This window comes from Momordica charantia (genome assembly GCF_013281855.1).
Source record: "Momordica charantia cultivar OHB3-1 chromosome 4 unlocalized genomic scaffold, Mcharantia_2.0 BLBB01000004.1, whole genome shotgun sequence".
Lineage (NCBI taxonomy): Eukaryota > Viridiplantae > Streptophyta > Magnoliopsida > Cucurbitales > Cucurbitaceae > Momordica > Momordica charantia.
In genome coordinates, this window is record NW_028275162.1 from 4,897,175 (window position 1) to 5,039,405 (window position 142,231).

The 142,231-nt window shown below is 33.4% G+C and overlaps 13 protein-coding genes and 2 pseudogenes across 29 annotated transcripts; 4 read left to right on the plus strand and 11 right to left on the minus strand.

The window, feature by feature from the left end:
- Nucleotides 1–3,421: 3,421 nt before the first annotated feature.
- On the plus strand, nt 3,422–6,303 carry LOC111016612 (cyclin-D3-1). The gene is made up of 4 exons (XM_022292057.2): nt 3,422–4,247; nt 4,341–4,545; nt 4,648–4,778; nt 5,833–6,303. Exons 1-4 carry the CDS (start codon nt 3,729–3,731, stop codon nt 6,106–6,108), a joined length of 1,131 nt encoding a protein of 376 aa, XP_022147749.2. The 5' UTR covers nt 3,422–3,728; the 3' UTR covers nt 6,109–6,303.
- An 11,403-nt stretch (nt 6,304–17,706) lies between these two features.
- Nucleotides 17,707–23,873, minus strand: LOC111016637 (DNA-directed RNA polymerases II, IV and V subunit 3). Of its 3 annotated transcripts, none has more exons than XM_088123300.1 (4): nt 23,359–23,873; nt 22,906–23,143; nt 20,229–20,536; nt 17,707–18,009 (listed from the first exon to the last, which is right to left on the minus strand). In XM_088123300.1, exons 1-3 carry the CDS (start codon nt 23,808–23,810, stop codon nt 20,264–20,266), a joined length of 963 nt encoding a protein of 320 aa, XP_087979426.1. In that variant the 5' UTR covers nt 23,811–23,873; the 3' UTR covers nt 17,707–18,009; nt 20,229–20,263. The 3 variants fall into 3 exon arrangements, with proteins under 3 accessions (XP_087979426.1, XP_022147789.1, XP_022147788.1); XM_022292097.2 differs by lacking the exon at nt 17,707–18,009 and adding an exon at nt 19,796–20,017; XM_022292096.2 differs by lacking the exon at nt 17,707–18,009 and having other exon boundaries at nt 19,796–20,536; nt 23,359–23,872.
- Nucleotides 23,874–24,748: 875 nt separating this feature from the next.
- On the minus strand, nt 24,749–27,567 carry LOC111016609 (late embryogenesis abundant protein-related / LEA protein-like protein). Its single transcript, XM_088122307.1, has 4 exons — nt 26,775–27,567; nt 26,352–26,546; nt 26,175–26,297; nt 24,749–25,648 (listed from the first exon to the last, which is right to left on the minus strand). Exons 1-4 carry the CDS (start codon nt 27,538–27,540, stop codon nt 24,930–24,932), a joined length of 1,803 nt encoding a protein of 600 aa, XP_087978433.1. The 5' UTR covers nt 27,541–27,567; the 3' UTR covers nt 24,749–24,929.
- Nucleotides 27,568–40,140: 12,573 nt separating this feature from the next.
- Nucleotides 40,141–43,026, minus strand: LOC111017408 (cyclase-like protein 2). 2 transcript variants are annotated; one of them, XM_022293157.2, is made up of 6 exons: nt 42,492–43,021; nt 42,229–42,273; nt 41,891–41,963; nt 41,325–41,422; nt 41,169–41,239; nt 40,141–40,444 (listed from the first exon to the last, which is right to left on the minus strand). In XM_022293157.2, exons 1-6 carry the CDS (start codon nt 42,916–42,918, stop codon nt 40,319–40,321), a joined length of 840 nt encoding a protein of 279 aa, XP_022148849.1. In that variant the 5' UTR covers nt 42,919–43,021; the 3' UTR covers nt 40,141–40,318. The 2 variants fall into 2 exon arrangements, with proteins under 2 accessions (XP_022148849.1, XP_087979663.1); XM_088123537.1 differs by lacking the exon at nt 40,141–40,444 and adding an exon at nt 40,454–40,753 and having other exon boundaries at nt 42,492–43,026.
- A 5,728-nt stretch (nt 43,027–48,754) lies between these two features.
- LOC111017417 (cyclase-like protein 2) lies at nt 48,755–55,103 on the minus strand. Of its 5 annotated transcripts, none has more exons than XR_002602281.2 (9): nt 54,657–55,103; nt 54,360–54,404; nt 54,127–54,199; nt 53,704–53,801; nt 53,114–53,184; nt 51,668–51,803; nt 49,506–49,701; nt 49,304–49,392; nt 48,755–49,054 (listed from the first exon to the last, which is right to left on the minus strand). XR_002602281.2 is itself a non-coding variant. In XM_088123299.1 (7 exons), the coding sequence occupies exons 1-6, from the start codon at nt 55,051–55,053 to the stop codon at nt 51,678–51,680; spliced, it is 810 nt and encodes a 269-aa protein (XP_087979425.1). In that variant the 5' UTR covers nt 55,054–55,103; the 3' UTR covers nt 48,755–49,046; nt 51,668–51,677. The 5 variants fall into 5 exon arrangements, 2 of the variants coding, with proteins under 2 accessions (XP_087979425.1, XP_022148862.1); XR_015790490.1 differs by having other exon boundaries at nt 49,489–49,701; XR_015790489.1 differs by having other exon boundaries at nt 49,304–49,701.
- A 4,702-nt stretch (nt 55,104–59,805) lies between these two features.
- Nucleotides 59,806–61,334, plus strand: LOC148211677 (Leucine-rich repeat (LRR) family protein). Its single transcript, XM_088122369.1, has one exon. The coding sequence runs from the start codon at nt 59,987–59,989 to the stop codon at nt 61,154–61,156; it is 1,170 nt and encodes a 389-aa protein (XP_087978495.1). The 5' UTR covers nt 59,806–59,986; the 3' UTR covers nt 61,157–61,334.
- Nucleotides 61,335–69,229: 7,895 nt separating this feature from the next.
- On the minus strand, nt 69,230–72,856 carry ARFB1A (ADP-ribosylation factor B1A). Of its 5 annotated transcripts, XM_088122749.1 has the most exons (7): nt 72,716–72,856; nt 72,577–72,605; nt 72,147–72,382; nt 71,290–71,360; nt 70,494–70,613; nt 70,035–70,149; nt 69,230–69,498 (listed from the first exon to the last, which is right to left on the minus strand). In XM_088122749.1, exons 3-7 carry the CDS (start codon nt 72,292–72,294, stop codon nt 69,389–69,391), a joined length of 564 nt encoding a protein of 187 aa, XP_087978875.1. In that variant the 5' UTR covers nt 72,295–72,382; nt 72,577–72,605; nt 72,716–72,856; the 3' UTR covers nt 69,230–69,388. The 5 variants fall into 5 exon arrangements, with proteins under 5 accessions (XP_087978875.1, XP_087978873.1, XP_087978874.1 ...); XM_088122747.1 differs by having other exon boundaries at nt 72,577–72,717; XM_088122748.1 differs by lacking the exon at nt 72,716–72,856 and having other exon boundaries at nt 72,147–72,360; nt 72,438–72,578.
- LOC148211678 (stress enhanced protein 1) lies at nt 72,809–74,650 on the minus strand. Its single transcript, XM_088122745.1, has 4 exons — nt 74,493–74,650; nt 74,289–74,393; nt 73,758–73,936; nt 72,809–73,111 (listed from the first exon to the last, which is right to left on the minus strand). The coding sequence occupies exons 1-4, from the start codon at nt 74,536–74,538 to the stop codon at nt 73,007–73,009; spliced, it is 435 nt and encodes a 144-aa protein (XP_087978871.1). The 5' UTR covers nt 74,539–74,650; the 3' UTR covers nt 72,809–73,006.
- Nucleotides 74,651–80,922: 6,272 nt separating this feature from the next.
- LOC111017295 (carbohydrate esterase, putative (DUF303)) lies at nt 80,923–83,435 on the minus strand. Of its 2 annotated transcripts, none has more exons than XM_022293002.2 (2): nt 82,685–83,402; nt 80,923–81,304 (listed from the first exon to the last, which is right to left on the minus strand). In XM_022293002.2, exons 1-2 carry the CDS (start codon nt 83,225–83,227, stop codon nt 81,104–81,106), a joined length of 744 nt encoding a protein of 247 aa, XP_022148694.1. In that variant the 5' UTR covers nt 83,228–83,402; the 3' UTR covers nt 80,923–81,103. The 2 variants fall into 2 exon arrangements, with proteins under 2 accessions (XP_022148694.1, XP_087979208.1); XM_088123082.1 differs by having other exon boundaries at nt 81,140–81,335; nt 82,685–83,435.
- Nucleotides 83,436–85,480: 2,045 nt separating this feature from the next.
- On the plus strand, nt 85,481–89,304 carry TIC21 (translocon at inner membrane of chloroplasts 21). The gene is made up of 4 exons (XM_022293158.2): nt 85,481–85,924; nt 87,107–87,364; nt 88,118–88,321; nt 88,874–89,304. The coding sequence occupies exons 1-4, from the start codon at nt 85,589–85,591 to the stop codon at nt 88,985–88,987; spliced, it is 912 nt and encodes a 303-aa protein (XP_022148850.1). The 5' UTR covers nt 85,481–85,588; the 3' UTR covers nt 88,988–89,304.
- A 971-nt stretch (nt 89,305–90,275) lies between these two features.
- Nucleotides 90,276–96,870, plus strand: LOC111017322 (UNC-50 family protein). Of its 3 annotated transcripts, none has more exons than XR_015790245.1 (11): nt 90,276–90,607; nt 91,292–91,359; nt 91,487–91,512; nt 93,292–93,382; nt 93,778–93,873; nt 94,616–94,684; nt 94,934–94,992; nt 95,072–95,194; nt 96,026–96,097; nt 96,181–96,467; nt 96,621–96,870. XR_015790245.1 is itself a non-coding variant. In XM_022293039.2 (10 exons), the coding sequence occupies exons 1-10, from the start codon at nt 90,518–90,520 to the stop codon at nt 96,243–96,245; spliced, it is 759 nt and encodes a 252-aa protein (XP_022148731.1). In that variant the 5' UTR covers nt 90,276–90,517; the 3' UTR covers nt 96,246–96,603. The 3 variants fall into 3 exon arrangements, 1 of the variants encoding a protein (XP_022148731.1); XR_015790246.1 differs by having other exon boundaries at nt 96,641–96,870; XM_022293039.2 differs by lacking the exon at nt 96,621–96,870 and having other exon boundaries at nt 96,181–96,603.
- Nucleotides 96,871–99,980: 3,110 nt separating this feature from the next.
- LOC111017321 (cinnamyl alcohol dehydrogenase 1) lies at nt 99,981–102,328 on the minus strand. The gene is made up of 5 exons (XM_022293038.2): nt 101,784–102,328; nt 101,579–101,692; nt 101,250–101,477; nt 100,703–101,142; nt 99,981–100,403 (listed from the first exon to the last, which is right to left on the minus strand). Exons 1-5 carry the CDS (start codon nt 101,870–101,872, stop codon nt 100,207–100,209), a joined length of 1,068 nt encoding a protein of 355 aa, XP_022148730.1. The 5' UTR covers nt 101,873–102,328; the 3' UTR covers nt 99,981–100,206.
- A 14,795-nt stretch (nt 102,329–117,123) lies between these two features.
- Nucleotides 117,124–121,127, minus strand: LOC111017405 (Pseudouridine synthase family protein). Of its 2 annotated transcripts, XR_002602278.2 has the most exons (11): nt 120,722–121,127; nt 120,444–120,512; nt 120,142–120,279; nt 120,012–120,059; nt 119,842–119,922; nt 119,347–119,460; nt 119,132–119,233; nt 118,875–118,983; nt 118,226–118,272; nt 117,623–118,124; nt 117,124–117,435 (listed from the first exon to the last, which is right to left on the minus strand). XR_002602278.2 is itself a non-coding variant. In XM_022293153.2 (10 exons), the coding sequence occupies exons 1-10, from the start codon at nt 121,085–121,087 to the stop codon at nt 117,786–117,788; spliced, it is 1,413 nt and encodes a 470-aa protein (XP_022148845.1). In that variant the 5' UTR covers nt 121,088–121,127; the 3' UTR covers nt 117,124–117,785. The 2 variants fall into 2 exon arrangements, 1 of the variants encoding a protein (XP_022148845.1); XM_022293153.2 differs by having other exon boundaries at nt 117,124–118,124.
- A 7,634-nt stretch (nt 121,128–128,761) lies between these two features.
- On the minus strand, nt 128,762–131,294 carry LOC148211679 (gallate 1-beta-glucosyltransferase 84A24 pseudogene; annotated as a pseudogene). Its single transcript, XR_015790071.1, has 2 exons — nt 129,712–131,294; nt 128,762–128,901 (listed from the first exon to the last, which is right to left on the minus strand). The product of XR_015790071.1 is annotated as a gallate 1-beta-glucosyltransferase 84A24 pseudogene (transcript).
- Nucleotides 131,295–136,346: 5,052 nt separating this feature from the next.
- Nucleotides 136,347–138,107, minus strand: LOC148211680 (putative UDP-glucose glucosyltransferase pseudogene; annotated as a pseudogene).
- Nucleotides 138,108–142,231: the final 4,124 nt, after the last annotated feature.

The window sequence follows — 142,231 nt, forward strand, 5'->3', positions numbered from 1 at the left end:
TCTATAAGATTTTGGTTATTCTGTAAACGGTTTGTAAAATTCTCTCTTTAAACTTCAAATATTAATACTTCAAATTCACTTTTAATTATAAAAAAATTATTTGAAAAAGTGTGTAACTAAATGTTAAAGTAGCTGTATAAAAATTATTTTCACAAAATCCACAATCGTTAAATCTTTCTGCTAAAAATCATTCATTTTAAAATCACTCTCAAACAGATCCTAATGTATTTGAATTAACTTCAATTTTGGAGGGCCAAAAATATCTTTTAAAATTATAATCAAATAATTTAGCATTTGAAATAATTGATTGAGAATCACTTTATAATAATTTAGCATTTGTAGAATCAATTTTAAATATAGTACACCCAAACAAACTAGTAATAAAAATCACTTTGATAAGAAAATGTAACCAAACACTCATGTATTTTAATTAATGCTAATCTTATAACAGGTGTATTAAAGAGTATTTATTTAAGTGGTGAGTAAAACTATGTTTGGATTAACTTTCTAAACGACTTTGGCGGTCACACGTGTTTATATTTCTTGTAATAATTTAGAATGGATAAAAATCACGTTTTTAATAATCAATTTGGTCTATAACTTTTTTTGAATACTGGTCTATAAATTATTTTTGGAAGAATTGTTTTAAAATTGATTATTCAAAAAATAATTGACCAGATTTCATTTTATAATTACAATAGTTAAAATATGTTCAAATTAGAAATTTAATATATTTTTTAAAATACTAAATTAGAAGGTACATTGGCAAATGAATTATAAGAGCTTTTTTTTTTTTTTTTTTTTTTATAGCCATTTTGATTAAAAGTAAAAATATTAGAATTCCTAAAAAAGAGGAAGATTTATGGTATGACTTTAAACAAAGAACAAGATGAGCTGTAATGAAAATTGTCTGCTTTGTGAGTGCCATTACCAATAAAGTAGTCTTCCTCCAATTTATCACAATAGCCTAAATATTTTGCATTCAAAATAGGAGGGTTACAAAAATATTTACTAAAATTAGTAAAATAACAACCATATATATTTTTTAAATATAATAATTTAAAGGAAAATTGGAAGTCCAATTTTAAAATGACAATTTTGTCCAAATGATATATATCTATAATATATTTGTAATATATTTAATTATTGACATATGTATGTGATATACATCTGATATACTACTGATATGAGTCTCTGATATATTTATGTGATATATATCTGATATACTACTAATATGAGTGTCTGTGAAATATGTATGTAATCTACATCTAATATACTATCGATATGAGTGTTTGATATACTACTGATGTAAGTGAAAATTTTTACTATATTTGAAAATTTAAAAAACAAGTAACATATTTTAAAATAATTTTTGCTATCCATTGCAATTTTCGTGCAAAATATATGCCAATAAGTTTTTTTTCTTTTTTAAATTAATACGAATTCCATTCTTATTTAATGGTATAATTTCTAATCTTTTATAAGCTCAGTGCTTGCTTAATAAGTATTTTCCTTTCAGTTTTCTATTTTTTATGTTGTTTCAACGTATATATTTTTTTTATTTTTTTTTATTTTTCAACTTTTATAAAATTACATTTGAATTTTAAGTCAAATTTCAAAAACAAACCTTTCAATTTTTTTTAGTTTAAACTCTAAAAATACTTTTAAAAAGTGGACAATCAAACAATGAAATACATCAAAGAGCAAAACTGAAAACTAAAGACAACATAATTATTCAAGACCTCAATTACATCAATTATTTAAAAATACTTTGATTTAGTATCTATCATTGATAAAGTTCACGAAATTAAATTATCGTGACATTCTTATTAAATTAATATTGGTTGATCTAAAAAATGCTAGACACCAAATGTACGGTTGGTTGAAACATACTTAATTTACATGTTCCTTATAACTCATCTTCTTTAATATTTTTAATATTTAATATGATATGATATTATATTTATTTGTACTAAGTAACTTGAAGATTATTGGTAGAAAATCAAAAGCTTAAATTTAATTGTATTTTTTTTGCCTTTTCCATATTTTGAATAAAAAAGATCGACGTCAATGTAAATATATCTCAATAAGATGAGAACATTGAATCTCGACCGTTTAGAAAGAAAGCATTTAAAATAAAAATTATTACAAAAGAAAAGACTCACTAAAAAAAAAAAAAGAAAGAAAAACCCATTAAAGATTCTTAATTATTTTTGTTTGAAACAAAACAAAATTGAGTCACTTTCTCCAAAGAAAATTTGTTATATTTTTAAATAGTTGCTTTTACAAAAAGATAGATTTAATTAAAATAAGAAGATGATTTGACTCATAATGTTACAAATTTGTCAACCATTTGTACATTTCATCTCATATATGGTTGAAAGTTACATATTCCACATCACCTTATATTAAAGATCCAACTAAAAAAAGAGGTTGGGCCCATTTTATTTAAATTTGTTTGGGTAAAGTTCAAAATCAAATCCATCCATATATTTAGCTCAAAGTCATATAATAATACCATTATAATTGTCCAAATGATATTATAATAATGTATTTTGCTATTTCAAATATTTACAAATTTTAAAGTAGTCTTCAATTTTGAAGCATAAAATTATTCTTTAATTTCATCTTTAATGTTTTAAAAGTTTCAATATCATTTATTATTGAAATTAAACCATGAAATTTTAACTATTTTGTTATAATACTTTATCAAGTAATTTCTTTTATTTATTTATTTATTTAATTGAGTGAGATACAAAATAGATGTGATAATACTTTTACCAAGTTAGTTATTTTGTAATTTGGGTTGAGTTAATATCCCAATAAGGGATAAGATGAATACTTAACCTCACATAAACACTAAAACCTACAAGCAAATTTGAATTAAAATACAAATTATTTTAGGTCAAAACTTAAAAATCCTTGAAATGAGATCCACGCTATCATAATCTATGAAACTGAGTTCTTCTTCCTCATTAGAAATATCAATATCCAAACATACGGTCCATCTTAAGTGGAAAATATAATGTAACAAAAGCACTTTGAGAATGTTTTCTAAATTTGATCATCATAAAGTGAGACAAAACCATCAATCTTTTAGCACGGCTTATTAAGGTAATTATTATGGGTGACTCATTGGTACAAAGAGACTAGGATTAATTAGGACGGAATGAGTTCAAATCCAATAATGACCACCTATACCTTAAGAACAAGTAAATTCTATGTGTTTTCCGTCCGCAAGTCGCCACATCGTCGCCTCACGCACTCTCATCCAACAAAACCTTCGATTTTAAATTTGAAAATTCAACAGTAGGATCAGCCAAAAACAACTCCGACGAACCGATGACCAACCCTAGGGGTTATATGTTTGGGCTCCAACTTTGTTCCTTTTTACTTGTTCCATTACACATTTCCTAGCCCGCCAAATACAACACACCGAAAGCACAAAAACATCTCGCTCTCTCTCTCCCCTATTTCAAAATCCACCACACACACTCACACCCCTCCCCTCTATTTTATAAAAAAGACAACCTTGAAATCCACTCTGCTAAAAAACTCAACCCTCTCTCTCTCTCTCCCTCCTCAATCCCCAACAACCACAAAAGAAGAACAAGAAACAAAGAAAGAAAACGAAGAAACAAAACAAGGGTCTAATGGGGTTTCTCCTCTCCTCCCCATAATGACTCCACAAAACTCAACCCTCTTCTTCCAAGAAGAAGAAGAAGAAAATGGCCTTGCACCCAAATAAATACCCCACCCACCGCCACACAAACTCTTTGTTCTTCCTCTACTGCACAGAGGAACAGAGATTGGCCAACCAAGAACAAGAACAAGAACAAGAACCAGAGGCAGAGGATCCCATTTTTGACGACAATGGCGCAAACGGTTTCTCCAGCTGCTCCTCCATTTTGGAACAACCGACCCATTTGGCTGTTTGTGAAGATGAGGAGCTCAGGGGCTTGTTCTCCAAAGAACGGGATCAGCATCTCCAAAACGCTGGCGTTTTGGAGAACGCTGCTCTGTCTCTCGCTAGAACAGAGGCCGTCGAGTGGGTTCTCAAAGTTAATGCCTTTTACGGCTTCTCCTCTCTCACTGCTCTCTTCGCCATTAATTACCTCGACAGAATCCTCTCTGGCCCCCATTTTCAGCGAGACAAGCCATGGATGGTTCAGCTTCTGGCCGTAACTTGCATCTCTCTGGCTGCTAAAGTCGAAGAAATTCGAGTTCCTCTGCTTCTAGACCTCCAGGTACAGAACAAATCCTCTGTTTTTCCCCTTTTTTTCTTGGAACCCATCAAAATAAATGGAGTTTCACGAACACCCATTTCTTGATTTTCGAAGGTGGAGGATTCGAAGTACATTTTCGAAGCGAAAACGATTCAGAGAATGGAGCTTTTGGTGCTGAGTGCTCTGCAATGGAGGATGCACCCAGTGACCCCTGTCTCGTTTCTTGGGCTCTTCACGAGACACCTCGGGCTGAAGAATCGGTTCATTGAGAGCGAGTTTTTCAGGCGCTGTGAGCGCATTCTCCTCTCGCTCGTCTCTGGTAAATTAATTCAATCCCCCATTTTTGTCTCAAAAAGAAAGCTTTTTTCTTTTTCTTTTTTCTTTTTTTCGATTTTTGGGGTTCAGTTTTCGATTCCTGCAGATTCGAGATCGGTGGGGTTTCTTCCTTCTGTGATGGCTGTGTCGACGATGGTGAGCGTTGCTGAAGAAATGGGAGACTGTAACCCATTGGACTTTCAGGATCGGCTTCTTAATGGCCTCAAAATAACCAAGGTTTTTTTTTTCCACCTTTTTTAGCACTCTTTTTACCTAAAATCTCCAATAAAAAAGAAGAAGAAAAACAAAGATAAAACTTTGATTTTATCATAAAATAAAGGTCTAAATCTTATTTTGGAATAGCCCTTCAATATGTTTATTTTTCAGTTACTTTTTAAAATTTGAGATCTCATAATAGTATTTTTCTTTTTACCTTTTAAATAATAAAATAGATACTCGAAGATTTAAATAATGTCTATAAAAAAATTAAAAATAAAACTAATATAAAGATGAATGTTGGTGGACAAACTAGAATTTGAACTTAGAAGTAAATATTGCACCCACCATTTTTTTCATTCCAAACTAATAACTTTGTCCTTTGTTATATTAGAAGTATATAAACAAATGTCTAACAAAAGCGAAACGATATGCAAATATTTACCAAAAATAGTCAGAATATAATCATTTAAGATGGTAAAATAAAAATGTTGCATTCAAAAAAGAATTAAAAAAAAGGGTAAAAGATGAAGGTACATGTGAAGGGTCATCTTTCATTTATACCCAAATAACATACTAAGTTAACCAACTCATATAAATTTAAAGTTTAAATTCCACTTTTAATGTCTCAACATTGTTCTATTTTTCATACCATTTCAAAATATCTATTTTAACCCCTCCACGAAGGAAAAAAAATTAAATAAATAACCATTTTTTCTAGTATTTTTTACGGTGAACTTCTCATTTTCAAAATATCTATTTTGATTTCTAAACAATTTTTAATAAGTACTATTATTTTGTCATCTAATATTTGGGGTATCTAATGCCAAAATTCTCAAACACAGGTCCACATTAGCATGTCAATAATGTACACAAGTCACATTATCTATTTGTTAGCCCGTTAACATAATCCAAATGATTATTTTCTTATAGTTTAGCAAACCCCAAATACACATTTTATAACTCCAATCAATGGAATTTAAATTCATATCCAAAAATTCCTATCTTTTTTTTAAATCTAAAAGTTTAAGCCGATAAGAAACCATAATGTTATTGGGATGTTTGATGAACACAGGGAAGAGTGAAGGATTGTTGCAATGTGATAATGGAGGTGTCAAAACGGGCAGCGAAAGCAGAGAAACGCAGATCATGGAAGAGGAAGCAAATGGCCAAGGAGGAAGAAACCAGATCAGAAGCAGAATCAGAAGCAGAAGCAGAAGCAGGGAGCCCCAATGGGGTAATGGAGGCCAATTTCAGCTGTGAAAGCTCCAACGATTCGTGGGGCGTGGGGACGGCCCTGTCATCACCCACCCATTGTTCTTCCAAAAGAACCAGAATCACCCACCCTTGATTCTCTCTCTCGAAAACTCGAATTTGTTATGTGTTTTTTTTTTTTTCTTGGTTGGAAAAAATGGCACAAGAACAAAGAGACAGCAGCAACAACCATATGGGCACATTACAAACTCAACTTTATGGTCATAATGATGATGAGAGAGAGGTTTTCTTTGTATTATATGGAATTCATCAGTCTTCGCTATTTGCACCATACTCCATTTCGAACATATTTTCCTTTTCCATCAATCTCATTATTATTATTATAACGTAAGTAAAAGTAGTAAAACAATAATAGGTTTTTATTTTAAAGAGGACTGATAGAGCAAATACCAATATTCATGGAATTCTATTTCAATACCAATCTATATAGATTTTCAAAATACTCCCTTAAAAGGGCTCGTTTGAGTTCATCAATATTGACTAGATCCTATTTTTAAACCTTATGTTCGTTTGAGCTATTTGAGCTCTGTTATCATATCAATATTTACGAGGTTTAATTTCAAAATCAATTGACAATGAGGGTTAAGGATCCCACAAGATAACGGACATGACAAGGATTTATAATAGACATGAATTACTTCTCTCATTGCCAATTAGTTTTCAAATGGAACCCCATAAATATGAATATAGTACAGAGTATAAAAAGCTCAAAAGAACATCCGATCTAAAAATGGATGGAATCCGACCAAAATCGAGTGAACCAGAAGAACCATAATCTTGAAAGACATATCAAGAATCCCAAAGAGACATAATTATAATTTATAATAGACATAAGCTACTTTTTTTTTGTCGAGATGAAACTAATGAGAGGAATAACTCATCGGATAGATTTTATTAGGTGTTTTAAGTAGTTGTTGGGTGGTTTGACTTTGGTTTTAAGTTAATGGGGAGAGAGAATGTATGAAATTAATGATGTTGGTGAGGTGATTAAGAATGTTAAAAGGGTTAGATTGGCCCACGAGACTTGGGGGTGTGTTTGTTTTTTTCGTCTGCATGTGAGAGGAGGGACACAGTGTCGGCCATAGCTTCTGTTCAACCATTATATCATTGTGTTCATGTTGACCAACACATTTACATGTAAATATCTTTTTTTCTTTTCTTTCTTTTTAAAAATGTGTGTTTTAGATCCATATTTACCTCCCGCCATAGCAATCAAAATCTATAGTCAATCTCGAGAACAAAAGTAACATGATAGAAACACATCGCTCGTAACAATACACAAATTTAGACTAATTTGAACGCAGTGGTTAAATGGTCAATACTGAAGACATAGTAATATTTCTTAAAATACATGGATCATAGTGTAGCCTATAAATTTCCTAGTCATTAATCTAATAAGGTATTCTTTTTAATAAATTTTTATCCGTAGTTTATGTCTAGCTAGATTATGTTAAATTATAACGAGACTTAAAAATTTCAGCTTTATCTTTATACTCTATGATCTTTAGGGAGGAGTAAATATGTTGGCCACCACACATATTAAATCATGTAATTAGACCCAACCAACTTAAATTGATAGATTATGATAGGTTTAATGTTTTATCCATTTTCTTAATAGGTTAAGACATTATTTACAACTATTCTAAATAGTTTCTAGGTGTATTTAAAGTTTGACGAGTTCAAACTATACCATTAAAAATATTAAATATACGAACACATTATTGATCCTTCACCATCAAATAAATTGACATAGTATATCATGTGATTGTACTCAATTAATATGTTATTATTGTTAAAGATCCAACGTCGAAAACAAAAGAGACCTTACATAAGTTTATAATAGATATGGACTACTCCTGTCACATCCAATTGGTTTTTAGATAGAACCTCAAGAATATTTTGATATGGTATTAGAGTCTAACAAACTTAAACGAGCAATCGATCCAACCAAGATCGGTGGTTGCATGTGGATGAATGGGCGGTTGAGTTGGGTTTCTCTCTCTAGAATTGACCTCGTAGAAACAGCTTAAATTGAGTGGCAGAAGGGTGGTTGTAGAGGAGAAGACCATTTTCAACTTTATGATAACCTAATATTTCTGACCTTTTTCTGAAGCAACCCAACTGTTCATCTTTCTTTATTGTTTTTGAAGACTTATGTCTTTACTCTTTACCCATTCTCATTACAAGCAGGGTTTAAATATCCTCATTCGTTAACATTTTTATATATCTATGAATTACTATAGAAAAAGTTGACATATTATTAAAAAATATCAACAAAATATCACCCATATAGATACTGCAAGAATAAACAAACTGTGAGAGTGAGGAATTCGAACTCACAACATTCTGGTTGGAGATATATACCAATTACCGCTGAACTATGCTCGCTTTGACAATTATCACGTAGAAGTTAATGTTCGTACCTTATTATATACCAATTACCGCTGAACTATGCTCGCTTTGACAATTATCACGTAGAAGTTAATGTTCGTACCTTATTATTCACACAAGACCAATAGAATCCTAAAGGAAGTAGGAAAGCTAAAATAATAACAATATGCGTCTATTATATTGAATTCACCCCAACTCAATATTACCATATTTTTGGAACTTCTAATGCCAAAGTCATCGAGTGAGCAAGCTTCCCAAATCCCTAATATATTATATGTTGGGCTACGAATGAAAATTTTATCAAAAGTTTCTATCGTATCAATTTACCTTTGTTTAATTCCTCTCGAAACATATATATACTCGAAATTAAGTTAAAGTAGCAGTATAAATTTGACTATTTCACATATGCATTTTTAATCATTTATAGAACAAATTAAAAGGCATATGTATAATGGGTTGCATTTGCAATATTAGGTTAGGCATGTAAATGCATGTTTACGTCAAAGTTGAAAAGCTTATAAACAGTTAAATAATGGGATGTGGAGAAAAATGCACTCAACTCAAATTATTCATCAAAAACCCACTTTTGCTTTTGTATCATTTCTCCTTCACTTTTTATTATTTTTCTCAATGCCCTAGATAACATTGCCTTTGCCTTTCTCAATTACCTCAAATTCAAATGTATAACTTGACAACCTCTCAATTTTTTATTTTGCTAATAAATTAATTTGTTACTACTACTCATTTAATTTTAATCTCTACCCTTTTTTTTTTCAAGATGGTGAAGAGAAGGAGGTTAAATAAAAGCACCCTAGAAGAAACAGTCGTTTGTATATTGACCCATAGGAGGACTACAGATCTATATTTATGTGAGAAAATTAGACGGTTGTTTCAAAAACTGTAGTTATATTTCTATTTGTTTGAAAATCTAATGGTAGCCTATAGTATCTCAAATATCAATCAAACTTTTAAATTGAACTAATATTTAATTGTCAAATAACTCAGTAGTAATTGACATATATCTTCAATCAAGAAGCTGTGAGTTTGGTTCACCACTCCCACGTCTTGTACTAAAAAAATTAATATTTAATTTAATTTAATTCTTTAACCTTTTTGCATTTTGAAAACATTTTATATTCTTTTTCACCTTGTTTTTTGAATTTCAACCCACAATCTTTTTAATAAAGTAGTTTTCAAACATTTTTGAAAAAGGTAAAAAACAAGAAATAGAATGGTGATAGAATGGTAAACATCAAGAAGCTTCTTTGTTTCTTTATACATATATCTGTATTAAAAGTAAAAGTAGGAGCGAAAAAAATTTAAAGTTTGGACTAACCAAATTTTACCACTCAAATAAAAATCGATAAGAAATTATTGACGTACAAGATAAGGGAAAAATTCAGTTTAGAATGCGATTAAAATCGTATATTGACTAGATAAGGAAACAATTTATGAATTTATAAGTGTGAGATAATTGGTATGAAGATTCTTGCGTAAAACCAAAATTAAAAAAAATAATGTGAATTATGCGTAGAGTGGATAATATCAAGATATAATTGTCTCTAACAGATGGTATTAAAATCATGCTCCTGACTTAGCTGTCTCAAAGATATAGTCATGGTGATTCGTAGTTAAGCTTTATCAAAATAGCCGGTCACTATCTTAGGGAATTGAAGGCTCAATGATACTCTGTTCAAAAAAAGATTGTGGAGATATCGACATGGCTGTCGTTTGTCTTAACAAATCCCGAGATATAAATTTTGGTACCAAATAAACCATGAACTTTTAACAATTTTTGGTTTTTTTGTATTTATCCATTACAAGATTAGTAAGATAGAACCATTAACCCCATGAATACCTACAAAAGAAAAGGGGGTTAAGTTAAAAATGGTCACATCCAACCTCCAAAACCCAAAAAATAAATCACCAAAAAGGGTTTTTGGAATTATGTCCCTATTGTCAATTCATATGATGCAAAATTGTAGTGGGTTCTTAATGGCTGATTCCCTTTTGGTTTTGTTCTATTTGCTTTTTTGTTTCATTTCCTTTTAGCAAGAAAGATAAAAGGGAAAACAAGAACTTGTCTTTCTTTGCATATGTTCTATAATAATACATAAAACCTTAACCTTTCTTTTCCCATCAGCTGGTTTTAGGATACACATGAGAGAATTTTAGTGAGTGGAAAGGCTAAATTTTCCCCTCAAAACAGAGAGAGGAAGTGGCATCAAAGTTGAAAAGCCAAAAGGTGGGAAATTTTGAATTTGGGAGACAAAAATCTCTTTGATAGTATTGTGGGGAAGATCAAAATTGGCCCATTTTCTCTTTGTTCTTTACTTTAGAGCTGTAGTAGTATATACAAATGCATGCTATTCCATCATGATTCATGAGAGAGAAGGATAAGAAAGAGATTTTAATTTGGTAAAAGGAACACAGCTTGCTCCCAAGAAGAAGCAAAGATTATGAGGGTCACAGTTTGTCCCCTCCCCACACCAATAATTGCAGAATAATATTATACACAACTTTACCAAGTTTTTTAACCTAAATTTTGTCTTTTCCTAGTGGATTCATGAATTTTTAATTTTGTATCTAACAAGTTCCATAAAAGACAATTTTTAACTAAATTTAGAAACCCACTTAAAACTTTTAGGACTATAACTCATAGAAGTTTAGGAGCTAAATTTGTGTTGGGTTTGTAACGAGGACAAATAAAGTTTCACATTGATTAGGGAAGGGAGTGATCTATGATATATAACAAAGGACAATTATCTCTATTGGTATGAGGTCTTTTGGGTGAAACAAAAAATAAAACCATGAAGGTTATGGTCAAAGGCAGTGTTGAGTATCTGTGTTGTCCTTAACAAGTGGCATCAAAGCCAAGTTAAAAACCTAGCTGTGTGGAAGGAATTCTTGAGTGCCGAACAAAAAAGTGATGAGCCTCGAATAGTGTAATCATGGTGTGATTCGTGGTTATGCTTTACATCTGAATGTGCTTGGAGCTTTGGATAAGTGGAAGCTCTCATTCTGGTTCGAAAGAGTGGACAAATAGTTGACTATTTGAGAGTAATATATAAAAGAGGACAACTATCTCCATTGGTTTGAAGTCTTTTGGGTGAAACCAAAAGTGAATCCACGAGGGTTATGCCCAAAAACAGACAATATCATACCATGGAGATATTTGAGGTATTGGGTACCCGTCGTCCTCGATCCATAATTTAACTTTTCTTCTATTTACAAGAAATAAAGCCCTTTCTCCTTTGACTTGGTCACTCATTTCTTAATGTAATTATTGAACTTCAAAATCCCACATGTAAATTTATATTGCCCCTCTCACCCTCTGTGTCTTGAGGTCTTTTCTCTGCTCTCTCTCACACAGCTGTAAAGTTCAAAGGACAGCAGAAGATCATATATACACTCACACAGGACCATTTGCCTTTCTATATATATTGGTGGGCCTCTCTCTCTCTGAAACTCAGCTAATTTTCAAACCAAGGAGAGAGAAAATCCATGCCATTGGGTTAAATAACAGCAGCAGAAAACACATACACACACACACATATATATATACAGATCACACTTTCCTAGCCCCTCTGCCATGTTTAGCTCTAGGACAAACCCAGTGGTCCATTTGACTGTTACAATACAAAATTATCATATCCTCCCTTTCCCCTCTTAATCTCCCTCCCAAACATGCTTTCCTTTGAGTTTATTTAATAATTTCTACAACCTGTTTAACATAATTTGGATTAACGTGTGATTTAACATAGTATCAGGATATGGGTAGTGATAAATTTACTGTGACTCATCGACTTAAATTTTTGTGCTGATTTGCGATTGAAACAATGACGAGTTAAATAAGGAAAATAAGCAGTACGATAATTTAATTTTTACCAATGAGGGTGAAAAATGGGGGGAAAGAAAAGGGATTGAAAGAAACTTGTCACTAACTAAATGTGAATACCATGAGAGAGCATAGGGAAATGACTCTCAAAGTTCTAGTGAAAGCTGCCCTTCTCATGTCCTTCCTGTATTGATATCATAAAAAAATTAAAAAGCTGTATTAGCTGGTCATAAATATTTATATTTCAAATTCTGATATATGGGACCCTTTTTTTAGAAAAGGAAAAATATATATGGGACCCTTTTTAGAAGTTAAATCAATTCCCAAAAGGCAAAGCATAAAATATGATCATTTACTGAAGGGGAAAATATGTGACAGTGGTTGGCAAATGTGTCATTCTCCTTTGCAAGTATCTTGTTTTGGTCTTTTATTTTTTCTTATCTTTTTCCTTGGTGCCCAAACTTTTAAAGGTTATGTAACAAATTTGGTCCAGTTTAAATTTGATTCATATGGTCTTGAAACTTTCAATTTAGTCTTTGGCTTAGCTTGTTTCAATTTGATTCCTACAGTTTTAAAAGTTTTAATTTGGTTTGGTCTAGACTTATTTTCAATTTGGTTTCTATAGTTTGTTTAGATTTTACGAGTTGACTTTAAAGGGTGTCTTTTACATTTTACTCACTCGAAATATTTACCTATATTCCTTTGTTTTATACCTCACCCTAATACAATCAACTAACACAGTAATATATGAGTAAAATGTGAAAAATGTCGATACGGTGGCGATAATGACTTGTGAAGTTTGATTAACCATAGAGGTAAAGTTGAAGCTCTTGAAACGACCAATTCAAATTAAGCTCAAACCAAAATCAACACTAAATTGGAACGTTTAAAACCATATAGAGATAATAGAAATTTTACTGCCCTAACCGAAGGAACCAACTTTGTAATTTAACCACTTTTAAATATTTTAATTTGGCTTACCGCTTCTTAAAATTTTCATATAAAACTTTTTTTTAGTTCAAACAATTGTGGGTTGGGTGGAAACTCGAACCCTATGAGACGTTTATGATGTCTTAAAGTAATTGAGTCGCGGGCTCATTTAACAAGAATTTGATTACTCTCAAAATTATTATTTAAGTCCTTAATGTTAATTTTATTTAAGTCTTTTTCATTCATCATTTTAAACAAGAATCTGAATTCCTTTCAAAATTTAAAACATGACCTATTAAATTGCAGCAAGTAGACATTTTATTTAGGTAAATGGATAAAAGATATGCACTTCTGTGAACCTTTTGTTAAATAATTTATAAAAAATAATGAAAAAGACAAATTATTTTTTTATAAAAAGTTCAAGAATCGTAGCAATTGAAAATTCAAGAACAAAAATGAAATGGAGTATGAAAAATTTATGAATTAAAATAAGATCATTTAAACCAACAGTCTATAACAACTTCATTAATAATTTTTTTGTTCTATATAGGGTAAGAATTTGAAAATTTAGGAACTAAAACGAAAATCCTCTAATTATAAGATCCCGTTAGAGAAAGATCTCAAAATTATATATTTGTTGTTAATAATAGAAGACCTTAAAAGGGCACTATAACTATTGAAAATTGTCAGAGCGAGTTTAGCTCAGCGGAGGCTAGGTTAGCTGAAAGATGATTTATCGGTTCAAGGACGCAAGGTGCCCCTGCTTTTTCAGGGTAAGAAGGGATAGAGAAAATACCTCAATCCAATGTTCAAGTACCAGGTGTTACGGACTCCCACGAAAAGCTTGAACAACCTTCAACAAAAGGATACTTGTACCCGAAACCGACACAGGTGGGTAGGTAGAGAATACTTAGGGGCACGAGACAATTCTCTCTAACGGTGATTGACATATACCTCCAACTAAGAGGTTGTGAGTTCGAATCCCTTTCCCACATGAAGAAAAGAAAAAAAAAACCCCAAGCCTCCACTAAGAACAAAGACTTCAATTTTTTCCTATACCTACAACCTGCAAATTGGGTCAAAAAGTTTGAAAATCTCCCCTCCTTAGAAAGAAAGGTTCTCCTAAGAGAGAAGGATTATAAATTATAATTAATGTACAATATAAACCTAATTTTTTGAGGCTCTCAATCTTCTCTGATTTGCACAATAATTTGATTATTTCCTTTTTCTAGACTCTATATAATCATTGAAGACTTAGTCAAAGAAGACCAACAGTCTCAAAGACAATTTTAGGTCTATTTTTAATTAATGTGAATGGCAATAAGGTCAAAAACACAGCATCCCATGACTTGAGTTTAACCAAAAATTCTTGAATTTTGGCTGCCTAATATTTCAAGCCCGACAACCCTTTTTTTTTTTTTTTTTTTTTTTTTTTGAAAATAAGAGGGCAAAAACTATATTTTAATTCTCTCTAGAAACTCTTATATATATATATTTTGTCATTAGAGTTTCAATTTGAGAAACTTATTTGATTTTTTTTATTCAATTTCAATGCCGTTTGACAAAGGCCAAGTGCCCAAATTCAACCCACCACACTACATTTTCCTCACTCTATTAACTGCCTTTGACCGATGGTTCCTATATATAAATATTCACAGAGTACTAAAATAAAGCTTTAATAAAAAATAATAATAATATATTATTATTGCATTCTTTTAAGTCAAAATAGTGCAGAAGTTAGAATAATTTTTTGGTCATACGAGAATAATATATTTTTTAATACAACAAATAGGGATGTACGACCGAACTTCCGACTCCAAGAGAAAAGAATAAGTTGCTTATGCTATGCATAGAAGTTGATTGACTATAGTTTCAAAGAAAAAAAAATATATTTTAAACATCGTATTCTCTCCATCTTCATTTAAAAAGGTACTTTTACGATTAATTACTCCCTATTTATACACTAAAAAGTTATTACTAATAGTAAATCAACATAAAATAACAATATTTTGTATCTTATAATTCTCAGGGGCTGCAAAATCAAACTGAACTTCATAATCCAAATAAAACTAAACCCAAATTACTTATAAGTTTTGGTCCTTTTTCTTCCCTTTTTAGGTCCAATCTACCATTAAGCTATGGTTAGGTTCATAAAGTTCTCTTAATGTCCAAATTAATTAAGCCTACATGTATGTCTCAAGGACTTGCATCATCAATATAATAATTGTTTTCATCAAGTGTGAAAACAATTTAAAAGTTGCAAATGACGCAAACAACATAACCAATTACTTTTTCTGCGCACATGTTTCATCATACCTTATTAATTATATTGTAACTTAAAGAGATATGAGTCAATCTAAATATAATTCAACTAGATAAGGTGTATATTCTCGATCACAAGATTGAAAGTTTGAATCTCCACGTCCACGTTTTATGAGTTTAAGAGATATGATCCAATTGGAAGTCGAGAATGCGTTATGTAATTTCAAGACGGAGTTCATTTCTTCTTTTTCAAGCAAATGGGTAGCTCTTTTAAATATTGATGAATAATTGAGTCAATAATTTTGATTTTAAGCATAGTAGAGGATCCATTATTATTTACAGCTGTTAGATATCAATATGTTGAGGAAAATTAGATAGGACTGGGAACAAAAGGATAACTTTGGGGATTTTTTTGGACAAGAGAGTAATTTAGAAACTCTACCATAGACTGATGAAATGAGAGGCAAATTAAAGATAATGTTTAGGACTTTCTTAAAAATAATATGATAGATAAAAGAAAAGCATGAGGTATATAATATGATCGTCGTAGTGTCGAATTAGATGGAAGTTTGGTTTCTCGCTATTCACCGAAAACTCGAGTTAGATGCGTTAAGCATGATACACTTTTTAGTTATTGAGAGAGCTCGAGTACTTTCTCTTTCGACTACAAAGAACTACTTTTAGAAATCTTTTTTTCCATTTTGGAAAATACAAGACAAAACATAATCAACATATATATCCCGATTATTGGAGGAGCCAAAAGATTCTTAAATGAACTAATTAACGTCATCATATATCCTTCTATCGTTCAATGTAAACAGTTACTCAAACATGTTTTCACGAGAGGTTTGAAGTTCCCAATATACCCAAAGATTTTAAAAATATTGTGTCAAAGTTAATAAGAGATTGAAGGCATTAGTTTTTAATGAGAGAAACCTAAGTGGTACAGAGAATAGGACTGGAAAACAAAGGTATTTATGGATTTTGTACCACAAATCTCTGTGCCTTCCTCTCTTCTTCTACTTTCTGTGACCCTTCTCTGCATTTCATAGTTAATGAATTTTATGTTTGACAAAAAAATGGCATCCAATTCTCTCTCCACATCCAAAAACCCTTCTTATTCCAAGTTTTTCTTATGAGCTTAATCATTTGTTCTAAAACTAATTAACAAAAGACTAGAAATTAGATGATATGCAATTGCCCCATTTGTTTGTAACATGGAAGCATGAATTGACAACTTTGGGAAACCTTGGACTTTGTTCTCAAAATTGTTTTCTCTAAATGTTTTGTGTTTATACAGCAAATGAGGGGTGAGAGTTTGAACTATCGTCTTTTAAAGAAAGAGTAAGATGCCTTAACTAGTATATGATTTTGTGTTTTATAAAAATGAAGGCCGTTGAAGACTTGTTTGGAACAGTCAAATTTTCCTTCTAAAATGTGAGTTAATAAATAGCGAAGTTGTAAGATAACATTAATTTATCATTTGAGAATAATTAGGATTTTCAATGATGACATATGCATCAAATCTCCTAGCAATGCTAAACCAAACAGATTTTTTCTTCAAATTCTAAAATTAAAAATAATGGTAAATGAATATATATAAGAAAAAAAAGTGGTTGAAGAGGAGAGCATAGAAATGAATGGAGTTGGCAAAGGGCACTTGGTTTTATTACATATTTTTAGTCATTTAAAAATTTAAAGAGAAAAGAAAAAAAGGACTTATCCCTCAGAATCATTTAATTTAATTTCTGATGCCCATTTGAAAGAAATCTCATGCTTTTGAGTTTTGTCCTTTGTCCTCACACATTCATAATCTCTGTCACATTCACACCTAAATGTTAAAAGCAACAAGACATGAAAAATTCAATGTTTTTCTGTTGTTCTTTTGGAAAAACATTGAATGCCCATAACTTCATATTTCAGAAGGGAAAAAAACACATTGTTCAAGTGAATTTTCATTCGGGCAGCTGTACACCACTATATTTGTATATTGTTAGTCTGGAGTGAGAGTTCAAACATACGACTTTTTAGTCGGTAATACACGTCTTAACCAACCGCAGTGCTATATATTTTTATCGTAATTTAAGGTGTATTTCATAAACACAATTTATACAACCTATGGACTACGAGATTAGGAAACTTGTATCATAAATAAACAAAATCGTCACATACCAAACACAAACTCAATTTCTCTACTTCAAAGCTAACCCAAGCAATAACTTAGTGATTAGGTACGGATTACTTTCCTTGAAGTTGAACATTCAATCCCTCGCCCTCACATTTGTTGTACTAAAATTTTTTGCATCGATTCCATAAACAATACACATTTATATAAATAAGAAGTAATTAAAGAAATATCACTAGAGCAAAGTCCATTTTCTAGGGGTGAGATTGGAAGTTGAGTGCCAAATAACTCAGAGAAGGTTCTGCAGGTCTTTTTTTCTTTGGACCTCAAAAAAGAATCCACCTTTAAAAGGGTCAAAATGTTATCAGAGGAAGCATGTCCCTGCACCATGTCTGGCTTCTCAGACAAAGATTTAGCATCTTTTTGGCAGCCTGCAATGACCCAAAAACCCTTCATTTTTCTTCAAGGAATCTTAGGCTGTTTTGGTCTTAAGAAGGAATCTAATCTCATTAATTACCTCAAAAGCCAATGTTAAAGACACAGAAAGTTAAAAGGGCATAGCAATATAGCATCTTGGATGATACCAGAGTCAATAGTTATTGTTCTGAGTAGTAAATAAAAATTGCTCAGTAAATAATGGAACTGCTGTGGAGAAAAAGTACAAAGTCAGAGACTGCAATGGCATAAAAAGCTTACATGGTTAAACAAATGAAAGGTACAAAGTTACTGCTTCTCATAAATTAAAAGGCCAATATTAATTTATTGGAGTTTATTTGGGGTATGGATGATTAAAACATCATGGGGATTTAAGGTACTGCACCAACTCATTGCTTTGAATATTTAAGTAACTTTTTGCTTTCGTTTTCAAATTTGCTTCCAAGAATTGTTGTCAGAGAGAGATAGTAAATGTTTAGTTTATTTTGTGGTAGAAAAAACTCTCAATGGCAAGTTTAGTTTGTTTTTCGCATGGGTAAAACCGTAAAAGCCACCAGTCTTACGAGAATTCTCGGTACAAGAGGAAGAGGAGCTCATCAACAAAAAGATCTCCTATGGGTGATCTTCGGCCCGGAAAGGGGAGAGTGGCCGAGTGGTCAAAAGCCTAAAAAGAAGATAAGGATGAGTAAGAAAATCTGAATTTGTCTCGAGCACAACATGTGTTCTCCTATCGCCAACTGAGGAAGTGAAGGCATTGCAGCCAAGCTTTCAAGCTTGGAACAACACCTATCATTTCATACTTTGATTGTTTGTAAAGGAGTTGACATTTTTAAACTTAGAAAGAGCATCTAAAAGTATGTCCTCCCAATCACAAAAGTGCTTAAACAACTATTCTTGAAACCCGAAAACCGAAAAGAGAAACTCTCAATCCCCTGAGCTTTTGGAACGAGACCTCGAACCAAACCATCAAATCTCCTCGATTTTGTATTGTAGTCTTCATCGAATCATCAGTACAAACCTTCTCAATAAAATCTCATTCGACCCTATCATACACCTGCTCGAATCCGACTTGAGAGCAACTACTGGATTGTTACCCCCTCTCCTATTTTTAAGAGCATGAAAGAACTCAACACACTATAAGAAAACTGTATCTTATCAATCTATTAGAGATAAAGGCATTTTGAGCCTAAAAATTGCCAATTCCAAGACCTAAGTCTTTCATCTAGACATTTAAAAATGATTTTGTACTTGACATTACAGACTGGTAGACCTAAGGTCTGATACAAATTTTGGATCCTTAGTTAAAGGAAACGCCAGGCTGCTGCAATTTGAGATCAGAAGGCACAGAGGACAAATCCTAGCCAACGAGATCTCGAGGCCTATGGATTTTTCATTTTAGGACATGTTCAATATAAATGATACAAAAAGGGGCTAGGAGCTCTCTCTCATCTTCCCCTCGGATCACTACCTTTAGTTTGTAAATCTTTAGGGTCGATCATTTTCTCTGTTGGGGCGCATCAAAATTAGGCTAAGTCTTTCTTGATTTTCTTCTCGGATCAGTCATGATGGATTGAAAAATATGCGATGAACTATAAAATTTTATCATATTTGATAAAAACTCAATTAAAAATCCCTCCTTAACCAAATAATTTCACCCATTTCATCTTCGGAAATCGGTATGATAAAGTTGTCAGCTTCACTTTTGGTTTTGAACTTCTCAAAACCATCAAACTTCTATTTCGAATGAGAATGCCATTTCAGAAAGCACATATGCACAATTGGTTCACAGTAGAGACTAAAACAATTGATTAAACTTCAATACAACTGTTTGATGACAATCTTCTAAGTTCTATCCAAGGATACCAAAGAAAATAGTAGTTCTGTCACCATAGATCTTGTCTTGTACCAATTTCAACCCCTGGGGCAACTAACCATGTCATTTAAAAGACAACAAAAATTGCCCCAAGGACGCAGCCTCTGGAAAAGTAATAGTCAAAGCATGGCCTGGAAATAGTAGAAGCTGAATTAACTATCATTCATAATCTACTAAACCAGGTCCAACATGGAGATGAGCCAAACACGCCAAAGATACCACATGTTAACTATCTCCCGAAGCTAGAAATGCATTGAATATGTGAAAAAGGCAGCACTGGACCAGGTGCATTCATACAGGAAACAAGATTGTCCAGGAAAACAAAATTAAAGTTAGCCTAACCTCCTAGAAACATATGGGGAGGCCTGGTATCGAGATCATCCACCTCGCATATGTGCACCTAACTCACCAAACTGGTCGTCTGCTTCTACAGTATCATCTGAAAGGCGGACTGCATCCAGCTTCTGTTTCAGAATATCTATGGCATTAAGTATCAATTGAGAAGCTTTGATTGCACCGGTAGATTCAACTGTGAAGATAAAACTATCTTCTTTGGCAGTGATATCCACAAGTCCAGCTTTACCCATAGCTTCTGCTTTCTTAATCACCTCATCATCGTAAGTGTAAGCCTCAGGATCAACCACCACAACCTTTTCAAAAATTAATGGAGAAAAAAAATTATTGGCCAAATACAAGGAAATAGCTAAGGTACTCATATTGTTACAGAAGCAGCACCAACTTGAAGAAATTACATTAAAAGAGTAGTAACTGAAGCAGCTAGAGGCAATACTTGACCCTTTGGGCTTATATGAAATACAATGGGATCATAATCCCTTTTTTCCTTAATTGCTCTTCAACAAACTTTATTTTACTCCAAAAGAACCTCATAATTGACAAGACCATACAAGCTCTCTCACTCTTTATAATTTATAGGAAACTCATAATATTTTATTACTTTAGGAAACTATATTTATGTTAAATGAGTATGTAAAATGTAAATGTTCAACCAATATTTCATTAAAAAAATTCTTAAATTAATTGAAGTATAAAATGAGACATGAAAATAGTATAATTTACATTGACTGACAAGAACATAAAATTAATATAAACAGAATAGACGTATAGAATAAATTAACAAGAACTTACAACAAAGGCATTATCAGAACATGTGTTAACTTCATTACATTCTTATGGACAAATTCAGCAAAAAGAATGCAGCTATCTTTATCATTGCAATGCATCTATCTAGATACCCAAGCATCAAAGTATCTGGATATTTATGTTTCTAAATATTTGGAATTCTAAAAGAGAAATGGCCTTAAAGGTTGGATGTCTAAGGGTTGAGTTATGTTAGGTTAGTGGAGTGAAGTTTTGAACCCATTGCAAGATGCTCGGGCTGCAAATATGCCCAACAGCCCCAACCCAAATTGCCCTAATTAGCAATGAACCAAGCCCAACCTTGTAACAATAATAATCTCTCCTAACTAGCTCACCCCTTCAAGAAATTGGCAGATGGACAAGGTGCCCTTCTTTTTTCCTCCTAACATGTGGAACTTCTCTGGGTGTTTGTTATAAGGCACAAGATTATATCAGTAAATAATTACATTAGACATATATAGCATTTCTTTAGGTATATTATAAAGGTAGAATCTGTAGATCTTTGAAGGTAAAAAATATTACACACAGGGCAATGAAATAAGATTCTTAAATATTTGAGAGAGAATTCGTATCACCTTTGACCAAAAAGGAAAAAAGAGGAAAATAGCTACAAAAGAGCACTGATAAGAGTTATATGTAAGAAAGTGAAGAATAGTAGTAATAACGTTAATCTAAAAAATTGGGAGCTTCAAAGGAGATGCAATGATGCATATCAAGTGCAAATCATCTGCCCTAGCAATAGGCAAGGCACCTATAGCATGACTAGGCATGCAACTTAGAATTGGCACAGGTGGTTACAACTTTCAAAACTAGATTGTTTACCTTCTTATTAAAAAAAAAAAGAGAGAGAGAGATTAGATTGTCTGCCTAAATCAATAACATTCAAAATATCATGTACGTAGAAGAGGAACACACTTCCACAGTATCATGTAAATGAGGTACATCATAAAAACCTTAGTTGTCAACTCAAAACTAGCAAATGAACGCAAACAAACAGCTTGCTAACATGTAATGCCAAAACTAAAAGATCTAGAAGTTTGAGTACAACAAAAGTCTTCCTATGATTGTTATCTCATAAGGGGTTGAACGCTCAAATCAAGCTGCAAAGGATATCCAAGAACTAGGTGCTTCCTCCTACGGCGCGTGTTCTGTGTCTTTCAGATGAGGAGAATATATATCATTTATTCCTCAACTGAAATTATGCTTAGAAGATATGGGAATACTTCTTAAACCTTTTTGGTTATCTTTGTGTCTCTCGAGGAATGTGAAAGATAGGCTTTTGGTATCGCTTCAGGGCTGGAATCTAGGGTGGAAAGCAAAAACCCTTTGGGGATTTTCTGCTTGTGTCTTTGGCTGGAAAGGAACCAGAGATATTTTGAGGATAAGGCTTCTAATCTTACTATTTTTGTAATACTGTACAGCTTAGAACTTCTAGGTGGAGCCATTCTTATAGCAAATTCTTTTGTAACTGTCCTATTTACATGATCCTCAAGGATTGAAAGGTTTTTTTATGATTTAGCAAAGTTTCTTATAAAAAAAAAAGGTATAACAAGGCCCTTCTTTGCAAAGTCACAGAATTAGTACTAGATTTCATCTATCTTGATTCTAATCTTACATTAGCTCTCCCTCATATGAAAAGCAATAGAAAAAAAAAAAATACTATATTTTATTCTCAAAACTTACAAACATGCTAAATCTGCCTGGCAAACCACAAACAATAGACAGTGATACAAGAGGACAGATACAATCCAGAACATAGCCCTCAGGGAAATAGCACAATAATACGAGGGCAGCCTGAAAATTTCAGCGGATTATTGCAACAAATAAAAAGAAAATGAGATTGAGGTCATATGAGAAGAACCTGGTGGGTATTAGGATCAACTTCAAATACTCTGGTTGGGCAACTTTCAACCCAGGTTTTCCTTTCCTCTAGTGTTAACGTTTCCATTAGGTCTTCATTGATGTGAATGCTTGGCTCATACATGAAGGTCACAGTTGCTGCAGGAGACCATTTTGCATGATCCTTACCAATGCCCTTCCTGGCTATGGCTCTCAACCTCAGTTCTTGACCGCGCCGTAGCTTCACAATGATTATTCCTCTACAATTACCACAAGACCAGTTCAAATTGGGGAGCAGTAACTTCCAACGTAATGATGCTAGATATCCTAGATTAAAATGATATCGACCCCCATTACAACCACGCAGCAATGTTGCCTAGAAATAAGCAATCAGAACTTCGTAGCTCCTGAGTAGAAATAGACAATCTCTAGCAACAGGTGTAAAAGAAAAGACAGAAGATTTGAGAGGAAATACTTGGTATCGAGCACTTCACCACTAGCAGCAGCAGAATCAGCGAAATCAACAGGCACAACAGTGTGATCAGAACTAATGAGATCCTTGCTGGTGACGTCTAGGGTTTGGTCGGAGTGGCACTTGGCGCGAAGGTGAAACTCGACAGAGCAAAACTCGCACTGGCCATCGCCATCACAAGCATCACAGTCGCGAGAGAAGCGCATGGACATAGCACGCTCGCTGGTGAGGGGAATGAGACCGAGGCGGTGGGCGATGAACTCGTCGTTGAGAACGGAGGAGTTCACTTCGATTTCAACAAGGTCAATGGCGATGGTGGGAACCTCGGCGATCATGACGCGGCGGAGGGCGTTGGCCATGCTGGCGTCGGTGTCGCGGAGCTCGAACTTGGCGTAGTCATCTCTGAGCTCTCGGATCTTCACCTTCGGGAAGCGCTGGTACGATGCCCCTTCCATGCTCTGCTCTCTGCTCTCTCCTCTCGAGGGTTTGTGGGTTCGGCATCACACACACCTTCTAAACCCATTTCCTTCTTGCCTTTTTTGCACAAATAGCCCTAAATTTTGAGTCCTATTGAAAATTGACCCGACTTCTTCACTTAGCTTGATTATAATTTGTACAAGTCTCTTAAGTCTCTGTTTTATAAAATTTGAATTTGAAACTTTAAAATTATAATTATATTTTGTTGGTATAATCGGTTTTATTTCTTAAGTTTTATATTGATCCCGCTCTTACTAAATTTATGATTTTTTATTGAATTTATGTTGGGGTTTAGTTTAATCTCTAATTATAATTTCTGCCACCTACCTCATAAATTATAATTATAATTAGAGTTTTGAATCTCATTTTCATTTTCATCATTTCAATTATAGATTTCATTTAATCTATAAGCATTAAAAATAGCTTAGTCCCCTAACTTTTGAAACAAATTTATTATTTTGGTATTTTTATTTATTCTCGATGGTTTCACATACGGTAACGAACTATAATATATGTATTAACAACCATTAGCAATATTTCTTACTTTTTTGAGTTCAACAACAATGAATACAAAATGGATTATCAACTTTTAAGATAGTAATTAATATTTTGTACACTAAATTTATGTTCAAATTGATAACCCAAACATACATAAGTCTAACACAAAATACATATATTATAAGTAATGTTGTCCATCGTCCAAATAGTTAACAACAAAATAAAGACAATTATGATTTAAAGAGGAAGTTCTATTGTTATATGACACATTACTATTTTCTTATGTCAAATCGTGTCAAATAATTATGGTCAGATATAAACATTTGAACAATAATATTACAAAGGAGACTTATTAAAATAAAAATTAAAAATTAAATTTCAAGCGATAAGAAAAAAAATTAGACATTAAAATCGAAACTCAACTAAAAGAGTTATATAGTACTATTATTATTATATAAATTTATAATTATATATTACTGATTTTATAATGATATTTATCCATTGGAGCTTACACTTTTACCCTCCAACGCCTTTATTCTTTACAAACAGAAAAATTCCCTTTCCGATTTCAAGTAATCAACCTCCGCAAAGCAAAAACTTCAAGCCGCCGCCGCCTCATAGCCGCTGCCACCGCTGGCGCCAAATCTTGCCACCGCGCAGTCCGCCGCGAACAGGCTCGACGTTTCGAACTCCTTCTCCCTCCCCATCACCGGCATTGCCGCCTTCAGATTTACGCGACTCACATACTCAGGGCCGTACGTTTGCCCTAACACGCCGCTCACTTCATCGCTCAGCGAGAAAAATTTGAACCCCAAATCCAAGTGGGCAAACGAATCCTCTTTCGTTATTCCATAGTTGTGAATCCGCGAATCCTGTTCCGTTATCGGAACCACCTTGGCCGTGATTCTGAAAATCCCCTTCGCTTCCACCATCACCTGGTTCGCCGGAGCCAGCCGGACGACGGAGATGGTCGGATTTTCGTCGGGGTACTGCCACTGGCTGCCTCCGGATTCAGGGAGGGCCACCGGCTGGCCGTTCACGGCGACGGCGAGGCGGTCAACAGAATCGTCCCAGGCGGCGGTTTTTTGGGCTCCGATGAAGATCTGGTGACCGTCGATGAGGATTCCGAGGGATTGGACCCATGTGAAGTCTCTTTTTAAGTTGGGGTTTCGTTTTCCGATCAGATGGGCGTTGATGTGGAGGTTGGAATCTGAAACCAGGCAGAAATCTCGATCTTTCTTGCCGTGGAAGTAGAAGGTGATGCCGTCGCCGCCGATGAAACGTGGGTCTTGACATACTGCTCCTGGTCTGTCACAATCTGCCATATTATTCAACCAAAAAACTAAATATCAAATATCTCAATTTGATGTTCATTATTTTGTTAAATTAATATAAGTTTAGTGTGTCTATTTAGTCTTTTATCTTGAAATTTCACTAGTTAGTCCTACTATAAACAGTTTTTAATGAGCTAGAGTTATGCTTATTCTTTTAAAATGTTTATAACAGGTGCTTAGACTTTCAATTATATATCTAAATCATTTTGTTAAGTTTATTTAGCACTTATAGGACGCTCACAAAGTATATTATTTAAGGATTTTATATCTAATAAGGTAAGTGTGCCATTTAAGCATTAAACTAAGCATGTCAAGACAAAGATTCTTTGTAGAAATCCATAATATAGAGTCTAAAACAACGATTGAATTGATTATAGAAGTTTAGCAATCTATTTAAATGTTTTTTAATGTATAAGAACTAATAGATACTAACTCTGAAAATTTATATGCCAAAGTTATAGTTTAAGGTAATAATTTGGATGATTTGAATAGTTTGATAATGATACTTACGGCAGACAGGTTTGCAAGTAACGCAATCGACTTCACATCCAGCAGGGCAGGCGCTGGGACAAGTGTGAACCATGTTATAACATTGAGGATAATTCACATTTTTGCATCTGACTTTCTTTTTTGCTGCACCGGCCGAAGAAGATGGTGGAGATGAAGCTGTTGGTTCCCCAGCATTACCAGGAGGAGCTGATCGTGGTGGGGAAGCTGGCTGAGATGGTGGTGGAGAAGGCTGCGGCTGGGGAGGAGTGTTAGTACTTGGGGAGCTAGGAGTTTCTGATGGCGTCTGTGGAGGAGGCGACAGTGATGGAGAATTTGGAGTGGATGGTGATGGGTTGGGACTCGTCGGAGGTGTTGAAGGAGGGTTGGGACTCGCTGGAGGTGTTGAAGGAGGAGGGTAAGGTTTCACGGGAGGTATTTCCGGAGGGCTGGGATTCGTTGGTGGTGTTGACGGAGGGTTGGGATTCACCGGAGGTGTTGACGGAGGGTTTGGACTCGTTGGAGGCGTTGATGGAGGGTTTGGATTCACCGAGGGCGTTGCTGGAGGGTTGGGTTCTGCCGGTGGGTAGGGATTTGTTGGAGGGGTTGGATGAGGGTTGGGACTCGCCGGAGGCGTCGAAGGCGGGTTGGGACTCGTCGGAGGCGTCGAAGGTGGGTTGGGACTCGTCGGAGGCGTCGAAGGTGGGTTGGGACTCGTCGGAGGCGTCGAAGGAGGGTTGGGACTTGCCGGAGGGGTTGAAGGAGGGTTGGGACTTGCCGGAGGCATTGAAGGAGGAGGGTAAGGTTTCACGGGAGGCGTTGCGGGAGGGTTGGGATTCGCTGGTGGCGTTGATGGAGGGTTGGGATTCGCTGGTGGCGTTGATGGAGGGCTGGGATTCGCAGGTGGCGTTGACGGGGGGTTTGGACTTGCCGGAGGCATTGAAGGAGTAGGGTTTGTTGGGGGGTTGGGATTCACCGGGGGCGTTGGTGGAGAATTGGGATTTGCTGGAGGTGTTGCTGGAGGGTTGGGTTCCGCCGGTGGGTAGGGACTCGCTGGAGGGGTTGATGGAGGGTTGGGATTTGCTGGAGGTGTTGTCGGAGGGTTGGGGTTCACCGGAGGTGTTGACGGAGGTGGGGGCGAGTAATAAGTCTCAGAAGGAGGAGATGGCGGCGAGGGGGTGGCCGGAGTGGGATCATCCTCCGGAGGAGTATTGGCATCACCACCACATATAGGCTTACAAGAGGCACATTCAACAGTACATTGATCAGGGCAAAACTTAGGACAAACATGAACCAAATTATAACAATGTTTATACTTCTTAATCTTGCACGTTGCATGGCTCGGATTGTTAGCAATCCCCGGCGGCGTCGCCTCCACCATCACCGCCATCGCCACGACCACAGCCAGTGGCACAAGAAGCTGAAAAGCAGAACAAGCCATCGGAAAAGAAGAAGCAAAACCCTCCAAACACAAAGGAGGAAGTACTTCTTCTTCACAGAGTTTGAGATGGCCATACCATACCCAAAACTCCATTTTATACACAGTCACTGGAGCACCCACATGCCAAATCTTTCGGATTCAGAAGAAACATGCAACAATTCAGAAAAAAGTTCCCACACTTTTGGCTTCATGGCTTTGCTTCCGAAAGGAAAAAAGGCATTTCCCACCTTTGCCACAGATGAAATAATGGAGATTTTAAGAGAAAACGTAAGGTTGCAGTTTGTTTTTTGGAAAAATTATTCAATTAAATTTCAAACTAAGTAGCTAGCTTGCGCTAAAGGGAAAGCTTTGAAGATTATTCATATAATAGTTTATTGTTTTTGTAAGGTTTGTTTAATTTTTATTCTTGCATTCAATGTACAATCCAGGCCTTTTGTTGAAGACTTTCTATTTTGTTAATGTTCTTATTGAGAAAACTGCATGATATGATTGCTTTGAATTGTAGTCAACTTGTACAAAGTGATTCAACTTTTGTTATGGTTAAAAGTCATCAACATTATAACTTGACACTTACCAGTGATAAGTAGTTTGGGTTTACTATTTTAATTGGTACATTTTGTTGATTTTTTCAAAATAGGTTTAAATACCATTTTTTATCATTTTGGCTCATTTTGGTCTTGTCTTTCAACTTTTGTTTATTTTAGTCTACACTTTCAAAAATGTTTTTAAAAATGGTCTATTTTAATCTCCCTTTGTAAAATTTTAACACAAAATTTATGTCCATGTTTTAAAAAATTTAGTGAATAAAATGTTATACTAAAATTGTGATGGAAAGATAATGAGATAAAAGTGAAAATGAAAAAAACAAAAATAGTTATTTTTTTAAAGTACAAGCATCAAAATAGTATTCAAATCTTTTAAATATTATATTTAGTGAATATATATATTTTGTTAATATTTCTTTATCTAGATGAAAAATGAATTACTTATACTTACTAATGTGGAGTCGATTCTTTTTAGAAGTCTTTATTTTTTTTGAAACGAGAAGTCATATTTACATTCTATATAGTTATTTAGCAAAAGTAATGTCTTGAAAGTTTTCTCCTTCATACATTATAGTAATCAAATTAGGGAAGTAGGAAATACTCAAATAAGAAAAAGAATATATATATATATAGAAAAGTGATTTACATGATGTTTATGTAAGGATGTGCACAAAAGTGTGTTCCAGATTGCAGCTCGAACTCGACTTTCGGACCGACCTGAACGCTTGGGCGGACCTGCACAAAAAGGTGAGCACTCCGACGATCAAGTCAGTATAGGTCGGATTCCCAGTTTAGTTCGAGGCCAGAAATCATCGTACTTGATCGGGGAGTGAGGTCCTCTACTTATGGGTGGTGGTCCCGCTAATCTCGCGACGGTTACACCCGGTAATCTCGGGACTGTCGGTTACACCCGGTAATCTCGGGACCGACGGTTACGCCCTATAATCACGCCGCTGACAGTTGCTCACATCGGCCCCTACCGAGCTTCCCGGTAGGTCGGACCTCGGCCAGGTTCACCTCGGCCCTCATACTTAGCATCTGTCAACGCTAGTGGTGGTGATCTCGGCGGTCCGAGCTGTGCATGACTCATGAGTCATCTTGGAGAACCAATAGGGGTCCTCCACGTGTCCAGGGTATTCCCTTCCCCAAACATTGGCCCCCTCTCTGTCTGGTCCGATCTCGACCTGGCAGAGAAGTTCATTCGACTTGCTTTGGACACGTGGCGACTTCCTATTCGTGGGAAAATACAACCGTCGCGGAAGATTTATCGTCGGAATATTCAAATGTTCCGACGCTTCGGATCTCAGGGAGGATCCTAGCCGCTCGTTGATTACACGTGTACGGTGGGGAAATTCTTCCGACGGGCTATAAATGCCCCCAATCCTTCAGATCATATCTTACGTTCCCTGAATTCTTGGAGTTCGATCTGAAGGCAGCTCGAACCCTTGGTAGGTCGGTCTCTTCCCTCTCTCGTAGTTGCCATGTCGTCCTCTTTTAGCAGCAACTTAGGATCCGATTTAGCTCGTAGGTTAGAGTCCGAGATCGAGGAGATAGAAAACTTTAGATTCTCCGATGACGGGGAGGATAGTGACGCCTCCACTTCAGGTCAGGGTTTGGAATACCCTTCTAGGATACCTGAGCACTACCTCGGATCCCTTCGTAGGGGGTTCGCTATCCCTGAGAACATCCTCCTCAGGCTTCCGGAGGAGGGGGAGAAAGCTGACAATCCTCCAGAGGGATGGGTCACTCTCTACTTCAAAATGTTTGAGTACGGCCTCAGACTTCCCCTTCACCCTTTTGTCCAAGAATTTCTCTTCCGGACTGGGTTGGCTCCGGCTCAAGTGGCCCCCAATGGGTGGGGTGTCATTTTCGCTTTGGCCATCCTTTTTTGGCTACGAGCTCGGGATAGTGAGGAGGCCGAGCTGTTGGACGTAGACCAGCTCCTCGTGTGCTTCGAAGCGAAAAGGATAGCTAAGAAGCCTGGTCGGTTCTATATGTGCGCAAGGAAAGGCGCAGGCAGTATAGTTAAGGGGCCGACCTCCATCAAGGGATGGGTGAGGAAGTGGTTACGCTTCCGGGGAATGGCTCGCAAAGGACGAGTCAGGTCGTTCCTTCTTTGACGTCCCCACTAGGTTTGGGAACCTAGGTACGGAGTAGTTCTTGCTTTTTGTAATTTTCTTTTGTCATTCAGGTCTAACTCGGATTTTGTCTTCGTGCAGTTTCAATCCGACCAGTCCCCGAGCTTACGCAAGCCTCCTTCGACACGCTGAAATACTACAAGGAGCGCTTTCCGAGGGGTAGGAAGGTCGGAACCCTGGTGACCGACGAGCTGCTGCTTAAGTCCGGGCTGCTAGATTACAACCCTGCAGTTCGTCCCATTGAATCCTCAAGGCCGAACTCTGAACTTGGTATGCCGAGCTTGCCTCCCCCCTTTTTCCTCTAACCTTGTGTTAACCCCTGTTTTTATTTCACAGCCATGGTTTGCGGATTTGCAAGCAGCGTGAAGCGCAAGTCCAAGGGTCGAGCCCATGCTCTTGAGGCCGCCCAGAGTTCGAAACCTGCCACCCCCGCCGTGGCAGGGCCTGCCTCGGAAGATCCAGCCCCAGTGATCGAGCTGGAGTCTTCTGGGGGTTCCTCGAGGGAGAAACGCCTCAGGGATCAGACCGAGGCGGTGGACGCCCGCCTTTGGGCGAGGAGGTGAGAGAGGAAGCCCCTCTGAAGCGGAGAAGGAAGAAAAAGAAGGCGATCTCCCCCTCGGAGGTCGGAGCTTGCAGGGTCTTACCTGCAAGTTTCGCAGATCGGATGGACGATCCTGCGGCCAGGATGGGCGGGACGTCCGACGTGACGACACGGTTCAGAGTTGAGCCGTCAAGTTCCGGGGTGAGGGACCAGGTGTCCCGCATCTCAGCTGCAAGTTTGGACCGCTGCCTAAGGAGGGCGTCCAAATTTGTGAGCGACCCTAGGTCCGTTCTGCAGAGGACCATCGATTACGCCGCCGAGGTAAGACTAGTGTCCCCATTTTTTGCTTAATTTCGCCCAACAGGTAGTTCGGTCTAACTTTTTCCTTGTACCGTTTCTCAGGCGTTCGTTTCTTCCATTCAATCGGCTCTGGCTGTAAAGGCCGAGCTGGATGGGAGGGAAGTTCTGGCAGCGAGGGAGAAAGAGGAGTTCTCTGCTGCCTTAGAGGCTGCTTCCTCCACCATGAAGGATGAGCTGCTGAAGGCTCACTCTGAGGTGGAGATTTTGAAGGCCGAGGTGGAGTCCCAGGCCGAGCTGCTGAAGAAGGAGGAGGACAGGCGCAAGGCCCAACTCCGAGCTGCCCACGCTATCACCAGGGGCTTGGAGAAGGAGAAGTTCCAGCTCCTGAAGGAGAAGGACGACATGCTCCAGGCGCTTAAAGTGAAGGATAAGGAGCTGGAGCATGCGACTGCCGAGCTGGAGACGGCGAAGGAACGCTTCAGCAATGGAGTCCTATTGGAGGAATCGTTTAGGCAACATCCTGACTTCGATGGATTTGCCAAAGACTTTTCTGACGCGGGCTTCAAGTTCCTCATGAAGGGCATTGCTTCCGACATGCCCGACCTTCAGATCGATCTCAGCGGTCTGAAAAGGAGGTATGCCGAGAAGTGGGCGTCTGGGCCTGGCGGCACCCCTGGCCCCCAAGTGTTGGTGGATCAGTATGTCAGAGATCTGGACTCTGACTACTCCGATCCCGAAGAGGACTAGGTCGGCTCCACTCAAGAGGGCGCTCCTCAAGCAGGCTCTTAGGCGACCACCCTTCACGAGGCTTTTCGCTGTCCTTCTTCCCTTTTCTTTTGTTTTCTGCTTGTCAGGGCAGAGCTGCAAGGTCTATAAGCCTTGGCTCTGCTCTTCATTAATGAAGAAGCTTTGTTCGATTTTACTTTGGTGTCGGCAACATTTTTCATTTCTTTGCCTTTTCCTTGAACTGCAGCCAATGTCACCTCGCACCTCCTACCTTTGAGGTCGCGCCTTCAGTTAAAATAGTTGTAAGTTTGAGTTTGAATCTCTTAATGTTCAATACATTGCACCAACTCTGGATTTTAACATTTCACCCTTAACTTAAAAAAGGTTAAAAGGCTAAAATCCCAAGTCCGTAGCCATTCTTCATATCGTTCCTCGTACCCCCAAGTTCGGAGGCTTGATCATTTTGAACTTTTCACATCGCCCCTTTGCCTTGAAGGTTTGAATTTTAAGTTCGTCGGTGGTTTTGGCATCACACCTCGTACCCTTAGGCTTCCCTTAGGCTTCGGAGGATTGAATTTGAACCAACTGCTGGAATGTGATTGCGTGGGAGTCCGTGGCCCCCATTTAATTTCTGGTCGAACTCGGAAGCATGAAATTAAATCATCACATTTATTCCGATCATAATTCTTTTGGAACAGTCGTTACAGATTCATTGAAAACCCTTTTGGCATTTCAAGGATAATAACGCTTCAGGTGTTCCGCATTCCACGGGTGCGCGAGGACATCTCCTTTCAGATCGGCCAATATATACGTCCCAGGTCGGACTATGCCCTTGATCTCAAATGGGCCCTCCCAGGCCAGATCAAGGGCACCCACATGCGTTTGGACCCTCATTAAGACCAGATGTCCGACCTGAAAGGCCCGAGGTCGAACGCGGGCATTGTAATGTCTGGCCATTCTGCCCTGATACTCCGCCAGGCGTAGCTGGGTCATTGCTCTTCTTTCTTCCAACAAGTCGAGGTTGAGGAGCAGCTCTTCCTCATTTGTCGTAGGCTCGTAATGCTCTACTCTGTCAGATGGCATGCCGATCTCAACCGGGACTACAGCTTCGGAGCCGAAGGCCAGGGAGAACGGGGTCTCACCCGTCGACTCTCGTTGGGTGGTCCGGTACGACCATAGAACCTCTGGTAGCTCCTCGACCCACCTGCCTTTCTTGGAGTCCAGTCTAACTTTGATGCCTCGCTTGATGATCTTGTTGACTGCCTCCACCTGCCCATTTGGTTGCGGATGTGCGGGGGACGAGCTAAGATGACTTATGCCAAGTTTGTTGCAAAAGTCTTTGAACTTGGCGTTGTCAAACTGCTTCCCATTGTCTGTCACTATGGCCTGCGGTATACCAAAGCGACATATGATATTCGTCCATACGAAGGACGTGACCCTAGATTCCGTTATGTGGGAGAGCGCTTCGGCCTCGGCCCACTTGGTGAAGTAATCCACAGCAACCACAGCGAACTTGGTCTGGCCCTTGCCCAAAGGGAAAGGACCAATGATGTCTACCCCCCACTGCGCGAATGGCCACGGGGCCGAGATGGGGGTGAGCAGCTCGGGAGGTTGGTGGATTATGGTTCCGTAGCGTTGGCAATTGTCGCAAGTTCTAACGAACTTCTTGGCGTCCTGGCTGAGGGTCAGCCAATAGTATCCTTGTCAGATAACTTTGGCTGACAGCGACCGGGCGCCTGAGTGATTGCCGCACACTCCTTCGTGGATCTCTCTGAGGACGTACAGGCCCTCTTCAGGGGTTAGGCATCTCAATAGAGGCAGGGAAAAGCCACGTCGGTACAATGCCCCATCTCGGACCACGAACCGAGTTGCCCGCCTTGCCAACTTTCTGCGCTCCTTGGGGTCTTGTGGTGAGTTGCCCCTAATGAAGTCCGCGATCGGGTCCATCCATGAGGATTCTGGAGCGCTGATCTCCATCAGATCTGGCTCTAAGATCGAGGGATTATCTAGGATCTCGACGGGGACCGACCTGGCCAGGTCGGTCTCGTATGCCGATGCTAACTTGGCCAAGGCGTCAGCATTAGAATTTTCCGCTCGCGGAATCCAGCTTACTTCGTAAGTTCGAAACTAGGCGAGGTACAATCTGACCTTGCCCAAATACTTCTCCATTCGGGTGTCTTTGGCTTGGTACTCGTCTCTGATCTGGCTCACAACCAGCTGGGAGTCACTGAAGACCTTAACACAAGAGGCCCCCAATGCTCTAGCGATTCGCAGGCCGGCAATAAATGCTTCATACTCAGCCTTGTTGTTAGAAGTCCGGAAGTCGAACCGCAAGGCATACTCAAATCGCTCGCCCCTAGTCCGAGCAAGAGGACCCCGGCTCCGCACCCCTTCTCATTGGAGGATCCGTCGACATAGACTGTCCAAGGTAGGTCGGACTCGCTCAGCTCGGAGGGTGGTGTGAGCTCGGCTATGAAATCTGCCGCTGCTTGTCCTTTCAACGCAGTTCTGGGTTCGAACTGGATGTTGTACTCACTTAGCTCTATTGCCCACTTCATTAGGCGTCCAGAAGCTTCCGGCTTATGGAAGATGCTTTTTAGGGGCGAGTTAGTGAGCACCACCACCGTATGGGCTTGGAAGTATGGTCTGAGCCGTCGGGCCGAGGTGACCAAAGCGAGAGCCAACTTCTCCATCTGAGGGTATCTAGTCTCGGCTTCGGTCATAGCCTTGCTTGTGTAGTAGACCGGGTTTTGCCGCACTTCTTCTTGCCTGATTAGGACCGAGCTGACGGCACTGTCTGACACTGCTAAGTACAATTGGAGCTTGTCCCCCGGCATGGGCTTGGCGAGCAAAGGTGCCGAACTGAGGTAGCTCTTCAATTGCTGGAACGCTTGCTCGCACTCCGCTGTCCATTCAAACGGCCCTTTCTTTCGTAGGATTTTGAAGAAAGGAAGGCACTTATCTGTCGCTCTTGAAACAAACCGGCTCAGGGCCGCAACCCTGCCATTGAGACACTGAAGCTGCTTCAGCGTCTTCGGTACCTCCATCTCGGTCACGGCTTTAATCTTTTCGGGGTTGGCCTCGATTCCCCGGTTATTCACCATGAAGCCGAGGAATTTTCCCGAGCAGACTCCAAAGGCACACTTAGCAGGGTTGAGCTTCATTTGATATGCCCTCAGAACCTCGAAGGCTTCGGTCAGGTCGGAGAGATGCGACTTAGACTGCTTGCTCTTGACAAGCATGTCGTCCACATACACTTCCATATTTCGGCCGATCTGCTTGGCGAACATTTTGTTCACCATTCTCTGGTAGGTCGCTCCTGCGTTCTTTAACCCGAAGGGCATGACCTTGTAGCAGTACAGACCTTGGTCTGTTATGAAAGCGGTATGACCTTCATCTGGGACATGCATCTTGATTTAGTTGTACCCAAAGTAGGCGTCCATGAAGGTGAGCAGTTCGTGCCCGGCTGTGGCGTCCACGAGCTGATCAATCCTCGGCAGTGGGAAGCAATCTTTCGGGCATGCCTTATTTAAGTTCGTAAAATCTACGCACATTCTCCACTTGCCGTTAGATTTTTTAACTAATACAATATTGGAGAGCCACTCGGGATACGAAATTTCTCTTATGTATTCAGCTTTCAAAAGTTTGTTAACTTCCTCAACAATTACATCACTCCTCTCCTTGTTTATAGGTCTTCTCTTTTGTTTCACAGGTCGGAATGATGGATCTATGCTGAGGCGATGCGTCATAATTCGCGGGTCAATGTCAGGCATGTCCTCATGGGACCACGCAAAGACGTCCGAGTTGGATCTGAGGAAGTGGATTAGCTCCTCTCTGTCGGTGGCCCCCAGCTTGGTTCCTATGCTTACCTGCTTCTCGGGACTAAGCAGAGGAACAAGCTCGAGCTCCTCAGTGGGTGCAGCAAACTCCTTCCTCGGCAGGTCGGCCTCGAACTCGAGCGTCCCATCCCTACCGGCGAGAGTTTCGAGGGCGCAGACCGATGAGCCTTTGAGTGCGGAGGCATAACACTCCCTCGAAGCGGTCTGTTCTCCTCGGACCGTGCCCACGCCGTTGGGGGTGGGATACTTCAAAACTTGAAGCACCTCGGCGAAGGTGGCCGGGGCCTCCTCTCCAAGTTTCACCGTGAGGGCTTCGTCGGCTAGACCGGTGAGGAAATAGCACATGGCCGAGTCATCGGAGCAATGTGCAACCTTCAACTGCTTCTCCTGGAATCTGGTGACATATTCTCGCAGCGTCTCACCCTCCTTCTGCCTGATGGTGGCGAGATGGGTCGCTGTCTTTTTGTCATAGTGCCGAGAAGAGAACTGGGCGAGGAACTCCCTTCTCAGCTGAGAGTAGGTTGAGATCGACCTGGCTGGCAGTCTCCGATACCACAATCGCGCGCTGCCAGTAAGCGCGATCTGAAAGGCGCGACACTTGATTGCGTCTGATGCCGCTTGGAAGTCCATGAGGCCTTCAAAGACCTCAACATAGTCCTTGGGGTCCTTCGTCCCATCATAAGACTTCACGGTAGGAGCTTTAAACTTCGGAGGGATTGGTGCTTCCAAAACGTCCGAGGTGAAAGGCGATTCTCCCAAGTCGCCATCGTTCAGTGAATCGTCTTTCTGCTCACATTTGGCCTTTAAGGCCTCCACCTGAGCATCGAGCTCCCCCCTCAGCTGGTCGAACTCCTCCCTTGTGATTATCCCTGCGGGATTGTGAGAGGATTCAGCCTGCTGGTTGGAGCTCCTGTGTGAGCGGGATGGTGACTGCCCTTTTCGGAGAGACGAGCCTCTCTTTCTGTTGAGATGCTCACGGAGGTCTCCCCTCTGGCGAGTGTACCCCTCGCTCTCGTTGTCTTCGGGACGTTCCTCCTCGGCTGGACCGAGGTGGGAACCCCTTTGCTCGCGTACGTCCACGCACGTCACTCGATTTTCAGATCGGGACCCTGCGCCTGCAGCTAGCATCATTTCGTTATAAATTTCTTCCATGGAGCGCATTTGTGTGCGCATTGCCTCCATCTCTCTATTGAGCGCATCAAAGTTCTCGCTTGTTGGAGCCGGGGCTGGACCCCGGGCGCTCTTCTTAGAGGTCCCACCTCGGCCACGGGTGGCCTTGGACGTCCTCGGGTGCGCAGGCGGTAGGGCAGGCGCGGTGATCCGTGCCGACCTGCGGAGGGGTTCCGCTGCTAGGCCGTCGTGACCTTGCCCCTCTACCGCTGCTGCTCCGACCTCCCTCTGGTGGGCATCGCTGGCAGCTAGAGTCCTTCGATCTGTCGTATTGGTCGAGTTCGCTGGTTGAACCATGTTCGCTCGCGTGTTGGTTTAAAAGAATTGGGATGACTTAGATTGTCGTTCCCACAGACGGCGCCAAATGTTTATGCAAGGATGTGCACAACAGTGTGTTCCAGATTGCAGCTTGAACTCGGCCTCCGGACCGACCTGAACGCTTGGGCGGACCTGCACAAAAAGGTGAGCACTCCGACGATCAAGTCAGTATAGGTCGGATTCCCAGTTTAGTTCGAGGCCAGAAATCATCGTACCTGATCGGGGAGTGAGGTCCTCTACTTATGGGTGGTGGTCCCGCTAATCTCGCGACGGTTACACCCAGTAATCTCGGGACTGTCGGTTACACCCGGTAATCTCGGGATCGACGGTTACGCCCTATAATCACGCCGCTGACAGTTGCTCACATCGGCCCCTACCGAGCTTCCCGGTAGGTCGGACCTCGGCCAGGTTCATCTCGGCCCTCATACTTAGCATCTGTCAACGCTAGTGGTGGTGATCTCGGCGGTCCGAGCTGGGCATGACTCATGAGCCATCTTGGAGAACCAATAGGGGTCCTCCACGTGTCCAGGGTATTCCCTTCCCCAAACACATGAAGTGATATGCCTTTAAAAATCGAGTAGGTATATATATAGAAAAGTGATTTACATGAAGTGATATGCCTTTAAAAATAGTGTAGATAGTTAAAAAAGACTAGCATCATCTATAAAAGGGACCACTCCTCTAAATAGAAGTAGGTATTTTGCGGAGATCGGGGTGGGGATTCCTCGTATGGAATTCACAGGGATTGGGTTCCCTGTGGGAATTTTTTTATTTTTAAAATTATTTCTCAATTAAATATTTTTTTAAGGAAAATTTAATTAATTACTTAATTTTCAATGATAAATTTTTATTTACACATTCCGATCCTCTATATATTGGGTGGGTAGAGAAGAATATGATTTTTTTAGTATATGTATATATAGAGAGAATAATAAGATTTTTTTAGTGTATATATATAAAGTGAGGCAGGACGGAGAATGGAGAATGCATTCCCTATCCCCGTTTAGGTGACTAGAGAAAAACTTTCTTCATCTCCACTGCACGGGAAATTTAAATGGGGATGTCCCGCCCCATTTACGTGGATCCCCACGGGTCGCATCTTGGTGGAAAAATGAACATCCCAATAGAAGCAAAGTAGCACGTATATATATATTTTTTCCTTAGACAAAATAGGATGGCATGGTCTAGAAAAAGTGATTTGATATTTGATATGTTATTATTACTGCAAAATTATAATATGTTTCATGTGTCACTTTATTTTAGCCTATTGTCCATGTTATCTTTAGCTATAAAGAAATTTTATTTTTGGATAATTGAATAGTCATGTATCTATTTTTTTAGTAAATTGAACCAATGTTTGACCAACAGGCATCTAGACTACATAAAATCACAATGGGCTAAATATATAATAATTTAGTCATTAATACTTTTGTATTTTTTTCAATATGATCTTTTTATCTTTTAGAAGTTTTAATTTTATCTTTAATTTATTGATTTTTAATGAAGTTATTGTTGTCATAAAATGTTAAAACTAATTAACAAATTGATGATATTATAATGTCAAAATATACTTTAACTTGATGAAATATAATCATCCACCCATAAAATAAAAAAACTTATTTTATATAATTTTGTACGTACTAAACTTACTTAACCCAAACTTACCTATTGTATAGAAAATTGATCTATATATTGGATGGTAACAATTGACAGCCTTATAAAAATATCATTATTTTTAAATTAAGGACTTAATCAAAAAAATCAATGCGTGAAAGATAAAATTGAAACTTGAAAAGATTATTAAGCCTCGTTGATAATGTTTCAATTGACTATTTAAGATACACTTCTATTGAGTTTGATATCAATAAATGAATTTAATATAATTAATTTATTAAAAAATGTTGATGTTTTTTTATCTTCTTTCAGTACAACATTTGGGTTGAGAATTTAAATCCACAATATTTTGTTGGAAGATATATGTCTTAATCAGTTTATTGATGTTAGTACGTTATAATGGAAAATTCGAAAACAATGAATTTTCGTCAAAATGGATAAAAATTGAATTTAAACAAATTTCAGTAAGCTCATCCATCCACGGTCAAGATCCAATCAAACATTGATCCAATGGTTGAAATTAACTAGAAATCTAGATGCCAATGCAATCACCTGTGTTACAAGTTTGGATGTTCTTCCATAGATGAAGATTTCATCTAGAAAATAATGACTGATGAGTTGGGAAGAACATCTGTATATAATTTGTTAGGAAAATACATTTTTTAGCCTATAAATTCGAAAATTATTTCTTAATATTTTAAGAATCGAACATCTGGACCATTGAAATTTGTAAAATGTTTCAAAGTTCATCATTGAAATCACTATTTTAATACTAATCCAACCAAACAAGTCAAATGATGATATCAACATTTGGAAAAAGGATCATATATAATTAACTTGTCACATCATTCAAAATTTCAAAATTAAAAACATATGTTTGTTAATATTACTAAACGTATATTTCAGGAACTAAAAAGTATATTTCTATCTAATTTTTAACTTCAAGCTTACACCCTTGTGAGATATCCAAGATTAATTGGATTGTTTTTTTCTCTTTTTTCCCCTAAATTTATTTAATATTTAGGGTAAAAAAGATAAATATCTTGCCAAATAACATGCATCATTTTGTTTACCTTCGACCAAATGTTGATGAAATGTCTAAGTCCCACAATTTCATAGAAATATCGATGGAAATATTGATAAAATATCGTTGTCGATAGATATTTTCATAAAAATTAAAGAAATTAAAAAATTATAGAAAATATATAAATTAACAAATAAATATTTTCTATATCTAAATAAGTTAAAAATAATTAATATTAATATTATGTAAATATTAAGTGACATTTCGTTGATATTTTTTATATTTTGTCAATTTTTTTTGTAATACAATAGAAATGTCGATTTACCCTCATATCGATGTCGAACTCATGAATACATAGAAATGTCAACATGTCGACGAATATTTAATACCAGGTCTTCAACAAGAGTTCTGGAATAACATCATCTTGAGCTCTAACTTACCTGAGGATGATGATATTTCTACTTCATTTGAAACTAATTCTATCGACACTGTCAAAGTCACAATAGAACTTACTACTTAATTAGAATGCATCTTATCGGCGACCCCTCGGCGCCAAGCAACCTAAGAGGTAAGCAATGGATAGAATATAATCCTGGCTGGACGCCGTCGAGCTTTAAACCTTCAACGATAATGGTTTCCTGAAGCAAGAAGATGGTATCAGTGTTTGTGATTGATCTATGATAGTATCAGGTTGAGCTTGTTAGTTACTCAGTATCTAAAAAAGAAACCACGGATGTGTGGAAAAGCAATAATCTCTTTTGAGCAATTGCTACTGATAATAATGTTAGTCATGCCTAACGACAAAGGCACAGAAGGAAAACAAATGCAGAGTGCCAACAGTAAAACATGTGAAACAGAAGAAAATGGGGATCGGATAGAAGCTTCCTGAAAGAGTAGCGGTAGGAGCGGGATGGGGGTGACCATTCGTCGCTTCCTTTTACTTTTAACTTCATAGAAATAAGGGAGAGACAGATGATTAGTATCTATGTTTAACTAGGCAAGAGGACTTTCTTCCTTCTCGTATCAATTATCAGAAACCATTGTTGATGGAATCTAAACAATACCATTTCATAATTTTAGGAAGTAATTGATAAAATTTGACTCATAAGATGAAAATTTAGTGGTCATCAGCAACAGTAAATAGAATTACCTTAATGAAAACTCTAGGTACTCTGTCTGTCCAGGCACATTCATTACAGAAAATAAATGTAGTTCATTTATTGCAAACAAGCTCTATCTCAGTAATAGCATTCCAATTCAAGGAGAAAAAAAATGATGAATTAAATAGTCAGAAAGAAGAAAGTCCAGAGAAAATTCATGCATAGAATACATTCTCTACTACTCCAGAAAAAATTTCCTTACCCTGCCCTCTAGAAATTCTAGATGAGATGGAATAAGATCATCAAAGGCTGCAACTGATAAGTAGTCAATTCCTGCATAATTGAAGCAGACTTCAGTCGAATCATTGGGCTCTCCTAAAAGAGATCAAAGTTAACAGAAGAGTAATCTTTCTCTCACCAACAAGTTTGATATCAGTGTTCTCTACCAGCCATCTTGCTCCATCCTTCATAAATCCCACATAGCTTGTATCAAACTCCCTTTTCCACATGAGACGTCTGAAATAGAATGGATCACCAAGTTGAGAATTGGAACTTGGAAGACTTTCTCCATTACAACTACAGTTTTCTCTTATGATTTTCATTGCTAAATTGCATAAAAAAGATTAGCTCTACTTTCAACTAAACTAAATTTCACTTAGTAACAAGTTACTGAAACCATCTTTGAGAAAGACGGTAAAATAGGCAAACCTGTGAAAGTGAGGATTAAATATCTGTTGCCTTACCAGATTTGTGATACTTTTCAGACATTAGAAATTAGGAAAAGACATGAACATGGTTTTTCAAGTTCAAATTTGATTCATAAGGAACAAATAAGGAAACAAATAAAAGATCAAATATCAGGGCTAACAAGGTAGAAGATGCTAATTGGACAATAATATAGGTAGGTAGTCTAATAGCATTTTTACCTAAAATACAAATAAAACGAAAACGACACAGGAAGCGCATGTAACTGAAAGTTCTCACCTGTCTGTATTTAATGTTCTGAAGAGTACACGACGCACTCCTTTGGGAATATTTAAAGACTTCATGACCTCAGCTGCAACAAATAGAAAACCAAAATTTGTTTCAACACCCACTTCAAGTTTTCATGTATCCCAAAATAAATATCAAGACTCATTTGTTCCTCGTTTTTGGATTATGTATTACTTGGTAGATACAGTGTATAATTCAGAAAAATTGTTAAATCTATCCACAGCACACATGTCTTATAAACATATCTGCAAACATCAGAGACCGTGCAAAGCTAAACTAGTGAGAAACACACAAATGGCAAGCAAGAAAAACAATGGAGGATGCCGTACCAGTAATGTTCTTATCCCTTGGAACGTCAACTAACAGTCCAGGACCTGAAGGAACAAATACATAAGACAACCAAAACAGTGTTTTAGTCAATAAATGCATTTTAAGCGATTATAGTTTTCGCACTAAATTCACTGTTTCCAGTACTAATCAACAAATTCCAAGAGTATGAACTTCAATTTCCAAGGCTTCTATTTAAGATAAATCCATAGCATCAAATCCAACAAAATCACACCGAAGAAAATCAAAGATTAGAATCAAATACCATTAAGGACTTCCAGGTCGAGTGTATCAACATCGAAACCAGCATCGAAGTAGTGATCGAAAACATGACCAGGCGCATCGACGTGCGTGCCAGTGTGAGCTGGAAGCTTAATTTCAGAATTATTAGCGAGCGAGCCGTTCTTCATGCTCTTCGGAAGCGAGAGGAACTGGCCAAGCCCTTCGTCAGATTCCCATGACGGCATATCTGCAGTGACGCGATGACTGATGTCGATTATTCGTCCATTATCGTACACCTCCCGACGAATTGGAATAAGGCCGGCATCGCCGCCGTTGGAAAGTGAGCAATCGGTGGCTGCGGTGTCGACGACGGAGGGGTACGCTATGTTGGAACTGGAAGCGCCGGCGAGAAGGAGGCCGGGAAGGGCCTGAAGCAAGGCGAAGAGAATCAAAGAGAGTGGGAGAATCATGATCGGCAGAGCTCCGGAGGAATTTGGTGGAGAAATATTTGAGGAATAATTTGGAGTTGCAGAGACGATGTTTACCAATTTCCAGATGCTGTTTCAAAAATAATGGGGACAAGGGATTGTACGCTTCACACAAGTGGACGAAAATTTGTGTCAGTTCCTACGTGCCAAGGACTGCCAAGGACAGTCTCAGGTATACCATTTCTATGGTTCAAATGGTTAAAGTACCTATCAAAGGTGTATCTCGGAAGGAGGGAGGGAGAAAAAAAAACTTAGAAAGCGTGTATCCCGGGCTGGGATTGCGGTCCGCAATTGTTATAGAACAATCCCAGACCGGGATAGTATTTTTTAATACCATCCCAGTTCGAGTATGCAATCGCAGTCTGGGATTGTGCAATCCCGAGTCAGGATCCACGCTGGTTTTTTTTCCTCCTTCCTTCCTTATTCCTCTTCTCTTAGCCCTCTTTTTGTCAATTAAATGTCAAGCATTTAATGCAATATTAACTCGATATTTATGGAATCTTACTTTTTTTTAATAAATGTAATGATGTAAATTCGATTTTCCATATTAACGATTAAATATTTAATATTTCATTATGTAATTTCAACTTTTTTTAATAGGTTTTTTCCATATTAAATTTATAACTAACTATTTGAGTTAGATTTTTTTTTAATTCGTAATTGATTTTTCCAGTTTAAAAGTTAGAATTTTTAGATTTGTAATTCATTATTGTAAGGTGTATGGTGAGACATTGGTAGAGGGAATAAAGATGATGAAGAAATTTACTTTTTGAATATGGATGATGTTTTAGTAATTTTACAAAGTCAAAAAGTGAAAATAGGTAAAAAATTAGAAGAGAGGGCTAATGAGCCAGAGATTTTAAAAATGGGTCAAAAGTCTGAATTAAGAGAGGGACAAAAATCTCAATTTCGCTTCCTCCTCCCCTTCTTATGAAACTCAACCATCAACCATTGTCTCCATCCCACCGGCCATCAACGTTGCCGTCGCCAATCTCCTCTGATGAGGTTCGCTGGCAACGAAGAGGGAACAAAAGAGAGAAGCACCTCTTTTTCGTTCCAGATTTGGAACAATGCTAAATTTGGAAGGCTTCTGAGGAGGAAAGAAAGTAGAGAAAATTATAAAATAAAGTTTCATATTCAATTCAATTCCCTAATCTCCATGCAAATATATCATCTTATGTATAATAAGATAATTCTTAATCATAATAGGAATAAAACATCTCAATCAAAATGGTATCCAAAATTAAATTCTAAATCTCAAATCATATTAAATCGATTCTCAAATCATATCAAATCGTTTCCTAAATTATATCAATCTCATAACAAACAAGGAGACATCTGTCTTCGACAATGCTTGTCTTCCACAATGCTCGTTGTCGTCGATGCCGCCGCCCACTACCATCGTCAATGATTTGAAGCTTCGTTGGTAACAATTGGTCTCAAGTTCCAGATCTTAAGCTTAATTGGAATCAATCCTGTTGTTCTCTTTGACATTCCAAATCCAGATCTGGAACACATTTCGAATCTGTAAGCTTTTTTCTGACGACGGTAGTGGGCATTCCAGATCTTGCTGCCGGCAAAGGTCATCAGAGGAGATTGGTGGCGACGGTGTTGATGGCTGTCAAGGATGAAGATAGTGGTCGGTGTAAGAGCAAAGGGAAGAATACAATATAAGAAAATACGTTGTTGCGTCGTAGAAACCATGGTAAGTAAAGTTTGGCACGACCATGGTGCTAAATCGTTAGTCGTCGATTACTTCCTAAGATTAACACAAAACCTAAATTCAAGCTTGCACTCATGGAAAACGGATTGGAATCAGCTCAAAACAAATTTAAAAAATAGAGAAGAGAAACATGACAGAGAAGCAGGGGGAGGAATGGAAGAATTGTGTCTCACAAATCAAACAAAAGAGGATATATATATATATATATAGGTAAAAACGTTTTTCCTTATCATTAATGAAAAAATGGTTTTTATCGATTAAAACAAAAACTTTTTAGCAATTTCAATGAGAGCATATTTATCCCACAATGTCTAAAAATGTTCAAATAATAGCAAGGATTAGTACATTGAGCTATTTACAAATCATAATTACATAAAAACATTAAAATGTATATAATTTACACTCTTGTCATGAAACAATCCTAATTAGGATGGTATCCATGACACGAATTACTAGTATATCATTTTTGTAATATTAAATCATTTTTAAAATCACAAATTGATAAATTGGGAGGTTACAATTTAAATCCCTTAAAATTTGCTTAACTGCACCCTCCAAAGGTAAAATATATATATATATATATATATATATACATCAAAACTACAAAAATCCTCAAAATCATCCATTTCCGAAAAAATTTGAAACCCCTCCCTCTGACTCTTCTGCTTCCTCTGTTTTTCGTCTTCGACCGATCGTCTCTGCATTCCTTCGCCTCCGTTGCCATTCGGTTGCCTCCTTTCCGACCGTCGTATCTGTTCTTCTTATTTTGTTGCAATCTCCGTTATTCTTATTCAAAAACCTGCCGTTTCCGTCCACTCCTTCGTCTCCGGTCGCCGTTCCCTCGTCTCTGATCCCCCTCCATTGCTGGAGCAGTTCGTCTCCGTTTATCCCGATCAAAAGATTTGCATAACAATATATCTTAATAGTTTTCGCTTTCAGATTTGTACAATGTTGAAAACCCTGTTTTTTTTTTGTATTGTTAAACTCTTTCAATGTTCCTTCCATGCCCCAAGTAATCTCCAACGGTTGTTTTCGATTTCTAATTTCGTGTGAACTATTGTATATATGGAGATATAAGGAAGTTTATATGGAATTTAGTTTATATCTGGATACATCCGAGGGTTGTAGTTGGAGAGTGAGTTGCTAACAATGATTTTATTTTAGAAACCTAAAAAATCCGGATATATCCGAGGGTTGTAGTTGGAGAGTGAGTTACTAATAGTGATTTTAAGAGGTTTATATGGAATTTAGTATGTATCTGGATATATCTGAGGGTTGTAGTTGGAAAATAAGTTGCTAACAGTGATTTTATTTTAGAAGCCTAAAAAATTCTGATATATCTGAGGGTTGTAGTTGAATAGTGAGTTGCTAACAGTGATTTGAGGAAGTTTATATAGAATTTAGTTTATATCCGGATACATCCGAGGGTTATAGTTGGAGAATGAGTTGCTAACAATGATTTTAGGAAGACTTGTACCTGTTGAATAAGGGAACAGTGGGAAATTACAAAATGGGAGAGAATGATTTAGATATTTTTGTAATTAATAATATTGGTAAATCAAGAGAATCAATCTTTTTCCAGGAGTAAATTAAGGTTTTTGAAAGAGTAGGGAATAGTGTTTAAAATTTGTATGGGATCCATAATCATTTATGGAATTAAATATTTTACATTTAAAAAAACAAATAACTATAATAAATATAAATACAATAAATAAGGATAAAATCGAAACTAAAATAAAATTCTACCTGCAGAAATCTAAAAGTGTAAAATTAGAAAATTTTAGATATTTTTGTAAATAAATTTTTAAAACAAAAACATTATCCCTGATGGCAATAATAGCTATGAGCCCTACACTTTATTAAAACATTTCAAATCAAATGTGAATGGCCCATGATGATTTCAATCAAATTTGAAAGGCCACGGGCCTGACACTATGCTCGCAATACTTGGTCAAAAGGTTTGGGTCCAAAACATAGAATGATTTATAACCAAACTATTTATTTTTGACGTGGACAACACCAAAGACTATTTTTACATCAAAGATTATTTTTATTTTGAAAAACATCTTTCTCCTTCGTGGAAGAAAAAGAGGGAGCTGCCTTGGTAAAAAAAGAAGAAGAAGAAAAAAAATCCAATCATCATAAATAAATTGATAAATTAATATATTTGTCCAAATAAATAAAATAAGTCACTAATTTAACTGTCACGTCATTTTACCTTTAGTTAATTATCGGTCAAATGAAGTTAGGGCTATTTAGAATTATTTTTCAAACTTCAACAATTAAAAGTGTCTCTTTTAAAACTTCAAGATCAAATAGACACTAGCCTTAAAACTCACGGACCAAAAGTTGTGAGATAAATATGTTCTCTTTTACCGTTTATTGTCACGTCATTTGTATTGTTTTTTTTTAATGATAATTTCTATATATCTCCAATCAATAAATTGTGAGCTCGATTTCCCACCCTCACATATTGTACTTAAAAAAATAAGAAAGCGATAATTGGTATATATCTCCAACCATGGGGCTGTGGGTTGGAATCCCCTCTCCAACTAGTCGATGAAAAAGGAAAGAGGGAAAAAAAAAACACAAGAAATTTGAATTTAAAATCACTATTGCTCGGTAAATTTCTTACCTTTCGAAATGAAAAGTGTCTTCCTCAATCACGCAATCATTTTCTTCGTCTTTCTCCTGGCTTACATGGACTCACACACTTTCTACCGACTCTGTTCTACAATAAATTTTCTCCCATGAATATATTTTGCTCATGAAGTTTTTACTCTTCACCACTCTCCTTCAACTATTATGGCGTGTGAAGCTTTTCATAGTCAATGAAACCATTCGTTGATAATTATTTTGGTTTTGGTTTTTTTATTTTTAAAAAATAGGTTGTTTTTGTAACCAATTTAATTTTCTATTTTTTATTTTTTTAAATTATTTTGAAATTTTACATAAAAAATCTGATTTTTTCTTCTAAATACTTAACTTTTTTTTTCTCGTATTTATCTCTAAAAAAATTCTTTCTCTCTAAATTTTTTTTCTTTATAAATTTTTTTCTACAAAATTTAGTTTTCTCTTTCTAAAATTTTCATATTTTGAATATTTATTATTATTTGTCTCTTTTCGATCTTTTTCTATATTTTTCTTTTTTATTTTTTTTCTAACCTATCGGTTTCATTTCTCTCTCTCAAAATTTAATATTTTTCCTAATTTTTTCTATCTAAAATTTCGTTTATAACTTTTATTTCTCTTCATAATCTAAAAATTATACCTTATTTTCTCGTTAGATTTGCTTTCGTTGTAACTTTTATTTATCTCTGTATTTATTTATTTTCTCTAAAAATTATATTTTGAATATTGTTTTTATCTATAAATTTGTTTCCACTATAATTTTTTTTCTTTTCTTTATATTTTTTTCTTTAGCATATTTTTTCCTCTTGATTTTACCTTTTTTTATTAAAATTTTTCTCTTTTTACCTTTAACTTTTATTTTACTAATTTTTTTCTAAATCTTTTTATTTATCTCTCTAAAATTTATTTCCATAGGATCGAGTCCCAAAAATAGGAAATGCATGTCCGGACCCTATCCCCGACTCCATTTTGTAAATAATTAATATATATTTATTACACTTTTTTATACTTAAATTCTAAAAATAATTAAAAATAATTATAAAACCGATAATTTTTCTCAAAAACATCTCTCAGACCAAAGAACGAGATGTAGACAGGGATTAAAAATTTTCACGAGTACAAGAATGGGAAAGAGTATCCTCACTCGCACTCACATCATTGTCATCTCTACTCTACATAGAATTTTCTCTCTCTAACGTTTTTTGTATTAATTTTAATAAGTTAATGGAAGAAACATTTTATTTTTTTATTTCTTTATTATTAAAATACAATTTTAAAAGAATGAAGAAATACAAACATTTGGCACTAAAAATATAATCTTTTTCTTTATCTTTGTCTTTATCAATGTGCTAGGCACATACTTTCAACCAAAAATTGTGGGTTCAAATCTTCATCCACACATGTTGTACTTAAAAAAAAAATAAATTAATTAATTAATTAAATACACATTGAAACGAGTAGCAATGATTTCCAACAGACTAATATTTCAAGCAATGTGAGCTGACAACAAAGGAAATTTTTAAAGCATATATATACAATATATAATTTCGAATTCGAGCCGAGTTGAACCAACTACTAAATAATTGAACCCAAGACCCAGAATTTATTTAACACAACTGAACCGTATTTGGTTCGTTTGGGTTGCCGGGTTTTTTAACACCCATACCGTAAATGCATCATATAATACTTACCTATTTTACAGTGTCTCCATAATTTGGAAGCTGAAGTAATGTTACCAACGATGCTTCATTGAAATCTGAGAGTCTGAGACAAAGGAAACAAGATCAACAAATTAGTACAAATGTAAATAGGCCCAAGTTCGAGTATCGAAGCGGCACAAATGCCAAAAAAAAAAAAAAAGGTTACAATGTGATAGTCTTAGTTTTGTATTTTCATTTAGGACCATTTAACTAATATTTTGATGTTATTAGTCAGTATCTATTCTCAAGTTCTAAAAATTAGTTATTTCTATGGCCGGGTAAGAATTAGATAGCATCTAGGATATTTCTTTACCTCCACCATGCTATTGGACATCTGTAACGTCCCAAGCCCAGATTCGGAATCTAGATGTCCCTTCATCATGCTTTATCCTCACTCACGTGCTTCATGTTTCATAGTAAAGCAACTAGAGGGTCACCCAACCTCATATGGTTCCAAGTCAAACACGTTGAATTTTGGAGTTTTTACGATTGAATTACCGAAAAGAAGAGTGCACCTTGTTAGTACAGGTAGTAACTATCCATTCTTTTAAGTCTTAAAACATTCTTCCATGGTCTCAGGATCCATTTCATTCGGATGTGGTATCGATTCGAGCATCACACCATCAAATTTGTTTGATAACGAAACCTTTCAGACTTCCATAAACATGTTTATAAATACTTGATACTATGTGGCCACCTATTAGGATTTAACTGACAACAAAATATGGTAAGGTCAAACAGTTGCCCTATAAAATTAGTTGAGGTACATACAATCTAATCTGAATACTCATAGATATTTTATATATAAATAATAAATCATTCAATGGTTCATTCTATGTTTAAATATGATATAGAAAAGTCTAAGTCAAAATTAGAATTGGTTTATTCTAAATCTTATCAAATTTAGAGTCCAATAACTAGATGAAAAACTCTAAAAGGGTATGCAAAATAAGTATGAAAAAACAAGTCCAAACCATCGACACCAAAATGGTACCTTCAAATTTAATTGGGAATATTCTAAAAAAACTAGATAGTCTGTGTTTGGTTATTACGAGCTAAAACCTGGCTTTACAAAAAGACATTTCAAGTTTGTCCTACGATAATAACTGATATTATTCAGCAATTTTTTTTACTTTTAACTAATTTTACAGATTTTTTTTTGAGTAAATTACACAAACCACTCCTAAGGTATAATGATTGTTGCAATTGCACCTATAAACTTTCGATTGTAAAAATCAAATCCTTAAATTTTTACAAGTGAAAAAATTGTACACATCAACTCTTAATGGTTAAATTTAAACCCATAAACTTTGATAATGGAAGAAATTACACCACTAAAACTTTCAATTTGTAAAATTAAATAAAAAAAAATCTATCTTTCTTTTCTCTCCCAGTTTTTCTCCTATCATTCTACTTTCTCTCTCATGGTACTCATTCTCTGCGTCTACCTCTGTACACCGCCAGTTTCCGATCTATCACCAGTTGTTGTCTTTTCCGGCTAGTCTTAGCCCTCAAGTTCATTATACAATATAATGGTAGTAGAATTTATTTTCTAAAACTATGGCCACGAATTGGGTTCATCTTTCTTTTGGTTCTCCCGGTTGTTTACCAATTTTTCTTCAAAGGGGTTGTCTGAAACTAAGGTTGTGACGAGCCTAACTTCAATTCTTTAACTGTTTTTGGGTCTAAGAGATTTATTTTGGACGGAATCGAATACAATACGCATAGAACACAAGTAATAGAGTCCAAACGGCCATAGGATTCGAACAGGATCGAGCTCAGAATTGTGGATTCGAAGCCCACAAATCTGAAACTCAAATGGAACTATTGGGATCTTAGTTGAGGGTCCAAATTCCTCATCTGCATCTTTGCTTCTCTAGCCGATGTGTTCTCAAAATCTCTGGTGCAATTTGGGATCAAGATGAGGAATTCGGATATGGGTTCCTTCTTTCCAGTGTACACAAGTAGAGAGAGACGGAGAACATGAAATGGTAGAATGAGATGAGGAAAAGTGGGAGAGAAAGTAAAAAAATAATTTTATTTTTCTTTTTTTAGTTTTAGAAATTGAAAATTTTGGTGTGTAATTTTTTCAATTATCAAAGAGGGTTTAATTTTTATAATTAAAAATTTATGGATACAATTTTTTCACTTGGAAAAGTTTAAGGGTTTAATTTCTTCAATTATAAATGTTCAAGGGTTTAATTTTTACAATTGAAAGTTTATGGATGTAATTGCAACAATCATCATACTTTAGGGTGGTTTGTGCAATTTACCCTTTTTTTTTACTCATTGTCGAGAAACTAGTAAGACTTTAATATTCTAAATAGGCGGTGACCCCACAATGAGGTTTGACTTTAAACCCATTTTCCCCAAGTTCCTTTTACATTTTTCACTTGGCTACATTAACTTTCTTTTTTTTCTTTTCTTTTCTTTGTCTCATGGGAGACAAATCCATGTGGTCAAATACCTTCCCTCTCTTATCATCTTTCTTTTCCCTTCAAATTTTTTCCATTTCTTCCTCTGTCCTACTACAATCACAAGGCACAGGAAACAGGATTTTTTGTCCAATTGACGCTATATGCTTATGCTTAGGGAATGGATATGTGATAATCATCAAGAGATGCAAGTGATAATTGGATGATTGATGAATAATCAGTTTTATAAAAATGAAACTTACTAGATGGTTTTTATTTGATCAGAATGCATCGTATGGGCGATCCCTCCGCTCCGAGCAACCTCAGGGGCAAGCAATGAACCGAGTATAGTCCCACCTCAACGTCGCCCAGTTTTAGGCCTTCCACCAGAATGATTTCCTTAAACATACACAAAAGTTTTAATGTTACATTGGTTACAACAAGAGCCAGAAAGTACTTTTTAATTCCAAGTATTAAAGAGTTTCAAATAACGGCCACTGAGTGCAGTTTCTACAAGACTTTGCTAGTATCAGATATCACTTGAACCATAGTTTGTACTTCCACTCATCCTCAGAACTAAGTGGTCATGCTCTGAAATTATGTTGAATTGACAGTAATCTATAAAAAGATTCTATGGCTTTTCTGAATTTATCATTTGCATTGCCTTCATCCTTCAGTGCGATATTAGTTGGCAACATATCAAATTAATAAATGCACTGATCAAGCACAGGGTAGTAATCATTCAAAGAAATCCCAGTTTTTCTGCTCATGTACAACACAAAAACAAGGAATGTTCACTTCAATGCATATTAGAGGTGTTCCAATTTAATTGCCTGTCCCCATGAAATTCCTCATAAAATTTCGTGGGGAACGGGGCGAGGATTCCTCAGGAGGAATTATTTCCTTTTCTTTTTTTAATAATTTCTCGATTCAATAATTTTTTTTAAAATTCTAATTAAATACTTACTTCTCAATGATCTCCATTTAGAGAGGTAGGTCATCTTCATTTAGAAGAAAATTTCTTAAAATTCCTAATAAAAACAATATAATTTTTAATCTTAGTCCAATTATCCATACACCACATATAAGTCCACATATCTCAACAATAATATTGAATTTTACACAAAAATATAAATAAATAAATAAATATATATATATATATATATCGATCAATCAAGGTGGGGCAAGGCTCCCGTTTAGGTGACAGAGACAACCCCGTTTAGAGCAGAGCCCCAGAAAAATGACATCTCTAATGCATATCAAGGCCACACATAAGAGTTGGAAAGATCAATACTCAAAATAAACTTCATCCAAGTTTTAAGGTTTTAAGGTGTGTTTGGGAGTGCTTAAAAAATACTTAATACAAATCACTTTAATGTTTGATTCTACATTTTTAGAAGTGTTCTTAACGCTTCTTGGACAAGTACTTAGGCCATAGCACTCTACAGGTGTACAAGTACTTAGGCCATAGCACTCTACAGGTGTTTATTCACGAAGAACTATAAGGTCTTTTTTACTTTTTTCAGAAGCACTTATATGTTACTACTTCTAAAAATGATTTTTCAATAGAAGGTATTTTTAACCATGTCAAAAGCACTGAAATATAGCCCTGGTTAGTCAAATATAACCCCACTTAACGAACCATGGGAGATGCACAGCCACAAACAGAGCATTCAGAAAGATATTTTGGGTAAAATTGAAAGTCTTACTCTGCTTTCTAGAAACTCAAGGTGAGCTGGAACCAGATCATCATCGGCTGCAACTGACAAGTAATCAATCCCTGTTTTTAATTATAAACAAAATATTAGCAATTTAGTATTATAAAAAGGGAAGAGTATTGTATTAAAATTATGGAAATAGAAAACAAGTATGCTAATTCTTATTACTTGGGGTGGACCATAGAAATCCAACATATGTGAACATAAACAGAAAAGTATCACTCATCATCTCCAAGTTAAACGCTCTGTCTTGTAGATTTTGGGAATGCAAGCAACCAATCCTCGCTTCAGCTTCCCATTACATAGAACAAGGAAGATCCACGAAGAACAAAAATGAAGCATGTACTTCAAATTTGCGAACCACAAGGGTGCTGGTAGCAAAACATTCAACTAATTGATGATTTTGTTCAAGTGGTACTTCCAGATAGAACTATTAGAGAACATCAATTTTTTTGGAGCGACTCTACTCTTTTCCTCAAGCGAAGTGTATTTTTTCTATTTATCAATCAGTATGTGCCCTTTATACCATATTTAGCATCCTAAGATTGCTCAAAGAAGACGTTGCCTATATCAATTCTCACCAACAAGTTTGATGTCAGTATTATCCACCAACCATTTTGCCCCGTCCTTTAGGAATCCAGTATAGCTTGTGTCATATTCCTTTTTAAACATGAGCTTCCTGAAATGGTAACTTCCACGTTAGTATAACTCCATTCTGGACAGTGGTCAATGATTTTGATAATGTAAGGGATAACAAGAAGTTAAAGAGGCTTTGGAAGGAAAGTTAGAACACCATTTCTTATGTTGTTTTGTAGCTACAGTTATGTACATGGTATAACACTTCTCATAATTCAAGTGAAAAGCAGAAATTTTAGTGCAAAACAACAACTAATGGATTTCGAACATGTTGGATTTGAGACAGTCTAAATATAAAGACACCTACAATGCAGGACTTCACAACTTCAGCTGTACTAATACATTTCTGACCAAAAAAACGACTTCACCTGTCGGTATTTAGTGTCCTGAACAACACACGAATTGTGCCTTTGGGAATATCCAAGGACTTCATAACTTCAGCTGTACGAATACATTCTAAAGATAAGTCCAAAACACAGTAAACACACTTTCTTAAATAATTAATGATCAGATAAGTAGAATTTTATCTTGTTCATATCAATCTAATACTAGCGTCGTGTGGTAAGCCACTCATATACAGGGGTGTTCAAAAAATACGTACCTGTTATATTTTTGTCTCTTGGTACGTCCACCAACAATGCAGGGCCTAACATAACAGACAAACATCACTATTTATTGCCCTAACAGAGGTTGCTTCCTCTTTCTCATATAAACCTCAATTATCGAACATACAAACAAATTTCAACAACTTCCCACCTCCAGTTTTACCGTAATCAAGTGATTTAACAACAAAATTTGAGAATGAAAGGATCAAAACTCAGCCGTGTTCAAAACTTTTCAGCTAAAATTATGAAAGGGGAAAAACTTTAGAAGATGACACCGCATCCGTACGGCTTACCATTAAGCACTCCCAAGTCGAGCGTATCGACATCGAAACCGGCATCGAAGTAGTGATCGAACATGTGACCAGGAGCGTCGACGTGGGTGCCGGCATGATTCGGGAGCTTAAACTGGGAGAAATTGGCGATTGAGCCGTTCTTCATGGTGATGATGAGCCAGACGAACTGGCCGAGCCCGGTTTCCTTGTAGTCCCAGCAGGGCGTCTCCGGGGAGTAGCGGTGAGTGATGTCGAAGATTCGGCCATTGCCGTAAACCTCTCTACGAATTGGGATGAGATTGCCGTCGCTGCTGGAGAGCCGTCGCTCAATTTCGTCGGATAGGCAAGGAGTTGCGGCGGCGGAAATGGTAAAGACCACCACCAAGTACACTACTGGTAGCCGGCGGGAGTGGCTCATACTTTCTCTAGGAAATGGCGCGATTGGATTATTTGGGATGGCAAATTAATGCCTTAAATATTTATATATTTTCTTAAATATTTCATAGTCAAACCTAACGTAAACATAGCTCGTGCATAGATCTTTGATCTATGTGTTCCAAGTTTGAATTATTGGCTTGTATGGTTGTTTTATAAGGTAAATTAGTTTGTTTCGTAGGGTTGGATTCGCATCTTTTGGATCTCTTAATGCAGAACTAGAATTATTCATGAGGTTGCTAACTCTCCTGTGAGAGTCTCTGAGTTATTTGAGATAGATAGTTTATGGTAATGGCCAAATCTTTCGACTAATACTTTAAAGATACAAGATTTTGTGGTAATTATAACTCCTCGGTAGGGGATGGAGGATAGTGTTATCTTGATCTTTGGCGACATTGGGTTTGTTTACTATTTCAAGTGCTTAGGATGCTCTCCTCCTAAGGGCTCTAAAATGCTATGACACCATGTAATGTAGTTTAATGGTTGTATTCCTAAAACACTCGTTTGTGAGTTGGTTGGCTATTCGTAATCATTTGTCGATCCGAGATAATATGAGTTCTTGGGGTCTGTTTAGTCTAGTATTTTGTGTTCTTTGTTCTTATGGGATTGAGTCTTGGAACCACGTCTTCTATGATTGTATATCTAGCAAATTTGTTTGGGATTGTATGATTGTCTTTAGTGGTTCCTCGCATAGTATTTTCTAAAGGAATACTGAGCTAGAATGGATTTGTCGTATTAGCAGAGGACGGTCTCCTAGATGTAGAGTTTGGAGGATTGCTTGGGCTACATCTATTTCTCTTATTTGGAGAAAGCATAATTCCATAGTCCATGGCGGTGCCCTTCATCCGGCTTCGATAATTTTACAACTTGTTCAGAGTGATGTTTTTTCTCGTGCTACCACTACTTGATAGGATAGCAAGGCCGGCTTAAGCTATAGGTGACTGCCTAAGGCCCCATTCTAGGAAGACCTCATATTTTTCCTATAATATATAATATTGATATTTATTTTATTTTATTTTATTTTTAATTATAAATTAAATTTAAAACATAAAATAATTTACTAATTACTTTTCATAATTTTTTCCTGGAGGAATTCATAATTTCTTTTATAATGAAAATACACACTATTAAAAAAATCCACAATTAATAGGTTTATAAATTTCTTTCAATTTTGATTGGCTTACCTTTCAAATTTGTTAACCCTAAACTTTCTATTCATGTTTATTTCAAGTTTCCTCAAAAATCTCGACCTATTAAAACAAGTTCCTCAAAATTTTCCTAAGTATAAGTTGGGAGTGTGGGAGACCTTCCATATTTTGTAATCTTTTTATTTATTTTTTTCACTAACCAAAACTTTTCAAGTTCTATAAAAAACTTCATAAATATATTAGATAGGTTACACTAATTTTAGGTTGAACTCTCGCCCTTTCTCACTCTCGACCTCTCTCAAATCTAAAATTTTCATTTTGATCTTATGTAGTCTCACAATATTATGGATTTCTAGAGTAGAAATTGAAACTTTTTTTCTCAACTCAACCTAGTAGCTTCAAACTTCCAGGTTTTTCGTTCAAATTTTTTTACTTTTTTTTTATAAATTATTTCATATTGTTGATTGCTCAAAATATAATATAAAAGATTTGCTTACTTAGAATATCAATATGTGAAAATATGAATTATTGGAAGTAAAAGTAATAAAAATGACGAAATTATAGAAGAAATGATAAATATAGACAAATCAATAGATGAAATAAAAATAGTAGATGATGATATGGTTGTGAATAAATGAAGTATCTAATCATGAAAAGCAAACTTAGAGAAAAAAGATTGCTAAGGAAATTGCAAATGATATGAAAATACAATCAATATTTCGCGAAAAAATAACGAATCGAAAAACAAAAAACAATTTGATGAGAATGTTGATATTGAAGAAACACGGTTACCGCAAGATTCAATTTCACGTATATAGAAATATCTTTCAACTTCTAATTTGATACGAAAATTTTAAAGTCATGTATAAAAAATTTTAAAGTCATTATATAATGATAATATAAAAAGATATTGTAGTAATCTTGAAAATATATTAAAACATGATACATTATCAATTTAGATTAATTTCTTGAATTAAAAATATTAAGAGAAGTCTGACAAAATTAAATTGATTTTATTAAAATATTAAATTATATAAAAAAGGTAAATGTTCAAATGTATATATTGCCTATAAAATATTATTAACAATATTAATAACAATTATTTCTGCTGAAAGAAGTTTTTCAAAATTAAAATTAATCGTATTTAAGGTCAATTATGTCTCAAGAAATATTAAATGGATTGATCGTATTGTTCATTGAAAATGATATATCATGAATTTATCAAATTTTGATACATAATTTTGCATCTCAAAAAGTAAGAAAAATAAATTTTAAAATGCTTAGTCAAAGCGTTCTAAACTACATAAGAATCAACTCAACCAATAAGTTCTTCTTGCATCTCGAACTCAAAGCTAACTCCTAGCCCAAAAAAGCATCCAGCAATTTTAACTTCTCTAACATGGTTGCTTAAATTTTCTTTTACCATATTGTCTTGGCCAAGAATGGAACTTACCTATAAGTAGTATAACATCTCAACAAGTTTTGTTACTTTTTTTTTTATTTTTTCCTTCTTTGGTACTATAACTCTGCTCTTTTTTTTAGTACAACATTGAGGAAGGGATTCGAACTCACAACCTGTTCGTTGGAGATATATGTCAATTACCGTTGAGCTATGTTCGCTTTGATAGATAACTCCCTCTTGCCCCTACATGTTGTTTTGATTTCTCCATGTACAATTTTTTTCTTTTTTGTAACTTTCTTGTCACAATTTTCGAGCTTAATCATTTCTCCTTAAAATATCTATTTTAATTTTTAAAATTTTTAAAATAATTATTTTGATCTGTTCTACCACTCTATCCACTAAATAATGCTCACATAAGTATATTAGTACATAAAATCCTAAGACTTTTTAAAATATAGATATACAAATTAAATAGAAACAATTCTAAAATAACAATATTGGATTGCTTATCGATAATGATAAATACGAGTCAATTGCTGAGTAGTGTTTTGGTCAAATTTTAGAAACCACAACTTATATTGAAAAATAAAAGTTACTAAAAATCGAATATTTGTATAACATTTTTGTTTCTTGTTTATTATTTATTGATAAAGAATTACAAAACTATGTCTTGATAAATATTTTTTATTTATCATTATTTTTTTCTATTTAAAAATTTAAAAAATTGAATAACTATTTTTTATTTTTTTTATCTACAATTTTAAATTTAAAAAGTAAAAGTTTATATGAAAATTATTTTTTTGAAAATTAAATATTAACAAATTTTACGTTTAATGTATTTTTTTAAATATTTATTATACATTTTTTTACGTCATTCTAAGTTTCTATAATTTTCTTGCTTGGAATTTTATTAATTAAGCATTTTCTAAGCATATTTGCTGGGATTACATTAAGAATGATAAAATAAATACTATGTAAACAAGAAACTTTATTTTGTGCCAACAAGAGCATAGCTGGTTTAGATACGTGTCTCCAAAAAAGTCGTGAGTTAAAAGAAACTTTATTTTATTTTGTTGTGTTGGAAACTTGGAGTTGATTTCTTGCACGGCAAGTATAAACGTTTGATAGGTTGTGTTATAGGGAGAAAATAGAGATCAGACTAAACAACTGAAAAGAGAGGAAAGAGAGCCGAAGAACGAGTGGACCCGAAGAGAGGTAAGTGGGTCGAGGTCGAGGGGTTCTCGGTCCAGTGGCTGATAACCTCTCGAATGCGCCCCGACCCCGTGCAAGCCCAGTTCGAGTCGACTTGGCCTCGGCCCTGAATGCAACGTAAAGCACACTCCTTTTAAGATCTCCTTAGTGCATAAGGATTCAACTTACGTAAATCCTAAAGGGAATAGGATTCAACTAATGTAAACCCTAAAGGGATTGAGTTCAATTGATGTAAATCCGGGATTAAGATTCGACCTCTATAAATACGAGGTGGGTAAGCTAAACCCTAGAGGTGTGCTTAAAAAACCCTACTTTCTATACCCAACTACTCTGATACCAACTTAAGCATCAGAACTTGTGTGGCAAAAGCTACACCGATCTTAGTGTTATTCTGTTCTTCAGGTTTAGTCGATCCCTTTGTTCTAAAAGATTGTTGCGAATTTGGCAAGATTCTAGGAGGCCAAATTTCTGCATCAGGTTGAAAAGAGTTTAGTCATTATAATGACACAATTTGAAGACCAAACCTTTGCTAATTACTCACCTTCACAAGGGACGAGTTGAGTATGCTATTCTCACATAGTGCAAACCTACAACAATTGATGTTAGAAACTCAACCTCTCTAAATAGTTCATACCTATTTATTAACTATAGATCCTGGATAGACTAACTTGAGCGTCGTAGCCTTTTTTTCTCTATGTGCATGTTGTGTGCGTTCATCACTCACATTCGAGTCCAAACTTGGTAGATTTGGTCAAATTTTCTAATCAAACATGTTTTTTCTAAAATTTCTAAGCAACTTTAAAAACATTTATAATAACAATTACTAAGAGCTATATCTCTAAAAGATAGAAAATGAAAAACAAAAAAGAAACAAACAAACTAGAACATTACAAGATGATTATAAACAATGATGTGTTAGCATTGAATTGATTAGTTAAAAAAGAAGTTTGAAACTTGTTTTGCGGATGAGTGGAGGAACAAATTGGTAGTTCTTTTAGTGAATAAAATATCTTTGGACACAGCTGCAGCCTGCAACTCCTCCTCCACTTCTTCCACTCCACTGGCACTGTCCTTCAAACCCACTTCTTAATCCCCACCATTTCCATTTCCATTTCTCCATTCAAATCTCTCTCTCTCTCTACAATTCCTCCGCCATGGAAATCCCCACCAAGCTCCTTTCTCTCCTCCTCCTCCTCCTCTCTCTCTCCTCCTCAGCCGTCCGATCTCTCACCTCCCCCTCCGATGTCGCCGCCCTCAAAGCCTTCAAATCCGCCATAAACCCCTCCTCCATCCCCCCTTGGTCCTGTCTCGCCTCCTGGAATTTCTCCGCCGACCCCTGCGCCGTCCCTCGCCGGAGCTTCTTCTCCTGCGGCCTCCTCTGCAACCCCGCCGCCACTCGCATCACCCAGCTCACCCTCGATCCCGCCGGCTACTCCGGCCCCCTCTCCCCACTCGTCTCCCGACTCACTCAGTTGACCGTCCTCGACCTCGCCGACAACTCCTTCTCCGGTCTCATCCCCTCCGCCATTTCTTCTCTCACTAACCTCCGCCTTCTCACTCTGCGATCCAATTCCTTCTCTGGATCCATCCCCCCTTCCATTTCCAAACTCAAATCCCTCGAATCCCTGGATTTCTCTCGCAATTCCCTCGCAGGAAACCTTCCAAAATCGCTGCATTTTCTACCCGCCTTGAGGCGCCTCGATCTGAGCTTCAATCGACTCACCGGATCGCTCCCGAAACTCCCGCCCAATTTGCTCGAGCTCGCTCTGAAGCGCAATTTCTTCTCTGGGTTTCTAGACAAATCATCGTTCGACGAGTCGACTCAGTTGGAGGTGATCGAACTTAGCGAGAACTCGCTCGTCGGAACCTTGCCGGCGTGGTTCTTCCTCCTCCCTTCCGTCCAGCAGATCAATTTGTCGAATAACAGCCTGACGCGTGTCGAGATCTCGAAGCCCGCCGGCGGCAGCGATCTCGTGGCCGTCGATTTGGGGTTCAACAGAATCGAGGGCGGCGTGCCGGTGAATTTCGCGAGCTATCCCCTGTTGTCGTCGCTGTCGCTCCGGTACAACCGGCTACGTGGCGCGATTCCATTGGAGTACAGCGAGAAGAAGTCTATAAAGAGGCTGTACTTGGACGGGAATTTTTTGACGGGGAAGCCACCGGCGGCGTTCTTCTCCGGCGGTGGGGATCCGGTTTCCGGTAGCTTGGGGGATAATTGTCTACAGGGATGTCCACAGTATTCTCAGCTGTGCGCTCCGTCGCAGAAGCCGAACGCTGTCTGCAAGGAAGCGTACGGAAGCGGGAGGGGAAAACCGACGACCTGAAATCCGACATGTCGGTCAAATAATTATTATATAGTTTTTTGTTTTATTTTATTATTTTTGCTTTTTACGATGAATCTCGACAATTATAAAAGTGCTTCGGGCTTTGTATAGGAGGGGCTTCTTTTTTAATGTACTTAAAAAAATATTAATAAAAATAGGTTGTTAGATTATAAATTTAGACTTTGAAATAATGTATTAGTTTAGTATTTCAACTTTAAACGTTTCTATTTCATCATTCAATTTTTATTATATATTTTTTTAATTCGTTTATGTTGATAATTAGATATAAAGACTAAATTGATCATTTGAATCATATATTTTAATTGTATATATATCTTTTAAGGATGCTAAAAAAATCATTATTGCAATTTGAATCTTCGATCTTTAGATAAGTAAATAATAAATTATATTGTGTTTGTCGAAATCTTATTGTCATTTAAATTTTCATTTATTCACAAATGATATAATCGAAATCAAAAGTTTAGGTTTCATTTGATAACCATTTCTATTTTTAAAAACTTATGCTATATTTTTCATATTTCTTTACAATACATTTTAATTCTTAGCCAAATTTTAAAAACAAAAACATGTTTTTTGGAAACTACTTATTTTGATTTTCAAAATTCAGTTTAGATTTTGAAAACGTTTTTAAAATGTTAATAACAGACAAAAGAATATATAGGTGAAAATAAAGGACATGAGCTTAATTTTAAAAGACAAAAGATAAAAAAACAAAATAATTATCGAACATAACCTTAGTATTTGTTAAAAGTATATTGATACTAAATTTATGATTATATATTGAGGTGGTAAAAGATGTTAGGAAATTTCTTTTCTTCGGGAGTGGTAGACTTGAACCTAAGTTAACTAGTTTTATATTACATAGTAACTTTCTCAAACTTATATAGATATGAATCTCTACTTTTTGTTTAAATCATATTTAAAAAATATATATATTTCTAAGGAGTGGGTTGAAGATAAACTAGATCACAATACACTATATATTATATATTATAATAATGAAGTTATAAAAAATTGGAAACTATATGTTGGATTATTTTTCTCTTTTTTTGGGGACCACACAAGCATTTACTAAAATAAAAATTTAAAAGTTAGTTGCTGAGTTATCTGTAACGATTAAATATAAAGGGAAAAGATGTATAAAAATGGAGATATATTTTTTTTCTTAATTATAGAAATAGCGGTTTTGAGACAACTCATGAAATATAGTATAAAATGTTTTATTTAAATACTATTTTAATCTCGTATTCTTAAAACGTTTCTATGTATTTTCAATTTGTTATTTATTTTAGTCTATATATTTTTGAAATATACATTTTAAATCTTATAATTTTAAAAAGTGATTATTGACCCGTCACATTAGTAGCTAAATTTCTTGAAAGGTAGCTATAAATTTATATGAAAGTTTGGGTATAAAATTTAACAAATAGAGATCAAATTGGTCACTTGTTAAAAGTACAAGGACCAAAACTAATGTTTTGAAGATACAAGAAGTAAAATTGATAAAATTTAAAAGTACATGAATCAAACTTAAATGAACCAAAGTAAAAGTATATGGATCAAAATAGTATTTAAATTTGTTATTATTTTCCTTTTAAAAAAAACTTACATATTTTAGTTCATATAAATTCAAATTTAAAAAATTGTGAAAATATAAAAAAAAAAATTCCGTAAAAAGAAAAGAAATTTAAGGATAGTTTGTTTTGTATAAAAGGAGCCTATTTTATAACAATATCTGGGTTAGTAATAGTTTCCATTAACTTATTTAGTTTATATTTAATAATTTTTTTAAATACAACAAACATCTTTTGGTTGGAAATAAATGGGAACTAAACTTAAATTGTCTATATTTAATAATTAATATTAAAATTAAATTAATATAAATAAATACTGTTAGAAGAGTTACTCATTAAAAAATATCATAGATTTGTCAAAACGAGCATAACTCATTGATATGAATTCGGATTTCGAATCCTGGACCTTGGGCATTACAGATGGTATCAAAGCGGAACCTCTCCCAATAGGATGTGGTTCGGGGACGAACCAAGACGGAAGCTGGTGGGCATGTGACGCCCAAATAGAGAGGAGGGATACATGAATGAACTGATACCACAATCGAATGGGAGGGATCTTGAGATCATGGAAACATGGTTAAGAAAAAACTTAAAATAATTGATAGTTATTACCCATACCAATAATATGCACCTTCCTTTTTCGGTGGCTCAATCGTAAGAACTCCAAAGTTAAGCGTGTTTGGCCAGGAACAATCTTATGTCTGGGGCGTTACAGACTCTAAAATCAAAAAGTTGTGAGTTCAATCTCCTATATTAGATTAAGTGATATTTTTTCTTTAAAAAGAGAAACTAATATTTTTTTCTTTTTCTAAGTTCACCAATAGCGATCGAAATATCAAGTCATTATTATTATCTGAGTGGATAATAAATAGTAAATACTTTATTCATTCTTAAATTTAGATTCAAAAATTGTGAAAAGAGAAAAAAAAAGGAGAAAAAAAAAAGTGGAGGGCAAGTGTGAAGAGTGGTGCTTTTATTGCTTTGGATCTTTCAACAAAATGTCGGTCACACTGCACATTTCAGAAGACTTCCACTCCACTAATCACTAAACTTTTTTTTCTCTCTCTCTCCAAATAAAGTTCCATTTTACCTTTTTAAAAGGAAAATTATCTTATCTTATCTAATCACATTTGTATGTAAGTTTCGATGTGGATTGAAGTCTTAAAATGTTTGATAAAAATATTAATACAATGTTAAGTTGATTGATATTTATAATCTTTGAAAAAATGGTAAAGATTGACGAATTGATAAGACATTCGTTACCTTTTTGAAATTAATGGAGGTTTAATCTTTCATCCACCCACTCATTTATTGTGCTAAAAAAATCGTTAAAATTTATAACCTTATAAAAAAAGGTTTGAAGATTAATAAATAAATATTTTATACACTCTAAATAATTTAGAAACCGTTTTTTAAAAGTAATATAATACTTATCCCGAAGAAAAAGAAGTTACATGGATAATAATCTGAAGAACTATCCCCTTCTACAATGCGTAAAAGCTAAAGGGAAAGTCGGTGCAAGAAATTGAATTACTAAAACTGTTAACCTCTAAAATGTATTTTTTTTTATTAGAGGTTAACAATTTTCTTACGTGGCATGTTTTTGTTTTTGTTTTTTTTTGGCATGATAGAGAGAGAAAAATAGGTTGCTTTTTGAGAGCTAATATTTTTTTAGGTACAAAATTTGCCCAATCATTTCAATTTACAAAAATATCAATTAGTCCACAAATGTTTTTATTAGAAGTGCATATTACCCATGAGTAATTAATTCTATTGTTATGTGGAATATGTATAATTTAAAGGGATAAAAAAAAATTAAGAATAAAGGTTACATCATAACAATATAATGAATTCCTACCAACTTTGACCTACATTAGTTATAAGCTTATCATTGCATTACTATCAAAGTGATAATATGAATTTGGAAAATATATGTACTTCATAAACATTATTATTACAATACAAGTCAAAATTTAAATATATACTTATTGCTATATTTTATTTTTTTAGGTCAATTATACTTTTAATCGTTAAGATTTTATTTGGTTCATAAGTTTCAAAATATGACAATTTAGTTTTAAGGTTTTGAAAATGATTATAAATTATCCTTCAAATTAAACTGAATTTAGTAAGACAGCGGTAACATAGCAGTTTATGTGTATATGTAGTATGTTTTTTTAATTATAAATTAATTTCTCCATGGTTGACATTATTAATAAAATTATTAAAATAAAAACTCAATTTTCTCCCTACTAAATTGCAAGATTTTTTTTAGTACAACAAATGAGGATAGGAGGATTCAAATTCATGACCTCTTACCCGTGTCAATTACTACTGAGTTAAATTATTCATGTTGACTAAATTGTAAACTTTTAAATTTAGAACCAAATAGAAAATTTAAGGGATGTAATGTGCCTTATTTTTATTATTATTATTTTTTTTATTGATCTATGGATTATGATAATAATATTTACTTTATGACTTTTGGCCACTTTTTTCTTTAAGTTTTACTTTTGCCCCAGCTGTCTGAAGGCTATTGATGACCAAGATGAGTCAAACTCATTCAACTCCAATTTTTCTTCCTTTGTTTTATTTAAAATAATTAAATAGATATATAAAATAAAATAAATAAATAAATAAAACTTTTTAAAAATATGGAATACTCCAGCTGCAAATTTGAATTTATGACTTTTATGAAAGGTTTTGAAGTTCAAGGATGTCTTCATAGTTGGATTTTTTTATTATTATTATTATATTGTAGATACTATAATCTTTTGACCATTAGTTTATTTTTTAACCGAATATAACATTTAATTAAATAAACTAATGTGAGTAATTTTGATGGTTCAAATCGTGAATTCAAATATAATTTAATTGGGCGTAGAGTATTGAACTTTTAACTTATTGGTCATAGGTCCAAAAATCTTGATATACCTTGATATACCGTAGCGCAAATTAGGCTCACATGCTTATTAAAAAGACGACAATGGCCGATGAAACATTTTTTTTAAGTTTTAGGTTCAAATTTTCGATCCTTGGTTAACATCCCATAAAAAAAGACAACGATTAAAATAGTTATTTATGAAATCTCTATGAGTAAAATGTAACCTTTAACAGTATATGAACAAAACCAGGATTTCATCTCCTTCGTATTTTTTACGTATAAACTTTCTATTGAGTATCACCAGTACATAGTTTAATTTTGATTAACTAACTTTTATATTTTTTTATAAAATAAAATATAAAAAATTGAACTAAATTACATTAATTTAATATTTTTGGAATTGATTTATTTTTCATTAAAAATATAAACTTGATAAGGATAGCCAAATTAGTTTAATCTATTGAAATAATTGAGGAGTCATACTTGTAGGATAGAATTTGTTGCAAGAATATTTGGTGACCAAAAAACTTCACAACAAACATTATTTAAATACTAAAAGAATAATGCAAACTTTATATTATAATTATAAATCAAGTATGGATTTCTCCATATATTACAACTGTTTCCCAACGAATGGTTTATAAAAATTAATTAATTAATTAATTATTATTATTTTTTTTTTATAAAAGAATTGCTTCAACTACAATATATAGCTTAGCTAGCTTTTGTGATTACTTTGAAAGGGCAAAACCAAACATTCAAATATGCAGTGCACAAAGACAATTTATATAGAACAATAATTTTAAACAATTGTTATATTCTCAAAGTTCTTATTTTTTAAATAACAATGATAATTTATCTAACGTACACAACTAATAATAATTACATATATAGGTTGATACAAAAACGAAATTTTTAATACTAGTTAATTTATTATTTTAGTATTTAAACATTTCAAGCTTTTTTTGTATTATAGTACATGGCAACTGATAATCGACGCCAAACCGATATGGAATAGTTTAAAGATTGAGAGTGAAGTAGTAAAGTGGGATAGCGTTCGTTCTAGTTTCCATTCATTGAAAGGGTTTAAGATTATCCTTGTATTAATTAACATTTTATTGAAATTTAATTACATTTTAAAACTTTTAAGTTAAGCTTAAGGCCCATTTTTAGATTATATTAATAACATTGGTTGACAAAACTTAAGGTGACATTCATTCTTAAAATTTGAATGAGGTGACATCACTTAACAAATAGTTGAGAATTGAAAGATTGATTTTGTAGACTTCTAATCGTCTATCCACTATTGTAGCCACCAAAAAACTAATGAAATAGACCATTTAAACCTATATAAATTCGAAAACTTACAATAGGAAAATTTGACAAGAACTCAAGAACAAATAATGTAATCTTGCACTTAGAATGTTAGGTTAAAAAATACGTTAGTTCCTATACTTTAGTTAAAGTAACGATTTAATCTCTAAATTTGAGTTTGTAACGATTTAGTTCATATATTTTTAAATTGGTAATAATTTAATCCATGAACTTTATTATGTAACAATTTAATTCCTATAGTTTAAAATTTATAACAATTTAATTCTTATTGTGAAAAATCTCGTCAAAATTAAGTGTCGATTTTTTAATATATAATGATTTAGTTTTGTAATTTATAAATACATTTGATCACTCATTGAATTATGGATCTAAAAAACTTAAAAAAAATTTAAATCGTTATAAATTTTAAACTATAGGAACTAAATTATTATATACTAAAATTCAGAGACTAAAAACTAAATAACTAATTTAGTGAAAGTACAGTGATCAATGTGCTTTTTTTTTTAACAAAAATGTTATTAAGGGTGTGTTTGGGAGTGTCACTTCCTTTCCGTTGATCATATTTGACAAATTAAAAAATCGATTTTAGAAAAATTTAAAATCGTTTTAAATTGATTTTTAAAGTATCTTCGACGGTGAATTTGAAAAATCAATTATACTTAAATCTTCTTTTTCAAAAGCACTCGTTCTACTGCCACTCCCAAACACACCCTAAATCTAATCCAATTCAGGTGCCTATTTATTCACTTCCATTAGAAATTAACTACATTTTGTCCCAATAACTACCTATATTTCCCCTAATATATGTTTTCTATCTAACAATGTCAATAACAAGGATTAAAAATAAATATAATTCAAAATTGCGCAGACAAATAGTTAACCTTTTTTGTTTTCCTTTTAATAATCATAAATGAAGTTTTGTAATATTAAAAAAACAAAATATTCCAATGATTAATTTAATTAGTCAAGGAAATAAAAATAGACATTAAATTTAATTAGTTGGTGAGGACCAAATTATTATATGGTTTGGTTAGAAGGGGCTTTGTTAGACAAAAATGAGAGAGAGATTTGCTGGGATTGCAATGCACATGCTTCTGTCAACAAATCTTTTGGTCCTATACTCTCAATAAAAATTTAAAAAAAAAGAATATAAATATTATAAACTATTTCCATTTTATTTTGTGTTTTTGTTAATACTTAATAGTTCAGATTATACTAAAAAATGTACCCTAACTTAATTTTGGTCTCAAGTATTTAAAAAATATTTACATTATACTAAAAAGAATCTTTTTGCTCAAATAAAAGTTCCCTAGAAAAGTTAAATATATTTAAATTTTAAAGCATTTTCATTTTATTTCGTGATTTTGTAACGTAACCCAATTTTGGAGTAAATTAAAGAAGAGAGTTGTTCGAAAGGCAGAATTCATTTGAGCATTATAATAATTAATAAATTAAACTACCAATTTAGGAAGAATTTCAATTATGTGTTAAAAAAACCAGTTTCATTGTCTATTTTAAAAGATGACCCATACCTTCGCGTTATTAACACGACGCTCTAACCAACTGAGCTAATAAGCCAACTATGAGAAAGTATTTCTATAAAATATATTAGTCCACATATTTCTTTCCCATGGACCGTTTCATTTATTTAGGACTCATTGGGTAACGTTCTTGTTGCTTCTTTATTTATAATAAAGAAAAGTGAATTTCATGGCCCAGACATCCATGAATTCAAATATGATAAATCAACTTTTTTTTATTTATGTTTTGGAACAAAATTGGAAAGAAGAAAACAAGAAAAAAGAAACTTGTTTTGGCTATTTCAAAAATTTCTATACAATTTTGAAAATGTTTCCAAAAAATGAGAAACAAGAGAAACATATTTAGTTGCAAAATGCTTAAATTTCTTAAGAAAATTAGAAATGAGAAACAAGAAATAGAAAGATTACCAAACAAAACAAGAAACAGAAAAGTTATCAAACACAGACCCGTAAGTATTCTTCTTTTTATTTCACTAGGTGAAAAATTGATCCATCAACTTCTGCCATGGTAATAAGTGTTTTTTTTGCTAAAAAGTATAAAATGCAGAAAAATAGTAATAAAATTGTCATAGTATTTTAGGAATGTTGTCTACTTTTAAAATAAAACTTTTGCATTCATATTTCTAAAAATAAAAAATTCAATAACTATATTGAGAAAAAATGTTTATTTTCTTCCGACATTGTGAGCATGTCAAATTCATTGCAGAAGTAGGTGGAGTTTGTGAAGTTTAAGTATTAGATTTTGATTCATTGATCTTGAAATTTTTATGATCTTTATCTCATCTGTTTTAGATATCGAGTCGTGGACATTTTTCATAAAATTTAGAACTCGACATTTTGATCGAGTTAGAAATACGAGTCCATAAGGTAAGATTGATTAATGAAGCATCATGTCATGGAGAGCGTTCGTTGGGAATGTTGCTGCATAGCCAATCAAAACCCTCATACAGCCCTTCCCCAGAAGTTGCAGAAGCACCTTGTATGTACCTGTTTTAAAAATAATAATAAAAAAAATAAAAAAAAGGTGAAAATTGGAGAGGCTGTTATTTTTCCAAAATTATTTTAAAAATTGCTTTAGATATTAATCTTTTAAACTTTTATTTTATTTTATTTTAAAAACTTTCAACGTGTTTATTCTAGTTTTAGAACTTTAAAAAAAGAAATGATTCTAATAACTAGATTTTTGAAATATTTATCTTTTGACCCTCAACTTTTTTGGCTATTACCATCATTTCGTCACCCTAATATCCCACGCCCAATATTCATCTCAACAAAGCTCCAATACGGGTCCATGTTAATATTATAATACACATATTCAAAGTCACATTAGTCCTGTGTGGAGCGATCGGTGGTAAATTAATAACAAATTATTGTCTTTCCAAAGTTTGGACACTGATAAATATTTTGAAAGTTTAAGAACCAAAATAAAATAGTTTTGAAAGTTGAAGTAAAAAATAAAATAAGTTTTCGATGACAAAAGACTTAAAAACAAAAAAACAATAGAAAAATATTAACTTGCGTACCATCTTCTCTGTGAGAGGGTGTGGAGGCCAAGTTTAGTAGCAATTTCAGAAACAGCCATTGTGTGTGGAAGGTCTTGCTTGTTGGCAAATACAAGCACAGCTGCATTCCTGAGCTCTGGCTGTCAAATTTTTAATTTGCATCTCAAAGTCATCTTAGCACATAGATTTAACTAAAGGGATTATGAAGAAGGCCTTGTAAACAAATCTAGATTTGTTCACAATAAAAAGAAACTTCTATTAAAAATACTATGAACTTTTTTTAGTTCAGTTCAACTCAATATCCTAACTTGTAGTGTTTCTTTTTCTTTTCTTCATATCAATGGTGACTCAAACTTCTAACATCTCAAGGTAAAACTGAAGTATTTCCTAACTCTCATATGACTAAGGCATATACTTTTCAACCAAAACGTCATATGTTCGAATCCTCAATTGTGTGAAAATGAAGGTTTGAGACTATACCTCACTGAGAATACGATGTAGCTCATTGCGGGCTTCACAGATTCTCCCTCTGTCACTGCTGTCCACAACAAACACAAGTCCTTGTGTGTTTTGAAAGTAATGTCTCCACAATGGCCTTATCTGCTTGGTTTAAAACAAATTTGAGACCTCATTAATTTGAACATTTTGTTCTCTAGTTAAATAAATCGTTTTTTTTAACATTACAGTTACATAAATAATATTAGCAATTGGACAAGTACGTGTTTTAAATTACAAGTTTGATACTTAAACTTTTTAAGGTTATGTCTAATAAATCCTTGAACTTTAGAAAATGTTTAGTAGGTCATTAACCTTTGAAGTTGTACCTAATAGGCTACTCACTTTCAGTTTTGTGTCTAATAAGTTCTTATTAAAAAATGTTCAATAGGTCAAGAATCAATTAGCCAAAAATAGAAAGTTCATAGACCTACGGTTAGGTTTGCAAAGACTGCAAACAAAGTCCCACGTTGTGAAAGAATAAGTTTCATGGTATATAAGTAAGAAACACCTCAATTAGTATGAAGCCTTTTGGGTGAATCAAAAGTAAAACCGTGAGGTTTATGATCAAAGTGGACTACATCATGCTACACAGCATGTAGTATTCCATCTCAGTTTAAATAATATTTTGATCCCTAAACCTTGTCACTTATTCTATTCTTGGTTAGCATTATTGTTAAAGTTTCATTAACATAAAATTTGAAGCATACACTAATTTTTTTAGATTGCAATCAAGGTAAAGTAAGCGGAGACGGCAGAATGAGAGGGTGTGATTTCAAACCTTATCTTGTCCTCCAACGTCCCAGACAGTGCAGCTAATGTTTTTGTATTCTACTGTTTCCACATTGAACCCTGAATCATAATGTAACTATAAACTTGTTCAACAAATATCCCTACCTCGTTGCACAAGCGACAAGTCTTTTCAATTTAAAACTAACCAGCCAGGTTGATAATATAAGTAATTAAGTAGGGTACTTAATAGGGGCAAAATTAAGACAACAATATCTTTCAAAAATTGTACTAAAAAAAATCTTTCGAAAATTATAATACTTGAAAATTGTAAATCTTCCATTACTACTCATTTCTCTATTTGAAATTTCACTTTTGAAAAACCAATTTACAAACATTAACAATGGATCAAGTATTAAAACAAATGCTACAAGACACCAAAAAGAAGAAAGAAAAATTAGTGAACAAACTTAACTTCAAAAATTAAAGATTATTATTAAGAGGACCTGTGAGTAACAGATTTTTCACCAAGAGCTAGGTTAAGCCACCTATATATTCCCTAAGTTGAGGGTTGATCTCCCACCCCACGATTGTGGTGCTAAGAAAGTCCAAAATGAGCTAAATAAAGAAAATGCTTCATAAAGTTCCATATAGAGGTAGACTGATTCGCTTGAAGAGAATCTTTTCTTATGATCAGATTTGACCATGTCGTAATATGTCATGTTACTTTAGAAAACAAACAAAGAAACAAAAAAAGAAGCTATTCTCCGCTGTGTCCGACTTCAAAAGAACATTCACAATATCAAACAAAATTTCTTAAGGAAAAGGAAGATCAAAATGTTTTGAAACTACTATTGGAAAAAAAAACAAACAAAACAAAGAGAGCTAATATCTTTTCAGAGTACATACCAATAGTTGGTACGGTCAAAACAATTTCACCAAGTTTTAATTTGTATAGAATGGTTGTCTTCCCCGATGCATCAAGACCGACCATCAGAATTCTGACTTCACGGTTCTGGAAGAGTCGCTTCCTCATCCTAGACATCAATGCACCCATGCTGTAATATGAAAAGAATTAAAGAAGACGCCAAATTTTGCTGGCCAAGTGCACCAGATCTTTGTTCTGCAGGAGAAAATAAGACCAACTGAAAAAAACGAAGCAAAAGCATCAGTTTACAGGGAGATATACATGAGAGATACCTTGTGTTCCAAGTGAATATTAGACAGAAAAACTTCTACAGGAAAAGGCTGAAAGGGTATTGATTCTTTGGGACAGAAGGCAATAAAGCCCATTGTCTCCCCTTCTAGTATATTTGTTTTCCAGAGTAAATGAACTTACTTAGACTGATGGAGATGCTTTCTTCATATCTGAAAGGAATACATTGAACTTCTTCAGAAAGCAGTATATATCACTTATCTTAGTCTGAAACACAAATTGGGGCCAATATCTTTAGAAGAAGACACGTGATTGATTGAACCTTGGGCACCACAGGCTCTCCTCCTAGCAACCCCAGAACATGTATATATAATATAATGCACACGGAAAATGGTCTGTACAATACAGGAAAATCGGAAAACAAAGCCCTTGCTATCAGTGGGAGTCATTTCCGTGAGAAAAGGTTCTTCTAGTTGTACACTCCAATTTGGTTGCCCATAGTTGGCACTTGGGAATATTACAAGTTGCAACGAATGAAAACGAATATCAGGTAAAATACTTTTTAGAATTACAAACTTTACAGCCAGCCAACGTGTAATAATCTTAGATGTGATCAGCTTTTGGAAGCTGATTGGAAGATGAAAACTGCGGTCAATATGCCAACCAATGCTGTAACTGCCAAGGCCACGGTAGGCAGGGGAGTCGTTAGTCCAAAATTCTGCATCATTAAAACAATGGTTCTGGTAAAATTTCAGTTAATTCAATTTCGTATCTTGTATGAAACTTGTCTTACAAGACACTAGGGAGAATGAGGGTTAGGTTAAACTATGGATTTCTTCTAACTGGACAAAATAGATAAAAAAATAAAGAAAATAAGAATTGGAAGGGCAAACACCATCCTAAAGAATCAAGCAAATCAACGACCAGCCTAGAATAATTCAATGGTCACTTCTGTATCAAGCGAACATCAGTAGGACAAGTGTATGGAAATAAAAATTGACCACAAAAGCCATTGGAATACATTCTAAATACATTTTAAGGGCCATCTTTAGAACAACTCAACACTTCAAAGTTCAAATGGAATACGGCCAATGGTAGAAAAGGATACTTTTGTATAAATAATTAGGAAGAATATAATCTTCTGAACAGAAAATATAAGACCTGCAATATGTGTCAAGCGAGCAAAAGAGCCTGACAGTGGAGCTAGTATCTTATTGCAATTAGGTGTTAAGCATTAGATAGGCCAAAATCCAGATTCCAAAACTATGGTCTCCATGCTAAAGAAATTCTTAAAACAATTTCTATCAGGTATCAGCAATATAAGTAACAATGAGATCCACTTTCCGTGATTAGGAAGGTCATACCTCCAAAAGTCCCTTGCCTGTTGCTATTTCAACACTGATTGCAATTGCAAAGCCTACCATCGCGAGCCGCCCAAGCCAAACATCCAAATTGTTACTCCCTTGGGTACTTTGCTCACATCTTATAGAAACAGAATTTGGTTTCCATGCATGCTTCTTCTGACCAGTTGGCTTGCTTAGCACTGGGAACAAGAGCAACCATTAGCTGATACTTGATAATGTCTAGTTGAATATATTGCTTCCGATTTAAAAAAACTATGAAGAACGCCAAAATTGAAATTTCCATACTATTCCCTGAACAGCTCCAATTTCCTAGTATCGCAATTTCAGCTAACCACCCATTATAAACCTCTTTACAACAGACTGGAAGTTGCATTAAACCACTTAAAATTCATAATACGCCCCACTATACACTAGAAATTGGGACTTCAACGGAAGAAAGAACTGAAAAACCTAATAATTGATAGAAATCAGCAATACGTCACGCAGAAACATCCGAATTAGAGTGAGAATATAAGTAATAAGAATCTCTACCAAGTGGAGAGCCAGTAGCAAACGCTGTTCCGATGCGGTACAAATTCGGAAGGGGACGTCTGTGAAGAGGAAAGACTTTCGGTGCTGATCTTGCGAAGGAAGCATCTGCAACATTGTTATGGTTTATGAATCGGTCGGATTTTCAACAATGAAAGAACAGAACGGGGAAATCGAGCAACTGTGAGAGAGAGAGAAAGGGAGTACCGCGTATGGTGAGCGAAAGAGAGGCGGAAGCATGAAGAACGGCCATTATAGGAGCTGGATTGGCGCCGGAAAACACCGAGTTCTGCACCTGAAACTCCTTATCCCTTCTTCTCCAATGGCCGAATAGACATATACCAGCAGTTGACGATTGCCGTTTTCTTCCACATTTCCCCATTTGAGGAAAGCCAGACTGCCACGTGTCCGCTTATTTTTTATTTTTTTTAGTACAACATGTATAATGAGAGATAAATTTGGACTATATTTGTTTGACCTTGTTCTTTTAAATTTATAATAATTTTGAATCCATATGTAACAATTTAATCTATGTCCTAAAAATACTACTAAAATTTATATGTTTTTTTATATAGGAAAGTCAATAAATTGATGATGAGGGACCAAATGTATTAATAAACTACACCGACTAAATCATTACATAAACACTTAATTTTGATGAGTTTTTTGTTGATAAGAATTAAATTATTATAAAATTTAAACTATAAAGGATTAATCGTTATAAAGCTTAGGGACCTCGATACTTTTGAAAAACCAAATTACTTCTCCCAACCTTTTTTTTGGCCAACGCCAAAAACAAACTAAAAGCATCACGAAGACTATATTCTTCTGTGTTTTTTTTTTTTTTTTGCCATGGATAGTGACAAAAACTTTTGTAGAATAATATATATATATATAACCTCTTAAGATATGGTTCATTAGTTTAAATTATAAATCTAGTCGTTAAATAACAAACATAATATCCATTTAGTATCCAAATTTAAAATATGTTAACCATATGGGTCATTCACTAGTTCAAAGGAGTTGGGATAAATTGAGAGGAAATAAGTTCAAATCTCATTGTGGTCACCTATTTAGGAATTAATTTCTGTGTTTTCTAGCACCATATGTTATAGAATCAGACACGTGTCCCATGAGATAAATTGAGGTATGCACAAGTTGCCCCAAACACTCATAAACATAAAACGAGTTTATAAGATGAAGTAATATATTTATCAAAATTTTTATATATTTTAATGTAATTCTGCATCTTAAAATTTTCAAATTCTGAATCTGAAAACACTAAAAACATAGAAAATGGATGAAATGCATTGAATAGATATCTTCATTTTTATATTCATTATAATATAAATTAGCGGTCAAAATATTGAGTCTCATTTTCTATGTATAAGAGTTAAGCACAAATAAACATGGGCGCAAGAGAGCCTTTATCCCAAGATTGGTTGATTGGTTGACTAGTTATCCTGTCTTGAAGCAGACTCAAAAGATCAACCATATTGAGTTTTCACTATTATTTGTATGTACTACCATATATGTATTACCCTAACATTGTCGATTCAGCAAAAATGAGTGGATAGTTAGAAAAGAATTAGTAATGGAGATTTTTAAGAAAGTCGTTTTCAGAATTTCTACAAAATCTGAAAACAATCTTAAAAAACGAATATCCTAGATTGTGTCGAACACTGAATCCATCCAATGAATCTAAAATCAAAAACCAGAATCCGAGCTTCCAACCAACTAGACTCTAACCTTCGTTTGACATATGGAATTGGTAGGAAATGATTTCAAATTACAAGATTTTAAATTATAGAAATAATTTCGAATTCCTAATTGCGTTTGGAACCAAAATGATTTCAAATCCTTGAAATTAAAATTTATTGCTGGAATGTTCACGATAAACGAAAAGAAAGTACTAATATTTTACTATAATGTCATTAATAATTTATAAGATATATTATTAATAATATAATATTTTAGAATCAGACAGTAATTCAATCACATAAAAGTAAATAATTTAATCAAATCAACTTCAAAAAACAACTTCAAATTAGCTAGTTCTCACTTTATTCAAATAAATGACTAAAAAACTAAATTGTTATTTTTCCCTTAAAAATTTGAATGAACAATAAAATTAGAAACGAAAAGAAAAAAAATCTTAGACCAAAAATACATATGAAAATCATTTTTTCACCTCAATTTAAATTAGTAGCAAAGTGTTCTTTTTTTCTTTTTTCTTTTTTCTTTTTTCTTTTTATTTTTTATCATAGTTATTTTACAGTAATGAAAAACAAATGCAAATGGAGGAAAGAAAAAAAATAAAAATAAGAGAACTACAAAAAAAAACCATAAACAAGAATCAAACAATAATTAAATACAAGAAAACTTAAATAGACTAGAACAAAAGAGAAAGCCAACGTGGAATTTACTTGATGATGCAAAAAATGTTTATCTGTAAGGATTTAAATTACAGATATTAAAGTTAAGATAACTATTAGAATAAAAAAAAACCTAAGAAGATAGAAGAAAAATTTGAAACTAACTTTTCTGTCTTATTATCTGCATAGTAGAAAAAATTCTGCTTAAAAGAGATGATGCGTAGAAGAAAGGGTGTAGGTAGGTAAATTTAAAAAACAAAATCAAATTGTTATTTGTTCTCGTAAAGATGAGGGCAAAACAGAGATTTGTTACGTTTAAAACTGTAATAATCATTTGGGATTTTAAATTTCCAAACAGGGGTAAAATTCAAACCACAATGACAAATTTGAAACTAAGGCTAAACCAGGGCTATTTAACAGTCATGTCAGTTTGGCGCTAAGATTGACTTGGTCCATTTTCATAAATGAAAACCAATGGCTTTTTCTTATTGATTTAATTTGCCATGGCTAGTCTCAGTTTAAATCGATTTTTTTAATGAGAAACAGAGAGTCGAGAGGTTTGAGAGAGAAAAGGCGTGAGTGAGACAGTGAGTCAAGAGTGAGAAGCGTTGAGAGGCGAGAGTGAGATAAAGAGTCAAGAGTTAAGACTTGGAGATGAGAGAGAGAGAGAAAGAAGCGTGAAATACGAGAGTGAGAGATCTGAGCGAGAGGTGTGTGTGAGAGGTAGGCAGCACAAGAAAAAGAGGACCAACCGACCGTCCTCTTTTTGTTAGTACAACATGTGGGAGTGGGAGACCATCCTCCCTTTAAAACCGATCAATCTACCTCAATCCAACAATCTTTCGACTATCCTAGGCTAAACTATTCGAAGTTAATTTGTAATTTAACACTAATAACTAATCTATATCTATATCTATAATATATATAAAAGTACGAATGTGGAAGAAATATTTTATGGACAATATTTACCTTTAGTTTTTTTGGTAATGCCCAAATTATCATTATCTTCTATTTATATTTCTCTCTCCCACACCCTCTCTTTCTCTTCAATTTATTGTCCTTTTACGTTTTTCTTTTTAATTAAAACTCCTCAACGGCGTTACATTTTTTAGGTTTTTCATTGTTTTTGTTTTGTTTGTTTTTGTCTTTTTTAATACAACTTTTATTTAGGTTTTTGTATAAATATAAGAGTACATATGGACAATATTGACCTTTACTTTTTTTAATACCCAAATTATCATTCTCTTCAATTTATGTTTCTCTCTCACATCCCTCCCTTTCTCTTCAATTTATCGTCCTTTTACGGTTTTTTTTAATTAAAATTCCTCAACCGCGTTTCTTTATTTAGGTTTTTCATTGTTCTTTTTTTGTTTTTTGTTTTGGTTTTTGTCTTCAACTTTTATTAAGGTTTTTGTATTAATAGATTGGTTTTAGCGATAGCTTATAATAATTTATGTGAATAAACTTCTTAATATTCATTTTTATTTAATAAACTTCTCTATATATTCCCCATTAAAAATAGTAATTAATTGTACAAAAAAATTAATTAATTAATTATCAACCGTAACAATTAAAAGAAATCTAAAATGTTGGAATATGAAAAAGAGTTGTTATTGAATTTATGAATAATTTAATGATTTTCACTGCAAATAATTAATGATAGAATTTCAATAGTTTTGGAATTTAAAAAGATTATAACTCTTTTACATGTATTAATATAAAAAGATATTTTATTCCATCATTCTTCACCAACCATTTGAATTCCACTTTGTTTAGTTCTCTCTCATTTTCTTGTTTTTAGAGTCTCCCTAATCTTGAAAGATACGCTTCAAGTCAACACACGTAATTCATATATGAAAGCTATATTTCAATTCGTAAGTTTGAGGGATTACAATGTTACTTTGATAAAGTTTAATAACGGCGGTGTTTGTCTATCTTCAAGGATGTCTGTATTGGTTATTAGTTTTTTAATTCTTTTTTTGTTATCATTTTCTTTTATTTATTTTTCAATTTTACATTTACTATATTATTATGTATTTTATTTTGTATTTGTAAATATTTTTTTTTGTTATAATAAGTTTATTATGTTGTTCTTGGGACGATATTATCATTATTTTGTTTATTAAATATTATGTATGCAGACAAGTTTTTCTAGGCTTATTTCGTTATTCTTCTTTTATTTATTTTTACTTTTTCTCTCACGTTATTTTATTTTGAAGTTTTCTTAACAAATATAGTAGATCATGTTTCAATTTTGATATTGTTTAGCCGATCGAACAAAGCTTCTTTCGACAGCTGAGGATCGTTTTGTGTCTGACTCCACTCACTACCTTTTAGCTTGAATGGATAAAGAAAGGCCTTCAAAGAGCTCAATTTCTGTGGATTGCGTTGGAGGAAATCTACCCTATTCAATACATACTATCAATTCCTTTGAAGCTACTATCACTACCGACAATTGACTACTTCTTTTGCGGACCGGGTTCTCTTTGACAAGTAAAGTTCATTAAACATGATGAACTTGCCCTTTTAATGGGTCATTAATGCATCAATGGAGTCAATTGTTTCGAGATCCGGTCCATCATAAACTCAGTCAGATCTTCTTGTTTGCTTGCTTTGATTAAGCGAACTTTAACGGTTTGATCGACGCTTTAACCATTCAACCATGGATGCAAAGAGACTCAATGAGTGAACTAGTTTACTCTTTGTTTTTATTTTTCTTAATAACAATTACATTGGTTTTAGTTTTTACAGTTTAACGAAAATATACTAGCATAATATTGCTAGATTAAATAGCTAAGTTTATTAAAAACAGGTCTATCTTTAATAATGGAGTAATAATGGTTTTAAACCCTCCTAACATTCTTATACTTTAATTCACATATGCATGTTTATTTGAGTAATTAGTACATTTGAAATCACTTGATATTCTCACACTCCACGATCTCACATGTTTATTTACGCAATAAAACAAGTCTCCCTAACTACCTTCCTCAGTAAAATAAAACACACCGACTTTCAAAATTCACGACTCTTATTTTTCATTCAATAAACTTAATATATATTATGATAATTTGATAAGAGACGTATACAAACCATGAGGTCAATATAAATGCTGACTTTTATTTTAATTAATGAATCGGTAAATCTTTCACTTTCTTAATTTTTGTAAATGTTATACTAATATTTTACATTTTCATTGTTTTATGTGTTGTGCATTTTAGTACACGTTATCATTTCAATTTACTATCAATATTAAGATTAAAAAATAAATATTAGAAGGAAATATACACATTTAATGACATTTAATGGTAGTCTAAATGCACTCATAATTATTGATAAATGAATGGAATATAAAAGGAAATAGAGGAAGAATAATAATTTAGTTTTTTTAAAATATACTTCATGGAAATTTAAAGAGTTTGGAATACCAAAAGTATTGGTTTTTTCAGAGGAATACAAAATTTTGGTTTTTTAATTCTATATATAGTAATCCAATATAATCATAGTGCATGTATTTGGATAGATGTCCGTACCAGCTTAGCTTCTTCAACTATAGAAGCTTTCAACATACACCCGAGGACAAATCCAATAAATTTCTTGTTTATGATCTTGTTGGCCACGCAGGCGATAGGAAGCCAATCTGATCTTAGAGATCAACTTTTTTAAAATTAAAGTTTACATTAATATATATTAAAATAAAATTAAGATACCACATGCAAGACACGTATTAAAATACTTTTGTACCATTTATTAAAAAAATACCATATTTTGAAAAATATTTTTGTACAATTTTATTTTTCTATAAAATTAAATTTATTTTTGAAAATATAATATGAGATGATATATAATTAAAGGCAATGAGAAGTAGAATCTATTTCTCTTTAAGAAAATGTGTTGCTTCATGGGGAAGACGAAGAAAAAAGACAAAAGCAAATATTTAGGAGATTTTTACCCTTTATTATTATTCTTTTTACAATGGTTTGAAATAAGAAGAAACAAAAACCTATTAGGTTTTCTTTTGCTTTTTTATAAGCTAAGTATGATTTATAATAAAAACGATTTCATTTTCCTAGATATGAAATAGAAATATACTTTTGTATTTATTTCTTACTTTTTCCTTTAAAGTATTTACTTAAAAAAATCATGTTTTTAGTAAACTTGTTGAGGATTTGAACTCTTGATCTCTTTGTTGGAGGTATATGCCAATTACCATTAAGTTATGCTCGCTTTAGCTTCTCACACATTATCTTTAACTTATAAGAGAATGAAAATTTGAAACATATATTCCATATACTAAAATAAAACTAAAAATACCACGTGCATATCACGTGTTACGCACTAGTCGTAATAAAGGATGGGATAAGACCTACAACATGTAGGTACATTACATTTATAACAAAAAAACACACAAGTGGCAAACACCAAACAATATTAGGATTAGGCTTAGAGGACACCATGGGTTGGGGAGAGGTAAGCCTGAGCCAGCATTTGACCCAAAACAACCTGAGACTGAGTTGAGAGGTGGAGGTTGTCTTCTTGGAGTTGCAGCCCCTTTGCATCCACACACACCACATTCTCTATTTTCATTCCCAATTGTGCTTCTCTCACTTTTTCAATGTACTCAAATCCAGATGCAAGTGCCACCTATTTCCATTTCACATTCAACCACGGCTAACTTTCTCAATAAATAACGATTTAGTCTCTATATTTTCAAATTTGTAACAGTCTAGTCTCTACTGTGAAAAATATGTTATTAGGATTTAATAGAGTTTCTTACACAGGTACATCAATAAATTAATGAGTGACTAAATCTGTTTAAGACTAAGTCGTCATGTAATGAAGATCGACATTTAATTTCGATGAGATTTTAATTTTCATAGTTGTTACAAATTTTAAAATGAAAATACTAAATTGTTACGTACTAAAATTATAGACTAAATTGTTAAAAGAAAAAGACATTTAATAGCGTCTATGTATCTTTTTAGTTGTTATAATTTAGTCTTTGTGCTCCCAAATTTATAACAATTCAGTCCATGTAATAAAAAAATGTCGTTAGGATGCAATAATGTTTCTTATATATGTTGATCAATAAATTGAGTGAGGAACTAAATGTGTTTATAAACTAAAAATATTAAATTGTTACTGCAACCTGAGATTTTTTATGTCACGAACTAAGTTGTTATAAATTTTACTTTTTAAAATATAAGGACTAAGTTGTTACCCGATAGCTGCCTAGCAATGAGATCTGATTTCCTCTAAATCAAATCAGTCCAAAATATTTTTTAATGTCACTGAATAATAAAATTTTGTAACTACTTTTCCTTCTTTTTTATTATAGAAAGATATTTCCTTGATTTTATTTTAGCTAAAATAACAAGTATTTGAGAACTTTTTTATTTTGGTTAATTTCAATAATAACTCTATCATATAAAAAAAGTCCACTTCTATTCTTCACATTTTGTTTAAATATGTCCTAAATAATTTTATATCAAAAAGAAAAAAACAACTTTATATTTAAAATAAGACGTGGTGATTAAGTGTAAAAATTAACAGTAAACGTGGCAAGTAGCAGTGTGATTTTTTAAACGTTAGAAGTATAATTCAAACTAACTTTGAAATTCAATTTTTGAGAAATGATATTTGTTTCTCATTTCTTATTTTTAAAAATTTGTTCTAGAAATTTAAGAAACAATAAAATCAATTTTCTGATTTCTTATTCTTGCTCTCAAAACATAGAAAAAAAAACATTATTTTTTTTATCTTTTTGACCGTAAAATGCATACAAAAATATTAGAAAGAAAAACTAAATACAACATAAAGATTTTGAGGAATTAATTTTCATATAAAAAAATTACCAAAAGAATTCAAAACTAAAAGCAAGAAAGAAGATAAATAGAAAAGGAATCCGGTCCTTATCTTAATATTCCGAAAATGTGTCAAAATTTTAGAAACGAAAATTATCTTCCAGATCCATCCAAAAATAATGAAAATAAAAATAAATGGGATAATAAAAATGTGATGTACCTGAATTATGGGGAGGGAAGGCAAGGCGAGGTCGCGGCGCACATTAGCAACGAACTCCTCCATATTCCCCTGGTACGCGACCGCATCAGCTTCCGTACTGGTGTCGCTCTCCCCTTGGAACCACAGAAGCGCCTTGATCTCTCCGCCGCCCCTCACGCTCTCCCTCGCCCTCTTCACCATGTCCTCGTACAGCTTCTCTCCACGCGCCCACTCCTTTATGGCCGTCCCCCCCACCGCGCACGGCACCAGCGCCACCACTCCCACGCGCTCCCTCACGCCGTTTGCGAACGACATCCCCGGCCCCACCCCGCACGTCTTCTTCGTGTCGATGTCCGCGTGGAGGGGCTCACGCGCCGCCTCCCACTCCAGCTTCGCGCTCAGCCGGAGTATCGAGGGGTGCGGCTGCGACTCCGGCGGAACGACGCCGTCCCAGCGCTTGGGCTTCTTCGACACGCCGCCGCGCCCGGCCATGTTGCTCTGCCCTGATAAGATGAAGATCTGCTTGTTTTGGGGATCTGGATCTGGATCGCTCGTCGTCGCCATGATACCGATTCGAGGACTTGTGGGACGGTGGTGGTGGTGGTGGTTGGTTTATATAATTCCGTCCGGTGGGGTCTCGTCTCGGCGATAATTATAAATGCTTTTGTCGAAACGTGCGTTTTGGATGGACGCTTTTCTCTTCATCTACTTATTAACTTGTACCGCCCAAAACACGCGATTCATGAGAGTTTTAAACCATCGGTGGCTGTTTGGTAGAGGGTTACGAAAAAGGCAGTGATATCTAGGATTAGATAAATTATATATACGTTTATTTCGTGTCATTACTTTAAAAGTATATATTTAATGTCAGGGTGAACATCGATTGATAACTAATAAAAATAAATTATATAATTTTAAGTTATAAATTATTTTATATCAGCCTTCTAAATTTTAAATTGATAATTTAGTTATGTTGACAATTCAACACAATGATTAGTTGAACCTCAAATTCAATATATATAAAAATGATATAGGTGTATAAAGTTTTAGAATTAATCAAAATTAATATATATTTATTAAGTTAAAAAGTATTAAAATTATTTTAAGCAATTATGTTTAAATTTAAGTTTCACTCCTTAGTAAATATATTATAAACAATATCTAAACTTACAATGAAAGAAGTAGTTCATATCTATTATAAACACTTGTTAGGTCCGTTTTATGGGATTCTTACCACTTATCAACCTTAAAAAGTTGATAATTTTTTTTTTTTGTTAAGTTCTTCCATCTCTTTCATGATGCATTCTTCTCTTATAACTTAAAGTATTATACAAAGTTTAAACAGCTAGCAAAATAAAGTCTTTCATAGTTTATATATACTTTTTAATTTCACAAAAAATGAAGAGGGACATTTCTTCTTCACTCTACCTTGAGACTAAATGGCATGTACATCGTTAATTATTGGAGGAGAAAGCAAATTGTCAGCACCATTTTCACCATGAAAGTTTCACGAGTTTACGTCGACAGTTGCGGGGGCGGTTATAGACGACCCATGCTTTTTTTTTTCTTTTCCATAATCTTAAATCGTGGATGTAGCCCACGATTTTCCCCTAAATCGTGAGTCTTGCTCTCGATTATTAAAATAAAACCTTATTCTAAAATTTTCTTTTTCAAAACTAAAACAATACAATCAAGAAAAACTCCCTTTCATTCATCGACTATGAATCTTTGCTTTGATTTATGCAGAGATGAGTCGTAACTCTCCAAATCATTATTCTTGACTAACAAATTGAATATATTTATAGTATCTACCTCAAGATAACGAATACCCCATATCTTGTACTATAAAAAAAAATTCAAAATTATAAAGCAAGACATGATTATTGGTTAACTTTTTTAAGGTTAAATTACGACTTTGAAAATGTAAGAACTAAACTTAGCTTTTTTTTAACAACATAAATTATATACAATTACTTTTCAATTATTATTCTTGAGTTAAATAAACTTAAGATTAATCTTATTTTTAATTTTATGATTATCCCATTTTATTTGTTTAACTTTCAAATATTTCAATTTGCTTATTAAACTTGCATATAAAGAAATATTATTTCAATTGTTGTCACTCATTCAAGACACGCCAAAAGTCGTACACCAGTAGATATATGTGTAAATAAATATTTCAAAATTCATGTTTAACGAGTAAAATATAATATTTTGAAACAAATTCATAATTGTCAATATGAATATAGCTCAACGATAATTGACATGTAATACTTTACTCAGCATCAGAGAGGTTTGATACTCAAATTGTTGTAAAAAAAAAAGATTAATAATTTTCTAAAATAATTAATAGAAAACTTGACATCTAATAAAAGAAAATACCATTGCAATTAAGCTATGATTATGTTGGTATAAAAGTGGTCAATATGTTGTTTGAATTTCAATATATTTTTTACAAATTTAAAAGCTAAAGAAAAAATTATCCTAAATGACATGAAACAAATATATATTTATAAAAATATCATTACTTCTAATTGGTCCTATACATGATGGTATAAATTTACCATTTATGTCATTTTTATGAAATTTAAATTCATATTTTCTTTTTGTGTTTTCTTTAATTCTCTCAAATAAATATAAAAGATTTAGAGAGAGAGAGAAAAAAAAATTACCTTCGGGCAAATGACTATAAAAGATTCAGTTTATCTTCGTGTAGCTATTTTCATTTTCCAATCAAAAGTTCTATTACTAAAAATAAAAAGTAAAATAACATAAATAAAGCACTTTATCAATTAAATATTTATTTACGAAGTTTAGAACCCAGGCAGACCCAAAACCCCAGCAAAACGCTAACTACTGTGGTATCCACTGTGGGCTCTCTGCCTGCAGCACCGCTATCAAAATTCTGGAATTTGATCGTCAAACATGCAGTCCCTACTCTCGCCGGTAGCTCCCGCCGGTCCCTACTCCGCCGCCGCAGTTTACTCATCGGATTTACACCTCAGCCGCTTCCACCGCCTGCCCCTCTCCCTACGCCACGCGTCCAATCTCAATTCTCCCCCCAATTCCATCCCTTCGGTTAATGCCATTCGATCTTCCTATTCTTCTTCTTCTTCTTCTTCCTCGTTGCTGATTTTAAAGGCTTTTGGTACTCTTGGGAATCGAAGAGGACTGTTTTGTTCGGAAACACGCGCTTCTTCTTCTCCCATTTCGCCAACGGCTCCCCCTAATGATGAGGCTGAAAAGGCAAAGCTGGCTCAGGTTCTCTTTCTTCCAATTGCTTCGGTTGTTCTTTTTAGACTAAACCTTTTGGTATGATGCTGAATTTAATTGATGAGAAAATGTAGTATTGAAAACTAGGCTTACCTTGCTTGGTAGGGATTGTTACTAGATCGTTAGACGATGATTGAATCCCTGGTGGGGGGGGGGGGGGGGGTGGGTGGAGTTGTTCACCATGCCACAAGGATTTCCCCTATCGATAGTAATGATCATGTAGTGATCTTGAAGGTACCTCCCACAAGTCTGGAAGAATGAGATTGAGGGGTGGGTGGGGGAAATGATAGCTGCTAACAAATTTGAGTCGAACTGCGGTCCCTATTCAAACCCTCTCTTTTTGGTAAAGAAATGGTAGTTGAGTTGTATTAAACCATGAGGTTGTCCCTAATGAAGTCCCAGTATTGTTGATTGATGAATTACTAAATGAAATTTATAGTGACAGTAGTCAATAAGTTGGACCATAAGTCTTTGTATTACCAAATTCATCAGGCTGAGGAACTCAGGCCACCACTCCTTTATGTGTTGATTGCTAGCACATCCAAGGCCCCAGAGCCTAGTTTGAACCGACTAAATTCCCAGTATTTTTGATTGATGAATTACTAAATGAACTTTATAGAGCGACAGTAGTCAATAAGTTGGACCTTAAGTCTGTGTATTACCAAATTCATCAGGTTCCTCAGGCAACCACTCCTTTATGTGTTGATTGCTAGCAGATCCAAGACCCTAGTCCCTAGTTTTGTTAGACAAGTATAGCTAGAGGATCCAAGATTGCTTTTCAAACCCATGAAGACTACTTGGAAGTCTTGATAATACCGTTTGGGCTCACAAATGCAACTTCCTGAACATTCTGGTGAAACTATCTGACAAAGTCTCATCTAGGCTATATTGTATTTCGCATGTTGTTTAGTTGGTTACCTTGCTTCTGACAGTTACCTTGCTGTTTTTATCAGTTGCTTGTTTAGTGGCTTAGTTAGTTTGTGGTTTGTTAAGTAGTTTACTGTGTTATTGTTGGTTAATTGGCAGCATATAGTTAAGTGCTATGCCTTTGTAGTCACTACTTTTGAATTGAATAATGATGTCTTGTGACTGTTCTTGTAGAGGTTCCTAGACTGCATTACTATCATTATTGCTAACCATATAATGAAGTAAGTTGCTTTGATGGTATAGGTGGCAAAGAGATTAGAGAAGACATCGAGGTATTTCAAGAGGTTGGGTAATCTCGGATTTTGGGGACAGTTGGTGTGCACTATTGTCTCTGCCGTTATTCTTTCATTCTCTGTTGTCATCACCGGGAAAATTACATCACCTGCCACTTTTTATGCCACCGCTGGCAGTATTGTAGCAGCTTTCATTTCTGTATTTTGGTCCTTTGGTTACATTCGGCTTTCTGATAAACTTCTACGGACTGCAAATCAACCCTCCAAGGTACATTATAACTACACATGGTCTCGGTCTTTTCTGATTGCTCAAGATTACCGTTAAGCTTTAGTGTGCAAGAAAGTGAGAAACTATTTATTTGTTCCCTCAGGCCTTCTAAACCAAAATCCTTTTCATTCATCCACTTTTATCTGGTATAAACTGGATAGTGGATTTCTTTGCTAGTAAACATAGATCTTATTATCTGTTATGACATTTATCAACTTGGTTCTATTAGAAAAACGTTCAAGAATTTGGTGAGTGGAAGCTCTAAAATGAGAAGGATGATGACCTGTATTACCACTTGGCTTATTTCTTATTTAGTAAAGATTTTAAAAGGCTTAATCATCTTTCTTTTTATTTTTCTATCCAAATATAAACCTTGTGGACTTCAGGCTCTGGCATTAAAATTGTTGCCTTGTTGAGAGATGGGACATGGTAAATGCACGAACACTTCTAACTTTTGTGGATTTCTACTTTCTACCTTTATTAATTTTTTTACTTAAAGAAGTTATTTATCAAAAAATGTAGTTCTTAGAATGCAACTTGGCCATATATCCAGCTTTCGGTATGCTTCCTTTACTTTGTTCCTCAATCATTTATTTCTGCAACCTCCCACCAATATACTTAGTTCGATCATTGTGTAACTGAATGAGTAGCCTTTTTGAAAATTTTAACTGCTAAACATGACCATGTATGAAATAAAGTAGAACATTGACAAAACTCACGTTTCTGCATTTTATTTGTTGATCCCGATTTCAGGCTCCTCCCCGAGCCGATGTTGTGAATAGCCTAAGAAATGGAATAGTAGTGAACCTTCTGGGGATGGGTGCTGCCATTCTGGGGATGCAAGCAACGGTGGGATTGTTAGTTGCTAAGGCTCTTACTTCGTCAGCAATTCCGTATTATCAGGGAGCCTCTCCTGGGAATAGCCCTGTTCTTGCTTTGGACGTATTCTTAGTCCAGGTACGTTTTTTCACAATGGTTATTTTGTTGAAGAACATAAAAGATATTTAGATTTTGGACTCAAAGAAATGCTGCATATGTACGTGCCATAAAAATTAAGGTGAAAAATTGATTGGACTGGTATGCTAATCTGGATTGGCAATTCCATCGACCTTGAGTCTATAGAATATGGTTATGTAGGCTATATGTTTCAGAATGGTTTTAGTTGGTGAAATATGGTTACTTAGTTTATGTTTCCAAGTGTTTTTAATGAATGACAAAAGTGAGTATTGGATAAATTATAGCGGCTATTGCTTGCAAGAGCATATCATTATGATGTACATAAAGGCATATATGTTCTTTTAGAAAGAACAAAAAGAGGAGGAACTAGAATAGGTGAGGAATGCAGCAGACACAAAACAGGAAAGCTCACTCGAGCATACCGTGAGTGTGAACTGAACGAACTTGCTAAAGGCTTATCAGAATGTACATTGATCCTTAAAGAGATGATGCCAATTTACTTAATTTAAGGGCCTTGTTCCATTTAATCACTTTTATCTTTCCTTTTTGCAGGCTTCTGCGAACACTATCCTCTCTCATTTCCTGGGGCTAGTTTTCTCATTGGAGCTGCTACGCTCAGTGACTTTACCTGCCGCTGAGAGCATCCCCATTCCCCGAATAGCTTAGCCACCGCCCTCGGCCCTCCGACCTTCTAGGTGATTAATGCAGCAATGCATTTGACGTTGGAGGCGACACGGTACGAACGGATCATGAGTTTTATGTCCATTCTGAAGCCTAATCGAAGTCATTTGTATTTTTTTGTTGTGCTTGTTCCTGCTGGGGGTGGAAACCAAAAGGATCTGTTGGTAGGCCTTAATAGTTAGTTGCTGCGGGTGAATATGGAAGTTGTTTGTACCGTAATCATAAAGATTGGGAAAGTCATGTCAAAGTTTCAAAATTCAAACTTCCTCTATTAAGGTTCAGATTCAAATGTGGTTGTCTAAGAGTTTTTTTTTTTTTTTTTAATCTGCTCTCCATTTTAATATGTACATTTTTTTAATTCATATCTTGTTTATAGATGGAGATTCGAATCTCCACCTTATAATTTTAACGTTGTATTCTAAAAAAAATGTGGTCATTATTGTAAAGTTTATGTTTCTGTTTTTTTTTTCCATAGAAGTGTGATTTTTAAATCAATGCAAATTCAATGTAATAATACTATAAAATATTTTTAATGTTATCATATTAGACATATCATCATCTTTGCCAAATAAAATTAAAATTAAAAGATAATTTGTCCACCAGCTTTGTTGATTTTTTTTTTCTCATTATTTGTTCAGTTGGCTGTTTGATTTTGTTATTTGTTTTCACGTTGGACCAAATTAATTATGTAAACATTTAAATGGTAAGTAATAATGTTATCATTAGAATCTTATTATGGTTTTAAAAAAAGAAAAAGAAAAAAAATCTTATTATAATTAAAATTAGAATTCAATGGCATAATTGAAGGTTTTGATCGCAACACAAAAATGCCCTAAAAAAAGAAAAGCAATGCTTAAAAAAATAGTCAAATCTTCAGTAATGTTTTTGTATTGATCATGGGTCAACATCTGTCCATTTTTATTATATGGTAAAAAAAATTAACAAATATAAAAACTAACAACAAAATGAGCATAATATTAATACCAGTAATTTTTAACTTATTTAAAAATAATAAATACTTATATTTTAATTTAAAATTTTGCTAAAATATCTATAAACATCAAAAATTTATACATATCTCCACTTAGACCTTAACATGTATACCGACGTTCCAACGAAAGATAATCAAAAATATTTTAAATTAAATCTTTTTTTAATACAATATATGGTAGTCGAAATTCGAAAACTTTCTTGTCAGATCGGTGACTTAACACAGTGCCGATCTATTTTAAAATATATATATAGATAAGCAGATGATATATATATATATTGGCAGTGTTTAATTAATTAGGCAAAGAAATGCGTAATCGCGTGTAAGCTTTGGCTATCATCATTTTATCGAACATTTCAAGAGAGAGAAGAGAGAGGGATCATTTGTTCATCGCCCGTTTTCTGAAACACGTCGACGGAGAAGGGGCAGCCTGTTCGGAAAATTCGCAGATCTCAGAGCAAAGAATTGAGTTGAATTCAAGTGTCAGAGGAGGAAGAAGGAGACACGATTAGAAGGAAACAGATATGTTGCCCACTGCTTCCAGAGGGCGCTCCTCGTCCTCTTCATCTCGAGCTAATCCCATGTATTTACAGTACCTTCGCCGAATTGTCAAGGTTCTTTCACTCCCTCAGATTATCTTTATTTTTCCGTCTCTACCAGATCCGTTCCATCTACCAATCAAACTCCTACTTTTCCCATCCAATTTGTAAACGATTCATCTTCAATTCGACAGTATATGATCATCTTATTTAGTTTTATCCTTCTTTTAGGATTTTGTATCTCTTTATCTTTGTTCTTAGTGTAAACATTGGAAGAGTGTGGTTGTAGTTCGTTCTTAAATGCTTATGCTAGTTTTGTATTTTAGCCGCGATTCTTCCTACCTGCTTCAATTCGACAGATCATTTGTTGTTCTATTATTCATAATTTACTGTACGCTGTTCAACTACTGTTTCATCCTTGATGTGGATCTTGTGAATCCAAGCAGTTCAGAGCTCTGTCATGTTCGACGAGAATAAGTTGAAGTTACAGTTGTTCTGTATTTGTTATCTAATTTCTTGCTCCCCGAGCAGGCTTTGGCTAGTTATATTCTTTTTGCCATTCCTTAAATTTTGAAATATTTTTTATTATGAATTTTCTTAGTGTTTGATAGAGTAGAAATGTTTTCTTGTGGAAATTAAAAATTGTCAGGAATTGACCCCAAAATGTGACTAATTTTCTTTCGATTTGCCTTCTTATGTGGTGTTTCTTGTTTGATACCGTTAATCTCATCAGTCGTCACTTTATCTGGTTAATTGCAGTGGCAACAAATGGACATCGAATATACATTCTGGCAAATGCTTCATCTATGCACTTCACCAAAAGTTGTGTACGTATTGGTTCTTATTGCTTATCGTCACTCTCTAAAACCTGTTGCAATCTTTGTTTCAATTTTATTTTAGCCCTTCCTAATCATTTCTATTTGTATTTTCTGTGGAATTTTGCTATGGACGCAGTTATCAGCATACCAAGTATCACAAGCGTAAGTCCATCTCCCATCAAAGAGTTTTGTTTTGTTTTGCTTTTTGTACTGATTGTAATGATGTCAACGAATCTATTACCATACTCATATGTGATTTATGGATATGTGTAATTCAGTTTTTAAGTTCAGTTCTACTCTAATGTGCACTTTGCCCTTTAACTCTGTGTTGAGTTCCTCTAATAGTTAACTTACTACCAACATACGATGCCAATAGGTGGAGTAATTGAATTTGTAGTTAAATTCAAAATGAATTCATTTACTAAAAGAAGGCAGGGGTTTATACTCAGGTCGATACTTAGAGGTGTTGGATTTGCATGCATATTGCTTAGGGAAATCTTATTGCTACATTTAACTTTTTACTCAAATATTGGTGAAATAGGTGATGGAAGTGGACCAGTTTCGTAGACCGATTCTTAGGTCTCCGACTCTTGCTTGTTTGTGTGCTTCTTCTTTTGTTGTTCAGGTCTCCTTCTCAGTCGTGTTGGGATGCTTCTCACAATAACTTTTAGTTAATGTCAAAAGTATAAGATATAGGATGGAGAAATCATCGTCAACCTAAAATAATAAGAGATTGAAGAGAAAAGTGATGGAGACGGACCTTTTATGTAAAGGACCTGATTCCTAGTTTTGTTTGTATGCTTCCTTTTTGTGTGTGTGTGTTGGGTGTTTTTCACATCCTCTTTCTCTTTGGTTAGGATTTGTGATTTTGTTAAATTTTCTCTTATCCATTAAAAATATTAGGTGGAGTGACCCAACGGCCAACCCAAAACAAATTCATTTTTTAATTGATTTGACATTCAATCTTTAACATGTTCGTTGCGTACTAGTTAGCTGTGATTGATGAGTAGACGCCCGTCGGGCGTTGGGTGATTTGACACAGATGTGGGTTCTCTAGTTGAAATAAAGTCAAAGAACTTTCCAGCATTTTTATGATATTAACAAACTCGACCATAGAGGCTCTTACATGGGATCATTACGAGTGTGGGTTTTAAACCCAAGATCAATATCTAATCTCCCTTTTTTTTTTCTTTTTCTTCTTTTGTTTTTTTTTTCTGGTTGAGTGTAGTGGAGAATCGAACCATTGACCTTTGAGATGGCAATAGGTTTCTTACCATTAAGCTATTTTCAGACTAAACTTTTATATTTAATATGTGATTTTATCATTTTTTTTTATATGCATAAAAATTTATGGTATGTCTCCTTTCATCTGAAAATTACAAAAAAAAGTTGGTTAGCAGTATTCTTTTACTGGTTCTACCAAGTTTAATTGCAGATATGATACCTTCAGTGAGCTTCTTTGTTTAGAAAAAAATTTCAAAACCAAACTAAAAAGTAAATTTGCAGATAAGAACTGGTTTGCAATTTTTCTTAATCAAATCATTACAAATTTGTCTTGAATCTTAACAATAGATGTAATAATAGGATCTTTGGAACAAGGGAACAATAGAACCTTTGGTGGGAAGGAGAGAAACCACAATTATATTTATGATCTCATTTTGTATACAGCAGCCACTTGGTGCAAGCTAGATAGTTTTTCCTTTTTCTTTTTTTTTTTTTTAAATTATTTGCTTAGTGATATTTATGCTAATTGGAGGGGTTTTTTTAACCCTCATTAGCCTTGGAGGTCTTCTTCTCTTTTATATATTTAATTGCATGAACGAAATCCCTTTTTTTTTTTAAAAAAAAACAACTTAACAATGGATGTATTATGTCTAGTATAAAGGTTTTCCACTTATATAGAATTCAAATGAAAAGTTGTTTGCTTCTTTCTTGTGTCAGAAACTAAGAATCAATGGGCACGTGATGATCCTGCTTTTGTTGTGATCTGCAGTCTTCTTTTGACAGTTGCAACTTTGGCTTACTGTGCTGCGTAAGTGTAACCAATGCTTCTGCGTAGTATCTCTTTGTTGGTCTATTTTATAATGAAGCATGCGTCCATAAGGTTGTTCCTTTCCAAAATGTTTTTTTGTGCATGTGTTTGTGTGAGAGAGAGCGAGAGTCTTGACAAGAAGGTGTATCAGCCTCCACCTCTCTCTCACACATAACACAGACATGCACCTGCACAAACACCCAAAAAAAAAAAAAATTTGAAATAAACATGTACACTTATACGCTTCATGTGATAATTGATTTCTTTTCTTTTGATTGGTTGTGGTTGAACTTTCTTTCATATATACACTTCTTTGTATGAAGTCGTCTATTAAGAAATCCAGCTAGTTTACGCCTTAGTTGTGTTTTCTGATTGCATTTTGTTAAAAATTTCAGATATGATCATAGTGCAGCACATGCCACTTTTGTAGTTATTTCAGTACTGCTCTTCCATTTGCTAATAACTGGGGCGATTTTGGCTACTTGTTGTTGGTAAGCTATTTCCCTGTTGTGAGTGCATGTTACTATATGATTTTACCAGCAAATTATTTCTCTATCCACACAAGAAATATTCGTCATTTGCTATAATCTTGAATGGATCTTACGTACTGGATATTGACTAATTATTTGTTCTCTTGGCGATCCTTATTTGCATTTAGGACTTGAATCGTCCCAATTAGATGTGCCTTGTCTAATGCTTCCTGACTTTAATTTCAGATATTTGTTTCTGCACTGAGTGAAATAGGCACATGGACAATGTGAATGAAAGTTAGATTAAGGGTGATCAGCTAGTTTGACCACATGACTAAAACATTCTCAGAAGAGTTCATCTCTTTACATATATTTTGGTGGATCCTATCTTCTAGCTAACGGTTGACATCGACACCAAAGATATGAGCCACCCTAATTTGATGTAGTATGGTAAATGTATAACTTCCCTGTTACTCATGTTGAGTAAGAGTTTGTACAACAGTGCGTTTAAGGAACCATAAGGGTTATCGGCTAAAGAGATGATGTGGCTTAAAACAAATAATAGGCAATCTAGCCTTTTTTCCATTTCCTTCTTGTTGAGGTCCTCTGTATTATGACAGTTTCCTATATTGAAATTAAATTATGTCGAAGTTGCATTTGTATGAAGTTCACACATTGCCTCAATCTTTATTGTTCAAAATATTTTTTTAGTCTACTGATATAATTTATAGTGCATAATTTCATTACTCAAATGTACTTTCAGGTTACTAACAAATGCTTACCTTCGGGAAGAGACACCAGGCAGTCATGTAGTTGAGCAACGGGTTGAATGGCAAGATCTACTACTCTCAATTTTTGCTTTATTCAGGATTGTTTATAACTTCATTTCAACTACACTTCTGTTAAATATCGGTTTTTTGGACCAAATATTTTTAAACCGTTCGTTTAGTCTTGCTTTTCCAGTGGCCTTTTGAGTTTACTGTTCTATTATATTTACACAATGTCTTCCCCTTGAGTCTTATAAATCAGTGGATTGATATATGGTTTATTTATTAATTTATTTTATTTTCACTGGTTCAAGGCTCTATGCATTTGATGTGCACTGCAATTCTTTCTTCCCAATGTTTGTTTTGCTTTACGGTAAGTATGATAAGGGATTCTGTTTTTGTTTTGTTTTCCAACATCTATAATGCTATCTGAAGTCTTGGTTTCGTTGCAGTGATCCATTACTTTATATCACCGCTTCTGGTGGCTCATGGCTTCATCCCATTATTGCTATCAAATATGCTTTTCATGATTGGGGCTTCATACTACCATTACGTCAACTTTTTAGGTTATGATGGTAAGCTACATTTTCTATGATGATCCTTTCTGGTCTATATATTATTGTGTTCTTGAATAAATATTTCAAGGAATACTGAACCAGAGAGGACAAAGCCTTTTTCTCTTCATGTCTAGAACTTTTTGGTTTTTTTAGAAATTATAGGCAGGTGCCATTTAGAAAATCGTGCTTTGGATTTTAACCTAAAGGTTATTATATCTATGAGATTGAGAGTACGTTTGGGATGACATTTTTAGTACTTTGATTTAATTTATAAATATATATGTTAGTACTTTTAGGAAATGTTCTAATTAAATACTTCTGAAAAAGTGCTTTTAATTTGTTAAAAATACCAAGACAACTCATGTCAAACTCATCCAGTATTCTAATCAATCGAGGGCATGATTGAAAGGTGGGATGGGGGTGGAGTTAGTGAAATTAAGAATGATTTTAACTCGATGGATGGCCAGTGAATGAGATAAAAATGTGTTGGTTAAAACTTTTTGAGTTTACAGTTGGTTGAGGTGAGAGGAAGTGCATGTTCCCTAACTTCTAGCTCGTCTCAGTCTATACCGGACTGTAGTTGAAAGTCTTGTTCAAATTAATTGAAGTATTGGTAGGGAGAACCTGATGATAGTAACTATTACTGGAGGAAAAATTAACCCCTGACACATTAGCGAAGGAAATGAATAATTAAGTTCCTGTGTTCTAATAAAATAATCCTTAACATCTTATCCAAAATAATAATCCTTAACAGAAACCATTGCTATATTTGAGTTTCTTTCAGTTAGTAGTTTCTGATTAGCCGCAAGATTGGTTCCATGAAACTATTGACCGTGTACCCAAATGCAGTACTGCCATTTTTGGAGAAAACTACTTTCTTCCTCTATCCAATTGGTGTGGTCTTTGTCCTCACTCCAATCTGTAAGTCATAATGAAACCCTGAACTCCATTTTTCCGGAGCTCTTGTGCTGAAAGTAAATCTCATTTTCTTTTTTTGGCTGCAGTTATCTTGATTGGCTTCAACCCTTCAAGATACTTCATGAACATGTACTTTAGTCAGAACTTATAATCTCAGGTTATGGCTTCGGCTACAGCTTACCTTGAGGCAGGATTGATAGATCAAAGATTTCATCGACAGAAACTGATGACTGCATTTATTTTTCACTTGCATCTTGAAAGAAATGAGGAAGTTCTCGTTACAGCCTCGGTTGCTGAATTTTTCAGGCCTTTTGACGAGCGATATCAGGAATTTTAGGGTAGGATCTTGGCATCTTGTGCATCACGGCTGCAAGTGAGTTAACGCGGCTGAATTTTTGATGAAATAGATCTGTTGAATGTAATGATTTTACCTGATACATTTTGTTTGCAATTTACACAAAAACACTTGAATTTTTTTTTCTTCTTCCAATTCCATCAGGCTTCCTGAACATGTATGTATCTGCAGATGTGTTTGTTAATGTGCAGAGACCATTTATTTAGATCTTGGCAAAGGTCTCTAAACTGCTGTATTCCCTTCGCCATCTTTGGTCAGTGCTGAAAAAGGATGTCTTATGCAGTGCAAATGAAAAACAGGTAAATTAATAACAAACAGAGCCCCACCCAACTTTTCAATGGAATATGACATTGTCTCAGAATTGTGCTCACCTTTAAATTACCAAGGCAGGGAATAATATTAAAACAATAGTTGGTCATTTTGTTGGATTTGGTTCGACTTTATTTGATTCTGATTAGGTATGGCAATTGAGATAGGGAATATCTCAATTATTATTACTATTAATTTGTATTAAATGATTTTACGAGTAAAAAAATATAGTATTTGAGAAATGAGTTCTTGTTGGTTTTTTCTTTTGCAAAACCAACTAGTTAGCTCATCGGCTTGTTAATATTTAAAATCTTGCATATATCTCTATTATTTTATTCACAAATGTGTAATAGTTGTCAACAAGTATAGTTTTTATTACCTTACTAGTAGCATCCTTACTTCAACATAAATTTGGTATAAATAACAGCCAAATCTCAGCAATTATGGAGGGAAGCAAAATTATCTGAGTCGACATACATTGCTATTACAGTTTACTGTAGCATAATGTTTGACCTTTCAAATGCTTGAGGTTAATACAATAATAACAAAAGTAAGTATATATATATTTTTTTATAAGAGAATAACAAAAGGTTCTCAGGTGCGGCTAGAGACAAAAATGAAAACTATGATGAACACGATCAAAATCATACTTTTGGATGTTAAATGTCAAAGAAATGTTCAAAGGGATCCATCATTAAAGAAATTGCATTATGAAAATTTACAACATAAGTATAAATACTTTGCGCTACGAGGAAATGGATCAAAACGTGTCAAGGGGTGAATAGTGTTGATGATCAATTTTCTAAACCTTTTCAATTTGAAGCACAAATCAAATAATGAAGTACACTTTTAAATAAAAACAATTTATGCATAATTTATAGCAATCCAAAATGTCATAAAACAAATATTCAAGATGAGCACAATATATATTTGCAATAAAAAAAGTTTGAAAAATAAATTGTTATAAATAAAAAGTATAGGGATAGAGAAGACGTTACGCAAATGATTTATTATAGTGGTTTAGCTAACTCCTGCCTACTCCACTCCTCGAGCATCTCTTGAGATTTTTTCACTAAATACGATCTTTTTACGGGTTCAAGATCGTAAACTCGGTCCTTTTATGGGATCAGTAGAACTAAACTCAAAATTTTTCTTAGGGCAAAGATCGAAACCCACATTCCGTTCTTTTTACCGAGCTCAAGAACTAAACCCAATATAAGTGTGAGAATTAAGATTTTTCACGCACTAAAACTCTTCCAACGATTAATAAGAAGATGAAATCTAACAACCTCTAAAGGTTCTCAAATAGCCAAATAAAAATGCTCAAAATAACCCAAAAACTTAAGAAAAATTATTCAAAAAGTCTCTAAGAGATTCAGCTCAATGGTATGATTTTTTGGAAATTTTTTCGAGCTTAGATAGAGTTAGAAACAAAAAAACTAACTGTTGGCTGCCATATGTCAGTACTTGATTAGTTGAATAATAAAATTTTTAAAAATCTGCAGGTTGACTAATATCGCGCTCTAATTCGTCTGAAGTTTGAAATATTAATATTTCCATTTAATAATAATGTGTCAAGCTTGCTTCATCCAGTAATCGTTTGCGTCACCACACACGTCATCGACCACGTCATCGGCCACATCACAGCCACGTCACTGTCGACATCACCAGCCATGTCAATGAACACATCACTGCCTAGTTAGCCTAGTACGTCATGGCCTAGTCAGCTTCCACATTAGTGTACACATCACTATTGATTCAGCCTCCACGTCACTGTCCAGTTAGCCTACACGTCAACATACATATCAATGCCCAGTCAGCCACTACGTCACCGTATAGGTCACTGCCTAGTTAGCATCCACGTCATCGAACACGTCACTGCACAGTCAGCTTCACAACACCGAACACACTACCCAGTCAGCCTACACGTCAGCTAACACATCATTGCCCATTTAGCCACCACATTACCGTATAGGTCATGTCAGCAACCACGTCACCATACACGTCAATGCCTAGTCAGCCTCCATATGCATCACCGAACACATCGCCTTACACATCACCACCCACACCATCTCCATGTCACCAACCACGTAACCACCCACGTCATTTTCACGTTAGCGGCCATGTCATCGTCCATGTCATGAAAAGGGATGGTTGAAATTCCACGTCATCCTACTACCACGTGGCGGATGCTAATTAGTCCTTCTATCTACATCATCATCTACGTGGGATTTTCTTCTCAATATTTTTTTGACCATAACTTATTCGTTTGAACTCCGATTTGAGCGATTCAAATTGCGTTGGATTTGTCTTTTCAAGCTCTACATTATGGATACTTTGAAATACTAAAATCATCAGTAAATTAAGTTTGTTATCATAAAAACTTATGGTATGATTAAAGCTTGTAAAGCTAACAAATACTGTATCTACTTGGGTACTACCGATGCGTCGTTCAAATTTCGCTTTTGCAATGCACTGTATGCATCGTTATTGCCTTATTCATCCTCTTTGAGATTATAAAAAGACAAAAGTTGCTGGTATCATTTTGTTCCTTTCCCTTTGTGATAAGATGAGAAGCTATAGAAAAAGTGATGGAAAACATTTTATTAACTGCCTTTGAGTCTTTAATCTTTCAAAACCTTCAATCTTAACAATTGATATAGAAAATTGAGTTGAAATTTATGGTGCTTATGAGCACTCCTTTTATAAGCAAAAATTTGGGGCATTTCCTATTCCAACATTTCTATGTTCCTGTACTTATCGGCAATGTCGAGTTTTTGTGGTGCGAAGAAAAATATTTAGGTAATATCGGTACTTCTATTTTGTTTATCACTATTAAAATTTTGACAAGTATACCCGAGAAAGAAAGAAAAAAAGATATATTTATATTATTCAGGAATCTAAAAAGTTGTCAAATATTTATTTGTGTAATAATAAAATGATGAAGGTTGAGTAGGAAGTACTTGAGTATTGTTCAAGTACCAATACCTCTCGGATTTAGGCTTACTCCAATTTTAAGAGCGGGTTTAATATTAATATCTCTTGAAGTTAGCAATTCAAGAAGGCGGATTTAATTTTAATACCTCCAATTTCCAAATATAGCATAACACAATCAAAGTTCTTGTAAACCCATACCATTTTCAGATGTTACTTCCATTAATAGAACTTTCATTTAATGTACCTCATATTGGCGAGTTCTTAATGCATTCTCTTTTCTTCACAAGAGAAAAACACAATCATTTTGGTCTTTTAGTTTCTTTTTGAAAGTATAAAGTGATTAACAATATATCTGAACTTCACATCAAAATTATACCAAAAAACAGCTCAAGTTTCTATAACAATTCATAAAAAGCAGATAAAAGACTGAAGATTCAGCAGGCTAAGGAGAATAAAGCAGCTGCGCATGGCCGCCACGTTTAAGAATCAAAATCAGAATCAGAATCAGCAACTAAAACTTGCTTCCTTCAACATCCACCACGAACCTGTATCTAACATCATTCTTCTCCAACCTCTCCATGGCTTTGTTTATGTAATCCATCTTCACCACTTCCACCATCGAGCTCAGTTCCTTCTCTTTGAAGAACTCCAATACCTCCTGCGTCTCCTTCATGCTCCCTATGAAGCTCCCCGTTATCGTCTTCCTCCCTGCATAAAACATTGCATTCTAGTAACCTCGAGTTTTTGAATCTAGTTTTTGAATCTAAGATCTAACTCTGTACTAGTGCTCTTCTTGTTGGCAATTGGTTTTGAGATAAAACTTATGGATTATTGGTATGATATCTTGAGAACCCAACCGATTTAAAGTGAGGTTTAAAAATGAGATATGATCAGAGAACTACTATTTTGAGGGACTTGTTTAGGATTCTTGTGGGAGGGATTTAACTTTGAACCACTTCTCTTATTATCAATTGATTTTGAGACGAGATATAGATAAAGAAGCTCACCAAGAATGACCATGGGGGAGACGAACTGCAAAGGATTATTGACGACACCAAGCAAGATCAACTTCCCGTCGAGTTTTAGCAAAGAAAGATAAGGCTCGAGAGGGTGAAGCGCCGGGACGGTGTCAATGATGTAATCGAGAGAGTCGGCGGCCTGCTGCATCCGGCCGAGGTCAGAGCTGACGAGGTAGTCGTCGGCACCGAGGTGGTCGATGGCTTCTTGTCTCTTCTTGTCGGATGAGCTTATGACTGTGACATGGTGGCCCAATGCCTTGGCTAGCTTCACCCCCATGTGCCCCACGCCGCCCAGCCCCAAAATCCCTCCCCTCAGCCCGCTCCCCTTCAGCCCAAAGTGGTTCAGCGGGCTGTACACCGTCACCCCCGCGCATAGCAGCCCCGCCGCCTGCTCCGCCGCCATCCCATCTGGGATTTTCACCACAAACCTACACGACACAAACAATTTATAAGATACATGAACTAATCTGCTTCTAGGCTGCCAGACAAAATTTATAAGATACATCAACTACTCCACTCATGACTAAAGATTTACCTTTGGTCGACGACCATGGCGGTGGCAAAGCCGCCTTGGGTGGGCTTGCCATCGGTGTAGACATCGTTGTTGGTCCAGATCCTGTTGTTGCAATATTGCTCTCGATCAGTCTCACAGCGCAGACAGCTTTTGCAGGATCCTACAATGCACCCAACTCCCACAATATCCTTCACTCTGAATCTCTCCACATTCTTCCCAATCTCCATCACCTCCCCCACCACTTCGTGCCTGCAAAAAACAAAACAACAAAACAAAAACAAAAACCCATTAAAATTATTCAACTCACATTAAAAAATTTAAAGGGTCAAGTGAGTTTGTTTTGTTCTTACCCAGGAACCATGGGATAATTGGACATGCCGAGGTCATTCTTGACCTGATGAATGTCAGTATGGCACAACCCACAGCAAATTACTCTGATATAAACATCCTCCGGCCCTGTTTCTCTGCCAAGTTCGAAATTTTCAAAACCCCATCAGTTTTTCAACCCAAAAAAAGAAAAAAAATGGAGTTTTATTGATTGTACTGGATCCCCACCTGAGTGTGTAAGTATAGGGAGAGAGAAACCCAGATGGGTCTCTCGCGGCAAATCCCGTCACTGTTCTATCTGCCTGAATGCTGCCCATTATACACACAAAAACAGAGTTTTTTTGTTGTTGCAGAAATGAAGAATTGGGGTTTGAAGAAGAAGATGGGGAATGGGAGGGGGTATAAATAAGAGAACAGAGGAAGAGAAATGGCGGAAGGAGCGAGGAAAGTGGTAGTAGGTGAAGCTCTCTTGGTTGGTGGAGATCTGCTGCGGCGGATCCTACGTCGGCGAATACAGAGGATGAATCTGGATTGTTCGATCAAAATATTATTTTTTGATCAAGATCAGACAAGGGATGGAGAATCTTTGCTTCGAGGAGGGAGGGAAGAGAATTAAAACCACGTTTCCCGGATAATAGTTTGTCCTGTTTCTTTTCGATTTTAAACCGCCGTCTCTCTGACTAAATGTCGCTTAAAATATGGCCTACAAAGTTCGACATTCTAGAAAGAAACTTTTCTTTTCCAAACTGTGTCTCTTTGGAGAACATGGAAACTAATTTGATTTTGATCACTGAAAAAATGGGGGAACTTAGTTTGTTAAGGTTGGATTGTGGTCGAGATAAGATAACAAGTAAGGGATTTATGGTAGATTCTGACGTGGGCGGCCGAACTTTCTTACCAATAGAATTTTGTACCAATGTGGTACTCGGCCACTTATGCTTTCAAGATTATATCTATCTTGTTGAGGTAGGATTTTAGTTGAGATGACATGTCAGCAAGTGATTTGAGGTCGATTCTAACGTGGGATAATGAACTTTTCGCTAATAGAATTTTGTACCAGTGTGGTACTCAACCACGTATACTTCGAAGATACATATTAGTACTTAATAAAGTAGAAGTTGATACCTGCCAAAACGAGCATCAGCAGTAATTGTCATGTATCTCCAACCTTCCCCACCCTACATGTTGTACTAAGAAAAAAAGTAGAAACTAATATCGAGTCAAGTTAGAAATGAGGCTGTGCGTGTTCTAGCTACCGTTAGAAGACCCATTGCCACTAAAATTGATGTTTCACCTGCTATTAGTGTGGATACATGCATCTTAATGGCATTTAATAGAAATTTTTATGATTATTAATGCTTTTCTGATTTTGGGTTAGGTTTGAATTTAATCTCCCTCCGAAAAAAATTGCACCTAACTAGTAAAATAATTAACTTTTTTTCATCATCCCATGTGGGGAAAAAATGTCCACAAATAAGAAAAATAAAAGCTAAGGAAAAAGTGATAATTTGTTAAGGCGTAAAAGATTCAACTAGTAATTAGACTTTTCTACAATAAATTCAAGTACGTTTCCACACACACATATATATATATATATATTTATTTATTTATTTCTAGGAAAATGAGTTCTAATTTCTGGAGGGTATCACATTTTTTTTTTTTTTTACTTTTTTAGGATTCTGTTATCCTGAAAATTCTGAAACTAACATTGTTTTGAGTGTTCACAAATTTAGAAATTAAATTTTAAGATGCTTAATTACATTAAAAAAAATAATAAAACTCTTATAAATATATTATTTCATGTTATAAACTCAAATTATTTTTGTTACAGCTAAAAAATGTAAAAGTACAACGTATTATAAATTATATAAAATTGTAAAATAATATTTGTACAAAATGCATAACAAAAATGTTAATAAATAAATTCATATTATTTTAGATTAAACTAAATATTTAGTTTGTAACTACTACAAATATATATTGAACCATTTGTAAAATTAAAATTCAATTACCAAATTTGCTACTAAACACACATTTGAAAATTTTTATGTTTTGTGACTAAGAAACGTCAATGGTTTTACCTTTAACATGAATAACACATCAAAACACAAAATATTACTGATAAGATATATGTTTTCAATAAAGAAAATCGAATGTTGTTATTATTATTATTATTTCTCAAATACAAGAATGTTACTAAACATATCATTTTATTAATATTCATGGGTTCCATCTCAAAACCAATTGTCCTTCTTGGCTCATCAATATTGGTCGGATCCCATTTTTGGACTGGATGTTTTTTGGGCTCTGATACCACATTAATATTCATGAGGTTCTATCTCAAAACCAATTGACAATAGGAGGAGTAACTCATGTCTATTATAAATCATTGTTTTGGTCTCTTCTCTTTTTTCTACGTAGGATCCATTTGATTATTATTATTGTTATTATTATTTTAGTTCAAACAAGTGTGGGGTGGAAGATTGAACATCCAATTTTAGAAAATGCATGATTGTCTTGAAAGCTTACCTATATATTCAATTGACTACACTGAATAGTTCGTTATGGATTCAAAATTTAAACCATAGAAATATATGGATTCAACCTTGAGAATATTTAAACCTAGCCACAAAATTAAGTAGGTAAGAAAAAAGTCCAAATTCAACCCCACACAGCAGCTAAATTAACCCATTCTTACAATAATCTTAAAAAAAGAAGTTCAACGAAATAATTAATTCGACCATTTATTTAAATTTATGGTTCAATGTCATGATATTTAAAACTTTAAAGTTAGATTTGTATAATTCGCCTTATTACATGGTAAGAAAATGATTCGGTAAATACTTCAAAATTATTTCTAAACTTTTGATTGATATCAACCCTTTTATTAATATTTAATCAACTTCTTTTCTAGGACTCGAACCAAAAAAAAAAAAATATATATATATATATATATATAATAAAAACCTCTAAAATCAAGCTCCATCCATCAATTATAGAGAAAAATATCTTAAATTATTTATATGCCAATCATGAAATTGGATTCGAAGCCACGTAAGTACACATCAATTTTAGACCTAATTTAACGGATTAAAGAAATATTATCGAGATCAGAGATTTAAAGCGTTAGTAATATTTTTGATAGGTCAAAAATTTAGAACCTGGTTGGTAATTATTACATTCTTGTTTTTTTAGAGACACAAGCATTTAGTACCTATTTTTAATTCTATTTTATCATTTTTAAGAAACATTTTCAAAACGGTAGAACTTTTAAAAACAACAAAATTAAATTTATTATTTTTTGGTCCAGGTTTCTAATTTGTTACACAACATAAATAAAAGCGTTATTTTATCCTAAAAAATTGAATACTTAATGTTCTTATAAAACTTTTACTTCTTTAGAGAATAAAAAACAAGAAATTGTTACCAAATATGTTTATGTTTTTTTTCCCGTATATAAAGAAGGAACAAGAAAAATAAGAAACAGAAACAAAAAACAAAGAATATTATCAAATAGACCATTTGATTCTCACTCCTATATATATAATGTTATTCAAGACTTTTTCGAGTTGAGAATCGAACCTCTAATCTAAGAGGATAATATACAAGTGTCTTTATCCATTTGAGTCATGACTTCGATCAGTTATAATGAAATATTATTTGAAAAAAAATATTTTTGTATCAATGTTGTTGAGTAATTAACACATATGTGGGTTCAATTTTGGAGCATTTGGTGGCTTTCCATTTGCATGACCATCACATCATCGTCAACATTCATGAGATGTTTTATAAATTATATAATGGAGAAATTAATAAGAGTGGCCGTCTGCCCAAGTCATTTTCTAATTATTATTTCATGCCTACATCATATATGACAGCCATGGCCTTATGATCCACTAAAATGAAAATATATATTCAAATTATTCTCTAAGGTATCGATTGTTTTTAGTATAACATGTGGAGTAGGATCGATTCAAACTTACGACATTTTGATCAAATATAGGCACATGCTCATCTTGACATCAAGATATCGATTCAATTTTGAAGAAAATATTTAAAATATCATCAATATATGTACGAGTGACAAATTTTATATATCTTATTTTTAAATTTCAAATATTATCTTTTAGACTCTGAATTTTGTATAAAAAATTATTTTAATAATCTTTTTTTATAAATTATATAGCATAATCTTAATAAAATATGTCTTTACTCGATTAATTAATGTCTATGGAGATAGGTGTTAAGTGTAGAGTTTTAAAATAGATTAAAATTGTTGCTAAATTTATAAAGATAAAATTAATAGTAAAAGCTACACCAATTTTCTACGCAAAGTTGGACTATGACGTACACTTGGGAGACCAAAATAAAAAATAAAACCCAAGTATAGATACTTACAATAAAGAATAATATTCCTCGAATATCAATATTATTTGTGACCTATTGATGTATAACATTTGCAGCACTGGTACTCAAAAAATAAAATTGACGTAGGAGACCAATGGCAAAAATCAAAATTTATCGAAGAAAAAAAAAAGACAATGAAGAGAGACAAAAATATAATTAATATTGATATGTAACTTCTTTTGTAGAACCAATTAATGACAAAAATAATCTAGTTGGTCATGAGAGATTGTATGGGATGTAGTTTTCTTTTTTCTTCTTTTTTTTTTCTCTTTTTGTCATTATTTTCTTTTCATGGTAATTATGAAACGGTTGAAATCAAATGGAAAGTTAATTTGGGGTTTTCAACCCATGTGATTTAATTTTTGAAGACCAAGAATTTATTCAACGAATCATGATTATAATTTTGAATACTTCTTTCACTATTTTTAGACACAGCGCAATTTAAGTCAAAGTCAATATTTTGAGCGAAATTGGAGTTCTTTTTAGTTAGTTGGTGAGACAATAGTTTACTAAAATAATGATTGATAATTGTTCTAGTTGATTCGAGAGGAGTCTTGTCCAAATAATCGAATATGTATTTTCAAATGACTGATGGTTGTCATAATTTATAATTGACTATCTAACTAGTGAAATTCTAAAATTCATATGATAAGATAATAATCTTGAAAAGATTGAAAATCAATTTCATAGTTAGTCTACAACTTGGTAGCAATATATTATCAAACTATGCATTTTTACTTGGAAACCTATAAAAAAAATATGGGAATGCAAAAATGAATGATATATTTTTTTATCCTCCGAATTTTTTTCCTTTAATTTAATAATTATCAAAGGAAATATGGAACCTTCAATTATTATAATAATTATTTTATTCATTTAACTATATTCAAATTAACCGAATAAAATAAAATTAACAGATTGATTGTTGATTTTGGCACGTGATATGAACTTAGAACTATTCCTTCCTACTTTCCGTTTTCATTCTACTAAATAAAATGTAAATGTTTTCAACCAACGGTTCCTCTTTTTTCCTTTTTTTTTTACAAAATTTGAAAACGATAATTGTGGAAGGAGGGATTCAAACTCCAAAAGTAGATTCTTTATACTTACTAATATTTTAGATAATTAATGAAAAGGTTAAATCCATTTTTCCCTCGCTATTTATTTCATTTTATTTTAATCCCTTAACTTTATATAAACGAATTATTTTGGTTCTTATTATTAGTTTTTCATTTATCATTTAGCAAAACCTATGAATTACTTCGAAATCTAATGCTTAAATTTACTATGGTGGTTTTAAACGTTTGTCTATGAATTATTTACCTACCAAAATATGAACAATAGATGTGACATATTATAAAAATAAATTATTTAAAATTTGACATGGATTAAAACTATTTTTTCCTGCAAAATTCAAGCTGAAATAAAGTTTGAAAGTTTGCCAACAAAAATATAGAATAATCCAAAGAAGTTGCGACTTTAAATCCTTGCCTTTTAAATTTATTTTTCTGTATAGGTTTAAATCTCATTTTAGTCTTTGAAAAAATAACATGGGGTTGATTTAAATTAAACCACTGACATTTACCTTTGGTAGTAATACAAATTAGGTCTCGTTTACTCGGCATCCCATCAAAATATGTGAATGTGAAAATGGTATATACTTTTACGCTCTTAAGAAAAGGAATGGTTATCGATTTTTGTTAAGAATCTCGCATTGAAAACATAAGGGACTTAACGAGGGTTCATAAAAGACATGGGCTACTCCTCTCAACCCAAAACTCTCAAACGAGCATCTGGTCCAAAAATGAGATTCGGTCAAGGTCGATGAACTAAAAGAATCACGATCCAATTGGTTTTGACATGAAACTCATGAATATTAATAATTTTGACATGAATCCATGTAATAACTGTCTCATTACTCCACATTTGCAATCTATTATATAAAATGTACATGTTTTCAACCAACAGTTTCTTTTTTTGACAAAAAAATTTGAAAAAGATAATTGAGGATGGAGTGATTCAAACTCTAAAAGTAGATCCTTTATAATCACTATATTTTGATAGTTATACCAAGCCTTTCTAGATAACAAAAAAGTTATTCAAATCCAATTTTTCCCTAACTTTATCATATTTATTTCATTTCATTTTAATTTATAAAACTTTCAAATATTTTGTTTTGATGTCTTAAAATTATATAAAAATATTTTGGTAGTTATTATTGACTTTTTTCATCGATCATTTAACATAAAATATGAATTTCTTTTGATTAACCCAACACTAATTTTAAATACTTGTCTATGAATTATCTACCTATCAAGTAAATTAATGAACAATAGACGTTCCATATTACAATTTTATTAAATAAATTATTCAAAAATTGACATGGACTTAAATTATTAATTTCATGCAAAGTTGAAACTAAATAAAATTTTTAGGATAATCATGGGAGTTGAGAGATTTGAATAAAATATAAACTATTTACTTTTATAGCATACATTTTTTCTTTTTAAATATTCAAAATCTCATTTTTTCTTTGAATTTTCAAGTTTATTTTATTTTTTCCCTAACTTTAAAAATATTTGTTTTACTTCTTACGTTCACATTTTAGAAAATAACCAGTTTGGTCTTTTCTTTTTTATATAAAAAATAACCGGTTTGGTACTTGGTTATTCTATCATCAATTATTTAACATATTGATCAATGCGAGCATGTATTGTGCATAAACAAAATGCGAGTAAGACCGGCTAAAGCAAGTAAATATTGAGTAAGAACGGTGTCTTGAAATTAAAATTAAAATTTGACTCTATTATTATACTCAAAGTAGGTTCGAGGGGTTTTTTTTTTTTTTAATAACAAAACATGATTAATTAGCCCATTAATATATTTATGATCCCAAATCACGTTATCCATATGCTAAACAGTTAAATTAGACTAAACTTTAGAAACTCATGGACAAATAAGTGAAACAAACCTAAAAGTCATCATACATATGTCAACTTTCTATACTTGAGATTATTGATGAGATTTTTCACTGTAAAAATTAAATTGTTACAAATACGACTAAATCATTATATATACTATAATTTAAAAATTAAATCGTTACAAACCAAAAAAAAATATTAAATCATTATATACTAAATTTATGATTAAATTATTATTGTTATTATTTTTTTTAGTATAACATGTGAAGGTGGAGTTCGTATTCATAACCTATTGGTTGAAGATATATGTCAATTACTTATAAACTAGACTCGCTTTGACAAATTATTATTTTTGATTAATATATAATTAATGCCAAAATATTTCTTTTCTAAAAAAAAAACCTAAAAACAGAAGTAGGAGAATTGATTTAATTTCTTGGTCACAACTCACATTCACATAATACCCTTTTTTTCTTTCTTTTTTTTAATCGGTGAAATGAGATAATAACACGTTTTAAAATAGATACGTCATGGAATATCTCAGCACTGCACCCAAACAGAGGGAGAGCGAAGGACATGGAAAATGACCGAATTGCCCTTCTCCGCTTCTGGAAAAGCAGCTTTAAAATTAAAATGGGATTGAAGCCAACTAAGCAAAATGAGTGGTCCACGTCGTCTTCTGGCGTCACGTCAGCAAGCCAATTCCCTCCCACGGCCAGCTCATCATCTGGTTTCTCCTAATTTTTTTGTTTTTCTCCAAAAGTTGGAGTTGGCTACCGAACACACCCAACAAAAAATAATACCCTTTTGTAGCGTTTTGCTGAATCATTATCATCTTCTTAAGTAAGGTTACTTATATAATAATTAATCTTTAATCCCTATGTCAATTTAGTCGGAATTTTTAGAAATTTCATTGTTGTGTCTCCATTAATGAGAGTGTGCGGTAATAGAGATTTGTCCAAACACATTCATGTTAATTTATATTAAAAAATGTTAATTTATCTTAATTTATCAGTTAGTTTATTTTTGGATCTGTTGGGCTAAAAAAAGTTTATTTTTTTTAGATCTAATAGTAATTTAATAATCTTTTAAAGATAAATATTTTAAATGCAAATAATATTTTTAATTACTATAATAGTATTGCAAATGTTATTTTAAAGGGCAACATAAAAATCCCGTTGTAATTAATTTAAGCATGACTATGACCAGAAAAACTATTCACAAGATCGAAAAAGATAAAATAAAAAAAAAATGTCACTCGAAATTATTGTTTTATTATCTTAAATGAGATCTAATTATCTTTTTAATTAGTCTATTTTGTTTCAATTTTGAAAGGTGACCTTTTTAAATTTAAGGCCTAATAACTTTATCTAGTCATAAAATTAGCTGGTGTTCTATGGATTCCATAGGACCGCCTTAGTTGCATTATTCAAATAAATACTCATTTTTAAAGTTATTAAGGTTAATTCAAATAAACCATTTTCAATTTTCACATAAGGTTAATTTTATTAATAATTTCTTTGTTTACTACCGTTTAGTAATAAATAAGCTTGATTTTTGGATGCTTCATTCTTTTTCTCTCTTTTTCTGTTCATTCTCACTCAAAAAAGGTAATCAATTATTTTCTTAATCTGTATTTAAAATTTAAATTTTCTTCCATAAAGACTGCATTCTTAAGGATATATATATATATATATATATATATATATATATATATATATATATATATATTTTGAAACATTACATTACACGTGCCACGTGATGCGTCAGCAGGCACTTATATGGCTATGCCGACAGCCGACGTGACATGCAAATAAAATTTATTATTTTTAAAAATCGTGGGATATAATATCGTACACTACACACTAACATTTTTGACCTACTAATTATTTTTGTACGATTGTTTGACGAATCATTTTAAACGTTTGTACTTGCAAAGCTTTTAATTATCCAATCAAGAGAGAGATAAATTTATTTATAGGAGGTTTCTATTTTTTGTTTTTTACAACAATTTAAGGAGGTTTTGATCACATTATAGCTAGTGAACTTTTGTATTTATTTCATTTTCACCATCAAGTTTTAAAAATATATATTTTAGTGTTTAAATTAATATATATATATATATATATATATATATTTTAATTTATAAACTAGTTTAAAGCTTTTTAAACAATACCTACTATTATTTTTCCATCACTTAATATATCTGATCATCGTGCCAACATGCCAACATAAGCTATCTTTCTTTAAAATTGAATGTTAGAATCTCCATCCTCACATTTGTTGAATTAAAAAAGAAATAAAAATATTTGCTTATCCAACAGTGTCTTTAGTCAACTTAACTGACTCCAAAATATGCTCGTATTAGCCGGTTAATATACACATATTCAAAGTTATGTTATCTATATATTAAATAGTATGGGCAACAAAATATCAAACAAAAGTAATTGATTTTTTAAAAGTTTAGGATTTAAACTAATTTTTTTAAAGTATAAAAATGGGAATGGAACTAATTACATGAAAGTTTAGAAATTTAATAGGTATTCTAAAAGTTTAGAATTCAAAATAAAATAATATTACAAATTTAAGTACCAAAATTAAGATTGGAACCCACATTAGAGATACAAAGCTTTCTCTCTTCTATGATTTTTTTTCTTATTTTGCACCTTCAAAAGAAAAGATTTTAAAATAATAATAATAGTTTGAACTGTTTCTTAAACTAAAAAAAAAATCACCGTCAAAACAAGTCTAACTCAACGGTAATTGTATATATCTTCAAGGTTGTGGTTCGAAACCCACTTTACATGCTGTCCTAAAAAAATCATCGTACTTACCTAACTAAATCTTCAAAGTTTAAAATATAGTTTAACTAATAAAAACATTATTTATTTTATTAGGACTATTTAGATCATGCTATGACAATGGCAAAGATCTCTCAACATATCTTCCAAAATTTATTTAAATTATTGGTTATGAGGGGACCAATTATTCTACTACCTTAACTTATTCAACTGCATGTATAAGTGTAATTACTTTAAAAAAGTTATTGATGGCGTCACCTCATCATTTTTACCAATTAATTTCAAATGGTTAGAATTAATTGAAAAAAATAATTATATAATGCCATAATACTTACTTGACTTAAAATTGCTGATGTTGGAAGAAAATTGACAACCTCGTAAAAATCCTCATTTTAAATTATAAATCATTATTCTTTTAACATTTAATGAAGGTAAATATTTTAACTGAAAAACAAATTAATTAATAGTAGATGAAATTAAACTTTGAAAGAAAGAATCTTAAAAAAATTGAACAATACATTAACAATTAGCTCACACGACTATAACTAAAAATTAAAAAAAAAAAACAGTCAAATAAAATATTTTTTAGTGAATACTTGCGTAACTTTTTATCGAGATAGAATACTTAATGTTAAATTATAAAAGTATTATTTTATTTATATCGTAGTAGAATGGTTCCTTGAATAAAGAAATATATATTTCACCCAAATATTAATGGTAAATAACGAAAATTAAAAAATGTCAAAGGATGCTATTTTGTCGTTGTTAGGCAAAGATATTAACATATATCTTCCAATATTTTTAAGTTATACGCAAGTTTTTTTTTTTTTTTAAGTAATTCAATGAACTTACCCTTCTCTCTCTCTCTTTTCTTTCTTCTTTCATAGCACCTCTTAGTTTCTTGACTTAGATTGAGATGCAACATTATTTGTTGTTATTATTATTATTATTATTATTATTATTTTAGTTCAACACTTCTGAACTATTAATATCAAAAGGAAGACGTTAGTGATTTGTAAGAAAGAAATAACATTGCAAAATTTAGAACTCAAATTTTTATGTTTCAATTATATGTTAAGCGCTATTCTAACCTCCCTTGCTCAAGTTAAGAATATATTTCATCATTGGCTAATTATATGTTTTAGTCCCTAACGTTGGGAAGCTTTTCTCAATTTAGTTCTTATTATTATAAAAAATTTAATTTAGCCCCCCGTGTTTTGACACTTTTCAATGTATTCTCTCGTCATTGATATTTGCAGATGATAAACTTTTGGTGACATAATACTTAGCAAATTGATGTAAATTTATATGATAAAAAAGGTTATTAATGGAAGAAAAGTCGAAATTTCTACCCATTGCTTATAAATTTGGAGTTAAGAAACTTTCTTAGCCAATTTTTAATATTTACCAACAGGGAGGGCTATATTAAAAATACTAAAATTACCGAAACACATATATTTAGCCATAATCACTTTTAACCATATCTCAACAAAATTCTATTGTCTATCCCTTCATTTGGAAACAAGTTCAAGAAATGTTTTAAAATTCAAAAATATTATTTTAATTTTTTTCTTGTTTGGAACGAAATTTTTTTGAAATGAAAGTAATTAAATTTGTTTGTTCGGATGTTTTCTAGAAAGAAAAAAAAAATGATAAGTTTACTGATATATGCTTTTTGATATTGATTTATTAATGAAAAGTTAAAACATGATAGGATTAAATAAGTAATTTGATTTAAAATTCTATGAAATCGAGCAAAATTCTAATCATAGTTTTTTAATGTAAAAACATGATTTAAAATCACATAAAATTTTAAATAATTCAAATACGTATGATAACAAACATCAAAATTCCTTTAAAATCTACTCTTATTTGAAATCAGTTAAAGTCATAGGGAAAAAGTATATATTATATAACCTTCTAATTTAGTATATGATGAGGAGTATATGTTTATTATACTATATATTAGAAGATTAAAAGAAAAAAATCTATTACATAAGGACCGATTGAAATATATTACATAATCTAATAGTTTAGTATAAAGTAATAAAAAATATATATATACAAGCTTTTAGAGGAGTGTATATTTATCATACTATTGAAAAAAAAAAGTCGAAAAAAAATAATATACGCTAAAAAATTCAAATCAGAACTATAGGAAAATTCAAGCTAGAAACACCAGAAGAATTAAAGAATTTGGAATGTTTATTTTGATTAGATAAAAATATGAAAAAAGTTATTTTTATCATAAAAATGAAATAATTTAGAGTATATTATTGAAAGGAGAAAATTAGAGAAATAAATTAGTTGGGATCAAGAGAGATTAATATTTGAAAATTTAAATATATCATATTTAATATGAAAAATTCAAATTTGAAAATATTAAATTAAAAATAAATATGTAAAATATGAAAACACGACGTGAAAGATAGTTTTCAAAACGATACACGATACATAGGACCATTCCTCTCTATTCTACCGCTCATTTCATTTAGATATTTTATATTTAGAAAGAAGAAAAATGAAAAGTCAACGACGTGGAAACAAATTAAAATGATATGAAAAAAGGTTTCATATACCATATAAGTTGGAGGTTACAAGGGTTGAGAAGTAGACATTATCTTCTCGAGCAATTATACACCACACACTCCAATGAATTAATATGTCTTTGACCAACCACACATTATTGCCTCGTAAATTGATATGATCGACCCCGGTAACTCAATGACTTTGATAATTTAAATCTTATATAAAATATTAATTATCAATAATATCTTTGGTTCGGTGTAAATCACACGGAGAAAAATATTTGAAAAGTGTGGTAACTATAGGCTACGTCCAGTCTTCTGCAACAACGAATTCTACTATGATTATGATTTTGAGATAATACAATAAGCAATATAATAATCTCCTCTAAGAAATAGAATCCTTCTACGAAACAAAAATGAAAGAACCTCACTAAATACCCACGAGAATAGCTAGGTTGTCAACTTCGCTCTACAACCTCGAGATCTCATCTATCAAACACTACCCTGTCAGCCCAAGGGCGGATGGACGAAGGGAAGCCCCCCCCCCGGTAAACAAAATATTGTTTGCTCTAGTGGTCGTTCGATATATCCTATTTAATTTATAATACTTTATTCGCCTTTTTTTCTCTTTTAATTTTTTTAATAATTCAAGTGCAAGGTTCGATTTTTGTAAAATTTTCAAAACAAATTCCTTTGACTTTCTATGAGCTTACTTTTTGGAAAGGTGGGTAGAAAAGAGAGAGAGAAAAAAAAAAGAAAAAAGACATAAAAAGAAGAAAATTGAATTTGACATTGGCTACATGAACAGCTAGTGGGTTGTTTGGCATCTAACTCGTTCTCAATTTCATGTAATCAAAATCTAGAAAGGGAATAATAGATTTGAATTTTAATGGATAACTGCTTCGTAGACTAAAATCTGAATATAATTTTTGAAATTTTAAATAGGCTAACATTTGAAAACAGCTGAGTTATAATTTTCCACATTTTTTTAGTTCGAAATCCAAAGCTTTGAAAAACACGAAATTGTCTTGAAATGAAGACAGCAACTATGTCAAACAAGTTACAACATGCTCCTTTTGCATCGCCAATTAACCCATCAGGTTGAATTCTAGGGTCAAGAATGTTATCATAAGAAATTGGCTATGAGAGACTTTTTTAAGTATCGCAAGAAAATGTCTATTGATAGAACTGGATGTCGATACAAGCTATCAGGTCTTTAAATCTCTCCTCTCTCCTCAAATTTAGAGGGGTATTTTCCATTTTGAACTCCACTTGAATTATGTTAAGGGTAAAATCGAGTAGGACACGTGTCGGGCTGCTAAGACAACATCAAGGCGCGCGACCACAAACAGTTACACACTATACTCTGCAGGGATAGGGGAGTGCGCCTCCACCTTTGTCGTACGAGAAGCACGCGGAGCACTACGACCTGACATTCACAGGCGACAGGTCTCAACCTGCAGGCGGAGGTGTCACCCACTAGTTGTCGGGGGTGTACACTCCCTCGTCAGGCACCGTACAGCTCGGTGCACCCTTGTCATCCCAACTGTCATCCTTCCTAGTCAGCCACCAGCACCTATAAAAGGGAAGAACCCTCACCTTTGTCAAGGAAGTAAAAAACCTATCGCTGAAACTCTAAAGGTGTTTTTTTATTTACTACTCCGATTACTAACTTGAGCATCATAGTGTATTAGGCGGGACTGCACCAGCGTCGAGTTTTCTGGTTGACATATGTTTTAAGTAATGGGGAATGGAAAATAACGTGATGAAAAAGTTTTTGGTCCCTTGCAAACATCTTTTGTGAAATATTTTAAACCAAGTGATTAGAGTCAAATTTTTTGGATCTTTTAAATAATGTATTTCAAAAAACAAATTACCAAATTAATTAATGTAATTTCGAAAATAATTTCAAAAATAAGAAAAATAAATCGAGTACATTGCACGTGATTCAGGATAAATCGCGTGCATTTGCACTCTTTATTTTTATTTCACATTATCAAAGACTCGTCTATATAAATTGTGTTTAGCATGGTGCTGCATTCCTTCCAATAATACCCTTGTGGTGGGCTTATGTCCAAGTTTCCACATTTTTTGATTAAAAAGAAATACAAAAGAATAAATAAATAAAAATACAAACTTGAGGCTCGTACTCGTTTGGACACCGTACGCAATTCCCTATACCGTGTAAATTTTTTATTTTGACCGAAAACTACCCTTTTTTTAAAAAAAAAAATAGTTTCTAGCTTTATAATTTCTTATTTAATTTACCTTTTTTTATTTTTTTGTAATCGTATTTTAAAATTACATTATTTCTAAAATTAACTCCAAATGTTTACCCTAAACATTCAAGAATCTTAAGGAATTTTAATTTTATTAAATTTAATATTTATTTAATTGAAGGGAAACCAAAAAAAATAAGTAAAGAATACAGAATTGCAAAAAGTGAATTTAAAAATGAAGAAGGGGCGAAATAGAAATGAATAGCTTCTCTGCCCATTTTATGTAGTATAGCTAATTACTTTTAATAAAATTTTACAATTTTGATAAATAAATAAGAACAATTCTAAAGTAAAAATTCATTCAAATAAAATAAGGTAAATTCTTAGTATTAATATTATATCCACGGTACTAATATTTTTTCCTAATATTTTCTTACATCCTTTTTGAATTCTTTTCAATATAATAGAAATGTCAAATTTGCCCGTTGAGTCCCTAAACTTTAACTTGTAACAATTTGGTCTTTGTAGTTTAAAATTTGTAACAACCTAGTCCCTATCGTAAAAATTTTTATTAATATTAATTGTCAAATTTTATCATATAATAATTTAATTTTTTTAATTATAAACATATTTGACCTCTCTTTAGTTTATATATATATAAGAAGCTTAACAAAAAGCTTAACAAAAAAAAATTCACAATAAATACTAAATTATTAACAACTTTAAATTACAATTGTTAGTGGGAAAAACATGGCAACTAGAAGGAAAATGCTATGAAATTTTGAAGATGATTCATAACATGAGACTGCGCGAGAAAAGAGAAACTACATAATGAGTTTAGCAAATCGGTGCTTCAGATTTGACAGAGTTCAGTCTGGACCAACCTTTTCAGCTTTTTCCAAATTGGATACGCAATGCCAAGACAGTCGTGTAAATTCTTCTTGCTTCATGCCTTCCAAAATGGGGATTCAGCCAAATACAGCAGAAGAAGACAGCTCCATTGACTGTAAAATAACCATGTTTCAAATATGGAATAGCATCAAGAAGCAACCCCATAACTATTCCTGATTGAGTAATCCAGAGGCAGAGAACATGGCTAAAGAAACTAAATTCTAAGATGATGCTGATGAATGTAATAACTTCTAAATTCTTGTAGTATGGTCACAATTTGATGAGTTACAATATCCCAACCTCTTTGCACATCTGAAGGTGAAGGAGCATCCAACCCGAGTTACCCGCCGCACTCTGTCCCTGCGAGAGAATCATTTTGCAGAGATTGGGTAAAATATCAATTGCTCAGGGCGAAGGTTAAAGCAGGGCTTTGTTTCCTTCAATTTGATAATTTGATGGCAATTTAATTATTTATGATATCCCAACTTCTCCGCATGTATGAAGGCAAAGGAGCATCCAACTCCAGACATTCCAATTCTGAGAAGTCATGATCTAGAGAATCATTAGGCAGTGCGCCAGAAACATTTGGTAAAGCCAATTGTTTACAGTGAAGGTGTAGGCGAGGGCTATTTTCTGCAACACTTCCATTTTCAAAATCAAGACCAAATGGAAGGGATTGTTTCTTTCCTTGGTTCTTGTGGAAATTAGAAGGAAATGGTTCCCAATTTCTATGTGCTTGCCATCCATATTTGTAGTCGCCAACTATCGGTGTTCCTAATACCTCAGCACAGTGTACACGAAGCTGCATTAAACACATACAATGCAAGGCATATTCAGCCAAAAATATGTAGAAAAAGAGACTAAATGCTCATAGTAGCTGGAAACATTGATGCTGGATGGCACCTGATGTTTTCTTCCAGTGAGGGGACACAACTCCAACCAAGTGTATCCTGCATTATGGCCATGTAATAAATGAAGGGAGCCTGATGTTTTCTCTAGCATAGTTAAGATAGGTGCATTCAAGTTATACATGAATGAAATTAGTTTCAATAGATAGGATTTATTCAAACGATTGATTCTCGTGAGTTGTGATGAAAAATAACAGAGTGCAAAGTGCCTTTTCTTTTACTCGTGAGGCATTCTTTTAAAAGCCAGGTAAGTAGAACTGTAACTGACTACTTGAGCATAAAGCTGTCTTCTAGCTAACTTAGACGGTGATGGTATAAAACTTTTCTCATTATGAACTACAGAGAAAAAATAACGAGTACAAGTTCTCAGACATTTCCTACCCCCTCGATTTTAAAAAAATCCCTTCCCAGCCAAATGATCAGCTGCAAGCTTTATCATAAACAGGATACTGAAGAAACGATCTCATGTCCCAATACAAACTACCCAAGTAGTAAAGAGAATTAAGAAACCTACTAAGTCTACAATCTGATGCATGTTCATACGATGATTCCATTATGACTTGACTATTCGGATTAAAAATATGTTCCACTTGAAAAATCAAATGCGAATCAACAAATGCTGTGTAAAATGGTGAAGTGCAAACCATGATGAGATTTAATCACTCTATAAGTAGTAATTGCTTGCTGAAAAGCCATAGATTCGGCATTGTCAATGACCATAATTTTCTCAGATCTTCCATCGTCCAGCACAATCTAAAATAATTAGAGGGCGCACATAAATTTCTAGACAATAGATGAGGAAAGAAACAGTTAATAATCACAAAGAAATCAATGCAATGTATGGTTATCAATATAAGATAAAACTTCCAAGATAGTTTCTTGAAAGCAATTTTACACAAACCTTTCCTAGTGGGGCTGTAATCAATCCATTTGGACGTCTCGGAGAACCAATTACAAGTGCCCAATACTTTTTCTGCAAAATCTTTTTCTCACTATCAACATGCTTTGATGCAAGAAAAAGTAAAACAAATAACCATGTTAATTTTTAATAATATCAATAATTCTGCCTTTTTTTTCTCCAGATTGTTATATTGTTTTAGGTAGGGAGAGAAGTACATGTTTTGATGCCCCAAAAGTTTTCTCACGGAAGATAGAATGGAGAACTGAAGTACTTGTGGAAGTCCTGCCCATTACCAAGATGCCACTACTGTCCCTGTCAAGCCTATGTACCTGGCAAATGCAAAGCCCACATCTTTGTTCAGATAAAACATTTCAATATATGAACCACCCATCACCAAAGGGGAAAGATCAAACTAGAAAGTAGAAACACCACAAATGTTTTTTTTTTTTTTTTTTGACAATAAACGAACTTTATGTTCAAAGATACAAACTTCACCACAAATGATTTTATATAAATCATTTTATGGCATGTTGTTTAATGAAGTTGAACAAAATGACCAATGTCAGAGTTCATCATTTAAAGGTCAAGTTCAAACACCATTAATTAACTCCAAGCACAAGGACACTATTTTCTGATTGATTTCAACATGTAGAAGGAAACGCTCAAGAATTAGGAATACAACAAAATCAATGATTTGAAGAAAAACTTACAAGCCGAGGTGGTTCTGAGTAGTCATAACTTAGACAACTTGCAGCCAGTTCGTCTAAACTCCTTGTGATGCCAATACCACCCTGCACAAACATTTTTATTTGCTATAATTTTGTTAACTCTACGACCATGATTATTCATAAGGATCAATGGTACAAGTTGGACACCATACCTGAACAGGCAAGCCAGGAGGTTTATTGATAACAATTATTGCTGGATCCTGACATAATAAATGTGGGTCACATGAAGCAGGAGGAACTAAGAATTGTTAACAGAGGGGGAATTCAGTGAAAAGTGAAAACCTTATACAAAACTAGACTATGCATAAATTTCTCTTCTTCTTTATTGCAATAATCCCGTGCTCTCTCTCTAGGAAATACTTGAACCGAGATAGGGAGAAAAATTTGATCACCTACGTTCAAAATATCCTTGGCTGCCACCTTGCAATAACTTAAAATGTTAGTAAGAAACTAAGAAAGTTTCTTCCGTATGGAAAGCATTATGATAACCTTCAATGAATTGCAGCGTGCATAATCAAAGTTCTCTGAATCAGAACATAAACATAGTAACTAATATCCATGTAAGAAAGAAAATAACTGCTTACTCTTTTAAGTTGGTTTTGAGCTTCCAAATTACATTCCGAACTCTCAATCATAGAAGAACCTCTTCGAATCTGAAAGATGCCAAAAGGAAAAGATTCATAAAAACTGAGGAAGATGTTTAACAATCAACTCGAAATTTGCCAATGCGTTACCACATAAACATTGAATTGCATGATAAGACGGACAATTGATAGAATCCGAAGGCATTATCTTAGCTAGCTTCACGGATCATTCAATTGCTTTAACTTAACTGAGTATTGAGTGAGATTTAGGACGGAACCTTTCTAAGGCGAAATAGCTTCTGTACGAGGCTCCTTGGCAGCTCCGGGCAGCAGCGAAGCACCCATTTCAGAGCGGTGATTGCAGTAGTGGAAGTTTCATCTTCTGCTTGAGATCCTTGGTTCAGAATTCGATTACCTAAAACCGAGCCGTCGACAGTCGCAGTGTAGGGAGGCAACGTGAACCATCTATTAAATCCTTTCTTCTCATTCTTCTCTTCGGAAATGGTTTCGGAGGTGTTGCTCAAGGCGAATGTAGATTTCAGCTCGTGAAAAACCGAGAAATGGAGGCTGTGGCCGCCGCGAGCGGTGGAAGATGGGGTGCCACTAAGGATGAGGGAACGACGGAGGAGCGCCGGAAGTAGCATGGCGGAGGGCTTCGTTGGAGGAGGAAACGAACACAGAAAACGAGGGATTTCAATTTGCATTGGAAACATGGAAAATGGGCCGAAAGGTATAGCCGTAGCCCATCTTGAATTTAAGTGGGCTAAATGATAGCAATTATCTGGGCCCATTTGGACTAGTGACTTTAAACTTTGGGATAAGTACCCTAATGGACAATTTGGGTAATCAAATTACATAAATGGCTTAACTATTAAAATTTTACACTTTTATCATAAAATGGGCCTAAAAAGGATGGTATCCCTTTGATTTTTTACCAAGTTACCCTTGAATGCATATTTAATAAACAATTAAAATAAAATTTCAAATTAGGGAAAAACGATTTTTTAGGACAATAAAAATCAAATTTGTCCAGGATTCACATCCCTAAATCATCTCAAAATTTGAAATCCTTTAATTATAGGACCCCCATAACTTCCTTAAGGAAAAAACTTAAAAGGGATTTGAAATTCTCTTTGCCTTCTTAAACTTTTTTTCCAAGTTGGTTGCAATTCTAGCGTTTTCCACCAACAATAAGGAACCTTTTTTTGTGCCGGAAGTTTTGATTAAAGCAAACAGCTACCGGACAACCACATGTACATGTAGAGGAGTTGCAGTCAATCGTGGGACAAGATTTGAATCATGCCAAAAAATTATAGATTTTTTTGGCATTTTGCAATTGATTTTACTGTGGATTTGAATCGCGAGGTTATTGCACCATGGGTGTTATCACCACGGCAAAACTGATGTCGTAGAACGACGTCGCTAATGCAAGGGAGTCACACCGCCGTGGAAGGATGTCGCCACTGCTACTGTTCCCAGTTACGTCGCCAGCTACTGCAGATCATCGTTTATGGTGGGTTGCATCGTCACAAGTTTGTCATTGCTTGGGTGTCGTCGGAAAACGAGGGACTGGGGCAGCTACTTTCGAGAGTGAGAAAAAAATAATATAAAATCTATGGTTTTTTTTTCAAAGGAGAAAATAGGTGATGTCACCATATATAGAGAAAAATAGTATATTATTATATAATCTATCGGGGTATATTATTATTAGATAAAAAGGTATATATTATATAACCTTCTAGTTAGAAGTATATATAACAATAAAAAGTATATATTATACCACATTTTATAAGAGTATATGTTTATATTAGAATATTAAAATGAAAAATATATTATATAATGGTCGTAGGAGTATATTATATAATCTAATAGTTTAGTATATAGCAACAAAAAAAATATATCATATAACTTTTTGAAAAAGTATATGTTTATCATACACACCGGAAAAAAAAAATAATGAAGGGAAGAAGATAATTAAAATAACAAGTATATATTATATAATCATGTTTATTATACTATTGCAGAAAAAAAAAAGCTAAAAAAAAAGAGGTAAAAAAAACTTATGGTAACATTTGAATAACATAATAATATTTTGGTTGTACAAAGCACTGTAGTTGATATAGATTTCATGATATGGAGCCCTCCGACTTCAAAGTTTTGAAAATTTTTGTTGGTTTGATATAATATATAGTTCATAGTTCATATATAAGTTTATGTGAGATTGATTTCAATTGATTGATTCTTTATCATAAAATCAACTCTTATTGTTTATAGCTGGATATAGTTTATATTCGTATCAAGTTGGGAGATGATTCTGCTTCAGTTTTAAGAACTCGATAACCTGATATAGTTTATATATGTTTGTATCATCTATTGAGATATAGAAGTATATAGTTTATAACTGACTCATAAGTGCTTATGTACACGTAATCGTAAAGTATTATTATTTGAATTGATTATTTCCATATTCCTTAATCTCTTAAAATTAATTACAAAAAAATTATTGTAATATATGTTAACAATTTAGTATAACATATTAAGAGATTATAAAATAAATGATTTGGGACCCAAAATCAAGAGATTTAAATATTTGAAATTTAAATAAAATAACTAACAATAATAAATATAAATATCATAAATAAGGGTAAAATCGAAATTAAAATAAAATATTACATGCAGAAATTTAAAAGTGTAAAATTAGAAAATTTTAGATATTTGTGTAAATAAATTTCTAAAACAGTCCTCCGGAGACATTATCTCTTAAACTTTAGAAACTACAAATTGAACTTTAGAAACTACAAAGCAAAAAAAAAAAGTTAATATTATCAAAAAGGATAGTGGTATTTTTTAAGCAAATGACAAAATTGAGGGATATTATTGTAATTTAACGAAAAAAATAATAATAAAATAAAAGTGAGAACGAATTTCTTCTATCAAGTTTTTTATAACAAAAATTTAATTAAATATACATACGACCATAATTTAAATGATCAAACATTTATGTCTTTTTTTTATGGTTTAAAGTTTGAATCTAAAACAAATGTGTTTAAGAATCAACGTCAACATGGTTGGACTTTAGAACCTGTAAGTTCAAATCTGTTCACTCGTGTGTATAATTTTTTTAAAAAAATGCATTTAAAGGTACGAGTCATGTATTCCCCCAGTTTGTGTGTAGCTCAACTAATTGAAATATCTATATTCTATCAAAAGATCGTGAGTTCGAACTCTTATATTCCTATATATGTACTTAAAAAAAAGTATTGTTCCCTCATTTGTTAGGTTAAATTGTAAAAACGTATTTAAGAGTTAACCAAAGTATATCTGAAATGTTTACTTTCTTTTATTGGGTGTTAAATTTTAATCTCCTTGTCCTTATTTGGGAAGTAATATTTCTAAAAAAAAGTATTGAAACAAAAGATTTAATTATAATTGAAATTTAAAATGATTTTAAACTTTCTTCGAATCAATTTCTTTATTTGTCAAACATGATCAATGGGAATGGGAGGGTTTTTGGGCTGAATAACCATTTTCCCAACACAGTATATTAATTTTTACCCACATTTTTCAAAATCCATGTTTTTTATATGTCAATTACCGCTGAGTAATGCTCGCTTTGACAGCATATATTAGATAATATTATATTATATTATAAAAATATGTAAAAGCTCGTGCAATGCATAATTACTTAGATATCATTTATATTTCCCAATCTTTTCAGAATTAAAACATCATTTTAAAATCAAATTTTAGAGTCCAAAATATAATGGACTGTCCAAATTCATATTTTACAAGTAGAAAATAATCTCTCTTAGATTGGAATTACTTCTCCATTTGTAATGTATATTTTATTATTTTTCGTTAAAAAAAAACACACAAAGTAGTTATTTCCATTTGAAGATTGATTTAAATTTTATTATGTATTATTTTAGTCCATATAAGCACAGTTAGTATAATTTTATTATTATTATTAGGTTAAAAAATACATTTGATCCCTGAACTTTAGTGAAAGTAACGATTTAGTCTCTGTATCTTCAAAAGTAACAATTTAGTCCCTGTATTTTTAAATTGGTAACAATTTAATACTTGTCGATAAAAAATGAATTATATTTAACAAAAATTTGACGTGACATATCATGTGTACAAATAATGTCCAACTTTGTAATTGGTTTAAGTTTTGGTCTGTTCAAATTCGAACCGGTTTAAGATTAAAAAGACAATAATTATAAAAGAAAGATGTCTCCCCCTAACAAATGATGTTGAAGGCGATTCTAACCCTTATCACAAATGGACTAGCCCACGAACCTAGAAGCCTCGTCCTCCGTTGCCAGTTTTCAGAAAATGAAGCTGTCACGGCAAGAATGGGTGAAAAGTTGTGATGGGGAGACATTTTTCTTTGACAGTAGGGACAAAATTGTTATCCATTTAAAATTACAGGGACTAAATCGTTACTTTTAAAAGTTCAGGACTAAATCGTTACCTACACTAGTGACCGAACGTGTTTTTTAACCTTATTATTATTATTATTTTGTAAAGAAAAAAAACAGACTTGATAAACAATTTATATATCCAAGATTATTGAGTTTGGTTTGGATAAGAATGCTATTAGACTTACACGAGAATCAATAATATTTATGTATATTTATAAATTAATTGCAAAATCTTTTATAATTATGATATATTAATGAATAAATTAATTAAAAATGATATGGAGAAACATACATAAATTTATTAATTTTAAACCGTCAATAAATAATTTAATATAATTATTGAAAAATAATTGTTTATGCTGAATTTAATTTAACTAATTTAAATTAATTAACCTTTAGTAAATTTTCATCAGTAAAAATTAATTAAGTATATAATTATTTAAATAATTATCTAACAATAATAATTTATTAATTTATTGTAATTAAATAATGTTTAATAATTATTATTTATTAGTATTAAATAATTATGTATTGAAATTATATATATGTCATTAAAAAAATGAAAAAAAGGGGCAAAAGGAAAACTCATGGTTTTATAGAGGCATAGAATAATACCCTTGTTTATGGGTAGAAGGGACTCGAATCAATTATTCTGAGGTCTCCCTTATCCATTCCCATCTCCAAAACTAGGGGTGCAAGCGAAAACTCATGAATCGATTAAACCAACCCAAATCGACTATTGGTTTGATTTTCGGTTTCGGTTTTATTAAGAATAAAAATCAAGTCGGTTCAAGCTCACTAAAATCCATTAAAAACCCACCTGGCCAATTATTATAATTTTTTTCTTTATTTTTCATTACAAACCTACCATCAAACACTTACGACTCATTTGGTAACGGTCTCGTTTGTCGTTTGTCGTTTCCTATTTCTTTTTTCTATTTTTTTTAATTAGAAATAGGAATATGTTTGGTAATCATTTATGTTTCTTGTTTTTTGGAAAAAAGAATTAGAAACAAAAATATGTTTGAAAATTATTTCATCTTTCTTATTTCTATTTTTTTAAGTAAATAAAATTTAGTAAATATAATATGAAAAGATATAATATAGATTCGAAGAAGAAAATATAATTTAAAATATAAATTTATATAAATTATAAATTATTAGCTTAAATAAATGAATAAAATTTCAAATTTTTAACTTTAAAAATAGGAATTATTTGTTTAATAAAATATAATAAGTTTAAATAAATATTAAATTATCAAAAGATTTTAAGTTAAAAAAAGGGCACTTGTAAATATGGCAAAAAAATTTAGTAAAATAAGCAAAATAACAACCACATTTATTTTTTTCAAATATAGTATTTTTTTCAGAAAAAACGGAGGTACAATTATAAAATTACAAATTCACCCTTTAATATATCTGATATACATTTGTAATATATTTGACCATTGATATATATCTCTAATATATCATTGATATAATAATGATACTCAATTGATTTACTTCTGATATAACCATGATATCTACTCAACTTCTAACATGTCTTACCATTGATATACGTATGATAATCATTGATTTACCAAACTGATACAACACAGATATATGTGATATGTATCTAATTTACCATTGATATACAAATGATATACCACTAATATAACTATGTATCTACTGATATAACTTCTTATATCATTATATGATTAACCACTAATATAACACTACTATATATTTTATATATATTTAATATGCTTCTAATTTACCACTTATATACCTCTGATGTAACGATTATATCTACTAATATAACTATGATACATGTGTTTTGATATAATACTATTATCTCCAATATTTTTTTCAGATGAAAACAATGGTGCAAAATTTTTTATTTTTTATTTTTGAAATATAAAGTTATTATATAAAAGGTTTACGTGGACCATGCACGTCCAAAAAGACAAGTTAAAAGTTTGATATACTTTATAAATTTAAACAGTTGATATCCCTTATATTTAGTATCTAATTAATATTAATATTAAATAAATAATAGTGATATAGTAATCAACATTATTGATAATATTAATATATTAATCAACAAATTGAAATGGTAAACTAGAATTTAAACAGCTGATATACCACTAAAAATTAAACATTTGATATACCTTATATTTAGTTGCAAATATATTTAGTATCTCAGTTGGAAATATATTTAGTATATTATAAATTAGAAGTACATCATATATATATATATAATACGTACATTTGATTTATATCAGTGGTATATCTGATAATGTATATCATAGGTACATCTGATACTATATATTAGGGATACATCGAATGTATATCGGAAGTATATCAGAGTTACATCGGATGTAAATTAGATATAGATTGGATGTATATCATATACAAATTTACATCGGATCTATATCAGATATAAATTTGATGTATGATATACAGTCAGATGTATATCATATATAAATTGGATGTATATCAGATATCATAAGGGTAAAATTGAAATAATAAAAATTCCGAAAATAAAAATTTAAATATTTGAAATTTTGAAAAGTTGGTGACATTTTTTGAAATACATAAAATATTTTTGCTATCCACTGCAATTACCCTTAAAAAAAAGAAAAAGGAAATTTATAATTTATTAGAGAAAATATAATTTACAATATAAACTTATTATAAAAGTATAAATTATTAGTTTAAATAAAAAATAAAATTTTAAAATATTTTTAATTTAAAAAATATAAAAATTAAAGAATATATAATTTAGAATATAAATTTACATAAAATATCAATTATTAGCTTAAATAAAGAATAAAATTTTTAATTTTTAATTTTAAAAATAGGAATTTTTTGTTTAATAAAATATAATAAGTTTAAATAAAAAATAAATAATCAAAATATTTTAAGTTAAAAAAAATAAAACATAAAAAAAGAAGAAATTTATAATTTAGTAAAGAAAATATACTTTATAATATAACTTATTATAAAATTATAAATTACTAGTTTAAATAAAGAATAAAATTTTAAAATATTTTTAATTTAAAAAATATAAAATTTTTTGTTTAAGAAAATATAATAGTTTTAAATCAAAATAAAATTTCAAAATATTTTAGATTATAAAATATAAAATACAAAAAAAGAAAAAAATAGTAAAATATTTTTAATTTAAAAAATAGGAAAATTTTTATTTAAGAAAATATAATAGTTTTAAATCAAATAAAATTTCAAAACATTTTGGATTATAAAAATATAAAATATAAAAGAACGGTGGTCATATGCATCACCACCAAACTGTTGAATACTTTTTCAAAAATTGACAGAGATATATTATTTAACTTGAAATAGCGTCCGGACACAAGAAACAAAGATGGCAAAAACGAAACTACTTTTCGTAGTTTCCAAAAATTGGTCCGCTTTTTAAAAACTTTTATCAAAATTTAGAAACGAGAAACCGGATTGATTACCAAACAGGTCTATTTCTAAAAAAAATGATAAACAGAAAACGAGAACGTTACCAAGCCAGCTTTACGGTCCGTTTGATAACGTTCCCGTTTTTCGTTTATCGTTTCCAATTTTCTTAAGAAATCCAAGCATTTTGTTAGTAATTAATTATGTTTTTTGTTTTTTTTTTAACATTCTCACAATTATATAAAAATTTTGGAAGCAATCGACAGTTTTTTTATTTCTTGTTTCCATTTCCAATTTGGTTCAAAAACATAGATAAAAAAATTGTTTTATCATGCTTATTCATGCCCAAGAGACATGCATTTCATTTTTCTTTATTAAGAATAAAAAACCATAAACATTATCGATCATACTTTTTTTTATTTTCGTACCCGTAGGAAAAAGGAAAATATATATATATATGTATGAAATGTCACATCATAATTATTATCCCCTTCCTCTCCTCCCCACGTTTTATCTCTCTCCAAACCTTCTATCTCCATTGTTTTTTTCCCTTCGACTTCCTCGTCGTCTTCCTCCAACTCCTTATGTCATCTCCCTCTCCCATCTCTCTCTATCGTCTCCCTCTGTCGTCGGCAGCCGCAACACAACAAAGTAAAAATTAATAAAAAATAACTTTATTCAGTGTGGAGAAAAAACCAAAATTGTGCCGTCAAGTAAACCGTTAGGCCGAACCGATCCGTTTATATCCCTATCCAAAACCTTGAATCAAACCACCTTCTTAGTAGCTAAAATAGCAGAGTGATCTTTTTGACACTCTAAAAATAAAACCTAAGTTGTCTAGGAGGGACTTTGTTTCCATTTTTTTATCTATTTTTAATAAAACATGCGAGGGTGAGAATTTGAATTTATTGATGTTCTAATTAGTTGAACTATATGTTTAGATTCGTAGGTGGGACTCCTTTAAAGATAAGACAAGAAAAGAAAAAAAATTCCACAGTTTTCTACAATTAATATGCAGGACAAAGAACAATCCAAAGAGTGAACAAAACTCTCAAATAACTTGATTTAAGTTTCAAAATAATGAACAAAGCTCTCAAATAATTTGATATAATATCATTTTTTATTCAATATATTTTTTGAAATTTAACCAAAATTTTACATGGAAAGATTTTCATTCATTAGGCATAGAATTTGTATTACAATTTAGCTATAAATTTTTTAACAGCAGTTGGGGATGAAGATAATTCCTCACGAGTATTTGTTTACATATTTATTTAACTTCTTATAATTTTGGAAACTAGATACTTTTATTATTTATTATTTATTTAATTTAATTATTCTTGAAGTTTACGACCCTCATTCTTGCAAATCCTTTTACAAAAACTAAAGACAGAAAAAATATTTAAGAGTAATGGATTAAATGCAAATGATACCCAATTCATTAGTGAAGAATTTTGACTAAACAGTGGAACGGAATGATTTGACAGCATCGAGGAAGTGCTGAATATGGGTGTCGGAGGAGCCGCCGTCCGCCGTGGCAGCGTCGGCCTTGTTCTTCCAGTTCAAGGCGTTTTGTCTGAGGTCCTCCGCCTCCATGACCTCCCTGAGGCACTTCTCCAACTCCTCCCGCCCCAGCAACTTCTTCTCCGCCGCACCGCGGCTCAGGCGCAGGCCCACGCCGAACTCCTCCACCAGGAACTTGGCGTTGGTCACTTGGTCCCCCCACTGCGGCATAACCAGCACCGGCACCCCTGAACTGAGCGCCTCCAGCGACGAGTTCCACCCACAGTGCGTCACAAAGCAACCAACCGATGGGTGCGACAGAACCTTCTGCTGCGGACTCCACTTCACAATCTTCCCTCTCTCCCCACATTTCTCCATAAACCCCTCCGGAAGCACGTGCGCCTCCAGCCCCCAGCTTTTCGCCATGTTCTCAGACAGCGGCTTCATCACCCACAGAAACGGAAACCCAGAATCACAGAGCGCGTGAGCGATTTCGTCGATTTGCTTCTGCCCCAAGTGGACCAGGCTTCCGAATGCGATGTAGACCACCGAGTTTGGGGGTTTCAAGTCCAGCCAATCGAGACAGTCGTCCGCCTTAAGGGAGTCGCCGGAGATGTCGGAGACGACGGAAACTTTGAGCGGCTTGAACAGAGGACCAATCGCTTTCACGGGGAAGATTTTCGCCATGTGGGTTATCACATCTTGTTCCAGCTCGTCGAATGTGTCCATCAATACGCAGAATGGGACCGATTCGTTTCGAAATTGCCGCAGAACGGACTGGGCGATGGATTTGAACTGGGCGTGAGGGTGCAAGAAGGTGGGGATTTCGTCGTGCTTGAGTAGCGGGAGGAAGGGCAATTGGAGATCGCAATAGGGGTCGGATTCGGAAGGGAAATTCGCGGGATTAAGGTTGTAGTGGTAAAAAATTGAGAAAACAGAGCAAGATTGGACCCAGAAATAGGCGTAGGGGATTCCGAAATTGTGAGCCACATCGGAGATCCAGGGCATGAAGGGGGCTATGAGGCAGGACACCGGCCGGTTCTCTCCGGCGCGGTCTCCGAGGATCTGGGCCAGCGCCGCCTTCCCGGACACCTCCATCTGCCGCATATAGGCGTCGACGTCTCTGCGCCTCGGGTCGTCCTCTGCGCACCCGTCGTCCCAAAATTCGAACTCGATGAAACCGGGACCCACCGGCGAGGGCCCGTCGCCGATGCTGCCGGCGTTTTTCAGACTCCGGCCGAAGTGGAGGGTGGTGTAGATGGTGACGTGGAGGCCTTTGGAAGCCAGCTTTTTGCCGAGCCGGAGCGTGGGGTTCATGTGGCCTTGGGACGGGTAGGAGATGAGGAGCATATTGCAAGCTGATTTGAACTCGACCGCCATTTTTTCCTGAGCTTTGAGCTTTACATATGGCGCGATTCGTAGCTTGGGACTAACTTCTGTATCTTTATATCCAGAATCATCCCTTTGAGCTCATTACCGTTAATTCTCAGGGGATTCGTCCTTTCTCAGTCACGTGAATCACACAACATTCAATATCTTAAATGCCAAATATAAACATACTGGAACGATAATTGACCTATTGGGTAAATTTAATCCCTAAAAAAATATTGAAAAAATGTTGATCAAGACTAGATATCTTTCTAAAAGTTAGAAAAATTATAAAATCAATTAATAAATAAATTTTTTCTATTTCCAAATGAATTGAAAATAATTAATATTAATATTATGTCGTGACATTTTGTTAATATTTTGTCTATTTTTTCGTAAAATAATGAAAATGTCAATTTGTCCCATATCAATGTTGAACTGAATCCAAAGATACATGAACAGATGAAAATATTAACCTATCTAGAGATATATATTTAATATCACTTTTAATAAAAAAAACCTCAATATTTATTTTCTTTTTAGTATAAGAAACGTTTTGACTTTATCCCTCCTTTAAGGAAAATCGACATTTTGACTCCTTTTTAAATATTAAGTTTTTCAAAATCATGCCTTTGAGCTAACTACCACTGATTTGTTCAGAAATTTAAAAATAAACAGCATGCAAGAGAGAATGCTTAGGTACCATGAGACAAAATAGAATAAATAATCGTTAACTTTTCCACCGCAGTGAGATAATTCTCAAGGTATTCTTTACTATCCTTTCTCGACCATGTAAATCACATCAAAATCTTAAATGTGATAAAAATGTCGAGATCTCAATTTTATGAAAATATTGATATCGATTAATATTTTTGTAAAAGTTAGAGAAATTAAAAAATCGTAAAAAACTATTTAAATTAACAAATAAACATTTTTTTCATTTATGAGAAAAATAACTAATATTAATATATGTCTATATTAGTAACATTTTATTGATATTTTTTCATATTTTGATATCGATTAATATTCTCGACATATATATATTTAATATCATGAATACCATTCAAATAATAAGAATAATAATGTGGGAAGAAAGGACGTGAATCACGTTTGGACTTTCTCCCTCCTTCAAGGGAAATTGACATTTTTACTCTTTTTTAGATATTAAGTTTTTCAGACTTTTTTTTTTTTTTTTTTTTTTTTTACTTGGCATGATTATGAAAATACCAGTATACTCAAAAGAAATAAATGGAAGTAAAAAATTTTTTTATTTCGAACTATGATTCCCGGAAGCGATTTCATTAAGCTTTGTTTTTTTGGGTCTCTCTCTGGGTTCCTCCTTTCTTTTTTTATTTTTTGGGCCGTTATATAATGTATTTTGAAAAAAAATTAGAAATTGGAAAAAAGAAACAAAAAAATTTCTATACAATTTTGTGATTGTTTCTAAAAATAAAAAAATAAAAAAGAAAAACAAGGAATATGAATGGTTAAAAAATTCTTAAATTTTTTATCAAATTTGAAAAAAATAAGAATTTAAATAAGAAACATTAACGTTTAAATGTCCAACCTAACTTGTGATCTTATTAAATGTCGTATAAGATTATTTGACCTCCTTATTTACTTCTTAAAAGTTTATATATATATTAATTTCATTAATAATTAAATTATTTTTACTTCCTAAATAAGTTATACATCTTCATTACTAGTATTTATATTCATATTGGTAACTAATTATTGTTGATGGTGAACTTGCCAATGTGAGTGGTGTGCAGAGTTCGATTTAGGTGCCTCGATGATCCGAGATGATGTAGAAGAGCGTCACTCGCTTGAAGTAGTATGTGTGTGTGTCAAAACCTAATATTTGTGTGATGCTCGACCAAATGCACCATAAAACTTAAGTTAGAACTTAGGTTAGAAGAGCAAAAGTGGATAACTAGAAGTTAAATGTAAGATTGATGTTGCATCATTTAATAAGAGTTTTACTCTCCATTATATAAGATGAAGATTTTGAGGTGCGAGTTTAGATGGTTAGAGTCTATACTCGTCAGCAAGATCTTTCAATAGTAATGAGATATCCTAACAACATAATTGTCCTTTTGTAGAACATTAGGGAATATCTCGCTGAGTTGACCTACTCATTGTATGATCTTGATCTTTCCAATCCCAAAACTTTGAACCAAACAACCTCTTAGTAGCTAAAACAGTGAATACATGTTTTTCACACTATAAAATGCAAGAAAAATCTACATAAATAAACAACAAAAATCTCCTCTATGTCTTAATTTTTAATTTTGAAATTTGGCTGGGAATTCACATATGTTTCTAAGAGGCACATATAAAATTGGATAAAAAGAAATTTTTAAGAACATAAACTATAACAAGTGGTTATTAAATGACACTCTAATATTTGATATTTAATAGTTATTTAAAACCAATGTAATGAACTCCAATACAATAAAAGATTGTCGAAGTGAGTATGATTCAATAGCAATTGGTATATATCTTCAAAGAGGTTGTGACTTCAATCCCTCACCTCCACATGTTGTAGTGCATGGCTGAGTTGACAAATTTTAAATGACGTGACAATATTAAATACTTTTATATTATTTTTATTCATTCATGTCCGATTTTGAAAGGGTGAGATCGTGGAAAATTTTTGCCTTTTTTTTTTCTCTTGCTCTCTCTTCCTCCCCTTTCTTCTTCTCCAGTTTTGGCTGCTCCATGTTTTCTAACTTTCTCCCATCAACACCAACAACTCTCCCCTATAATCCCATCTACTTGAACTCCAGCCAAAATCGCTCCCTCATCCTCCTGCCTCTTTCTCTATGATGAGGGAGCAGTTTTGGTCTGAGTTGGAGTAGATGTGATAGATGGGGTTACAGGGGGGAGTTGGTGTTGATGGGAGAAAGAAAAGATGTACCAGTCAAAATTAGAGAAGAAGAAGGAGGAAGAGAAACAAAAATTCCACTAGAGATAAAAAATAATATAAGAGTATTACACTCATTTAAGATTTGTCAACTCAGTTATGCCACTTCATTTTTTCATTAGTTAACTAACGGTCAAATAAGTTCACGGACTTTTAAAAGTTAGAGATCAAACTGTCACTTTTTGAAACTTGAAGACCAAATAGACTCACCGATAAAATGTATATTTTAACTATTAATAAAAATAAAAATGTTCATAAAAATTATTTAAATTAACAAATATTTCACATTTTAAAAATAAGTTAGTTATTATTATTATTATTTTTTATATTTCCCGATATTTTTGTGATTCTGCATAAACGTCGATTCAGGAAATGTCAGCATTGGACCGAAATTAATTAGTTGGTGACCTCAAATTGCGCGGCCAATCATCTTTCTCTCTCACTTTGGTTTTTTCCCTTCCTGGTGGCCAATTATCGTCCTTCCTTCAAATTTTGGAAAGAGATAAATTTTAACCCTAAACGAGTGTTCCAAATTTCGAAGATAGAAATATCGAGGTTTCAATTTTGATGACATGTCATGTTGACGGATATTTCAAAAACAATCATCGAAATTGTGAAAATTGATCAGAAATTTTTTGAATTAGTAAATAAAACTTGAATGGTAGCTTAATTAGTTTATAATTGATCATCTTTAACCATTAAATATAAGAATATGATTATTTTATTTATGGAAATATCCAAAAAAAAAAAAAATTTTCTTTAATGAAGATCGGTAGAAATTGTTTAAATAAGTAAAGTAAACTTTAATTTTATCTTAATTTGACTATAATGGTTCACTTTTGACCATCAAATCTAAATTATTTGCCTATAATTCCTATAAGTAATATTACTTATGAAATGTCGTTGCGATGAAAATGTTGGAACAAAATCATGTATACATATATGAAAATTATTTGAATTATTAAATTAAAGTTCATTGTTACGTGATTCTGTTCGATTAATACTTTCTAATCCAATATTGTCTTTAGTTACACAATTGAACAATATATGTGAAATATTGATAAATATAAAAATTGAAATAATCGTAGAAATTTTAAATAATAAAATATTATTATATAAAAATAGTGGTAATACATGGAGTAGAACAGATAACTTAATTAATACAAAAAAGATAACCTTGGAGGATTAGTGTACTATCTTCATAACTTTGATATAAATTATAATAGTTCTCACAGGTCATCTTAAACTAAAAGTGTTGAAGTAGTTGCTCAAATTAATAGAATATGACTATACGAAGCATATATGGATCCCATTCGTAGATAATTTGGATGAATGACACAATCACGAGGTTGAAATTGAGGTTTAGACTAATAGTTATAACCATACAGTGAGTATTCAGTTTGACAATACCTAGAGTAATAAGAAACTTCCTTTACCATAACTTTGTTCGTCTAGCCTGTATTACTTGACTGCCCCACCTCTACTTGGTTGTAAGCATTGTTGTCACGTCCTCCACCAGATATTGTGTCACATCCTCCACCAGATGTTGTGTCATCATTGGTAATTATCTTATTTACAAGTGAATTCGATACTAAAAAAGTAGTCAAATACTTATAATAGAACAATAGAAAGTAAATTCTGAATCTTATATTCGTAATGATATGATTAGTTATACTTATTACTAAATCTTTATATTAAAATGTGAATGTTGCATTAAACAGACTAAGATTACAATCATCAAGAATGTGAGAAATTATAAATTGTAGTAGGAAGAAGATAAAAATAAAATAATCTATTTTTTTTTTTAAAAATGACATTTTCGTCGACGACATGGTGGGAAAAAGAACTTTTCCTCCATGTCGATGTCGAGCGCCTCGACACGTTGATACTCGACATTTGAAACCATGCCATAAACTTGACCGTTTGTATAAATGTTTACTCTTACCTTTTTATAAGTATTTCAATCTTTACTTTAAACTTTAAAAAAAATGTTGTAATTTATACGTATAAATAGCTTTTTTTTTCCGTAAGTTTTACGATTATTTCATTTTTAAAACTCAAACATTTAATTTTGATTCTGACATTTATATGCAAGGCCACATTTCAAAATAATAACAAAATAAATATAAATTGAATAAAAATTTTAAAAATCAAGCTATATTGAAAAAAATAGATTAGGTGTTTGTCCAATTAAAAACTCGAAAACAACGCACAAAATAAGAGAGAGAGAGAGAGAGAGAGAGAGAGAGAGAGAGAGAGAGAGAGAGACCATTTTTAGAAGAGAGATCGAGGGTTATCACAAAACCCACAGTTTTTGTAATTAACATTGAATGATAATATTAATGAAAACATCATACATCCAAATACATATAAGATATAAAATACCTTCCAAAGAGAAATACATTTTGATACATAAGAAATTTACCCCTAACAGTTCCCAGCTGTAGAACTAATACGAATTTACCGTTCTCTCCCTCAATTGTTAAACAACGGTATTATTGAATGATTTGACAGCATCGACGAAATCTTGAATATGGGTGTCGGAGGAGCCACCGTCCGCCGTGGCGGCGTCGGCCTTGTTCTTCCACTTCAAGGCGTTTTCTCTGAGCTCCTCCGCCTCCATGGCCTCCCTGAGGCACTTCTCCAACTCCTCCCGCCCCAGCAACTTCTTCTCCGCCGCACCGCGGCTCAGGCGCAGGCCCACGCCGAACTCCTCCACCAGGAACTTGGCGTTGGTCACTTGGTCCCCCCACTGCGGCATAACCAGCACCGGCACCCCCGAACTCAGCGCCTCCGCCGACGAAGTCCACCCACAGTGCGTCACAAAGCAACCAATTGATGGGTGCGACAGAACCTTCTGCTGCGGACTCCACTTCACAATCTTCCCTCTCTCCCCGCATTTCTCCAAGAACCCCTCCGGGAGCACGTGCGCCTCCAGCCCCCAGCTTCTCGCCATGTCTTGAAACGGCGGCTCCAGGACCCACAAAAAAGGAAATCCACAATTGCAGAGATCGTGAGAGATTTCGTCGATTTGCTGCTGCCCCAAGTGGACAATGCTTCCGAATGAAATATAAACCACCGATTTAGGGGGTTTCGAATCGAGCCAATCCAGGCATTCGTCCGGCTTCAGGGAATCGCCGGAGAGAGCGGCTTCGGCCCCAGATTTGAGCGTCTTGAACAGAGGACCAATGGGCTTAACGGGGCAGATTTTCGCCATGTGGGTTATGACGTCTCTTTCGATCTCTTCGAACGTGTCCATCAATACGCAGAATGGGATCGAGATGTTTCGAAATTGGCGTAAAATTGAGCGGCCGATTGCCCTGTGGTTGCCGTGGGGGTGTAAGAAGGTGGGGATTTCGTCGTGCTTGAGTAGCAGCAGGGAGGGCAATTGGAGATCGCAAAGGGGGTCGGATTCGGAAGGGAAATTCGCGGGATTAATGGAACAGTGGTAATAAATTGAGAAAACAGAGCAAGATTGGACCCAGAGAATGGAACAGGGGATTCCGAAATCGTGAGCCACGTCGACGACCCACGGCAGGAAGGGGTTTCCGATGAGGCAGGATACGGGGCGGTGTCGGAGCATCTGGGCCAGGGAGGGCTTGCCGGTGAGCTCGAGCTGCGGCATATAGAAGTCCACGTCTCCACGCCTGGGGTCGTCGTGTACACAGCCGTCGTCCCAAAATTGGAAGTCAATGGAACCGGCGCCGATCGGGGTGGGGTGGTCGGCGATGCTCCCGGCGGCTCTGAGACAGCAGCCGAAGTGGAGGGCGGTGGAGATGGTAATGTGAAGGCCGTTGGAAGCGAGGTTTTTGGCGAGGCGGAGCGTGGGGTTCATGTGGCCTTGGGCGGGGAAGGTGACGAGGAAGACATGGCAACCAGATTCGGACTCTGCCTGCATCATTTACTTTTTTTTTTTCTTTCTCACTGAATCCGAGCTTTGAACTCTGAAAATGGCGATTTTGAGCTTGGGACTAAGCTCGTTATATTTGTGTAAAGAACAAATCCCCGTAAAGTTCGTAAAGAGAGGTGGGACACAAGTAATTTAAATCCACGTTTACTTCAATGGAATAATAGAACGCAGAGGGTGAGAACACAGTGATTTTTTATTTTTAGACAATTTTATTAACATGTCGATGTCATCGGATATTTGTGTAAAAATCACGAAATTTGTGAAAAATAATATAAGTTGTTTTAATTAGTAACTAAAACTTTAATGGTAACTTAACTAAACTATAATTGATCATTTATAACCATCCTAATGTAAAAATATGAATACCTTACCTATGAAAATGTCGATGTCGATAGAAATGTCGGAATAAAATAATGAAGATTCATGAAAATAATTTGAATTAGAAATTGAAGTTCAATGTTGTTTAATTGTGTTTTATTGAAATATTGACGTATATAAACATATATATATATGATTAAATTGAATTATTAAAAATAAATTTGCAAATTTGTAAATTTTGTAATTAAATTTGAAAAGAAAAATTGAAAAAAAAATTAAATAGCTGTAAAAATTGAAATAAATGAATAAATTTAAATAATAATAATACTATTAATATTATAATTAGAATAAAAAAAATGAAAAAAAAAAGGCATCCACATCGGAAAGGGATGGAGGGGGAGCTCCCCTCTAAAACCCCCCTCCCCTTCTTTCTTTCCTCAGTTAACACTATTTTGGGTTGGGCCCTCTTTACATGGGCTCGGAAATTTGAGTATTTTTTTTACGATGTTAAGTAAATATCGGTGACATTTAATACACTGATTTTATCGTCTAATTATTTTTCTATGTTACGCGTATACTAATGGACCTATAACTTATTTAATTATTTGTTTTTTATTTATACAACTAATAATCTTTATTCTACCATAAATTTATATCACTTTTATTGGTTGGTGTGATTTATTATAAAATATTATAAATTTATATTTAATTTTTTTTTCATTTTTACTATGTTATTATTAAATAATATCCATAGATTTTTAAAATAAAATTCATTACTACTAAATATTATAAATTTATATTTATTTTTTTTTTCATTTTTACTATGTTATTATTAATTAATATTGATAGGTTTTTAAAATAAAATTCATTATTATTAAATATTATAATAATAAAATTTAATTATATTTTATATTAAATAATGATGTTTCTAATAAAAAAAATATTTTAGTCAATGTAATTTTATTTTAATTATTCATTATTTATTAATATTAAATAAATTATTATAATAAAAATATTTACCATCAATCCTATAGTAATAAAATAAATTATTATTGTAATTTAAAAAGTTTAGCATAACAATGTATTTGTAATTGGCTAAAAAGTAGAAAATGGTATTCTGGTAAACACGGAATAATATTCACATTCCGGTTGATCTTCGTTATGATTCATGCACCGTCCGATTCCTAGTAAGTACAGAAGGCCTAAATGGTTCGGCCTTTACCTATGCTCATTTTATGGAAGGAAGAAATTATAATCTATTTGGTTAAGTTTTTATTTTTGGTTGTTCAATTTTCAATTTTATTAAAAATCTTTAAGTATGCTTGATTTTATTTTTCTACCAATATTCTCAAAATTATAGATAAATTTTTAAAACAACCAAACAATTCTTATTTCTTTTTCAAAAAAAAAAAAAAAAAAAATATATATATATATATATATATATATATATATATTTTGTTCTTATTTCCAATTGTTCTAAAACATAAATAAAAATATTATTTTATTATTATTAGATCCATAAGGGTTGAGAGGTACAATTGTATTTTTATAAAGGAAAAACATAAACAAGAAACAAGAACCTCAAGACCTATTTATATAATGTTTCCGTTTTTTGTTTCTTATTTCTAATTTTGAAAAGAATCTTAAGTATTTTACAACTAATTACATTTCTGGTTCTCTTAGAAACAATTCTCAAAACTGTATAAAACAAGTTTTTAATTTATTCTAATCGTAAATAAAAATTTTATTTTTTATCATCGAAAATCCACACGTGTTTTGGTCACCCAACCACTCTTGAATTCACCATTTAAGATGGACAGTAAAAGCTGATTTCTGCACAAGCTACACACTCTCTTTTGACTTTTCACATCACTAAATAAAGGCATGACAGAGCTTCCTTTTAAGTCAATGATTTGCAGATTATATTTTACCATGGTTCAGTTGATTTAACCCACGGTAAAAGAAGAGATCTACAACCTGACTTATATCCCCGCGCCAATAATGCGACCTTTAGGATCTTCCATTTTTTCTTTTTTTACGGGGAGAATTTATTATCATTGATCTATTTTATCAGGTCATTGTTATTTTACCATTCTTAATTCAGGTAATCTTTAAGCTTTAATTTACTGATTCAAATAATTTTTATAAATTTTTATGTTCCCATTTTGAAATTTTCACAAGTACATTGTTTATATTTTAGATATGATGATTAGAAATAATCAATTATATCCTAATTAAACTATAATAGAATTTTATTTATTAATTCAAACAATTAAAAAAGAAATCATACCTTTTATGACATTTCCTTAAATTTTTATTGACATCGACATTTCGTTACAATCTCTGTTGGGTTTGTAAGGTGAATGTAAACAAAGTCTCACATTAGTTAAGAAAGAGCATGATCCATGAGATATATATGAGGATAATTTTCATTGGTACGTGGTCTTTTGGGTAAAATTAGCAAAAGCAAAATCGTGAGGGTTTTGCCAAAACAGACAATATCATACCATAGTCTCGACATTGACATTTCAAACACAAAATGTTCATTTAAAAAACTGTTTTCACTTAAACAAATATATCCACCAACCCTCCACATTTCCATAATTTATATGATATTTTTCATTTTCTACATGAATCCTCATACTTTTGTTTTGGTTTTACACAAAATATCTCATGCCAATAGAAATATGTCTCACACTCTTTATTTAGCCAATTTAAAATTTTGGTCGCATTTTTGACCATTAGAGACAACTCATTAACTAAAAGTATAATTGACAATCAAATAGTCACGAAAGTGAAAACTCAAGCATTACTGTTATAGGAAATAAAAGCAGAGATTAGATCGGGAAAAAGCGTACAGGCCAAGTAAGCGTCGAAAAACGTCGACCCGGGCTGACCCGGGTCGACCTCAGTCGACCAAGCGCCTCGGCACCGAGTAGTTCTCTGCCCCGGTCGAGAACTGTAACGACCCACCCGACCGTTTCGCAATACCTCCCATTTTGCAGTACCTCATATTTCGCAGTTACACCCGGGTCTGAAATCTACTAGGATTCATATGAGATTGCTATAAGAGGGAGAGGGAGGGAACCCTAGAGGTAGTAAAAAAAGACATCCTACTCTTTATTCTCTAATTCCATATCCATCTACTCTCCTTGCTAACTTAGGCATCGGAGCTCGTGTGACTAGAGTCACACCGGTTTAAGTTTGATTGGTTTTGCTGCTTCTTTGTCCCCTGTTTATAAAGTTTGGTGCAAACCTTCGAAAGGAATCGAAAGAGCATAATTCACGCATCAACAATTACTTTTATCAATCACGTATTTCTAAAAAATTTTGAACATGAAAAATCGTGGGGCAAATCCACGATTATCCTAGTTGGAGGTGTATACATCATTCATGGTCTTCCAACACAGATTCCATTGTTTTTTTTGTTTTTTTTATTGATTAGTTGTTGCTTATGCAGTGTTCAAAATGTCGATATCGATGACCCGATTTTACAAACATGTCCATGGATATTTCGAGAAAAATAATGGAAATTGTGGAAATTGATGGAAATTTTTTGAATTAACAAATAAAACTTGAATTGTAGCTTAATTAGCCTATAATTGATCACCTTTGACTATTAAATGTAAGAATATGACCATTTTACTTATGAAAATGTTGATGGAAATATAAAAAAAAATTTTTTTGATGGAAATTATTTGAATATGTAAAGTAAACTTTAATTGTAAACTTTTAACTACTTCTTTAGTGTTTTTCATAATAAGATTCATTTGGAAATGAGATAATTATCGACTTTGTTTCAAACATATTTCTAAATTCTAAGTAACTTGTACCTATTTACTTTTTATCTACTTCTCTTTTCAAATTTGAATTTTTCAAACACATTTTCAAATCAATCATCAATCCAACTTTCCAATCAAATTTACAC

Bases quoted from the DNA above. Each gene is read 5' to 3' on its own strand.
- LOC148211678 (XM_088122745.1), bottom strand. From the start codon at position 74,538: ATGGCCGTTCTTCATGCTTCCGCCTCTCTTTCGCTCACCATACGCG. The intron at 74,394-74,492 runs GTACTCCCTTTC...ACAATGTTGCAG, and splicing joins TCTTTCGCTCACCATACGCG to ATGCTTCCTTCGCAAGATCA. The intron at 73,937-74,288 runs GTAGAGATTCTT...TCTTGTTCCCAG, and splicing joins TGCTACTGGCTCTCCACTTG to TGCTAAGCAAGCCAACTGGT.
- LOC111016609 (XM_088122307.1), bottom strand. From the start codon at position 27,540: ATGGCGGTGATGGTGGAGGCGACGCCGCCGGGGATTGCTAACAATCCG. The intron at 26,547-26,774 runs GTCCCAACCCTC...CAACACCTCCAG, and splicing joins GCCTTCGACGCCTCCGGCGA to CGAGTCCCAACCCTCCTTCA. The intron at 25,649-26,174 runs GTAAGTATCATT...ATAATATGGCAG, and splicing joins TACTTGCAAACCTGTCTGCC to ATTGTGACAGACCAGGAGCA.
- LOC111017417 (XM_088123299.1), bottom strand. From the start codon at position 55,053: ATGAGCCACTCCCGCCGGCTACCAGTAGTGTACTTGGTGGTGGTCTTT. The intron at 53,802-54,126 runs GTGAAGTCGTTT...TTACCATTTCAG, and splicing joins AGGACACTAAATACCGACAG to GAAGCTCATGTTTAAAAAGG. The intron at 51,804-53,113 runs GTAAGACTTTCA...TGTATGTTTAAG, and splicing joins TTGAGTTTCTAGAAAGCAGA to GAAATCATTCTGGTGGAAGG.
- LOC148211677 (XM_088122369.1), top strand. From the start codon at position 59,987: ATGGAAATCCCCACCAAGCTCCTTTCTCTCCTCCTCCTCCTCCTCTCT.
- LOC111016612 (XM_022292057.2), top strand. From the start codon at position 3,729: ATGGCCTTGCACCCAAATAAATACCCCACCCACCGCCACACAAACTCT. The intron at 4,546-4,647 runs GTAAATTAATTC...CGATTCCTGCAG, and splicing joins TCTCCTCTCGCTCGTCTCTG to ATTCGAGATCGGTGGGGTTT. The intron at 4,779-5,832 runs GTTTTTTTTTTC...TGATGAACACAG, and splicing joins ATGGCCTCAAAATAACCAAG to GGAAGAGTGAAGGATTGTTG.
- ARFB1A (XM_088122749.1), bottom strand. From the start codon at position 72,294: ATGGGTGCATTGATGTCTAGGATGAGGAAGCGACTCTTCCAGAACCGT. The intron at 70,150-70,493 runs GTATAGTCTCAA...TTTGACAGCCAG, and splicing joins TACATCGTATTCTCAGTGAG to AGCTCAGGAATGCAGCTGTG. The intron at 69,499-70,034 runs GTACGCAAGTTA...TTTTTAAAACAG, and splicing joins ACCCTCTCACAGAGAAGATG to GTACATACAAGGTGCTTCTG.
- LOC111017295 (XM_022293002.2), bottom strand. From the start codon at position 83,227: ATGGCGACGACGAGCGATCCAGATCCAGATCCCCAAAACAAGCAGATC. The intron at 81,305-82,684 runs GTACATCACATT...AAATGGAAATAG, and splicing joins CTTCCCTCCCCATAATTCAG to GTGGCACTTGCATCTGGATT.
- LOC111016637 (XM_088123300.1), bottom strand. From the start codon at position 23,810: ATGGAAGGGGCATCGTACCAGCGCTTCCCGAAGGTGAAGATCCGAGAG. The intron at 23,144-23,358 runs GTATTTCCTCTC...TGGTAATTGTAG, and splicing joins GGTGAAGTGCTCGATACCAA to AGGAATAATCATTGTGAAGC. The intron at 20,537-22,905 runs GTTCTTCTCATA...ATTTTTGAAAAG, and splicing joins TTGATCCTAATACCCACCAG to GTTGTGGTGGTTGATCCTGA.
- LOC111017321 (XM_022293038.2), bottom strand. From the start codon at position 101,872: ATGGGCAGCATTCAGGCAGATAGAACAGTGACGGGATTTGCCGCGAGA. The intron at 101,478-101,578 runs GTAAGAACAAAA...TGTTTTTTGCAG, and splicing joins AATTATCCCATGGTTCCTGG to GCACGAAGTGGTGGGGGAGG. The intron at 101,143-101,249 runs GTAAATCTTTAG...TGTGTCGTGTAG, and splicing joins GCCATGGTCGTCGACCAAAG to GTTTGTGGTGAAAATCCCAG.
- LOC111017408 (XM_088123537.1), bottom strand. From the start codon at position 42,918: ATGATTCTCCCACTCTCTTTGATTCTCTTCGCCTTGCTTCAGGCCCTT. The intron at 42,274-42,491 runs GTATTTGATTCT...TTGTTCCTTCAG, and splicing joins CGACCTGGAAGTCCTTAATG to GTCCTGGACTGTTAGTTGAC. The intron at 41,240-41,324 runs GTGAGAGAAAGA...TCAATTATGCAG, and splicing joins CACTGATATCAAACTTGTTG to GAATTGACTACTTATCAGTT.
- LOC111017405 (XM_022293153.2), bottom strand. From the start codon at position 121,087: ATGCTACTTCCGGCGCTCCTCCGTCGTTCCCTCATCCTTAGTGGCACC. The intron at 119,461-119,841 runs GTAAGTTTTTCT...TGCATTTGCCAG, and splicing joins ACTCAGAACCACCTCGGCTT to GTACATAGGCTTGACAGGGA. The intron at 118,125-118,225 runs GTGCCATCCAGC...TGTTTAATGCAG, and splicing joins TCACTGGAAGAAAACATCAG to CTTCGTGTACACTGTGCTGA.
- TIC21 (XM_022293158.2), top strand. From the start codon at position 85,589: ATGCAGTCCCTACTCTCGCCGGTAGCTCCCGCCGGTCCCTACTCCGCC. The intron at 85,925-87,106 runs GTTCTCTTTCTT...TTGATGGTATAG, and splicing joins AAAAGGCAAAGCTGGCTCAG to GTGGCAAAGAGATTAGAGAA. The intron at 88,322-88,873 runs GTACGTTTTTTC...TCCTTTTTGCAG, and splicing joins TGGACGTATTCTTAGTCCAG to GCTTCTGCGAACACTATCCT.
- LOC111017322 (XM_022293039.2), top strand. From the start codon at position 90,518: ATGTTGCCCACTGCTTCCAGAGGGCGCTCCTCGTCCTCTTCATCTCGA. The intron at 91,360-91,486 runs GTACGTATTGGT...CTATGGACGCAG, and splicing joins TGCACTTCACCAAAAGTTGT to TTATCAGCATACCAAGTATC. The intron at 93,874-94,615 runs GTAAGCTATTTC...ATGTACTTTCAG, and splicing joins ATTTTGGCTACTTGTTGTTG to GTTACTAACAAATGCTTACC.